At 37.7% G+C, this 140,786-nt stretch overlaps 13 protein-coding genes and 3 long non-coding RNA genes across 25 annotated transcripts in view; 8 read left to right on the plus strand and 8 right to left on the minus strand.

Annotated features, from left to right (window-relative positions):
- The first annotated feature begins 18,702 nt into the window (after positions 1 to 18,702).
- On the plus strand, positions 18,703 to 19,272 carry LOC131314669 (uncharacterized). The gene has a single exon (XM_058343490.1). The coding sequence runs from the start codon at positions 18,808 to 18,810 to the stop codon at positions 19,024 to 19,026; it is 219 nt and encodes a 72-aa protein (XP_058199473.1). The 5' UTR covers positions 18,703 to 18,807; the 3' UTR covers positions 19,027 to 19,272.
- Positions 19,273 to 21,292: 2,020 nt separating this feature from the next.
- LOC131314679 (CDT1-like protein a, chloroplastic) lies at positions 21,293 to 25,170 on the minus strand. 2 transcript variants are annotated; one of them, XM_058343509.1, is made up of 8 exons: positions 24,907 to 25,170; positions 24,050 to 24,169; positions 23,718 to 23,952; positions 22,612 to 23,264; positions 22,482 to 22,578; positions 21,931 to 22,132; positions 21,743 to 21,833; positions 21,293 to 21,629 (listed from the first exon to the last, which is right to left on the minus strand). In XM_058343509.1, exons 1-8 carry the CDS (start codon positions 25,056 to 25,058, stop codon positions 21,572 to 21,574), a joined length of 1,608 nt encoding a protein of 535 aa, XP_058199492.1. In that variant the 5' UTR covers positions 25,059 to 25,170; the 3' UTR covers positions 21,293 to 21,571. The 2 variants fall into 2 exon arrangements, with proteins under 2 accessions (XP_058199492.1, XP_058199483.1); XM_058343500.1 differs by having other exon boundaries at positions 22,482 to 23,264; positions 24,907 to 25,169.
- A 1,079-nt stretch (positions 25,171 to 26,249) lies between these two features.
- LOC131314693 (general transcription and DNA repair factor IIH helicase subunit XPB1) lies at positions 26,250 to 34,799 on the plus strand. Of its 2 annotated transcripts, XM_058343524.1 has the most exons (20): positions 26,253 to 26,490; positions 26,613 to 26,662; positions 26,744 to 26,819; positions 26,946 to 27,105; positions 27,540 to 27,762; positions 27,858 to 27,914; positions 28,366 to 28,509; positions 29,153 to 29,233; positions 29,380 to 29,467; positions 30,477 to 30,814; positions 30,925 to 31,000; positions 31,087 to 31,280; positions 31,532 to 31,695; positions 31,863 to 31,935; positions 32,271 to 32,384; positions 33,164 to 33,244; positions 33,395 to 33,454; positions 33,861 to 33,944; positions 34,044 to 34,186; positions 34,302 to 34,799. In XM_058343524.1, exons 1-20 carry the CDS (start codon positions 26,481 to 26,483, stop codon positions 34,390 to 34,392), a joined length of 2,307 nt encoding a protein of 768 aa, XP_058199507.1. In that variant the 5' UTR covers positions 26,253 to 26,480; the 3' UTR covers positions 34,393 to 34,799. The 2 variants fall into 2 exon arrangements, with proteins under 2 accessions (XP_058199501.1, XP_058199507.1); XM_058343518.1 differs by having other exon boundaries at positions 26,250 to 26,490; positions 34,044 to 34,799.
- A 7,375-nt stretch (positions 34,800 to 42,174) lies between these two features.
- LOC131314704 (protein MIS12 homolog) lies at positions 42,175 to 47,214 on the minus strand. Of its 5 annotated transcripts, none has more exons than XM_058343542.1 (9): positions 47,051 to 47,214; positions 46,875 to 46,931; positions 46,459 to 46,618; positions 46,301 to 46,361; positions 45,808 to 45,927; positions 43,431 to 43,526; positions 43,207 to 43,345; positions 42,467 to 42,601; positions 42,175 to 42,350 (listed from the first exon to the last, which is right to left on the minus strand). In XM_058343542.1, the coding sequence occupies exons 3-9, from the start codon at positions 46,578 to 46,580 to the stop codon at positions 42,289 to 42,291; spliced, it is 735 nt and encodes a 244-aa protein (XP_058199525.1). In that variant the 5' UTR covers positions 46,581 to 46,618; positions 46,875 to 46,931; positions 47,051 to 47,214; the 3' UTR covers positions 42,175 to 42,288. The 5 variants fall into 5 exon arrangements, with proteins under 5 accessions (XP_058199525.1, XP_058199538.1, XP_058199518.1 ...); XM_058343555.1 differs by having other exon boundaries at positions 46,459 to 46,624; positions 47,051 to 47,184; XM_058343535.1 differs by having other exon boundaries at positions 46,459 to 46,690; positions 47,051 to 47,184.
- Positions 47,215 to 56,629: 9,415 nt separating this feature from the next.
- On the minus strand, positions 56,630 to 59,194 carry LOC131314741 (uncharacterized). The gene is made up of 2 exons (XR_009196507.1): positions 59,086 to 59,194; positions 56,630 to 56,879 (listed from the first exon to the last, which is right to left on the minus strand). It is a non-coding gene; the product is annotated as an uncharacterized LOC131314741 (long non-coding RNA).
- LOC131314729 (uncharacterized) lies at positions 56,727 to 60,743 on the plus strand. 2 transcript variants are annotated; one of them, XM_058343571.1, is made up of 8 exons: positions 56,727 to 56,862; positions 56,990 to 57,011; positions 59,091 to 59,147; positions 59,227 to 59,308; positions 59,525 to 59,620; positions 59,767 to 59,891; positions 59,983 to 60,001; positions 60,281 to 60,743. In XM_058343571.1, exons 1-8 carry the CDS (start codon positions 56,757 to 56,759, stop codon positions 60,479 to 60,481), a joined length of 708 nt encoding a protein of 235 aa, XP_058199554.1. In that variant the 5' UTR covers positions 56,727 to 56,756; the 3' UTR covers positions 60,482 to 60,743. The 2 variants fall into 2 exon arrangements, with proteins under 2 accessions (XP_058199554.1, XP_058199561.1); XM_058343578.1 differs by lacking the exons at positions 59,983 to 60,001; positions 60,281 to 60,743 and having other exon boundaries at positions 59,767 to 59,895.
- A 3,171-nt stretch (positions 60,744 to 63,914) lies between these two features.
- LOC131314756 (brassinosteroid-responsive RING protein 1-like) lies at positions 63,915 to 64,826 on the minus strand. Its single transcript, XM_058343606.1, has one exon. The coding sequence runs from the start codon at positions 64,735 to 64,737 to the stop codon at positions 64,270 to 64,272; it is 468 nt and encodes a 155-aa protein (XP_058199589.1). The 5' UTR covers positions 64,738 to 64,826; the 3' UTR covers positions 63,915 to 64,269.
- An 8,648-nt stretch (positions 64,827 to 73,474) lies between these two features.
- On the minus strand, positions 73,475 to 74,257 carry LOC131314747 (brassinosteroid-responsive RING protein 1-like). Its single transcript, XM_058343595.1, has one exon. It carries the CDS (start codon positions 74,153 to 74,155, stop codon positions 73,652 to 73,654), a length of 504 nt encoding a protein of 167 aa, XP_058199578.1. The 5' UTR covers positions 74,156 to 74,257; the 3' UTR covers positions 73,475 to 73,651.
- Positions 74,258 to 74,335: 78 nt separating this feature from the next.
- LOC131314766 (uncharacterized) lies at positions 74,336 to 75,203 on the plus strand. The gene is made up of 2 exons (XR_009196513.1): positions 74,336 to 74,577; positions 74,815 to 75,203. It is a non-coding gene; the product is annotated as an uncharacterized LOC131314766 (long non-coding RNA).
- A 1,331-nt stretch (positions 75,204 to 76,534) lies between these two features.
- Positions 76,535 to 78,235, minus strand: LOC131317590 (protein FAR-RED IMPAIRED RESPONSE 1-like). Its single transcript, XM_058347127.1, has one exon. The coding sequence runs from the start codon at positions 78,233 to 78,235 to the stop codon at positions 76,535 to 76,537; it is 1,701 nt and encodes a 566-aa protein (XP_058203110.1).
- A 2,296-nt stretch (positions 78,236 to 80,531) lies between these two features.
- On the minus strand, positions 80,532 to 82,998 carry LOC131317591 (uncharacterized). Its single transcript, XM_058347128.1, has 3 exons — positions 82,680 to 82,998; positions 82,452 to 82,628; positions 80,532 to 80,617 (listed from the first exon to the last, which is right to left on the minus strand). Exons 1-3 carry the CDS (start codon positions 82,996 to 82,998, stop codon positions 80,532 to 80,534), a joined length of 582 nt encoding a protein of 193 aa, XP_058203111.1.
- A 1,097-nt stretch (positions 82,999 to 84,095) lies between these two features.
- On the plus strand, positions 84,096 to 87,182 carry LOC131314773 (BTB/POZ domain-containing protein At1g63850). The gene is made up of 2 exons (XM_058343619.1): positions 84,096 to 85,098; positions 85,882 to 87,182. The coding sequence occupies exons 1-2, from the start codon at positions 84,244 to 84,246 to the stop codon at positions 86,821 to 86,823; spliced, it is 1,797 nt and encodes a 598-aa protein (XP_058199602.1). The 5' UTR covers positions 84,096 to 84,243; the 3' UTR covers positions 86,824 to 87,182.
- A 1,696-nt stretch (positions 87,183 to 88,878) lies between these two features.
- LOC131314781 (phosphoglycerate mutase-like protein AT74H) lies at positions 88,879 to 91,078 on the minus strand. Its single transcript, XM_058343631.1, has 4 exons — positions 90,314 to 91,078; positions 90,028 to 90,241; positions 89,566 to 89,646; positions 88,879 to 89,433 (listed from the first exon to the last, which is right to left on the minus strand). Exons 1-4 carry the CDS (start codon positions 91,071 to 91,073, stop codon positions 89,355 to 89,357), a joined length of 1,134 nt encoding a protein of 377 aa, XP_058199614.1. The 5' UTR covers positions 91,074 to 91,078; the 3' UTR covers positions 88,879 to 89,354.
- A 32,431-nt stretch (positions 91,079 to 123,509) lies between these two features.
- On the plus strand, positions 123,510 to 129,288 carry LOC131314789 (homeobox protein BEL1 homolog). The gene is made up of 4 exons (XM_058343641.1): positions 123,510 to 124,730; positions 125,766 to 126,148; positions 127,510 to 127,570; positions 128,111 to 129,288. Exons 1-4 carry the CDS (start codon positions 123,891 to 123,893, stop codon positions 128,780 to 128,782), a joined length of 1,956 nt encoding a protein of 651 aa, XP_058199624.1. The 5' UTR covers positions 123,510 to 123,890; the 3' UTR covers positions 128,783 to 129,288.
- LOC131314798 (uncharacterized) lies at positions 126,156 to 127,419 on the plus strand. The gene is made up of 3 exons (XR_009196519.1): positions 126,156 to 126,606; positions 126,891 to 127,322; positions 127,386 to 127,419. It is a non-coding gene; the product is annotated as an uncharacterized LOC131314798 (long non-coding RNA).
- Positions 129,289 to 135,403: 6,115 nt separating the features above from the next.
- LOC131314805 (golgin candidate 6) overlaps positions 135,404 to 140,786 on the plus strand; it is a 9,520-nt gene continuing 4,137 nt past the window's right edge. The window contains exons 1-14 of one of the 3 annotated variants that reach the window (XM_058343660.1): positions 135,404 to 135,524; positions 135,721 to 135,780; positions 135,873 to 135,937; positions 137,265 to 137,392; positions 137,469 to 137,521; positions 138,117 to 138,263; positions 138,368 to 138,441; positions 138,536 to 138,605; positions 138,928 to 138,981; positions 139,085 to 139,180; positions 139,368 to 139,418; positions 139,494 to 139,580; positions 139,721 to 139,834; positions 139,932 to 140,003. In XM_058343660.1, the coding sequence (XP_058199643.1) occupies positions 135,757 to 135,780; positions 135,873 to 135,937; positions 137,265 to 137,392; positions 137,469 to 137,521; positions 138,117 to 138,263; positions 138,368 to 138,441; positions 138,536 to 138,605; positions 138,928 to 138,981; positions 139,085 to 139,180; positions 139,368 to 139,418; positions 139,494 to 139,580; positions 139,721 to 139,834; positions 139,932 to 140,003 (1,035 nt within the window). In that variant the 5' untranslated portion in view covers positions 135,404 to 135,524; positions 135,721 to 135,756. Of the gene's footprint in view, positions 135,525 to 135,631; positions 135,781 to 135,872; positions 135,938 to 137,264; positions 137,393 to 137,468; positions 137,522 to 138,116; positions 138,264 to 138,367; positions 138,442 to 138,535; positions 138,606 to 138,927; positions 138,982 to 139,084; positions 139,181 to 139,367; positions 139,419 to 139,493; positions 139,581 to 139,720; positions 139,835 to 139,931; positions 140,004 to 140,786 lie in introns of those variants that run through there. The other 2 variants (XM_058343674.1, XM_058343667.1) reach the window with 2 other exon arrangements.

Here is a 140,786-nt window from a genome sequence, read left to right on the forward strand (position 1 = left end):
TTTGCTGATGGTTTCTGCGGATGGTCTCCACGTTATTTTCCATGGAGCTTCAAGTTTAGATAACGCTGGGATTAAATAATGTATTTCTATATGGAGGATCAATGTTATTATTTTTTTGTAAATAAATTGTGTTGTACTTGGTCTGTACATAATTTACAACATAGCCTTATCAAACTATGTTGGTGAACATGTGCTGAGAGTTTTGTTCTTGTTCATATGGTTCTCAGATTGCTTGGTTCTCAACATAGGCTTTCATTTTGTGTTGCAGTGCTTTGGTAATCCAGGTCCCATTTCTTCGCTGGCTTTATGCAAAGCATCGTTACCATAATAACTCACATGGAGCATTCGACTGCCTCGTTCCCATTCAAGGTCAAAGGATTTTGTCAGTGAACAAGGGTTTCCCAGCCGTGGAATCTCCATCGGAGCATACCTCAAATCTTCGGTTATATAGAAAGTCAAAAAGAGGCTCAAAGGTACAAAAATTTTGGTGTATTATTGGTTTGTGTTTATGATGCATCTGTAAATTGAATTATTAGGGAAAAGATATTGTTAATGAAGTTTTAAGCATTGTAACGGTTCACCGACTAAGTGTGGAGGATTTCTGTGTGTTGTTATAACTGTTCCATTATTGGTTGTCTGATAATTGCTTTTTCTCCTCCCCTCTGTTTTTTGGATGAAAGACAGAAGTTTGTAATTCAGAAAGTAAATATAAATTCGAGAGGGCAACCGAAATAGTGTGTTTAATAATATAACTGTTGAAATATTGAAGAATGGGGAAATGACTAGGATCCAATAAAGTATAGTAACACTTGGTTGAGATAAAAGCTGCAGGTATGGTCCAACTAATTAGTGTGTTGTTCGTTGGTTTACTTCCATTTTGCTCAGGAATTTGAAGGGAAGCTTGGACCGCTTCTTGAAGATTTCAATCTAACCAGTATTTTAGTGAGGATGGGAAATCGAACTTGGTCCATTGTCCTGCACAACGATTTTCATCTAATTGTTGATCTGTTTAAGGAGTTTGTCGATATTCTCCATCTCCAGTTGTTTGACTCCATTTTCATTACTACTCCAGTATGTTGTCAAATCTAAAGCTGAGTATTTCTTTGATGCTGCACATAACAGTGAAAGGCTATATTAAGTTAGAATAGGGCATCAATTCTAATCTTTGCAGATTTATTCATTGCCATAATTAATGACATGCCGAGTATTGATGTTGAATTTGAATCAGAAGATTCCGCATATGAATTGTATAATAGCTATGCCAAAGAAATTGGGTTTAGTATTCGGAAAGAAATTTGAACAAGGACAAGGTAACTGGTCAGATACGGGGCAGAAGATTTGTGTGTTTCAAAGAGGGTTTCCGAAGTAAAAAACAAGGACCATGTGTGAGAAAACCTCGAAAAGAAACGAAGACCGGTTGTGATGCAAGAATGACTATTTCTTTGCAAGTTGATGGAAAATATCGGATAATTGATTTTGAAGCTACTCATAATCATCTATTGGTAGATCCGTCGTTGTCTTATATATTCCCATCGCACCGGAAAATAAATGAGGCCTAAATAGTTGAAATTGATCTAGCTGATGGTTCCGGGATGAAGCCAAAGCTGGCTTATGAGCTAACTAGTCGATGCTTTGGAGAACGACCAAATCTTGGTTATCTTCAACAAGATTATAAAAATTACCTCCGAACCAAGAGAAAGAATGACTTAAAGCATGGGGAAGTAGGGAGCCTCCTGAATTATTTTCATTCCAAGGTAATGGAAAATCCCTCTTTTTTCTTTAAGTTGCAAACAGACGAGGATGATCAAATCACTAATATCTTTTGGGCTGATGCTAAAATGGTGGTGGACTATGATTGTTTTGGTGATGTATTTGTTCTTTGATAGTACTACATACCGAACTAAAACAAAGATCGTCGCCCATTTGGAGCTTTTATTGGATTAAATTAGAGATAACAATCTCAACCCATATTTTTAAAACCCAAATTCGCCCACTTATAACTCAACCCAATTCGCCCATATTTATATATGGGTTCATATGAATTGAACCCATATAAACTCATATTTATATGAGTTTAGAAGGGTTGAAGATGAGTTCAATATGGGTTATAAATAAAACACCCAGAACCAGTTATAATGCACGGAACTGACGGAAGGAACCAGTGTTTCGGTGCCCCAGGCGTTATGGAAATAGGGGTACAAATTGTGTGGTGCATAGCCCAGCCTTTCTCTCTACATTTGGATCTAAATTAATTCTTCTCTCTTCTTTTCTCTAGTGGATATTGGCTAGGGATTGTTTGAAAAAATAAGTTAAATGACTTATTTTTTCATTTTTATTCATTTTTTTATATTTATTAGTTTTTCGTCAATTTTTTAGGATTATTGCTTCTTCATGACAAAAGGAATCTAAAATGTAAAAAAATACGATCGAAATTTAATTTTTTTTAATAAAGACAAAAATAAACCAATAAGCCAATTTTTTCATTCTTATTCAAAAAAATTAGATTTCAATCGTAATTTTTTATTTTTTAGATTCCTGTCGTCATGACGAAGCAGTAATCTTCACAAATTTGACAAAAAAGTTACAAATGTGAAAAAAATTAAATATGGACAAAAGCAGTTGGTGCCTCCTTTATACTCTCATGCACATAAACAGGGTTCGATTCCCGTAAACACCTATCTCCCTCCCCAGATCTTCGAGGATACAGTAGATTAGAATTGCCGAATGAAAAAAAAAAAAGACGAGGCCAAAGAATTGTTTGGCAGCAGTTGTGTGGCTTCTATTCTGGCATAAGAGTTGAACCCACTTGATTGGCAGCAGTTTGGAAATCGAATTCTGCGATTTTCGCTTGGGCATAAAAGTACAATAGTTTACATAATGTCGACACATATTCAACATAATGTCGACACATATTCAACATAAGATTGTGTAAAAGCCGATAAGTTGGGAATGCTGTCTCATTCCTCCCTTCTCCCCCCACCCTCCGCTCTCTACAATACCCCTTTGGCGTTTTATTCAACTTTTTTTCCTCCACCTCAGTACACACCCTTCGCAGCGCGGGAAGGTTAACAATTCTACGTGGCAAAAATATCAGAAATGCTATAGGTACAGCAGCCGCGCACAGACTAGTTTCGCGCCCGTCTCAGGTCCCGCAAAGATGATCGGAGCTGTTTATTTTGTTCAAAATGCTTCGTTTAGGGTCCCTGTAAAAAATCATCTCAATCTGATATCGGGAAGGGTGTTTACGAATCATCCAACTTTGCTTCAAAATTTAAGCTGGGACCCGATACGGACGCAAAACTGATCTGTGCGCGGCTGCACAGCAGCCGCTGCTGTATCTGTAGCAGCGTCCCAAAAATATAGCCGAAGATTAGCGGAAGGCACCTTCTTTGTAAAATACCTCACGAAAGGTTAGTGTTATTCACACAAAGAAATTGATCATGTGATTGTATGACCTACCCACTTCTTTTAACTGGTCCCCCCCGTTTAGAATATCACATAAGAGTCTATAGTAATTCCCATCTTAGATCATAGTAGTGTGTGTGGAGCTCACATATATGTGAAAGATTGTGTTTGGCGTTGTGTGATTATCATTTTTGGCCGAAGATATCAATGTGGATTGGTTGATTTAATCTCAGGCATACACCGGAGGACACTGGACTGTACAATACTGAAGGTGAGCCGAACCCATCATGGGTGCTCTTTAGGCTCCGTCGAATGTATGACTGCAAAATGAGCTGAGTCGAGCCCGATTTCAAATTATTCAAGCTTGGTTAATTCGTTCAATCCAATTTAACTTTTCTAGTCAAATAATTGAGCTCGAACTTGACTGTTTTGCAAACGGAGCCAAGTCAAGCCCATAACATGCAGATCAAGTCTCGAGCAACTTACAAACAACTCTATTCGTTTGCCAACACTTATAGGTGCAAACAAGCCAGACTTTATAGTACAATGTTTGAGCTTGGCTCATTTACTAAACAAATCAAAAACTCGAGTTTGAGCTCGGTTTGTTTACGAACAAGTCAGGCCGAGCCAGGTTAATTTTACTTAACGAGGCAAGTTACTGTGAGCCGAGCTTAGCAAAGGACGACACAAAGCCACTCCTCCGAGACCCCATTCTCAGGTCCGACCCGATAGAGCCCGAAGAAGCTGTGCTCCGGCTGCCTCCTTTCCCTTCTCTCAGATCAAAATCCCAATCCTAGTGCGAGGGTTTTTTATTGTATGTCTTGCTCCTGTAGAACTTAGATGAACTCGTTTGTAATTCTTGGGATGATTTTTCTTGATCTTTATTTTGGCTATTTAATTCCATGACTCCTTTGAACCCCGTTGCGAATCTTCAATGTTTGAATTTTTGAGCTTCGATTTATATTAGATAATAATGTCGTTGTCCGTTGGCACGGTTTCCAGTAGTAATTTGGTGATAAAACAAACTTACCATTTTAGTATTGTGTTCACACTAATTAACAATTTGTCAATAACTTCTTTCTCAACTATTTTTTTCACTCACATACTCATCTATAACTCATTCACGGTCCGTTCGGCTACAAAGATGAGAAAAGAAAAAAGAAGAAGAAAGGAGTGTGATTTCTCACCATCTCATTGGACAAAATATAAGTGAGAAAAAGAGAGAGAGAGTTGTATGTATTTTACCCATACCCTTCTCTTTTATTCCAATTTCCAGCCCTCCATCCACTAATCGTCTCCCTCACAGTCGTCTCTTCTTCAAAAAAAAAAGAAAAAAAACCTCACAGCCCTAGATCCACTAGGTTGCTGCAGTGATGGTGGGCTAAGGACACGAAGTGGTGGTGTGGCGGCAGCGGTGAGAGGAGGCAGAAGAGGGGTAAAAACGGGATCTTCTCTCTTTCTCTCAAAATCTTACCAAAAATGTTGAGAAACGAAATAGGGGTAGTAAGGGGGTCTGGTCTCTCACCGTCTCCTACCGTTTCTCACCTTTTGTTTCTCGAACTCGCTCGATCCAAACGAGTTGTAAGTGCCGGAAACAACTTAACATTTTTCAACAACTTATTTACTATCAGAAATACCAAACAACTTGATTACAATAAATTTTTTCTCACAACTTATTCATTACCAAAAACACCCATGAGTTAAAAATTGTTGAGCATGATATAGGGCAATTGAGGTGCTTATGAATAGAGCTGGGCAACAGACACGAGACACGACAACACGACACGAACCGGACACGAAGTTAGCGGGTTAGGGTTGAACATTTCTGACACGAAACACGAAAATAACACGACTCGAGAACACGAATTCTAAATGGGTCGGGTTAGGGTTGAACACGTGAGACACGAAATTGACACGACCAACACGGTTACGAATCTGTGTCACCCATTTTCATGAACATATATACATAATATATGGTATATCTGCAATTCTATATAGAGTTAGGCAACAGACACGATAACACGACACGAACCGGACACTAAGTTAACGGGTTAGGGTTGAGCATTTCTGACACGAAACACGAAAATGACACGACTCGACAAACACGAATTCTAAATGGGTCGGGTTAGGATTGAGTGATTTGTGACACGAACCCGACTGACACGACATGAACACGACCCGACACGACCTGTTACCCAGGTCTACTTATGAATACTTTATTTGGAGTATTTGGCAAGGTTCTGAGTACCGTACTGACTAGAGTATCGATTTTCTTATTAGTACGGTACGTACTGGTACTGGTTACCGTTTCAGATGGATCGCTATTAGTGTTATTTTCCTACCTAAAAGAATTTATAGTATAATATGCACTTTTTAAAACAAAAAATAAAAAATATTCCGGAATTTGTCCAGTACCGTCCGGTATTTGCCCGGTACCATTCGGTATTATCCGGTACTTGAAGAAAAAAAATAAATTTAAAAGTAGTCCGATACTATCCGGTATTGAGTATTGACCGGTACCTTCTGGTATTGGCCAGTACCGACCGATATTTGAGCCAAAACGGAATTAAAGGTGTAGGATACTAGATTCTATCAAAAATAGTACGTACGGACCGGTACGATATTGATAACCTTGGTATTTGGTATTTCTTTTCAAGGGATCCCAAAAAAGACTATTTGCTTAATACTACTCCCTCTGTTTCATAATATTTGTCCGGTTCGTAAAACGGAGACGTAAAAATAATATAATTTTTGTAAGAAAAATTGGAAAAAAATTCAACAAATTACTAGATCTTGACGAGTTCTTTTAACTTATGAAAAAAATTTGAATTTTTTCTTAAAAGAAATACATTATTTTATAGTCATCGTTTTGCAGACCGGACAAATATTATGGGACGGAAGAAGTATTGTTTAATTTTCAACAGATAAGCAACTTAACCAAACGTACCTTATTAGTATCTCATGACGTCGGGATAAACTTACGTGCACCTTGAATAATTTTCCGGAATCAATCTCACCATCTTGTCAGTAGTCACCAGTTGTGTTTAGTCCAACTGGGTCTTGGATTATGATCCTTGGTTTCTACTTTTAGAAATGCTAGAAATAAAGAAAATTTACCTCGAAAGTATCCCGAAAACAGCAATCAATGGTTGAGATTCACTTTGATGTGTGTGACCCAATCATCAAAGTGATTCTCAACCATTGATTGCTATTTTCGGAGTACTTTCGGGGTAAGTTTTCTTTGTACGTAGCATTCCCCTTCTACTTTTGTACGTTTTTATGTGGCCAACTAGGGCTACTATGATTGGGTCAATGACGCAACAATTTTTCACATGCATGATTCCTTTTACACTAACAATTTGCTCACGGTTTGGCTGATTTTTGTGCTGATAGAAATTTTGTTTTTCAAGCAGGATGTTTAGCACCTGTTGTGGAAGTTTTGGTTTCCGAAGATGTAAATCTTTCATGAGTTTCTATAAAATCGTGATCCTTTTAAAAAAAAAAAAACAATTTCCTTGTTGACGAAAAGTCCAACATGGTTGCTTAGGCTTTGAGTCCAACTTTTCCCCACTTAAATATTGGAGTACACCATCAGGTGGTAGCCCAGTTGGCACAGGTGATGGGTCTTAAGTGCATCTGCTTCCACGTGCACTCGGGTTCGAGCTCCTCCAGTTGCAAAAAAATATATGAGTTGGAGGGACGCGTGGAGGATATTGTGCCAGCTGTGCACATAAGTGGTGCTGTGGTGACGGTCTATCTTCACGGACAAAAGCTATGGCTTGAACCGGACATTTCACAGTGGGTCGGGAGCCCCTATGATCACGCCCAAGAAAAGTTGCTACGCCGGTCGCCTCTTCCTATCCTTTTGATTATAAAAAAAAAATATTGGAGTACCGTTTTCCCAAGTGAAAGGGAACTTGAAAAGCAACCACCTGGCGTGTCAGTGTTTTTTTAGTGGAATGTTCATTAAAGATGATAAGTAGTCGATTAGGAGAACTGCTATCAGTGCTATGTCCCACGTCTCAGCTTTAATTTCCACTTGCTTATCACAAGACAAGACAAATACAAAGCTGATGAGGATGCTGTCTCCTGTCAAGCTCCCCTTGCCAAGCAGGTGTTGAGTGGCTAATTTGGTCATTCATCTCGGCAATCAACGCTTTGAATCTAAATCGAGCAATGGATGGTTCAGATCTGTACGAGCTCAGATTAAATTCGAGCCGTTTATGCCGAGATGAACGACCAAATGCCGCTCAGCACCCGCATGGCAGGAGGGTGTTTGGTAGCAACTTTCATTTTGTAGGTGAAAATGCTACAATACATCGCAGTATTTATGTACCATACAGAATCGATTTTAATTCATAACATTGTGAATGAAATTCGATCGTAAGATATCCATAATGTTTTATCACTTATATTTCGATTAAGGCTTTAATATATGTCTTCTTTAGTGCTAATTAAAGATTAATGTTTATTGAATGAAGATGGACAGGCTACATTTAAATAGAAGCGGAGGTGCAAGGTTCAAATTGACAAAACTAAAACGATGAGTGTGAAAGTAAAATCTTACTGAAACAATAAGGACCCAAGAAAAATATGTGCAACACTATATATATAAAATAAGCAGAACCAATTATCTTATCATGGGCCATGCATGAGAGGGGCGCGTGCTTATCATCAGCTGGCAGCCGCCATATATGAAAGTAAAGAGTCTTTTTTCTCCTTTTTTTTTTCTTGGTATGGAGATAAATTTTGAGTAACCTTCGAGAAGGGATTAGAAAAACTGTGCCTTATAATTATTGTTGGACTATTTATCGTTAATATTCAAGATTTGGTCAATTTTACAATTTTCCTCAACCGTGATAGAGAGGATCAAAGACAAAACACGATACCGATACTAATTTGAATAACGAATTAGTTTAAGGTGCGTACAACTTGATCCGGGACAATTACATTACCAAAAAAAGAAAAAGAAAAAAGAAAAGAACATAACTAACTTGAATAACGGATTATTTTAAGGTGCCTACAAGCTGATCCGGGACACTTTCACTATCAAAAAAAAAAAGAAAAAGAAAAGAACATAACTAACTTGAATAACGGATTATTTTAAGGTGCCTACAAGTTGATCCGGATAGGAACACTTTCATTACCAAAAAAAGAAAAAGAAAAAAGAAAAGAACATAACTAACTTGAATAATGAATTAATTTAAGGTGCCTACAAGCTGATCCGGAACACTTTTATTACCAAAAAAGAAAAAGAAAAAAGAAAAGAACATAACTAACTTGAATAACCGATTATTTTAAGGTGCCTACAAGCTGATCCAGAACACTTTCATTACCAAAAAAGAAAAAGAAAAAAGAAAAAAGAAAAGAACATAACTAACTTGAATAACTGATTATTTTAAGGTGCCTACAAGTTAATTCGAGAAACTTTTCATTACCAAAAAAGAAAAAGAAAAAAGAAAAGAACATAACTAACTTTAACTAACTTGAATAACGGATTATTTTAAAGTGCGTACAAGCTGATCTGGAACACTTACATTATCAAAAAAAGAAAAAGAAAAAAGACAAGAACATAGCTAATTACTTGAATATATAACGGATTATTTTAAGATGCGTACAAGCTGATTCAGGACATTTACATTATCAAAAAAAAAGAGAAAAAGAAAAGAACATAACTAACTTGAATAACAGATTATTTTAAGGTATGTACAAACCGGGACATTTAAATTATCAAAAAAAAAAAGAAAAGGAAAAGAGAAAAGAACATTACGTATACTGGTACGCACCATTATCCTGCACCTCTCATGCTATCATAATCATAGATGCTGGTACTGTAACTCCCGCGTCGCGTTCACCGACTCCGTCGGTGGGAGTCGCCGCCTCCAGCTCTAACTCCATAAATTCAGACGTGGTAGCCTCGTTCAGAACACCAACTCCGTCGGCGACAGTCGCCAACTCCACATTTCCCGACGAGATCACCCCGTTTAGATATATGTTAATCTCCGGCGAAGTAATTTCCTGCAGCTCTATCTCCTCAAATGCCACATCCACCATCTGGCCCAAAATTTCTGCCGTGGGAGTTCGGAGGCGAACGATGACCATAGCTACAAAGGCTACCGCTCCGACTAGAAGCATAACTGCCAGGGCAACGATCACAGTCTTGGGACTAGTTTTCACGGTTCTTGGCGGCGGAGGAGGAGGAGAGGGAGGAGATGGTTTGTTTGGCGTTGTTGGGGGTGGGGGTGGGGGGGGTCGGCGGAATCTTGGCGGCCTAGAGGGAGAAGGTTGAGCCGATGGAGTTTCGCCGTTAAGGGGTGACGGGGCAAATGCTTGTGGAGGGGTGGCCGTCGTGGTGGTGGGTGGCCGGAGATGTAGTGGAGGAGGTTGGGATGCTGAAATGGTGCAAAGGACGGTGGCTATGGTGATGAGGAGGGGGAGAGAGAATCGATTTGCCATATCCGACCAATCGAGTTCTGTTAAGTCTTGATTTCCAGATCATCGAACTGGTAGATTTAATATTTATACACAAAAGGATTCGTAAAAATTTACATGCAACGCGTACGTAGGATCAAACGGTTCAGCAGAGCCTTTTGACAAATCTCTTACTAAATACTGTATTGTATTCGATAACGATCAAAAGGTTCAGCAGAGCCTTTTGACAAATCTCTTACGAGTAATAAATATTGTGGAGTATCCGATAAAGAGTCAAACATGTCTTTTTCTTGATAAGTACTAGAGTCAAACATGTTTGTACCCAAACTAGTGTAACCCATTCCTACCAAACAGTCTCATACTATTACGCTACTCTTCAGCATTTAATTTCCGTTCTTGAGCACTATCAAAAATCTTTGGAAAATTATGAAACTCGCATCAGATTAACAAAAAAACGATCTTTTTTTTTTTGGCTGGATAGTTAATTTTTTTTTTTGCCTTAATTTGGAATTTTTTTCGCACTTGTTAGTTTTACGTCAATCTTTTTTTGGATTATAGGATCTTCTCAACGAGAAAAAATTGAAAAGTACAAAAATTATGTTCAAAACTAATTTTTTTTGAATAAAGACAAAAATAATCCAAATGACCCGACTTCATTAATTTGGATTTGTTCAAATGGCCATGACCAGAGTACAAAAGTTTGTGGCCATGGCACAAAAGTTCGCGGCCATAATTTAAAAGTTTGCGACCATGACGCAAAAGTTTGCCGCCAGACTGTATGGGGTTCGATTCCCGTTTTAGGTTCAGACTCAACATGGGGGTTTGCTATTTTGGGGTTTTCGTTTTCTTGTGAGTAATTAAATGGCCGAATCTCCAGATCTTCTGTGAGAAACCATATGGCCGGCCTGTTGAAGTCTTTCTTGATTGGAATAAAATTTAATTTCTTACAATTTTGAATCAAAGGTTTAGTGAGTTCTTACTCAATTTTCGTGTTAGAATAAGTAAGAAAAAAAAAAAAAGGAGTAAGGGCCCGAGGTGTTCTAAGATGTTGTGAGTAGGATAAGCTAGCAAAAAAAAAGTTGAAGGTAAAAATTATCCACCCTTATGAGTTATGACGAAGTGAATCTCATCCAATCATTTTCCTTTCATAGAAAATTTCAATAGATACATGTATCCCACCGATCACCAATCTCCTATCAAACAACTAGCAGGCAGCTCAGCTCGCGTACTTCGTGCGGTTAAACTCGGGCAACTGGGCAAGGTTCAAGGGGATCAAACCGGTGCATGATCAACAAGCAACTGAAGCAAGCGTGGGCAAACGATTTGATAGGGACTTCCGACATGGCCCAGTGCATATATCACGTTAGGGACTTCCGACATGGCCATATCACGAAAATACTTCGGTTAAACTCGGGCAAGGTTCAAGGGGATCAAACACGTGCATGGTCAACAAGCAAGCGTGAGCAAACGAAATTGATAGGGACTTCCGACATGGCCCAGTGCATATATCACGAAAATCTAGTCTTTTACTCATTTTCGTGTATAATTTTTTGAATTTTTTCGCACCAAATTAAAGTACTAATCAAGATCTCTAATATGGTGCGAAAAAAATTGAAAAATTATGCACGGAGGTAGCTAATTTTTTGATTTGAAAAGAGGTAAGAGAGAGAAAGTGGGACAGTCATTGTGGAACGAAGACAGTATTATCGAACTACAAAGTATGCTAACACTCCATTCCACTATGCCTTGTTTGGCTGTGGGTTTGAAAAAATTTTGGGTTTAGTTTTTGGGTAATGACTGAGGAGAGAGAGGCCCCGTTCCGCTTTCTTCTAAAACCTTTTTTTTCAAAAAGAAAGTAATTTCAAAATCAAATATAACGAAAATATTTCAATAGGTACATGTATCCCACCAATCACCAATCCCCTATCAAACAACTAGCCGGCAGCTCAGCTCGCGTACTTCGTGCGGTTAAACTCGGGCAAGGTTCAAGGGGATCTCAAACGCGTGCATGGTCAACAAGCAACTAAGCAAGCGTAGGCAAACGATTTGATAGGGGACTTCCGACATGGCCCAGTGCCGATATCACGAAAATACTTCGGTTAAACTCGGGCAAGGTTCAGGGGGATCAAACACGTGCGTGGTCAACAAGCAAGAGTGGGAAAACGAAATTGATAGGGACCGGACTTTCGACATGGCCCAGTGCATATATCACGAAAATCTAGTCTTTTACTCACTTCCGTATATAATTTTTTGAATTTTTTCGTACCAAATTAAAGTACTAATCGAGATCTTTAATATAGTGTGAAAAAAATTGAAAAATTATGCACGGATGTAGCTAATTTTTTGATTTGAAAAGAGGTAAGAGAGAGAAAGTGGGACAGTTATTGTGGAACGAAGACAGTATTATCGAACTACAAAGTATGCTAACACTCCATTCCACTATGCCTTGTTTGTCTGTGGGTTTGAAAAAATTTTGGGTTTAGTTTTTGGGTAATGACTGAGGAGAGAGAGGCCCCGTTCCGCTTACTTCTAAAACCTTTTTTTTTCAAAAAGAAAGTAATTTTAAAATCAAATATAACGAAAATAAAAATAAATTTTTTTAAATTTTTTTTGCACTGTTTAAAAGATCTCAATAAGATTTATCAAACAAAATCTATATTGATAGAAAAATTATTTACGTAAACATATAATTTTTAAGCTTGAAATTACCTTGTTTTTGAAAAAGAATATTTTTCAAGAAAGTGGAATACCTAGAAAATAAGGTAATAATTGGGAATATAGATAATGAGTAGAGAGAGATAAAGAGAGAAATGAGATTAATGATTAAATACAGGGGTAATGAGTGGAGAGAGAATGAAAGTAATGATTGAAAATATAGATAATGAATGGATTTGGATTTGAATTATTTTTTCCAAACCCAAACCGAACAAGGGCAAGGCACTAAAAGTACTTTTAGGACTTTCTTTCGCTATTTTTCTCCTTATTTGATTTTTTTTCACTTGTTAGTTCTATGCCAAATTTTCTTGACTTTTTGAGACGAATTGGAAAAGTAATATTTTTTTTTTACTTTTACTCAAATATTTTGAGAGAAATAACCTCTTTTAAGTAAAAGAAAGTCAAAACTTTTTGTAATGCCCCAAAATTTGAAAATGTTAAATAAGCATTTTTATTAAAAAACTAAATAGAGTCTGACTCATTATTACAATATAATTCTCATAAGAGTACATTTATTCAATAAAGGAAGAGAAACTAGGATTCCTATCTACTGTTCCGCCTGTTCCTCCATCTTAGCCAGCTCTTCAGCTCCGAAAGCCTTCAAGGTGTAGAGCTCACCCTGCTTATCTACAAAGTTTGACACATTATACCAGCGTCGCCCCCAATATAATATGTCAGGGTTACAACAGTAACACTGCTTCGTCCGTCGATTTATCAATATATATATATATATATATATATATATATATATATATGATCACCCTAAGCGTAGGGCTAATACGTCCTTTGAAGCATAATAATCTGGAAGTCTGAGTATCGTACCCAGGGGAATATCATCACGGCTCGATTGGATTTGTAGAAGTAAGAATTGTGGCCTTGAGACAGCTAACTTTAGGAATAATTTGAAACGGATACAATGTGCACTAAAAGTGTGTTGAAAATGATTTAAACTAAGCGGTCAGGTCAAGGGGATTTCAACACCCACAACTCGAATCAATCAGGTTGTCTCTCGAATTACTCGGGTTGAGATACGCGTTAACGATCTCCAAATTCGAAAAATTTATTATTAAGCCCATTTACTAGAAAAGGAGTCGAAATACCAAGAGAGTTCTAGTATTTATCTAGCAAACGGAAGGGATGACATAACTCTAAGCATCGATGCGTGACAAGTAGGCTTGCTTTTGCCTACGCATGATCAAAGAAGTTAATACCGCCGAGATCACAAACTAACTAAGATAAAAGGCAGGCTAGGTCTAGAAATTTCTAACACCCATGACTCAAGTCGAATCACTTTTCTCACCTGATTACGCGGTTTGAGATACACAACTAAGATTCTCAATCTGGAAGATATATGGTTCGATTATCAAGCAAGCTCTAGAATTCATTTAGCAAAATTAACATCTAGAGCGACAAAGCTCCAAGCATCATATGTGGCAAGTAGCAAGCTCTTGCCTACACATGATCAAGGAGGTTAACACCTTAGCAATTTGACAAATGAATCCGAACCAAACATCAATTTTCGAACCAAAGAATGAAACTTTATGATAAGAATAACAATATCAACTCAAACCATGAGGTACTAATCACCCCATGACCAAGCCCTAAAAGACTACTTACTCATAACTAGAGAGATAGAAGCAAACAAAAATCTAACTAACATATTGAAATAGCAAAACATGAAATAAACTAGAGATTATGATAGATCGAAAGAGTAGCTACAATTTTAATGAAGGCGATAATAGCAAAACTAAATTACTTAAAGCAAAAAATTGAAGTTTTAGTGCTGAAAAAATAAAGAACACCAATGTGGGCTACCCGCCCGGATTTTGAAAAATTGAGGAGTTGCCACCTGGATTTATGGTTTGCTACCCGAGAAATTATTTTGATTGAAAATGGTCGTTTGAAATTGAAAATCATCGATCGTTTTGAGTTCAGAAGCCATGTTCTGAGAGGGGAAGGATTTTACGGCACCCCTCTCGCCCGACGCAATGTCGGTCTCTACTCAATATTTTGTGGGATTTTATTAAAAATATTTTGTTTCATTAAAGCAACTAGCAAGTATTCACAGATATGTCAAATAAAGAATGTATGTCTATGCAAGTGTATGTTATATGAATAAAATGATACAAAATGAAAAAAAAAGAGACAGAAAATCAACTACTGCCACTTCTGACTGTTCGGAACTGCACTCCTGAGCGGTCAGGAGCTCTGCTAAGCAACCCTGTAAACCTTGGTTAGAAAAGATGCAATATGATGCTTAAAACAGTAACACATAACTAATATGTACTAGTGCTCAGCAAATGGCTTAAACAACTAAGAACTGGTCCTAACCATCCGAGTTTTGCTTCCTTGCAACCGAAAATAAAACCAACTGGGATTTGGAAGGACCAATGCACACCAAGTATCTACTGAAATATAGGAAAAGCAATATTCAGTGACAAAATAGAATTTTGGTAACGGCAGCACTCCTGAGAGCTCAAGAATGGTCTTGAGCGATTGGGAGTAAACACAGTGCCCTGAGAAAAGTTTGTTTTCTTGTGTTACTCTTGTTATTATTACTAAACTAAGATCAAATGAGCTTCTAACTAGTATGAAAAAGCTGGTGTAGGCCTTTGATTCCTCTCAGAAGTTTGAAAATAATAGATTTGAAGTATAAAATGAGATTTTATATCTTTGCTTGACTTAAACTTGGCTTCTTAGACTGACTTTGGAGCTTGAAAGTGGTTAGAAAATAGTTTGAGAAGAGGGAGTTTGGCCTCCATTTCTTTTAGAGAATTTCCTTGAGAATTGGTAATTTTTCTTAGAAAATGGAAGTTGTTTTGAAAGAGTTGGAGAAAGAGTTTTAGAGGCTAATTTTGGTAGCAAAAGGGGAGAGATGGACTGATTTTTTCGTGGTCCTTAGAAAGGTAGAAGGTGGGGTATTTATAGGGGAGGAAGAAATAAGTTTGAATGTTGAAAAAATAAATAAAAAATAAGGAGAAAATGGTTTTGGGAGGGAAAAAAGAGACATGACTGGTCTTCTGTTGGCTCATCTGTTGGCTCAGGCAAACATCTGGCACATGCAATTTTGAACTGCAATTTCAAAATTTGAACAAAAACGTGGTCAAAGATTAAGCTCAACATTCAATGTCCTGTCAGTACTTTCGAGTGCTCAAGAGTGCCTGTCAAACTTCAAAGGGGCGCCACGGATACTCTTCAACTCGAATTTGGGTGTTTTTCGAAGCATTGGAAATCTAGGTAATTCCTCTTTCTAACCCAATTGATTTTATTCAAAGAAATTTTATACACTGAAACATGTGACGATTTACTCTCAGGGTGTCGGGAAAAGGGATGGTTTTGGTTTGCAAAAGTCCAAGAAGCATCGCCCAAGCTTTAGCTGAGTCCCATTTTGATTCCATTTCATTATCGGGGAGCCTCGAGGGCACAAATTAAGAATTGTTAATAGGTCCAAATTGGGGCGTCTATAACCAAGAACAATTCAAAAAGTAATTCAAATCCTATACTAGATCTAGAAATGTAATAAAATCTAGGTATTTGATTTGGTGACATCACAACATTTTATACAAGCCCCCTTTCATGTACAGAATATTCCCAAAGATGCTTTGAAAATCCTCCTTCGAAGGCCCTCGGTATCGATACCCTTGCTGTGCTGGTACCAGTATCGAACTCCATAAGGCAGTCGCTCAAACCTCTCGGTACCGATACCCCTTCTGATGAGTTACCGATACCGAAGCTTCAATGGTTAGCTTCTCTTGATCATTTCGGTACTAATACCGTAGCTTCAATGGTACCAATACCGAGCACTTTAGGTCCAACCATTGTCTTACTAATCCATTTTTGGGTTATAATTAGGAGCAGGAGTAAGATTTCATATTCTAAGCTTAACTTAGGATCTCTGATGTATCGCTCACAACGATAGATCGATCGTTGAAGATTGATGGAAGAATCTCTTCCATTCGTTTTCTTTCTTGCCACAAATTTCACATTTAACTCGACTGTCATTTCTCTTCTGGTGAAGTCCTGAAATACGGCATAGAACCATGGAACCATCTTGTGGAGACATGGCTGCATCGCCCTTTATTATTGTTGTTGACATTGTTTCCCGAAATCTCGTGTCGATTTCGATTGAAGGAAAAATTGGTAAACACAAAGATGCGCTCAATACCTGAAGTTGTGGTTACCGGTGAAAATGAGCCACAAAACACCACGTGTCGTTCAGATTTACATACCCGACGGCGATGCGACGGAGTTGTCACTTGATCATTTCTGCACTCTTATGGCTCCAATTTCGGACACCAACGACACATTTAAAACTCTGACCTCATGATCGGACACCAATACAGTAACGACAACGGAGGAGGCAGTGGATTTGGATTGTGGTCGTGGTCGCCGCTAAAGGCGGTACATAACCTGATGGAGATGCCGCCGCTGAGGTTGTCGCTGGTGTTCAAGATGGTGGAGGAGGATTATTTATTGTATATTTTCTATGAGAACTATGTATTATTCATGAGAACTGTATATTTTCTATGAGAATTGTGTATTTTATATGCCTAATTCTCATAGACTGATAAACATAGTTTTCATAGGCAATTCACATATAGATAGATCTCATAGAGACAGTTCTTATAAGGATAGTTCTCATAGGGACGGTTCTCATCAAGGTTATCAATACGGTTCCGTACCGGTCAATACCGACTGATACGTAACGTTTTTGACAAAATCCAGTACCCTACACCTCTAATTCCGTTCTGGCTTAAATCCGGCCAATACCGGAGATACCGATCAGTACCGGACTACTTTAAAAAAAAATTTCTTCAAGTACCGAACAATACCGGGCAAATACCGGACAGTACCTGACAAATACCAGACTGTACCGAGCAAATACCGGATGGTACTAGACAAATACCAGAATATTTTTTAATTTTTTTGTTTTAAAAAGTGTATATTATACTATAAATTTTTTTATGTAGGAAAATAACACTAATAGCGATTAATCCGAAACGGTATTCGGTATCTCACTAGTACCGGTACGTACCGTACTAGTAAGAAAATCAGTACTCTAGCCAGTACAGTATTCAAAACCTTGGTTCTCATAGAAACGGTTTTCATGGACACAGTTCTCATAGAGACAATTCTCATAGAAACAATTATCATAGAAACAGTTCTCATAGCAAAGAGTTTTTTTTTAATCTTACATAATTTCATATTCAATATGAATCTTGTTCAGTAGATATCGTCGAGTAGGTTCCAAAAATGTAATTTAAAAAAAAAAGAATATCTACAACAAAAGATATAACTTTTTAAAATTTAAATAATGTTTTAATGGTGCCTCAATGCTCATGGACCGTTCGATAATTGTCCTATACTAGATACTCTCCAGCTCCATGCGCTGATGGCGTGAGGAAGGCAGGGGCATGGTTGGAATAAAAATGTAAATAATTGTGCAGGACTATTTCAAGACCGAACCAAAAAAACGGGGCCTATCTCTAAAAATCCCTTGAAAATAACCACTTTTAAGTTAAAAAAAAAGTGGTTAAAATTGACTTTTTTGTACTTAAAAGTGATTATTTTTCAAAATATATGGGTAAACTGATTTGTCTCGGTGCAAAACTAATTAACGAAAAAAAATTTAAATAAGAATAAAAAAAAAAGTGTACTTTTTTTGCTTAGTGAAATGAGGTAGTACTATTCAAACTGGCTCGTTGAAATACAATTTAACTTTTCTAATAAAATAATTGAGCTCGAACTTTACTGTTTTACAAACGAGTCGAGTCAAAGCCTATAACAAATTGAGAGTTACTCACAAACAGATCTATTCGAGTGCCAACACTTAAACGAGCCGAACAGAGTTTTACAGTATAGTGTTCGAGCTCGACTCGTTTATTAAAAAAGTTAAAAATTTGAGCTTGAGCTTTGTTCGTTTTCAAACAAATCGAGCCCTTAACGAGCCGAGCTAATTTACTTAACGGGTCTCTTTAAACGAGTCGGACCTATATAAACGACCCAAATTTTTACAAGCCGAGCTTTTGAGTATTGAAGTCAGTTTTGTTTACTAAACGAGACTCGGCCCTATCTCGACTCAGTTTCTACTAAACGAGTCAAGCGGAAATTTAGCGAGCCAGGCCACAAGCTGCTGCGCGAGGAGCTCGGTTCGTTCACGCTTCTTGATCATATCGTCCCTCGGTAGTCGTCTGTTTCTTGACATTCTCCTAAATTGGGACAAAACTAGGGTTAGGGTTTCGAGAGAGTGGAAAGATGAAAGCCTCAGAGGTTTCGACCAACGCCAAAACCAACAATGGCGAAAGCGAATCGAAGAGGAGAGAGAACAAGAAACCCCCATTCAGACCAGCAAAAGACGACACGAAGCCGCTTCTCCGGGACCCCATCCTCAGATCCGACCCGATAGAGACCGAAGAAGCCGTGCTCCGACTGCCTCCTTTCCCCTTTTCTTCCAGACCAGAATCCCAGTCCTAGGGTTCAAGGATTTTTTCGTACGTTTTGCTTCTGTAGAACTCGGATGATGAACTCGTTTGGAATTTTCTTGGGATGTTTTTTTCCTTGATCTTGTTAGCTCGTTAGGTACCCTGTTGCAAATCTTCAATGTTCCAATTTGTGATCTTTGATTTAGATAATGGTGATCTTTCAATAAAACTATCTGTACACCACCGCATTGTGGGGTCCCACATATGATATGATAGAAGCCGCTCAATTTATTTCAAATGTTTTATTTCAAATGTTTTTTTAAGGATTCTTGTAAAAATCAGTTTAGTCGGAGTTCAGTGAGTGTTAATTGAGCAAATAATCGAATAATCCCCAATATCCAACTGAGTTGTTTTTCTTCAAGAATTCTTTAAAATAAAGGAAACAAATTGAGTGGCTCTAAGACCCTATAATCGGATCGGAGTCATCGGACCCAATAGAGATGGATAGACCTGATCATATCTGGCAGTATCTTTGTGTCAACAGATATATAAGAGGGATGAGTCTTCCAAGGCACCATTGGATTGATCTCCAAATCTATAAGAGCCTTGCTGTAATAGTAGTTGTTTACGGGGAATAATCTTTTGAGAGTGACCGGTAAACGTTAGAACCTTGTATGCGTTTCGACTCTTCGGAGACACTGATACCCAGTTGAAGTGAGGAATCCATGAATAATGCCCTCTGGAATCAAAGTAGAAGTACATATCAGCATATCCTAAAACCATGTCAAGTCAAAATCTCATGAGCAGAAAACGTTATCGCGTTTCTGAATTAACAGCGATGCTGTAATCTAGAGAGGATGGTTCTACAATGAAGATGTGGAGTGGTATGGGCCGAGGACTAGGTGGAAGTAAGGGGGGCGGCTATTTCAATCACTTGAAACAGTGACCGTGTGCGTCTACAAGATATTCATATGCCAACCAAAATACTCCACGAGCAACAAAGTTTGCTACCCTTCAAGCAACAGAGTTTTGCTACTCTTCAATTTTATCGCCTGATTCTACGTAGTTTTACGCATGATATGCACTTTTATGGAGATAAAATTGAGGACATTTGTATACTCCCAATATCCATCGTAGAATGCATTACTTGTATCACTGAAGGGCTTCAATTTGATTCTACATTTATGAGTTATTATTGAGTGGCAAGGTTGACATAAGTGGCAAGCTAATATTGACATAGGGTGTGCGCGTGTTGCCTGGACATTCGGTTATCAAATAAAGAAAAAGGTTGTCTTTGTCAGCTTGCTTTTTATTGGGTACCGTTATTCTATGTTCCTATTAGAGTAGAAACATAGAATTTGGGGCAAGTAGAGAACAGGAATGTGTTCTTCTCTGCAAGTGAAACATCATGCCCTTGAATTAAACCAGGGTAAGCTCATGCTGCTCATCAATCATAACCCACTTTCCTTCGCAAAAGGGCAAAAGAGCTTTTATAGTTCTACAACAGAACAGAAGAAATCATTATCAAACTCACAGATTATACATTTTGGAAAGTGATTCACTTAAATTGCTACGGAACATTCTCTTTTCGTGGCAAATGAAACACCTAAATATGATGATGGAAGAACCTGCAGAAAGCTATAAAATACTTATACTAGAGGGGCAAAAAGAATGTCCAAGTATGAAAGCCACACGATGAACATATTCTACAATGTAACTCACTTAAATTACATTGAACCTAGTTTTTTTTTTTACATAATCCACCTTACAGATAGTGATTTCAGAACTTACCTACGGATTATGACATTGAACATAATCGATGACAAGCTGTTCATCTTCGTGTCTTAGAGCGACTGGGATCATCCTCCTACTCCAGTTGGTACAATGAATTTTGTTATGGTTAGCGGAACACCCAAATCCTATACGTCTAGACTTCTACAAGACAAAAGGTTTTAGAACTGCCCTACATCCCTTACATACTAGCCATTGCTAAAGTGATGCTCCAAATGTTTACATTCAGTTTCTCTGTTCTTGACATGGTTTATATGCAGTAACGTTTTGACAATCTGATGCTGGCAGTTAGAACAAAAGAACCCAAGTTAGCTAGAAGACACGATAAACCTTTGACGGTGTCCATATCACAAAAAAGTTGCATTTTACGCCTGGTTGAAGAATCTCAAAACTCATGTACAATATTAAGGGTAAAACTCATGTACAGTATCAAGGGTAAGAATCTAGTTTGTTGCAGCATGCATTAGTAGACCTGAATATGCCATGGAACTTGTCCAAATATTCGACCAGAGATTTAGGATCAGCTGATAGCAAGAATTTTGCGAGTCCGGCCCCCTTTTTCTGTCTCCATTGATACCAAGGCAAGAATACAGCAAGTTCATTATAACTTGTTGCATTGCTTACTCAACATGTCTATCTTGGCAAAAAATCATTGCAACATTTCTAATGGACATAATTGCATCATATCCCACTCAAGTGAAGAAATAAAAAAAGGACAATGTAAGAGCCCATTCCTAAATTAACTGAACTTGAGGATGTCAATGGAATTGACGCTCTCTCACTTTCAAGTTCCAATGATTGTTCTCTCACTTCGCTTCCACAAGTCTTGCACGCATCGAGTCCGGACTAAACTTCTTGTTGATGCTGCAAAGGTCAGATCATCTTGTTAAACAACTAAATAAACTTCCACACGCGCTTTCTAAACAGAATTTCAGCCTTAGCAAACAAAACAGAGAAATTACAGATGAAAGGCTTACCATATGAGAAGATCCCCACTAGATGCCAACTTCTCGTAAATCCATTCAGGAGTCAGTTCTTGCAAAAGTTTAAGTTGCTCTTCAACGTCTCCTGTGAAAGCATGGAGAATAGAAGTTAGCTCAAACAGAGCTTTTGCATCAACAACATCAAGATAGATTTACAATGCTGATATAACGTAAAGGCTTACTTCTATCAACAATATCTAGGTGGTTGGCCACTATCCTGTGCATAAACTCCTCCTTTGTGATGACAGAACGCTTGATTGACTGAAACAAGAAACGGATCACGTCAAAGAGTTTCGGTAAACTGGCAATCATCTTTTGCCGCCTCTTGGCTTGTGAGATGGCTGGATCCTTCACCTCTACTGCTTTTCGCTCTTTCTCTTTAATCTGCAGAGGCAATAGAGTTAGTTTGAATATATAGCCTGTAGACATGACAACATTCCTCCCAAGGAGGATTAAAAAGACAAGAAAACAAATTGTTCAGAGCAAGTAAATGGAATGTTAATCAAAAACTTCTCCTTTAAATACAAATTTATTTATCGGCAAAATGGTTCCAGGACACACTGCAATTTTCCTTAGTCAGAAACAAATCTTGGCAATCACCCCAAATAAAGGAGATTACCAATTGTGATTTTTTTTTGTTTTGTTTTATCAGTGGAAGTAGTTACAGCCCGTACTAAATAACAGTTGTGTAATGAAAAAGGATTGAAGGTTAGCAAATCAATTGTGGCCTTACCGATTCCAGAAGTTTCTCAGGAAGAATATCAAGAATATTGTTGTCAACTGACAATCCTCCGACAAGATTCACTTCATCCTTGACTTCAGCATTTTTCACTGGACTGTCAAATATGAGTGATCTGTTATAGACTGGACTGTCAAATTCGAGTGATCTGTTACAGAGTGGTCGTCTAATTAATTTGTTCTGTGAAGCCTTTGAGTAGTCATCTGGGCTCATATAACTCCTCTTTGGTGTTCGTAGTGCAGGTGTGGCACTCATCAGCTTCACTGGAGTTGAAACAAGTTTCGCAGGAGTTCCTTGAATTGTAGCGGTTCCAACAGAAGAAGAGGTTTCATTTTCCATCTCTCTCTCTTTTAGTGGAGTCGTATGTGGATGAGACGGTGTTACACTTGCTTGAGAAGCCCCAAGGGACGAACATGTGTTACTTGTGAGTGGTTTTAAGGACAATTTACCGATGGACGGAGAAGAATATGCACTGATTCTCTCTCCATTGGAACTCTGGTCAACATCTAGCTTTGAAACAAAGAGAGCTGAAGGTTGCAGACACACTGCATCCTTTTCTTGGTCTGAATTTGTCGTAGCATAGCTTGAAACTTTTTGTGAGAAGTGCTTCCGGAAAGTATGAGATAGATGGGTTGCTGCTGCTGGCTGCTGTTCTGGAAGTACTCCAGTTGATGTCTCACCTATCCAAGATGAAATAGAAGCATTGCTTGTGCTTGTATGCATATCTAGCTTTGACTTGTTGAATGGCTCTGGCAGATTTTCCTCCGGAACTTCCCCCTACATTCAAACAGACATTGTTAATTGTGCAGGCTATTCCCAAGAAAAAGGAGACGAAATGTAGAATAAAATGCTAGAAATATATAACTAACAACTTCAAAACTACAGCAGAGAGGTCAACAGGTCAACAGCAGATATTTACTAAATTGTTCTTAAAACTCAAAGCTAACTTTCTGGCTGGAGAAAAGGTACACATATTTCAGGTTAAGGCTTTCAGGAAGTAGCTGTGGGCTTGGGGTGAACAGCACATTGCATGCCCTTAAATGCACTAAGTTTTGAGGCGTTCCACATTCCTAATTGTTTCACAGCCCCATCATCCATGATGAGCTGGGAGATCCTTTAAGCCACACAAAGGTCCGCGGAGGGATGACCAAAAAGAGTACATATACTTAAGTGGAAGACATCAATTTGAAGGGTTAGAATGGAAGTACTCCATATAAAGTAGGTATATACCTCGGGATGGGCTTTACAGAAATCCAAGAGTCTGCTGTGGAAGATCTTCCTCATATTTGAATTCCCACTGGTCGATTTCAGCTCCCCTTCATCCTTAACGGCATCGACATTCAGTGCAATATGAAGGTCCGGCTTCATACAACTTGTTCGCTCATCGTGTACAAGTACCTTCTTCACCACAATCACTTCTGGTAAAATAAACTTCAGTTGTGCCAAATGGGCATAGGAGAACCTCCTACAAAGTTAGATCAACAGAGCAAGTTAATGGACGGGATGAACAAATAGCCTGAAAAACTAGAATAGCCTATAGCTTGCCCGTAGTAAACCTTTACCTGTCGGTCAAACACTCGACTTTGGGACTAATATTTGTAAATGTGGACGTACAGCCCTTCAACCGAAGCAACCGGATTGAACTATCCAAGCTATCAAAGAACTTACCCAATATCTCATACCTGAAAACAAATTCAACTACGACATCAGAAACCAACAAAAACCATGGCCTGATGCCCATAAAAGATTCAAAATCAGGGAATTTCAATCAAGGTACAAACAGTATCCTAAGTTTCGTCAAGTTAAACAGACAACCGCAACAATAATTCAAGAACTAAGAGGAGGAAAACCAAATTTGTTCAACCAAAACCAAACAATAGTATCTTTTTCCCAACCGATCTAATTGAACATAAGCATGATAAAATCACCCGCAATACACAATGCCAAAACCAAAAATAGATCAAATCAGATTCCATTAATTCGACAAGTGCTATGAGACAAACAGAAGTCACAGACCTCGACCTCTCTCATATCAATGTTAGGCCTAGAAATCCCAAACAAACACACACGCACACAAATTGAACACGGAGACCAATCTTAAGTAGTTCGGCAAATCAACGACTCCACGGGCAGAGCTCATTTTATTAATGTGTACGAGAAAATACTGCGAGCCTGTTTGTTTGGGATTTCAGGGCTGCATAACAATCAACAGATTCCTACCACTCTCAAGATCTATACAAACACAACAATGCTACATACCATACTTAATCAGAAAAAATACCCAAGCTTTAGAACACGTCAAAACATATGGGCCAGATCCTTGTAGCTAATGGAGTACTTCTTATAGAATTGAACTCGCCAAAGCTGACAAACCAACGCAACCAGTGTAAAATCTTGTCAAACTCGCCCAATAACTTACTTTTGCGGAAGCTTTACCGACCCATCAACTTTTTTCTTTGGCTTTCCAATCAGCTTCTCGGGGGTCTTGATTTCGTCCAACGTTGAAGGGTTTTGTGAAGATGAAGATTGTAGCGTCTTCTTGGAGGAGTCTGGAGAGGATTCCAGCTCCATTGTCAGGTAGAGAGAGAGAGAGAGAGAGAGAGAGAGAGAGAGAAGAGGCGGATAGTGTGTATCTAGGGTTTGCGGATCGAAGAAAGGGTAAATTATGCTCTGATGGGTAAAGGAGAAGAGGCGGAGAGAGAGAGAGAGAGAGAGAGAGAGAGAGAGAAAATGGCGGGAGCACACCATCACGTGTTGGGTTTTCCCTCCAAAAGCAGAGACTAAGAACATCTCCGGCCTTCACCTATATTTTTTCTAAAATTTGAATTCTCAAATTTGAGTCAAATTTTAGGTAAAAACATATTTCGAGTAGACACATTTTCAACCATCAAACCCAAATTTTACGCATCTCCCTCTTTCTCTCCCTCTCTAACTAGCCGTTGGAGAAATGGGTCAAGGCAAAAATTGTCTCAGATTTGGGCAAAAAAATGGGTAAAACCCAAAATGGAAAAGGATTTGGGTCAAAGATTGGAGAGAGATTTTTGTGGTTTTTGCCCCATTTTTAAATTTGAGTCTTAAAAATGGGTCAAGACTGGAGATGCTCTAATTGACGGAAACAGACGGTGAGGGTTTAATTGAAAAGAAGTTCTACAGTTCAGGGGTTTCATTGACATTTATGCTCTGTTTGGGAGTGGAAGAAAATGGGAGAAAAGAAGAGAAAGAAAAATGGGAAAAAAGTGAAAGGAAAATTGGTTTATAGTACACACTTCTAGATATATATTTATATTTTCTCTCCTTTTTCACTCTAAACCAAACAATTGGGGGTGATTTTTTTTAATTTCTCCTTCCTTTTTCTTCTTTAAGCATTAGTAAAGTTCGGAGGTCCATGAGACATTTGTGAGAGGGTTTTTTTAAAATTTCCCTGATGTATTTTACCTATCTAATAAATGGAGTATCTATAGTGGAACTCGTTACTCTCTGTTTCATTAACACTTTTAGCAAAATAAGTTAGTTTTGTCCTTATTTAATTTTTTTCGTATTTATTAATTTTGCGTCAACGAAGATTGTTTTTGTTGTTACTCTCCCGACGAGAGTAATCGAAAAAGTAAAAAAATTCTACTTTTATCCAATTATTTTAAAAGATAATCACTTTTCAGCCCAAAAAATTCAATATTTTTGACTTTTTTTGGCTAATAAAAGGGGTTTTTTTTTTTTGCCGAAACAAATCAATAATCCAAACGTGAATTTGTTTTGAATAAGGATAAGCGGAACGGGAAATGTTGGTCTTCTCGCAATTTGCATGATCCAAACATGCCGTAGGATTACCCCTTGCATCCTTTCGCCGGGGTCGGTGTCCTTTCCCGTTTCTCGTCTCTATATGTCCCTCGAACACCTCTCTCCTTTCAACACTTCTTCAGTTCTTACGACAGAGGGAAAAAAAAAACCCAAAGCAATTCATTTTTACTCTCTCCCCAGATATCAAATCGATAATCCATGGGACACGGTACCATATTATTATTAATTCTATATCGTTCAAGAATCAAGATCCATACATACGCATACTTATACAATCGCATGTTTCTAAATCGATTTCTCATAATTTGAAAATTTTCCCTGTAATGGCAGGAGGCGACAAAAGTCGACCTAGCAAGAAGCATAAATCCTCCTCCGCCAAGGTCCTTCAAATTACCCTAATATTATTGGAAAGGAATTTTGGGTTTTTCTTAATTGGGTTAAAATTGGCATTTCTTGTGCAGGAGGACCGTAGGGCAACCGTGGTTGATGACGAAGACGCTTATTACGCCGAGGAATTAGACGACGATTATCGCGGTGGTATGCCCATTTATCTTATGTTGTTCAGTTTTTGTCATTGTTTATTATTTCGAATGTGAATTGAATTGATTTGGATGAGCTGAGTGATTGAATGACTGAAAATGATTGGAATTGATATTTGTGTAGAAGGAAAGAAGAGAGACTTTAGCAAGCTAGAACTTAAACCAGATCATGCTAATAGGCCGTTATGGGCTTGCGCTGATGGCCGGATTTTCCTCGAAACCTTCTCCCCTCTCTACAAGCAAGCTTACGATTTCCTTATTGCTATCGCCGAGCCTGTTTGCAGGTATAATTCGTACATTTCAAAGTTTATTTGTGTATTAGTTGTTGATTTGTACATTTATATCAATACACTTTCATGGACATATCAATACATTTTACTCGGATATAGATACACTTTTTACGCATTATCCACCACCTTTTGACGTATAAGTATATTATTCCCTCCATCCCCAATTGATGCCCCCCTAAAAAAAATCATGCAATTTTGAGATACAAAAGTAAAGTACTTCCGTGCAAAAATTTTAAAAAGTTTGCACCGAATTAAAGAACCCATGAGGGTTCATGAGTTTGATGCAAAGAAGTTCAAAAAAATATGCACTGAAGTAATTTGTTTTTTGATCCGAGAATCGCACAATTTTTCATAGGAGCAAGCAATTTGAGACGGAGGGAGTAGTTGATTTGTTATATGACTTGAATATTGTTGTTCTCAATGCGTAGGCCAGAGAACATGCACGAATACAACCTGACTCCTCACTCGTTATACGCGGCGGTGTCTGTTGGTCTGGAAACCGAAACCATTATAGCTGTCTTGAATAAGTTATCGAAGACCAAGCTCCCCAAAGAGATGATTGACTTCATTCATGCTTCAACTGCCAATTATGGCAAAGTGAAGCTTGTACTTAAGAAGAATCGGTACTTTGTCGAATCCCCGTTTCCAGAGGCAAGATGGTTTTCTTTTATCTACTTATTGCTGGTTGTATTCGGTTGGTAAATTTGGTTGCTAATGCTTCATATTGGGTACTTTACTGCTTTCAGGTATTGAAGAAGTTGCTTAAGGATGGCATTATCGCTGCCGCAAGAATTATTTCCGAGGTTTGTGGTCGATGCAAATAACTGAATAAGTCTGTTAGTTTGGTCTCTTCATTATTTGTTTGGAACACAACTTCTTAATTATTCCATTTCCATGTGTGATTCCGATAAGTTGCTTTAATTTTTAAAAGATACGAATGCGTTCTTTTCAGTGATGAATATGAATGTCTCGATTACCTATATATTGATATAACATTATTATTTGGCTGCATTTACCGTCTATGCATGCAATTTGTTGGTTTCCTTTGGGGTTGTGAATGTTCTACAGTTGATGCAGTGTCATTTTCCATGAGTCTTTGTGGATGACGTTTAGGTTCTTGGTTTTAGCTGCAAGTACTGAGCTTATCTTACTGAACTCGTATTCTTTTGCCTGCATTCTAAACCACCATACTGGGGCACTCATATTTGAAGCCCCATTTCCTTACCTAACTATTTAACATATGTATCTTGCTAGGGGGTGCATGGAAGTGATGGATTTGCAATTGGCAAATCACTGGGTGAGTTAGAAAATGGGCACAGCGAGTTGCTTAATGAAGCGGAATTGGCAGCGGCAGCTGAAGAAAAAGAAACTCATTCCTTTGAAGTTGACCCTGCTCAGGTAGATTGAGTTGAATCCTTTGAAACTGATCATATGGGGTTGTACATGCGTCACGTTGCTTCAGTTCTTTAGGAAACTCAATCCCCTTCTTTATGTATGCTTTCTCGAAGAAAATTTGATATTTTCTGGGTATTATTGAACTTTATTCAACTAAGCAACACGGGAAGTTCAGTGGTCTACAGAGCCATGCTATAAAGTCAGTTGGGATGGTGTTTCAATACTTCTTGTTTCATTTATTCATTTACCTGCTTTAGTTTACCTTTTGATGCGATTGGGTTGGGCACTGACTGATCACATATTGTGTTTGGATCAGGGAGTTGGGTACCACTACACTAATGAAGTCTTGGTGAACCTTGTTGTATTCTGGTTGAGACTTGTTATTGAACTACTAGTGCATTCATATGTATGATGTATCCATGCTTGATTGTGGAACTTTTGGTACAATGACTATTAGTGATTGCTACTAATCTAATTTCTCGTAGTTGAGTTGGTCATAGGAAGTACGACTATTACATATTCCTGTTCAATAACTGTAGAGCAGAGGATGCAGTTTTGTGTCGAATCATTGATTGAAAATATGGGTTTGACCCTTCATTTATTTCTCGTTTGGATTTTTCTTAATTTTCATTTTTCTATGTGGCAGGTTGAAAATGTAAAGCAACGTTGTCTTCCAAATGCTTTAAACTATCCCATGCTGGAGGAGTATGACTTCAGAAATGATACTGTGAGTTATTTGTTAAGCTTGTCCATGCTTTAGGAATGTCCAGAGTAGATGTAATTTTTAAAATGGAGAAGCCGTCTTGCCACTTGACATTGTATTGGTTTTCCTATAGCATTTCTGATGCACTGCTTTTAAAACCTTGACACCAGGTCAATCCTGACCTTGACATGGAATTGAAGCCTCAAGCACAACCTCGGCCTTATCAGGAAAAGAGTCTTAGCAAGATGTTTGGAAACGGTAAGGTCATTTAATGCATTGTTTGTGAGCAACAAACATCTGGGCTGATGTATGTAGTGATTTTCTCCACATCACTGCCTTTTGTTTCTCCTACTTTCGCCATGCCCTGGTCCATTGTTAGGAGTTACACGTAAATAGCTAAAATCCAATATAGATGGTTGACAATACATAATGAACTTGAAAGGTACAGGGATTTCTTGCAAGAAACAGAAGAAGGCAATTGAAAAGCTTGCCAAGTTAAGATGGAATGCTATGGCACTGTTGCATGGCCACTGGTGCAGATTTGGAGTCACGAAACCTGCATTTATAGGAAGTTTAGTTGCAATGGTTTCTCGATATTCTTCAATGGTAACAAAAGATGACTACTAGCAAGAAATGAATGCCTTTGTGAAAGACAGGAAAGTGCAGCACTTTAGGCCGATGAAGATAGACCAATGAATGCACTTTCTGGATTGGTAGTGTGACTGTGAGGGTGTTCTCATCTGAGCTATGCTATTTGGGGTACTGAAATCACAAGATTAATGCTAAAACTTGCTTATGCACACTTCAGAGGATATAATGGTCCCTGATGTCCTAGATTAATCAGGATGCGAGGTCCCTTTGTCGGGATTGAATTTTTCCCAATGAGCATTAGCTTTACCTAGGCATTATTAGGGTTCATACAAGGTGACATTGGAACAGTTCAAAGGATGTAAGTACTGTACTTCATACATACCCCTTGTTCCCAATCTCATACAAAAAGTTGTCTTGTCCTGTTGCCCTTCGCCAGTTGCATTTTATGCTGTTAATTTTTTGGTCCCATGTCTTTGCTAATCTTAAGTTGAGGTCTTGGAATTACTTTGGATTCCGTTCTACAGTAGATTATTTTGTTGCTTCAGTCATGTGTTTAATTTTCTCAAGTAGCATGCATAAATGGAGAATAGTTGCCTGTTACCATGCATTTTCTTTTGGCGGACTATGATTTTGGATTTATGGAGGCTTTGCCTTAAATCCTTGTTTATTATCTCAGGTAGAGCAAGATCTGGCATTATTGTATTACCCTGCGGTGCTGGGAAGTCTCTAGTTGGTGTCTCTGCAGCCAGCCGGATAAAGAAGAGCTGCCTTTGTTTAGCGACAAATGCTGTTTCTGTGGATCAATGGGCATTTCAGTTTAAGTTGTGGTCAACGATACGGGATGAGCAGATATGCCGGTTCACTTCTGATAACAAAGAAATATTCCGTGGTAATTCAGGGGTGGTGGTAACTACATATAACATGGTTGCTTTCGGTGGCAAACGGTCTGAAGAATCTGAAAAAATTATAGAAGAAATAAGAAATAGAGAATGGGGATTGCTTCTCATGGATGAGGTATTTTTCTTTTATGGAATCATAGTCACCTTCTAACTTATGCAGAATTTTAATTTCCAAATAAATATCGGTGGTGTTTTCTAGTTTCAAACTTATTCATGTTGGTTCAGGTGCACGTGGTTCCTGCTCACATGTTTAGAAAGGTTATCAGCATCACCAAATCCCACTGCAAACTTGGGCTTACTGGTATGTATTCGACAAAAGTTTGATGCATCTCTAACAATTTTACTTGTTTGCCAAGAAGTGAAGTTTTGACTTAAATTTGACTGCAGCCACACTTGTGAGAGAGGATGAGAGGATCACAGATTTGAACTTCCTTATTGGTCCCAAATTGTATGAAGCAAATTGGTTGGATTTGGTTAAAGGAGGATTTATTGCAAATGTACAGTGTGCTGAAGTTTGGTGTCCGATGACAAAGGAATTTTTTGCTGAATATCTGAAGAAAGAGAATTCAAAGAAGAGGCAGGTCTGTCAATTTCATAATTTCTTGTGTGTTGTACATAAGAGAGTTAGTTATTGTTCTTTATTTCAATTGGAAATTTCTTTGGGAAGATATTTTTCCTTAAGAGTGACGAATGTCATGGTCAGCTTCTTTTTTTCTTTTCTTTTATTTATTTATTTATTTATTACAGTAGCACAACTTCTCTGCAACTATTGATAGACTGCTACCCCACGTTTTCCCTCTCCAACATAGTGATTGTTATTTTCTGATTCCAGGCACTTTATGTGATGAACCCTAATAAGTTTAGGGCTTGCGAGTTTCTTATTCGGTTTCACGAACAACAGCGTGGTGATAAGATAATTGTTTTTGCGGACAATCTTTTTGCACTGGTAGAGTATGCAACAAAGCTTCGGAAACCTATGATATATGGTGCTACAAGGTTTGTGGATGCATTTCTCTGTCATGTTGTTTCTCTCCAGAGATCTATGATGTATGGTAGAGTATTTTGTTTTCCACTTGATAAGTATTTTAGGGCTATCTAGTCCTGGAGTAAATTTTAGTTGAGTTTTTAATATTTTAGCCTGATGTTATGTTGTCAATGTACAGCCATGTTGAGAGGACAAAGATTCTTGAGACTTTCAAACATAGTCGGAATGTAAACACTATTTTCCTTTCGAAGGTATGCGGTAGTGTACTCATAGTCAATTGATCATCTGGATCTACTATCATTTCGGAGTCAACTGAGTCAAGATTTGTCTTATTTGCATGTATTTTGGTTTCAATATTTATGGATATAATAGATGGAATTCAATAGAAGTAACGATTAATGTATCTGTGAGCTTTATGTGCATGATTGAACTTGCTTATTGTGGTCAACAAATTTGGTTATTTGGTTTCAAGGAATCTTCTTCTTTCCTTTTCGTTTTTCCTGTGTTTTAGATCATTTTTTACTGTACAGACTCAGAAAAGTTGAGCGCCCTTGTTGTTTGATATTAATGCTTTTACTATTCACAGGTTGGTGATAATTCCATTGATATTCCTGAGGCCAATGTGATAATTCAAATTTCCTCGCATGCGGGGTCAAGGCGTCAAGAAGCCCAACGACTTGGTCGTATTCTTAGGGCAAAGGTATTGATTGGAATTTGGATACCATTTGTGTTTGTTTTTTCCACGCACTTTATATGTGTTACATAATGAAGCGGAATATGGTGGAACGCAAATGGTGAAAATTCACCTCTATGTATGAATAGATAGACCCTGGAAATGGATTAAATGTACAACAAAATTTCTATGGTTTAAGAAGAATATTTGTAATGAAATGTAGGAAAAGGCATTCTCAATAAGTTTAAGAGGAATGGTCCACCGTTTGAAGATACATTATGGTGGAATGAAGATGTTAAAAAGCAATAAAGCTTTTTTGACGACTCTCTATATATGTAGGCACTACAAAAATTGGAAGAAAGAAAATTAGTCAGAACAGAGGATAAGAAAACAATTAGTGAGGTTAATTTGACAGCTGAGGATGATCTTTACCTGATTTGAAGAAGAAGATACATCTAAGCTTGCCAATATAACAGAAAAAAGTGCTGAGATGCTGCATTAAATGTGGGGAACGAGTAGTTGAGAGGAGATTAAGACATTTGGCAACGGTTTTCAGAAAACAAATTAGGTTTCATGCCGTAGGGTGATAATGGAACGGTATAGGGGAAGGGGAAAAACTTCATATGGTGTTTAGTGTTTACATATTAAAACATGGCTTATGATAGGTGTTTCTTTAGATGTTGCCATTGTCTTGAGAGGAGATTTCTGTACATAGATACTTGACTGTTTGATCTCATGGCCTAGATTAGATTTTTCTGCAAAATGATAATGCATTTGTTATGTAAAGTTTGTTGTTGGTTTGACAGGGTCGAATTCAAGATAGGGTGGCAGGAGGTAAAGAGGAGTATAATGCATTTTTCTATTCCCTTGTATCCACAGATACGCAGGTACTCACTCCAACATTTCTCTCGCCAGTTTCTTTCATTTTTGTCGCATTTTTGTTGAGGTTTGGAAATTTCTTGAATTTGTTAACCCATGATGGCGTTTGTTTCATCATTTGATATGCGTTATATGAATTCGTGTTATGCTGGATTCAGGAGATGTACTACTCAACAAAAAGGCAACAGTTCTTAATTGATCAAGGTTATAGCTTTAAGGTGAGGGCTTTAATCATTTTTGGGTGAATATAGTCAATGTTCTAAAAATTGCTAGACGCTAGTCGGGCGGAGAAGGGGCGCCTAGCGCCAACTAGTCAACCGCCTAAAGCCAGCGACTAGGCGCAAACTAGTTGGCCGCCTATTCTAGGCGTTGGACCACCGCCTAGCGCCTAGGTGGGGACTAGTTGGCCGGCTTGTCCCCGTGGGAGTTTGGTCTTCTGTGAGCATTGAAGTGTGGATTGCCCTTTTTCTTGCTGGAATTTTTCCCAGTAAAGGAAGAAAGTGCATTAGTGATGTATTAAGCAGATAAAGTCAACTGGTTTTTTTTTTTTAATCCGGATAAAGTCAACTGTTAACTCCATGTATTTTTAACTGTCATGGGATTGCTAATTATAACCACTGTCAGGTAATCACAAGCTTGCCACCACCTGATACGGGAGCTGATTTGAGTTATCATCGCCTTGATGAACAAATTGCCCTGCTAGGAAAGGTCTCTCTCTCTCTCTCTCTCTCTCTCTCTCTCTCTCTCTCTCATTTAAGATGCTATTCTCTTTCCTCGGGTTGCTAAACTCGCTTTTTCCCGTAACAGGTATTGAGTGTAGGTGATGATGCAGTTGGATTAGAGCTATTAGAAGAAGACCCAGATGACATAGCACTTCACAAAACAACTCGCAGAGCGGGATCTATGAGTGCCATGTCGGGAGCAAAAGGGATGGTTTACATGGAATACAAGTATGGTTACCTTGGTTTCTTTTTGGCTTCTCTGTTTCTAGATTTATTACTTGTTCCCTGGTTCATGGCATTTTCCGTTTGTTATTCATTCCAATTCCTTTTGTCTTGTTTATAGTAGCGGAAGAAACAAGCAACATGGTCAGAAAAAAGCCAAACCTAAGGATCCAACCAAGAGACACGATTTATTTAGGAAACGCTTCGTCTAATTATATTACTGAACCACATTGAGTGATGGTTTCTTCGAAACGTCATCTGATGTCTCTTCTTGATCGGCGTCAAAGAATAAGCCCGAGGGTCCATCCCGAAGATATCCTTGAGATTACAGCAATGCTTCGGCTCAGCAGACTGTTTACCGCATTTTTTGTTGGTTTCATGTTGTCTAATACCTTGTAAAATTATCCGCAAAATCGACAGATGTGCTGACATGGAACATGAATATGTAACAGAAAATCGATAGATGTGCTGACATGGAACATCTATATGTAACAGAACGGGATGTATTTCTCTTGTTATCTGAGAACGTACAATAATGGTGTAAACCTTAAATTTTGTAAGATGAGGCGGCACGAGATTATTGTGCAGTTAATCGCATGTAGCTCGGGAGTTTTGAACTTGGAGTTGGGCCCTGCTGGTTGCTGTGCTCTTTGGATGGATCCCATCTTGGTCTTATGATTGTGATCTGGACCGTTCATCTTTGTTCGGTTTGTCGACACTCTTAATTTTTTGTTCAGTTCATTGACTTTGTCATCCTTCCCAAAAAAGGTCAATCTAATGAGATTGATATTGATTGGATATTGGCATCCACATTTTTTATGAATCGCATGGACAACAAATTCGACGAGTTGAACAAAATGAGCAATTCAAATCATACTTGGCAATTCATAAACAATTGGTTCGATGTCGCGTGGAATTCATCTACTCCGTAACTGGAAAGATCAAACAAAGAATTTGTTCACCATCGTGTTCATGAGCACCATATTTAAGCATCTCGTAATCAATAGCTGAAGGGCTCGTTTGGTTTGGTAACCCGGACTAGAAGGGGGCATTGGGATTAAGGGAAACCCGGATTCAAATGTTCCTCCTTTATTTGTAGTCCGGTGTTTTGTTGTGCAGGGATTGAATGTCTCTGGACTATTTTATGTAATAGTATAATGCCTCGTATGGGATACTAACTACTACCAACTAGAGGGTGGTATTAACCGGTCCGCTCCTTCCGGATTAGATTGTCTCCTCATTCGACGGTCTGCATTCTTTTGTCTTGCTTTTTATCCCATCCTAGTCAAACACAGTACAAACTAATTTTATCCTACCCAATATCCGAACCGACATGTCTCCTCTATTCCTAACCTTAATCTCAACTTCTTCGATCCTTCTCACAATCAATCTGGAAATCAAACGTGCTTAGAGGGATTAAGAGAAGGCAATGATTGAGGAATCTGCTACATATATCAATCCAAGTTGGCCGATTTGCAGAAAAGACTCGGGTAGCCACAAAACTAAAAAAGTTCCTCAAAACATTGGGAATGGGAGATGCTGCCAAGCAAGCATCTCCCTGTAGAGCGGTGCAGAACAGCCGGATTGCTCATCTTGGCAATCGACGATTCGGATCTTAACCGAACAATGGACAGTTCAGATTTGTATGCGCTCAGATTTGATCTGAAATGTCCGCGGCAGTCAATGCCGACTGCCAAGATGAACAGCCGAATCGATCGCTCTACACTCACTCAGCAGAGAGCTGCTCAGCAGCATCCTGAGTGTTCCTCAAAATCTCACCTCTCATAACCTTTACCCAAAGGGCAATGTCATCGTTATGGAGCTTTCCAATTGAGCTTGGGCATACTGTCAACTCTCGCCGCGGAAATTTGGAAACTCCGGGCTGGATTCAAACTCCTCCTCCGAATAGCTATGTTGTTATTGAATCAAAGTGTAAAAATGTGATCAAACTCATCGGGACGCCAAAAACGACTCTCATCACCTTTTGGCATGATTCGTGATTGTGGGTACCTCATGCAGCAGTTTGGGGTGACGCCGCTCCGCTGAGCCACATCATGAGGGAGAGCAAGTTGAGCAACAAGTGTGCTGACTTTTTTTTTTAACAGCGAAGCAAAGTATTTTATTGATTAGAAAAAAAATTACAAAGCAAAGCTCAAGTTGGCAAGATGCCAATAGAGCACCCAATGGGCCAAGCCCAGATAACCAAAGGGGTAAAAATGGGTAAAAATATAATAGTGAAACCTACAAGAAACCCAAAACCCAAATACAACAATTAAGCCCAAAACACCGAAACCCAAACCCAAAAACCAAAAGGCGTAATCCATAGACAACATAAGCCTAGCCGGAGACCAACCCATAGACTACATGGGCCAGCCTAAACAACAACTCTACCTACCACCAACCACAGCCACCTAGAGAGAGACGGGCCGCTGCCACCACTGTCCCCAGAGCCCGAGGAACAAATGTGCTGACTTATTAGCAAGAAATGCCCATTACGCACTTTTAGTTATATTTTCTTTTTTCATGCAACGCACCAATTTAACCAACAAAATGAAAAATTCAGTGCACTTTGGCGGCCGGCTTTCAAAAATGTCACTTTCATGATCTTAATTGTTCAATTAAAAAGTACGTAGGGCACTTTATTCATATACTAGAAAATAAGATTGACTAGATATCAGTATCTCTATATATACGAGTGGACAATAGTTAATTTTGACATAAAATGGTAAGTATAAAAATCAGAGGATGAACTGTAATATAGATTTGTTTCGATCACGTGACTATTAATATCCGATTAATTTGATTTGATGTACAAATGGCAAATGACATCTCCTCAAAACCTTGTTCTACAAGCAACATTGTTTGATTCTGAAAACCTTCAGTTTAATGCATAAAAGCCATACACGAAGACATCTGAATTGTGATTTCTCGAAAGAAAAAATATAGAGTTGTAAAAAGGATTAATTAAACTCCATCTCCTACTCTCTCTCTCTCTCTCTCTCTCTCTCTCTCTCTCTCTCTCTCTCTCTCTCTCTCTCTCTCTCCTTTCTTTTCTTTTTTTATTTTTTATTTTTTTTTAACAATAGACAATCTCATGCTCGTATGGAACAAAAAAATTGCTTGAAGGCAACAAACGCCCAAATCCCAGAGTCCTCCGTTGGGTAACAAAACCTCAACATTCGGATTATCCATCTCCTACTCTATTCAAATACTTACATACTACATACCTAAACCATTTTTTGATAACAAAGCTTAAACGCACCTTGATTAATCATGTGGACCAATCCCACCGGCCACTTGCAGAGGTTCCAATTAGTAGAGCTTTATATGAACTGGCCTAATTATATAAGTTAAAAGCATATGAGTTTTGATTAAGAGACATTAGAGGAAATAAACCTGTAAGCTCCTTCATATATCAACTATCAATTGAAGTCATTTTGCCTTTGTTTGGTTGTCAGTTTTGAGATATATTTATTAGGTAAAAATGCTTTTACGTATTTTTTCATCTTTAGTCAATTTTTTTAACATTTTAACAAATTTTTTGATACATCCACACACAAAAAAAAAGAGTTGAAAATTTGATTAAAAAAAAATCACTAAAAATGAAGAAACGTAGATGAAGAAACAGTAAAAAAAAAAAATTGGAGAGAATATTTCTAAGATGGGCATAAACCATTTCAAATGATATGCACAAGACTTCAACTCCTCAAACTTGAGACAATAGAAGAACATCATATATATATGGGAACGGTTCTGCTCACACCTTTTTTGACATCCGATTTTGTTTTGGGTCCCACTATGATGTTCCGAACTGTTGATTTTGTTTAGATTAGTAAAATAGGGGGCCCTGCAAAAAATCAGCTCATTTTGATATCCGTAAATGCTTGATCCAAACAGTTTGACAGAAACTATGACGGAAACTGGTGTTTGTAAAACTATTTGGATCAAGCCCTTACCGATATCAAAATGAGCTAAATTTTTGCAAGGCCCTCTACTTTACTCATTTAAATAAGATCAACGGTTCAGAATAGCACAATGAAACCCGAAAGGGTGAGGTGTCAAAATAGGTTCCGCGGACAATCAATTAAACACCTAAAAAAACACCCCAAATCTCAATCTCATAGTTTCCGATCAAATTTTTATAATCCGAACCGTTCAATGAGGTGTTTTTCTAAGTGTCCAATTAGTTGTCTCCGAAACCGCCCCGTGTATATATATATATATATATATATATATATATAGACGTTGCTTGATTCTTCTATATTCTCTTTTCTACTTCTGCTCCCGCTCTCGCACCGTCTCCGTGCAATAAGCTTACGACTCCTGTATTGGTAGTAAGGGGCTCTATTCTCAAATTGTGGACCAAATCCAATAGTTAGGAATGTAGTGATCATGTAAGAAACTAGCTAGCTAGCTCGTTTCTCTGATGGTTCTGTGGTTAGTTTCTCTGATGGTTCTGTGGTTAGTTTCTCTGAGGTCCCATAAATATACGTAATATATAGCATTAGGAAGTCTGTCTTGGGTCTTCCCTTTTGCTTTCCGGCCAATAGTAGTTAATGAGAGGAACGAAGCAAGAACATTAATGGCTATTGCTTGAAGACTTTGACTGCTGTACCACAAGAAGTTTGGCCCTAGTCTTTCATTCTTTTTTTGATCATTCTGACCACAGTTTTGGTGCAAAATTTATTTTGGTAAAGTGCAATTTTAATAAGCTCAAACAATCAAGGAAAACAAGGCCTAAGCCAGCAGTACTGTCCATACTGAGTACTACTTCACAAATCTATTAAAAAATCAGTAAGCAGCAAAAATTCTAAAAGGAATCCTCCATCTGATGGCAAGCAGCCTGTTAGAGTCACTCTTCTTGACGCACCGCACCTCCAAGAGAACATACAAACCCTAACGTCGTCCTTAATTTGATAGATCAATCCTCCCTGCTTTGATTCTGGAAAATCAGAAGATTCCCTCTCCATCCAAAGCCCAAGTTCTCTCCCCAGCTAGGCCAAGCACATTCCTTGCAACATTGTTCTTACCCAAGAAATAACCCCGAACTTGACAAGCAAAAAACAAATGTTAATTCATGGGACTCCACTTAGCCATTACAAAGACATCATGCCATATTTGTCTGCAAGCCCCAACTGGGGCCTGTCCTAATTAGAAGATAATCTGCCCCAGAAAATGAGCCATTCAATGAATGCCCATCTAGGGACATGATGGAAGAACCAGACAACAACAGGCTCCAAGTCTCGGTATTACATTGTCACTGTCATGTTTATACAACTTTCCCCTCTTTGTCCTAGGTCAGCTCTCATAGTGTGAAAAGCTGATAAAAAAGATCAACGGAGTGTTTAAAAAGGAAGGTTAGTTGTTAGCATGCCATTGTGGACTTGGTGGATCATTGGAGTCATGTCCAACATCAATGAGATTATTACAACCCTTTATGGCTCAACTTGACAAGAAAATGGCCAAGCAAAAAACAAATGTTCATGGTACTCCACTTAGCCATTACAAAGACAGCATGCCATATCTAACCTGCAAGGCCCAACTTCCCAGCCTGTCCTTGGTAGATAATCTGCCCCAGAAAATGAGCCATTCAATGAATGCCCATCTAGGGACAGAATGGGCGAACGAGACAAATTTTTTTCAAAGAAATGGTAGGCTGGACCTCCCTCTAAGCATTCCAGTTGGTCCAGAATTAAATTATTGAAACAAAATTTTGAAATAAAACACGAAAGCATTATTGAAAATATCCATCAGAGCTTCTGTTTATTAATTGAACACACTCACAGATAAATTCTCAGTTTATTACTAATCATCGGGTTCGCTAAGGCCAACTAGAAAAGGGGAAAATAGACAAGTAACATGTCATGCCATATTATAACATGCTCGCAATTCATTTTTTTTCCCCCAATCAATAGAAGAGATCATTTACATCATATAGTATAACATGCTCGCAATTCAAGTAACTAAAATAACTAAATGACATAAAAGAGGGATAGCCAACTTAGTGCCAAATGCTAAATCTTGTCCCCTCCACGTGATCGTCTTGAAAAGGGATAAACCAGCCCACAAAGGTGTTGAAAAAGTGTGAATAAATTTGGGTTTTCAATTCGGATTCCAGGTATCCCACTTAAATAGCCGTAGGCTGGGTTGTACTTAGACAAATCAAGCTTCTCCAACCTTGTCAAGCGCGAGAACTCCATTGGAATCTGCCCAACAAAATCAGTGTTTGACAAATTCAAATATTTTAGATTTGTGAGGATTCCAAAACTGGATGGAATTTGTGTTGGGTCCGGGTTGAAGCTGTTGTAAGCCAAGTTCAGCTTCTCTAGAAACTTGAGCCCGAAAGTGGTTTAATCCTCTGGAGATTGATTCCATGTTCTGGTCAAGACCTATAACACGGCCGAAATGGTCACAAGTCACACCATTATATTAACAACAATCGGTTGTTTGAGCCCAATTCACCAACTTGGCTGAGGAATCTAGATCGAACTGGAGGCTGTTCTTCAATTTAAGTGACAAATAATTTTTATCCTCCAGGCATTGGCTGTGTACTGGAATGGTGATATAAAGCAGAAGATTGTGAGTGTGGTGATTGAGAAAAACCAGGTAACTGGTTGAATTCTCTTTTTTTTTGGTGGTTGTGAAGCAAACTGGTGAAGATAGTGAGTGAGGTCCCATAGAAATATATTATACATATTCATTTGTCTTCAAAGAGCATGACTTAACAAGTGACTTTGGAAGTCGTCTTGGGTCCCCCCCTTTTGCTTTCCAATTGCAGTTAATGGTATAGGAAGACTTTGGAAGTGACTTTGGAAGTCTTTCTTGGTCCCCCTTTGGATTGAAGACTTTGAATCTTCATACCTCTCAAGGTCAAGGTCTTTGTCCCTAGTGTTACTGTTATGTCTTGCTTTGTTGGTGTCCAAAATTATGGGAAATTCATTTTTTTTGTTTCTGTTATTATGTGATGGTGTTGTTCGATTTTTGTCAATAGGCAAGGGCGCACTGAGCTAGGGTCGGATGAGTCCGGGCGACTGCCCTACCCACGAGATTCCTAGTTTTTATTCAAAATATAGTAGTTGTTTCTCAAAAAAATATTTATGGTATAGAAGTTCGCCTGTTCAACATGATTTTGAACAATCCAACACCTTCTCAACCAATAGTTTTTGAATAAATAATGCCATTCTATTAGTACATTTATCTTTTATGATATTATTTTGCTTTCAAAATGGATATCGATGCACAAAATTGTATGCAATTATGCGTAAAGATGTCCAACCATATCTTAGTAATTAAATAGAATGCACAGAAACATATATTCTAGTTTTTTTCGTTAATTGGAAATTTCTTATTAATTGAAGTCACTGATGTTCTTAGGTATACCTTTAAAGGTCAAGTGTCCAAGCTGAAAGGGGGTCCATTGTTTGCCGGGTTTGGTCGTTACAAATAGTTTTAGACCCCCACCCCGATACAAGTGGTGGGTAGGATGGCGTTCTACCACCACAGACACCAAAAGATCAAGGTTGCTGGGACCATGCGGCGAAGACGTTGGATTTGTGAGGAGGCAAGGCCCTCACTTAATATATTAACACCCACCAAACGCTACATGGTTCCTTCATAGGTATACCTTTAAGGCCGAGTGTATAGGCTAAAAGAGGATCCATGGTTAGTTGGATCTGGTCATTACATTTTTTCCATTAGAGAAGCCATTGGGATGTTGCTATATTATATATTCGTTCAAGTGATTTCTCCATATTTGACAGGTCTGTTTTGATAGCTATATATTTGAAATGCTGCTATGTTAGCAAGGCCGGCTTATAAGTTTTGGAGACCGAAAGCGAACATCTTGAATGAGGCCTCCCTATATTTTTCATACAAAAATGAAAACCTTTCTTGCAATTCTCTCTAATTTCCTCGCTGTTTATTTAACATTAGTCAATTAGAACTTAAAAGTGAAACGAAACAAATCAGACAATACTAAGAAGTGTAAACATCACTTCTAGAAACGGGACAAGAAATGCAATAGATTATAAGCTACGTTCACACTAGTTTCATAGAAAAGACTCAGGACTCCTTTACAGCATTGGGCCAGATAACACAACAGAAAATACTCACACATTCTTTATGGTAGCGTTAAATTCTTGAAGCTCTTCCAATGCCACCTTGAAGAGGCCTGAGAAAGAAAAAATAAGGCATTGTTTGATTTATTGAATGTGAAGTACATTGCCTCCCTTCAAATTAATTAACACTGTATTGCACTAAAAGAGTATTATGATGTCATGACAATACCATTGCTACGATTAGTAGGAAGCTCTCCAGTTGGAATATGCATTCTCTCTCTTCTAATGCGTTCACTCTGCTCCAACTTCTTGGGTTTCTGTTGCTCCATTTTCTTGCGAAGCTCTGATGCAGTTTTGGTCAACTCTGTCGGAAGCATTAAGGCATAAACACATTTACCGATAGCAGAAATCCAGCACAAACTATCAACCATTCTCACAAACAATCTAGACAGAAAGTCCAACATAAATTGCCATGCTTATCCAGTGGTTTTCAAAATCATGAAAGCGAGTGATAATTACCAGCGAAATTTATGATTCCAATTGGTATTTGCACATTAACCTAGTTCGTGGTTATCTTAGAAGAGCGAACACAATAGTACAGTCCAGGAGCATATTCTAGAAAATAGAGTCAGCTCAGAAGTTTAATCAAACAAGATTTCTGTCTTGGATAAAAGGGTAAGAAAGTTTCTAACATAAACCTTATCTCGGAGAATGCAAAACATCTCAGCAAATATCATAATCTGACCTCCTTACAGTTGGCAATTGAAGCATGTCCATCACAATTGTTCAAAGAAATGATTCCAGCACAAACTACATTAGTAAATTAACAAGTGGCATCAAATATGATGCATTGACATGGTTCAATATCAGGACAAGTACATCAAAAACAATCAAAACGTGAGTCTCAACACAATCGGGAGTAGGGATAGTGAATGATATGGATTGGGAATTAATTGTTTCTTCATTTACCTTGGAACATGTCATGCACAGAGTGTTGCTCATATAACTGCAATGCTTCATTCACGGATCCAGCATAACGATTACTTAAAAGAGACTGTCTTTCCAGTGCTCTACGCTCTTTGTCCAGCTCAGAATTCTCCTTTCCAAGCTGGTTCAAGTTTAAAAACTTGAAGTTAATCCAAGAAAAAAGAAGAAAAAAAGGAAGCAATTGGAGACTGCAGGATCCTTCTTACCAATGCAAGCTGATTCCTCAGTTTGTCCAACTGCGCATCAAGCTCTTGATCACTTGAAATATCAAGATCCATAGGACTATCGCCAGCAAATTCATTCTAGAAAGCATTTTTAAGAGACATTTTAGCTATAAAAATTATATCTCAAGAGTCAACGCAAAAGAAACTACTGGATACCACAGACGATCGCATATCAAAGCAAAACAGTGTCAGTTTTTTTTGAAGTAAGGACAATCACAAACAGTTTGATAACTTTGATTGAGCACAAAAAGCCTGACAGCGACGCACGTCTCCATACCATCAGTGCCATGCAAGAAAATCAATTATGCAAAAAAGTTGACATATAACCTGCATAATCCAATACTTAGTCGCACAAAGCACGAGTGAGTGCGGATAGTGTGAGAATATAGGAGAATCTAATGCTGAGACCATCTAATCTATAGGAGCGTATATACGTAAAATGTAAAATAATAACCTAATCATTCTGGTATAAATGTAGCAATTTGGCTGCAACTGCAACTTTTTCAATGTATAAAAATAAATATTATGTTTACACTACTTACTTGAGCGAGTTAAACTACCATTTTTTAGTATCTAATTGTTATTCCATATTTTCTATCGCTTGGTAGCAGTTCTTTTGATTTTTTGGGATTCGTGTACGTCAGATACTCAATCCTTGTTCACAAAAATATGCTTCTTTCTCAATGGAAGTGAGGTTCCTAGGAAATTTTGAGGTGAAATCAGGTGGATTCATCATCTGATAGGAGGATGTTGTAACTAAGATTCAATATCGACCGCCCAACGAAAACAATTGGTCAAAGCAAACAAGGGCATTATATACATCTCAAGGAGGGAAAAAATTATGGAGCATTGCTCAGGAATCCCAGAAGCAAACATCCCTATATCCCAGAAGCCAATATCACTGGCTAATATTCACGAAAATGCTCCAGCTACTTACAGTCAATCAAAAATCTATCAATTCAGCTATTATTATGCCCCAGCCCTCCCCTTTTATGGGACCAGGTGAATGAAAACCTTTAGGACCAAATCAGATAATTATTGAAATGCTTGTTTATATTCAAATGCACATATACCATAACTGATAGTACCAATAGCAAATGGCATATAAACACTGATGGCAAACTCAAATCTATGAATTTTAAAAATTATGCACTTTCCCGCTCATGCCCCCTCACCCCACACCTGATTAATATAGAGAATATAACAATAATGACAAAGGATCAAAACAGAAGAGTACTTATAGTAGAGCTTTATTTAAACAAAGTATAAGTAGCACACCAGAAAGTATGCTAGAAGATAATACAAGAAAATAAAGACAAGAAAACTTCAAATTTGAAGTCTTCAAGGAAAGGCAACACTGTATACAGTGGGGAGAGTTCTAGTTGGATCTCGGGTTCAGACCAGAAAGTTTCAGCTTTAAGTACATTGATGCTATGTCTCCTGCATAGGCAGATAGACTGTAATGGTGCAGAACATCTACTTCTACTGTTTTCTTTTAAAGATTATCTACTAAAACGTGTGATCGTTGACAGGGTACAAGGTTGCCCTAAAGGCTTTAGCCCTGAAAGTCTTTTGGAGCTGGTTACAGACTCCAAGCCATTCGAGCTTTTGCTTTTGTCATTTCTGTTGACTCAGTCCCCCCAATTGAGAGAGACGTGGGTGGCCAAGCCCCACCACCAACCACCAACATGGGCACCCTTCGGCACCACCCCAAAGCGTTATCTATGTTCAATAGCTTAATATACATTATTGGATCCAATCTAACAGCCAATTTATACCGCCTGTGGTAAGTCTTTTTGCCGTAGACCCTTAAATTTAAGTACACCTACCTTGCTTATTGTCCATGTCAAAATACCAGGCTGATCAGATGTACCAATCTCTCAATTACATAAGTAACGTTTTATCCAATCAAAAGTACCACATGTTATTAGGTACGAGAAAGCTATTGACTTTGGACACAGAAGGCAAACGCCCCACTTGCTTATCTCTATGGCTAAGAACTGCCATGGGTTAAACCAAGTTGTATGGCACCATAACAAACCAATATTTATCATTTAGTAGAAAGGAAGGGAAAAGCTACTCATGGTGATCTCACTTTTGAAAGAGCGTCTCGAAAACTCCAACTCTAAATGTTTGGCATCAATGGCATGCATGTTTAGTGCAAGATTAGATGTGAACCAAAGGTGGACACTATAACATACGAGTTCTATAAACTATACAACCAAGTATTCAGAAATAAAGCCGTTTTTTATGTCATCACGAGTAATACACAAACAAAAATGTAGATGGAAAGATAAACATGCATAATTAACTCCAAAACCCTTTTTTTTCCCAAAAAAAGAAAAGGAAAAATACTTACAGCTTTGGGCAGTGAGAATCCTTCTGGGACAACAAAACATTGCCGCAGACAATAGTTCTCCCACCGCGCCATTGGCTTATCCAGTGCTGAGTGCACCATTTCCCGGAGGTAAGCAACACCCTGCAAGTAGAATTTGTACCAGGAGTACCAAACAAAATGGCAGAGTTTACAAGCCAGCCCTAATCTATTTGAGCAAAACGAATCAATGTTCTCAAAATCGCTAGGCACTAGTTGGGTGGAAAAGGGGCGCTAGCGCCTATGTGCCAACTACTCAGCTGCCTATCACCTAGACAGACTAGGCGTCGACTATTCGGCTGCCTGCCTAATTTAGGTGTTGGGCCTTGCGTGTTAATTTACTATTACTAATCGGCCTAGGCGGCCGACTTTTAGAACGCTGAATCGAACAGCACGCAAACCCTTAAAAAAGACCAAGAGCATTGAATTTCAGAAATAGTAATAGTCAATCAAAATAGATAAATGAGATTGGATTTACTTCGCTTATATCTTGGGACCTTTCTGTGCCTTCCTCGATTTTCAACATCTCCGAGGAGTTCCTGGGCAGTAATTTAGAAACGGTCACCACAATTGATTGTACTGATGACTTATGAGAGAGAGAGAGAGAGAGAGAGAGAGAGAGAGAGAGGCAGTTACTGATGATAGTAGTCGAAAGCATCATCGACCATGTCGCGGACACAATTGACGGCCTCGTTGATGAAAAGCTGGGGGTTGAGGTTTAGCGCATCGAAGACCGCTTCGCTTTCACTGCCTTCCATTTTTGTACTCACCAGAGAGAGAGAAAGAAAGAGAGATTCTGAAACAAACTTATGCAGAACTCGCATCATTTTCCCGCCAAAACGTAAAAGGGGAAAAAAATCGATCACCTCTGAAATTTTAAAAGAGGAATGTAGCAAACACATTTAAAAACACACTGCATTCTAAAAACCAAGAGACAATGGGACTATCCGATTCTCATCAAATTCTTTTTTCAACCAAGCCCTAATTCGGGAAAATCGAGAGAGACAGAGCGAGAGAGAGACAGTGCGAGAGAGAAAGAGAGAAGGAGATACCTTGCGGGTTAGGGTTTCGATCTCCAGTCGTGGTCGTCTCGATTCGTCTTCTTTGTTCTGGAACAAACGAGATTTGAAATGCACCATTTTTTTCGTTCAAAGCCGGAGAGAGAGAGAGAGAGAGAGAAAAAAAAAACACCCATTTTTTTCGTTCAAAGCCGGAGAGAGAGAAATACCTTTCGTTGTTCTCTTCTTCTTCGTTCTGATCTTCGTCGAAGTCTTCTTCGTCGATCTGCAAAAAGCCCTACCTTCTGAGATATCAACGAGCCACAGAACGAGCCAGAGAGAAACCTTTGTTCAAAGTCGATCTTGTTCTCGGGTGTTTGGAGCAATATTTAATAGCGTACGTTCATGGTACCGATTTTCCTATTAGTACGATACGTTTCGATACCGGTCAAATACTGGGTACCGTTTCGGATTGATCGTTATTAGTATTATTTTTCTACTTAAAAGAATTTATAGTAGTATAATATACACTTTTTTAAAATGAATAAATAATAAAAAATCCGGTATTTGTCCGGTACTGTCTGATATTGTCCGGTACTTGAAGAAAAAAATAAATTTAAAAGTAGTCCGGTACTATCCGGTTTTAGCCGGTACTGACCGGTATGTCCGGTACCGATCGATATTTGAGCCGGAACGAAATTAGAGGTGTAGAGTACCGGATTTTGTAAAAACGGTACATACCGGCTGGTACGAAACGGTATTGATAATATTGGTTTGGAGCCTACTTTTTAACTTTTTGAATTATAACTATAATGAATTTTGAATATGGTGCGAGTTTTAAAAATATGAGCAAAATGTATTTTGAAACTATAATAGTGTTTGGTGAATGAATGTTGAAAATAAATTATGGGTTGATTTTTTTACCAGGTTGCTTTGGCCTTTAGTATTGTGTTATTATTTCTCCCTTTTATTAAGATTTTTTGGTGGTTAATATTCTTATCGATTACTAGCATATAAGTATATATTGTTTATATCTCTTCTCTTCATTTGGTTATAGGGCATTTTTAGGGCTCTCGTTGAAAGTCCTAGAGCCAAAAATTTATTACTACAACTATTTATGATAAAATGATTAAAAAGATAAGATATTCACACTGTTCCAATTTTCAATCCGTTTGAACCAGTACGAATATTTTATTTTTCTAATCATTTTTATCATAAATGATCGTAATAAATTTTTAGCTCTATGACTTTCACCGAGCGCCCTAAAAGAGCTCTATAACCAAAAATTGGAGGGCAAAACTGGGAAAAGCTCCTCCAAACCGAAAATGGGAAAAGCTCATTTGGGCCTCATTTTGCGTTCTGTTTTTTTAGTTAAAATCAGTGAATCTATTTTGCCAAAATCCGTTCTGGGAATGAAGTGCCAAACACCCATAATGCAGAAATGGAAATGGGAAAATCTACCTGCCAAATACCCCGTTGTCTTCGATTCGTCTTCTCTCTCGTCCTCTTAGAGAGAGAGAGAGTACGCGTACAGTGACTGGGGGATCCGCGTGGTGTTATGACCATGACATGGTTATCATTTTATCCGACCTTGGGGCCATTTTACCCGCGAGCTACTTTCTTTTTATCACAGCCATTGGATCTCATCCAACGGCTAGGAATTGAAGTCCATATTTTCCTTGGCTAAGGTCTCTCTCTCTATATATATGAAAAGAAAGAGTACAAAAGTTTAACAAACATAATACAAAACATAACTGTATTATCGCCTAAGATAGAGTTTTGTGCACATCTCGTTGTACGATTTTCTATCCATATTAAGCCATCCACAGGGATATAATCAAAAAAGGATAATCAAAAGTTGACATATCAGCTTTTGATTATTCACTTAAGAGGTTGTTAAGCTTAAAAATGTTGAGCTTCACAATGGTCACTTCTAATCCATAACCAAAATAAGGGGTCCACTACAATTTCACTCACTCTCTCTCTCTTCATCCATTTACTTCCCTCCATTACGTTTTAATTTTGGAAAAAAATCGGTGACTTTCTTCTCTCATACTATGAATTATTATTATTATTATTATTATTTTATTTTATTTTATTTTTTTGGGGGTAAAAACAGGAAAGAATAGTGAAATATCTTAATCCGGCGACGATGGGTCGAATTGTAGATGATCGAGAGATATGAACTTCACTTTTGGAGGGAAAGAAAGAAAAATAGTTCGTGGGTGAAGTGAAGAAGATATAGAGTAGGAGGAGAAGAGAAAAAGAAAATACCAGTTGAAACATGTGTGTATTCAAATTTTGGAACTAATCTATATAATAAAACAGAGCTGTGTTTGAATCTAAAAGACAACCAACGCTCCAGATTTATCCCTTCCTTCTGCATAAATCTCCGCCCTCCATTCAACATTCCTTTTAAATTTTACTCTTACATGTTTCCTTAATATGGGATGTTTCCGAAATCAACGGTTGAGATTAACGTATAGTAAGGCTAGAAGTATATCTGGAAAGGATACTCCTACTTCCAAAATCATAGCAAGATGTTTCCGAAATCACAACAGGAAGATTTATTATATTTCTACATCTGCGGCTACAAGTATGGTAACAAATACTGTACGTTTTTTTTTTCCCGAAATCAAGGGAAGATTTTTCCAAAATCACAGAAAGATACGTTCTTTTATCAAGAGCTGATATTAAAAGCCAGATTGAGCAACGGCTGAGATGGATTTGACCTCTCCAATTTTGGCGCTCAGGAACACACGGCAGTTCCTCACACCCCCATGTCCTCTCTCTCTCTCTCTCTCTCTCTCTCTCTCTCTCTCTCTCTCTCTCTCTCTCTCTCTCTCTCTCTCTCTCTCTCCTCCCACGTCTTTCCCTCACTGGTTCCACCATGGAAACTACTCCTATTCTAGATAACCGATTCAAACCAGATCTCTTCAATCCCTCTTCTCGACAAGAAATCTCAACCCATGGCGTTTGGTGAATGAAAGGTCCGTTTCCGCCCTAAGCTGCAGTTCCAGCAACGATCGGCGGCGATAAGAACCGGTACCCCTTTCTGTGTGTGTGTGTGTTGTCGGTATTTTATCCATTTAGATGGCAAGAATCACAGCCCTCGGTTCTTTTATCTGTGTTTGTATTTAATGTGTTTGTGAAAATGCCTCATACAAGTGGAAAGGCTCTCTAGGTCGGTTATATATTACACACAATCTCGGCCTTTATATTACCCATGTTGCTCTCTATGTCTGGTTGGACAGTCAAGGAACAATGCAGTGCATAAGTTTGGGTTGGTTTGAAACCAGCTGTTTCTGTAACCTTTCTTCTAAAATGTCGTATTTGACGTTTCCAATCATGTGTCTCTAATTAGTCGTGTTTTTTCACCTTCAATATAGTGATCTAGGCTGCAAGAAGGCTCTTTGGGATCTAAAGGTATAATTGTTTTTTCTTTTTTAGTTTTAAACTTCTAATTTTTTTAGTTTGCTTTTGTTTTAACTTTAATGTCACCAACATCATTCTTTGTATGTTTGTCTACAAATTTGTTTTTTTTTCCTGAATTGCAGCTCCAATGGTGATATTTTTGAGGGATGCAGTATTGGGGATAATTTCATCAAAGCCATCTGCTGTGACAAACAGATCCGTGGCGGTTACATCTGTGGTGAAGGGGTAATCATTAATGTTTCCACCCTTTGGATAACTTTTTTGCTTCGAAAATTTTATCTTTATTAGTTATGCTCCAAATTAAGCTGGGTTGGTCTACAGATATTTGTTAATCATGATGCCTTAATTGAAATTCTGTTGTCTTTTTGGTGCAATGTCACTACTTATAATGCTTGGTTGGCAACTTGAATCGAACATGTTTCTGTGACAAAGTGAGCCAATTGTCAACACTTATTTACAGATTTACTGTATTAAATTGCATTACATCGTGATGATCTATCTGTTCACTTTCAACTTCTTATCCTTATTTATTGCTTTTGTCCTCAGGTCTTCGAGGGGATCTATCTAGAGATTTAGATGAGTCTCTGATGCAAATTGCAAGGACTATAGGAAATGCAGTGTCACCGGTAAAAGTTTACCTTGCATTTCCCCCCTTAATTCGTTTTTTCTTATCTATTTTTTGGTTTCTAAAAAATTATTGTTGTCTACTTTTTCACTAAACTCTGTGCGTTGATGAAGGTGATTTTTCCCTTCCTTTTTCTAGGTACGCACGTCATGCATAAAAGTAGTGCAAAGAAAATAGGAAGGTAAGAAATTTCTGGTTCTCTTCTTTTATTGCTTTCTCTAATTTTTTTTTTCCTTGGGGTTTTCCTGCATTTTACGGATCTATTTCACTCGGTACCTCTTGAATTTGGTTTTCTAAGCACCAAATGCAGATATTTCTATGTGGTTTTTGATGGTTAGATTTCTTCAATAGGTTTCTTAGGATGTTTTTTCATCAAACACTGGTAGGATGCGTTGTGCAATCTGTCATCTTGATGATCTAACAGTGAAGTGGGATCCTTTGAAGGCCATGACCTTAGACACCTGATTTGGAAATCATTTTTGGATCTATTGTCAAATTGCTACAATTGAACTAGAACTCGAAAGAACTAGCATGGAAGTTAGAGTTGTATGAGTGGGTACTAAACTAATTAAACTAATGAGGCTTCTAATAGGCGATTGAAGTATGTATTTATGTTGAAACTTGAAACCACTTTGGCATCAACTGCGAACATAGTGTTTAATACAGAAAACTGGATGTTTGTGAAATTTCTAAAAAGAATTGGAGTTTAACCTTACAAAGGCCTTGGATGCCGACAAACAGAGGAAAAGAGTGCAGAAGTCTAGCATTTATTCACGTGAACCCCAATTAACAAATGTTGGCAAAGAGGAAAAGAGTGCAGGAAGTCTAGAATTTCCTCATCGAAGTCCATGTTATTCTTGAATGGATGGACTTCTTTGATGTTTACTTGAGTTTTTTTTTTAAAGTTGTGAGTCAGATTTACTGTATGGTCGCGTCGGATTGGTCGATGGTGATCAATACAAGTGCAATGTGGTTGGGTGCATTTGGTGTCGGTTGTGATCAATACCAGTGCAATCTTAAGTGCTTAAGTGCTGCTATTGTTATTCTAATTAGCAGGTTGGTGACTAGCTAGGAGTAACCACACAGGTCACGAATTCTTCATTACAAAAGTGCTTTACACTCGGAGTTTGGTGCTAGCATGGGGGCATTGATGCATTATGACCATGATTACTATTGTTTTTGGAGGCTTTTCTTTGGTCATGACGGTATTGTTGTCAATTGAATTAGTGGTTTGCTTTGCGATGATATTGATTTTTATATTCCTAAATGTGTGTGGCTTAGTGTATGACCTATGTAGTTGTATATGTCTTCCAGTTCTTTGTTGATACAAATCTTGCTTATCCACAATGAAGGCTTTACTACTTATTATGAGGAATTTGTGTGAGACTGGTTGTTGGTCAGATTTTGATTTGCTAAATTATGATCAATATAGTTGCAGTTCTGATCAAAATTCCACCCAAAACCTTTTTATTTTCTTGAAACGTGCTTCCTTTTTGATAATTCAGATGTTCGTGCCAATTTTCGCGCACCTCAACTAATCCTGTGGGCTCCACCACCCACTTGCACGGAGTTATAGAGAGTACTCGACACGTTTGGTTATTTTCTTCAATTTTGTTCACATTTGGGTATTTTTCTTGGAAGATGGTATATTCAGGACTAAGCTTCCATGGGTTGGAAGCTCTAACTGGCTAATGATGTGCAGTGAAACTTTAAAAGGAAATGGAACAGGTTGCATTTGCATTTCTTCAACAAGTCTATGACAATTAGCTTGGTTCTACTCCAAGCTATAGCATTGCTGCATCTATTTGGCTGAGTAAATTAGAGTTAGTATTTTTTTACGCAAGGCGAGTTAGGTTAACATGGGTTGTCATAGTAGAGAAGGTCATTGGTTAGGACGGACAATTTGCTAGATAAAATGGTTTATGCTTTGTTGAATTTTACTCTAGAATCACGTTTGTTTAAAGGAAGATGCTTACTTATTTGTTTTTTTTTTTTGTGTGTGTGTGTTTCCAGGTAGTAGTTTAATGTACAAGTGGCAACATTACTGAAATACAATTTCCTTACCTGTGTTTTTCGTTGAGTTGATGAATAACAATAATATGTGTTTTATTTTCTAAAATGTGGTCGAGTTGTCATTTTTCTCCTTATCTTTGGTTGTTGGGCGAATTATATTGTACATGGGTGTGATATGAATCACTGCTTGATTGATTAGATAGTATTAAGCTTAGTTTCGCTACGGGGCTAAAAGAGAAAACTCGGCCTTAGCCCCGTAGGAAAACTCAGAGCCTTATATTCTTTCCGGAAAAGTCGGGTTCACTGGTAGAGGTGGTTAATAATAGAGAAGGGTAGTCATTTAGGTTGGGTTCAGAATACGTAGCGCCGTGCCTTCAGGCACGGGCATACACTAGTTAACTTATATAGTGTGGAGTCCACAAATTTTGATTATTGAAAAATGTTGCTAGTTTTGGTTATCCAAAACCCAAAATTTGATTATTTCTAAGGATATTGTTAAGTTTGATTATACCATTGTGAGCCATTTTTTGCACCAACATTGTTAACTTTAAAAACAATTGGCTTTTGATTATACTACTGTGGATGGCGTTACAAGAGGTTTTTAATTGAGTTAGATGATCAAATTTTAAACTTAATTTTATGGATTTAGCAATCAATCAATCAAGTCTGGATCAAGTAGTTGAAGGAATAAATAAATTTAATTGAAAGTTGACGGACCAAGTAAACAAAATTTTAATAATGCCGGTAGAAGGAAAAATAAAAAATAATAATTGATGGGATAAAAGTAGAATTAACCACTTGTATTAAGCTAGTAATTACTAATTACATCCCTAAACTTTCCCATATTCATAAGCCGATCGATTATTGGAGGTTATTGTAAAGATCACGGTGACACAATGCTCGAAAACAGAGTACTCCGTAATGAATGGAAAAAATTACAGTACACAAGTACATACCATATGCACTCGTATAATTAAATCGTTGAGAGTTGTAATCAAACCATTGAGAGGCGTAACATAGAAATAGTAGTTGATGCTTAATCAAAACCATTAAGAGGCGTAACATCAGTGGTGGAGCCAGGATTTTGGCTCGAGGGGCCAATTTAGAAGACATATTTTTTATCAAAACGTGTACTTACCATATCATAAGATGTTTGCTTTACTTTTTTTTAACAAAAGAGAGAAAATTTTATTAATCTGAAAGGCGGAAAAACGCCTAACCATCAGAGAGAGAGGAGCCCCAAAGGGTAGTTGTCCACAAACCGGACAAACTACAAGAAAGGGCTTTCTTTGCTTTACAATTCATTACATTTGCACATTAAAATGATTCTTTAGACTAATTCAGCTGTCACGTGCGTTTTTTTTTTTATGAAAGAAATTGAGAAATTGAGAATGTAAAAATAATTGATTTTTCATCAAATGGAACCAAAATTATTAAGATTATAAGTAGCTATACAAGAATAATTATCAATAATATTCAAAATCGAGTATATACAAAATAAAAATTTTAAAACTCGGATGCTCAGGGAGCCGGGGCTCCCCGGGCCCCAATATAGCTCTGCCCTTACGTAACATAGGCATAACTGTGCATACCGGATGCCCTTAACTATTGAGAGTCATAACTTAATCATTGAGATGATATAACCTTAATAACTGAGAGGCATAACTTTAATTATTAAGAGACGTAACATTCTTTAATTCTAGGGAAAATTACTCAAATGGTCCTTATAGTTTGGTCTTTGTGTCACTTTGGTCCCTATAGTTTTAATTGGCTCGATTTTAACCCTGTAGTTTTGATTTTGTGCCAATTAAGTACAATCACTAACTTCCATTTCCTCCTACTAACGGAACCAATTGTGCAAATTGCACTTGACCCCCTGTGATTTGCACTTGATATAAATTTCCCCTTATTCATTTAGAAACTTCAACACAACCTATAGTGATTTTGTATATTAAAGTGAATCGTTACATGCGTTAATGACAATTTATTTATTCTACTTTTGTTAGTTTTGAGTCAAATATTTCTTGAATTATTTATTCATCTTGACCAGAGGAAAGCAAAATGTAAAAAGTTGTATTTGACTTCTCTAAGTCGCTAAGTACAGATATAAACCAACATATATTCGGGAAGTTTTGTCGTGTCTCAATCCCACTATCGGAAATTACTCTTGCATCTCGTTGTCAACTTCTTCCGAAACCACCATATCAAAAGCTCACAAAACCAAGAAGTGGTGCTAACAAAGAACTATATACTATAGTTTATTAGAACAAAAAATTGGATTAAATCTCAAACTATCAACATTCATTTTTTGTTCTAATTAATTTTTCTTAATCCAATTTTTTTAGGTTATTAATAGTCTCAACAAGAGGAATGAAAAAAAGTAAAAAATTATGTCCAAAATCCTAAAAAAAATTCACTTACGAAAAAAATAATACAATACAGACATAAATATGTATGTATTTATAAACTATAGTATATAGTTCTTTGTTAGCACCACTTCATGGTTTTGTGAGCTTTTGATATGGTGGTTTCGGAAGAAGTTGACAACGAAATGCAAGAGTGATTTCCGACAATGAGATTGAGACACGACAAAACTTGCCGAATATATGTTGGTTTATATTTGTACTTAGCGACTTAGAGAAGTCAAATACAACTTTTTACATTTTACGTTCCTCTGGTCAAGACGAATAAATAATTCAAGAAATATTTGACTCAAAACTAACAAAAGTAGAATAAATACTTGTCATTAACGCATGTAACAATTCACTTTAATATACAAAATCACCATGGGTTGTGTTGAAGTTTCTAAATGAATAAGAGGAAATTTATACCAAGTGCAAATCACAGGGGGTCAAGTGCAATTTGCACAATTGGTTCCGTTAGTAGGAGGAAATGGAAGTTAGTGATTGTACTTAATTGGCACAAAATCAAAACTACAGGGTTAAAATTGAGCCAATTAAAACTATAGAGACCAAAGTGACACAAAGAGAAAACTACAGGGACCATTTGAGTAATTTTCCCTTAATTCTATCGAGTGTGTACCAAAGCCACTCTCGTAATAAATTGGTCAACACTCAACACACCTGTAATTTGAATCAAGTAGGAGTAGTTGAATGAATGAATATATATTCTATTTAAAGCTAGTGGACGAAGTAAACAAAATATGAATAATAGATGGGAGGAAAGCAAAATAAGGTCTTCGTTCCGTTAAGAAAAATAAATTACTTATTTTTTAAATAAATTTTTATTTTTTAAATTAAATATGATGTATTGTGAGATAATGACATGTCTCACAAAATAAAAAATAAGTACTTAAAAAAAAAACTTAGCGAAAATATTGTTTTCGCTTGAACTTTCAATTCTTGCTCTAACCGATTTCAATAGTTTAGGACGTTTTTAAAAGACGTTTTCAAGCTCTTGTTAAGCTCGATTTTAGAGTGTTAAGCTTGATTTTGATTATTAAACGAGTTCAAAATTCAAAACTTAAAAACGGCTCGATTACTTAACGAACTGGGCTTTGACGAACCGAGCCTCGAGCTTCTCACGAATCCGACGGCACAAATATTCCAAATTTAACTACTTCCAAAAAAAAAAAAAGTCGTAGCCTCGTCGTCGTCGTCGCAGACCTCTTCAAAGTCTTCTAGCCGTTGTAAAATTTTAATAAAGCCGTCGCAAATTCTCTGCATTTTGAAAAGACTCGTTACAACTGGCTTGAGCAAATTCTCTGCATTTTGAAAAGACTCGTTACAACTGGCTTGAACCGGCATCGACTTCTCATCTTCTACATCGTCGTCGTCGTCGTCTTTCTTCTTCAAATACCGAAGCGCTAGGTTTCTTCTGAATTGAGGCCCGAGCGAAGAAAGATGTCGATGGCGTCGCAGCAGCACATGGAGAAGATGCAGCTCCGCCAGAACTACCGCAACTTCTGGCACACCGATCTCACCAACACCATTAAAGCCGACACTCCCTGTAACCCCTCCCTCTCTCTCTCTCTAGATAACATACACAATACGGATTAGATTATCTCTGTAAGTCAATATGCAGTGTTTGATTTTGTGTTTCTTATTAAATTTTGTGTGTGTGTGTGTGTGTGCAGATTGCTGCTTTGCGCTTTGGTGGTAAGTATTCTGATTCTTAATTTGCCTGATATCTCTAATTCTTGTTCGAAAAGGATGAGCTGTGGACTGGGGTTGACTTTCAAATGTACTTTTCAAAATTGGATTGAATTACCCTCTGTTTCTATTTTTTGGTTTGGCATATTTATTATTGGAATGTTTTCCATAACATTTTCGTCTTGTATGAACTCTTGTTAGTTTGAGTGAATTATTGTCGGTCTCGACCGGAGGAATTCAAAAGTTAGAAAATCATAAAAGTACACTATAGCAAAAAAAAAAAATCCAAGTTTATTAGCAAAAGTTTTTTTTTTTTGGTCTACAGGGAACTTTTTTTATTTCTTAGGTATGGTTTTGTACTTTTTAAATTTCTCTTATCGAGACGAAGCAATAATTCACAATAATTTGATGCAAAAAGAGTAAAAGTTCATAGAAGACAAATTTATACATAGAAGATGGTCCAATAATAAAGTTAGGCTAACCAAGCATAAATATGTATTACCGGAATTGGAGTAACTTCCAATGGTTTGAATGATGCTTTTTGGGAAGTTTCGAGTTATATTCTAGCAGTTTGTTAAAATTCAATCGTATTCTTATTTCCTTAAGATGGAAGCTTAGTATTGCCGCTGATTTAACGTGAGTACAGGTGTATACTTATATTGGAATGAGTAAGCTTTTTTGAATGGCATGTTTGATGCTTTGTTTATTAGCCATAGTTGTGCTGGGCTTATCTGGTTCTTGATTAATATAAGCTGGTCAACTAAGTTCCTGAAGGAAACAGTAAAATTCACTTTTTTGGTGTTCAAATTATATAGTTGGCCCGAGGACAAGCATTGGTGGTGTATTTAGGGATTTGCATTTGATGAATTGCTATATGGCTTAAGATATTTCCTTGTCTTTTGCTATTATTGATGAGTAACTTAGACGTTTCAAAAGAAGTTAATGGGGGAACTGTTGCATGATGTTCAATCGTTTTGTGAATATTCTATCGTATAGGTATTTTCTTAAGGTCGAAGCTTCGTAGTGCCACTGATTTAACTAGGATCATGAGGACTTTTGTACTTTATTGGTACTATTGAGAAAGATCAATGGAATGGCCAATGCTGTTTATGTAGGTGCTGTAAAAATGAATGACTATTCTGTGTCAAATATAAGCGAACCACCTTACATCCCTTTTTTCCATTACCCCAAGGTGTAGCATTTGTGGTGTGTTTAAGTAGATTAGCATATAGATGAATGCGATATTTTTGCTCTCGGTCCAAACAAGTGTTAGGAACCTAAAAGTACTGACACATGTTAGAGGGGAGTAGTTGCAACTCATGTCAATGCATCATGGCCTGAATTCCTCATTTCTGTTTGGTTGCATGAATCCCTTTGGCAAATTTGGCCTTGGCAAAATTCCATCTTTGACTTTGATAACAGGCAACAACATTTTTTTCTCTTCCCATTGTTGCCTTGGCTGACATTCTTCACGGCCTTCTTCTTCTTCTACTACACTCTTGAGTTGAACCTCTCCTCCATCGCCATGTGTTCATCTATCTTCCTTGCAAAGTTCCAAACCATCACATACAACTTCTCATCCCTTGTTTATCTAGTTCAGCTTCTGGTTTCTAACAGCTACTTTATTCCAAATGTATTCCCTTGTTTCATCTCATCAGGTTGGTTTTGTTACCCATTTTCACATTGTGACTCTGAGAATTACAGTGGTCATGTACATACTTTACAGTCATCACATTCTCGGGTCGTACACCAAATGTATGAAAGATGAAGCACTAGTGAGTGGAGACTGTTATTGAGATGCACTGACATGCATTGAGATGAGGCAATAGATGCATTGAGTTGTGTGTTTCTGGTTACCACAGCACTTGAATTCGCCATCTTGAACATGGTGTAATTTTCCCTGTACCTTGATTAGTTTTTAATAAGACATTCGTATCGTTTCTTTGGGAAAATTATTCTGCAAGCCTTTTGCATCATATTTATTTCTCATGGTAGTTGGAACTTGCTTCCCTTGAAAAGCCATCTATTTCTGGATTATCAATTTTTTCTAATTGTGGTAAATTTTGTTATATTTATTCACTCCAGTGGTCCATGTGTCTCATACCTGCTCCGCAAGCGAGCTCTTTACGATGATATGTCAAGGTAATTGATATCCATAAGTTTTTTTTATGTGAAATTCCTTGACCTCCTGGTATCAGTGTTCCTTTCTTGTGTGTTCCAGGTACGTTTGCTGTGCGGGTTACATGCCCTGCAGCGGTCGGTGTGGAGAAAGTAAATGCCCAGAATTTTGCCTTGCCACTGAGGTATGATTGTTAGATTCTGCTTGTTATCACTTCCTTTGCTTGCACATTTTATTTACTTTCTCGAGGAGCTTCTTGGTTCCATGTGCTATTCGCAAGTTTTGACTTTTATCTTTTAGAAATGCAAAAAGAAGTTACTGCTTCATTTTACGTCTGCATGGAGTTTTTTTTTTCTTTTTGCTCTTTTTATTGGGTCTAATCTTGTTTCACTATTTCCAGGTTTTCTGTTGCTTCGGAAATTCTGTTGCCTCAACCCGTTTTCTGCTGCAAGATGAGTTCAACATACAGACCACGCAGTGTGATAATTGCATTATTGTACTCTCTCTCTCTCTCTCTCTCTCTCTCTCTCTCTCTCTCTCTCTCTCCATGTATGTATGTATGTATACATAGGTGTGTGCGCGTGTGTTGACCCAAGCCAGATACCCTAAGTCCTGTTGAACTTTCTTTTTCCTGATACCTAGGGTTTCATGTTCTGCCTTCAACAAGTTGCATGCATATTTTCCATCATTGCCATGATTGTTGGAAGTTCAGAACTTCAAGAGGCCTCTCAGTTACTGTCTTGTTTGTCCGATATGGTCTATTGCACGTAAGGGTTCCCTTCCAACTTCTCACTAACACTTGCAGCTGATGTAATTTACACAATCTTCCACTGATTGCTGTTTAATTTGTTTTTGCAGGGTGTGTGCATGCATGCAGGTATGTGATATGTTAAATAGAGCACTGTCTTATTGGAAATTATGTTTGTTATGTTGAGAAAACTTTAAAATCAATTTTGTACACAAAGTTACGCGTGCACTGATGTTTAGGACGATTTTGAGTATGAAACGGTGACCCTTTTTGGCATGATTGAGAAGGGTGAGGAGATGCACCATTTGGTGTGGAATTCTCAACTCGACTCAACTCAACAATCTGTTGTCCCAAATCCTTGCACGTCACTTTGCCTGTATTAATCGGTATAGATTTGGGGTATTGCAGACACAGCACAAGGTCGAAATGGACAAAAGAGACGGTGTGTTTGGGCCACCGGCGATGGCAGTCCCTCCTTTCCAGCAGATGTCACGCCTTGATCAGCCATATCCTTCCTCAGTTGGATATGGACAACCGGCATATGGTCAGCCCTATCCTCAGGCTCAAGGCTATCCTCAACCTGGTTATCCCTCCTCTGGTTATAGGTGATCCTTGCGCTGGTATGTCTTGATTGTGAGCAAAACCATGTTGATGGTACCCATATACCTATCATTCAATAATTGAAACAGACACTTCTGTCTTAAATTGTTTCCGCAAGATGGTGGAGCAAACTGATTTGTGTGTGGTTAGGTTTTCTTAATGTGGGTTGTTTTCCTTCCAATATTTTTGTCCAATATGATGTATTGCTTGTGGATTTATATTTGGAGCTTATCTATGGATTTGCAAAGTTTGGGTGGAAGATTATTCTGAAGCAAGCAGCTTTTTTGGGTGATCTCATTCAGCTTATAAGCTAGAAATATTGTAATTCGGGGTCTTCTTTTGTACATTGTGTGTCTAAAAATCGTTCCATTTTTCCTACGGCTTGTTAATTTTTGGTCACATGGTCTCTTCCAGGGTATGAAGGGTATCTGAGGGCCAAAAACTCAACAGTCTTTACTGTACTACTAGTTTGATGGGAACCAGAAATCCTGTAGTGTAGTCGCGCTAGCTACTAGCTTAATAGGAACCAAAAACCCTGTAGTGTAGTCGCATCCTATTTTAGTGAAATCATTGAATTGGTAAATATGGTAAAGTTGCTCCTAGATGGCAAAGGACTCCTTCGATGGGTGTCGGCTTGTCGCACTGGTATTATTGCCAATATTTCTATCAACTATAACATGGAGATTTTAATTCTTGAAATTTAATGGACCGGAATTTGACAAATCTTTACCTATTAAAAACTACGTCAATGAATTTCATTTATAGTTCTTCTGATTTACTAGATCAACGGTGCTGCAATCTTTTTAAATTAGAGCATCCACAATGGAATAATCAAAAGTGAATAATCAAAAGTTGCCACATCATCTTTTGGTTATCCATTGAAGGGGTTGCTAAAGTTAACAATGTAGAGATCCACAATGGTACAATCAAAATGGGTTATTAGAAAAAGAGAAAATAGTTTTTTTGAAAACTTTGATTTAAAAAAAAAGTTTTTGGGAAAAAGTTTTTTTTTTTTCAAAAGAACATTTTTTGAAAAAAATTAAAATAAAAAAATTGTTTTGAAATAAAACTTTTCAAAAAAAAAATTGGGAAAAACAGTTTCAATAAAAAAAAACATGTAAAAAAACTGTTTTTGCAAAAAATAAAAAACTGTTTTTAAAAGTATTTTTGTTATAAAAATGTAGAAAATGGAAGAAAGAAGGTTTTTTTTTTTGTAATGATGGTGTACTTGATTAAGGAAATGTGAAGACAATTAAATTTGATTATTGACAAAAGGTTGGTAGTTTTGATTATTCAAGGGCCAAAATTTGATGAATTGCTAAGATATTTTTAAGTTTGGTTATTCCAATGTGAGTTCTTTTTGAGCAAATATTGCTAACTTTATAAATCTTTTTGTTTTGATTATACCACTGTGGATGCTCTTAGGTTATGTTTCTTTTCCAAGAACTTCATAAATGTCAAATTACCACAAAATAGTAAAGGTTAAAGGGGAAGTTGTAGTCATTGTGGCGAAAGGATTCAACCATCTGGTTCCCATGGCCACTACACCTCTATGGTGCATCCGTTGCTCAAATTCATAACCCAAGATACTAGGGTAGGCCCAATCGGCCTACAACAATTTTGATGTGATTGTCCTTACCTACAAACTGATATAGAGGATTTGAATTCCTGAAAACCCTAGTGAAATTTTAACATTTTCAATTATAAGTAGGAAAATTCTATAACAACAAACATTTGCGTAAAGAAATACACAATACACTCACATTAGTTCGTGGGCTTTACATACACTAGTGGTCCAGTGGTCCAGTGTTTTGTGGAGACCACACCTTTAAGTAGCAGAATGATTGTTATAACTAAAACCTTTGTATGGGCCATCTCGAAACCCACGTGGGCCAATAATTGGTTAGTGTTTTGGATCTCTGTCTTATATTCCCAATTGTTTAAACATCTATTTAAAAATAACAAGAATTAAACATCACAACTTACCCATGAAGAGGACCTAGAAGCCGGGGGAGAGAATTCCCACTTACAAATTCCATTCTCTCTCTCGCAGCACTCTTGGCCACACAATGAGCCATAGAGTTACCAACACTTCTCGCAAAACTCACATCAAGTTCATCAAATAAAGAAACCAAATGACACCCACAAAGGGTGAGAAAGTCCCATGAAGGGGAGAAAGATCCACATAATTAAGGGGAATCACATGTGAAAACAGAAAAGAGATCGAAAAGAAGGGAGAAAAAAAAGGAGAAAACCACCAGTAGTAAACTATGTTGCCTAAGCCGCCATGCCAGATTTGACAACCTATTTGCCGGAGGAGCAAAACCAAGCTATCTCTTCTCCATATTTATACCAGATCCGACCCCAATTTGACCGGAGCCGCCAAAGGACAAAGAAAGGAAGTGGAGGGAGAAGGCGGAGGATGGAGGTGAAAGGTGGATTGTGGAGGCGGAGATAAGGTGGAGCTCGAAGGGTCTAGTAGATGAAGGTGAGGGAGGCGAGAGTGGAGGCGGCAACCCCACCCTCCAAAGAAACCTTCGAGATATAAGCAGAATTCACTGCTAACTCTCATCTACACCATAGTTTTAAATCGCGGTATCGGTCGCCGTCGCGGTATCGGTCGCGGTATATCGGTATCGGGACATATCGGTGATACGTCGCGGGAATCGGGTGTCGCGGTCGTGAATTTTTAAAAATCATCAGCAACATGTATAAAACTTGAAAAATATACTTTTACCCCAAACATTGGCTTAATTATCACATTTACTTATTTTCCAAGACAAGATCCAAAATTTTTGCAAAAAAGCTGTGAAAAAAGCTGTGTGGAAGGAGTTTTTTGTTTTTTGCTTTTCTTTTTTTTTTTCAGCACCGATACGTATCGGCCGTATCGGCCGTATCGGTCCAAATATCGGTTACGGACCGATACGTATCGGGAACCGGCCGATACGCCTGTGAATTTCAATCTCACCGATATATCGGCCAATATCCGTATCGGAAGCCGAAAATTCCGGTACGTATCGGCCGATACGGTACGTATCGGCCGATATTTAAAACTATGATCTACACACATGTGCACAAGTAAATGAGAATGGCCATTTAGGGTGTGATCCACTAACTAAAAATAAGTACTTATTTTTTTGAATTAAAGATAATGTATTGTGAGAGAATGACATATTTCATAAAACAGAAAATAAGTATTTAAAAAATAAGAATTTTAACAGAACGGAGCCTTAATCTGCAACCCATCTCTTGTTCGACCTCAACCACTCCCATTCAATCCAATTTATCTACAGGAACCAATACCCATTCAATGGATATTAGACTCTTAAAAAGTTAGCTTCCCATTTTATTCACTACCAAACCAATATCATGCCTTTTTAGAATTGTATTTAGATATGCACATGGTAAGTCCCAAAAGAAAAAAGAGAGTAATATACTAGCATTTAAGAGAATTGGATCCAAATAAATACTAGTAAAACATTATTTGCTGTGTTTAATTGATGAACAAAAAGAAAACTCTTTGCCATAGCACAAAACCATTCTACTACTAAAAACGTTCTCACATGAAATCTGCGAGTCCCACTATCCGTAAACTTTTGCTACAATCACAAATACCTGTAACCAGATAGTTATACAAACTTTCTCACATTGCATTTGGAGGTCCACTATCCATGTGCGGTTCCAAGTTGAGTCCGTAGCTGTGTTAGCGTAGCACTAGTCGCTAGCTTCCACAAACCAATGGCAACCGGCAAGTACTCTTTGTACAAATCCGTAATCCCCGACCCAGCCAACACCCTCTAGCCGGGTACAATTGGAGCCCGACAGAGAGGGCAAGTCCTGGGCCGACCACGATGTGTGGTAGAAAAGGAACTCAGTAAAGACGGTGACCCAGGAGCAACGAATAAATCTTCGTCCATCCACGGGTCAAGACAGCTCTGGTGGAAAACGTGCCGGCAATTTGGCAGCCGCCGGACCTTGTCGCAGCAGCTGAAAGCGCACAGGCACACAGCGCAGTCCTCAGGCGGTGGGGGGTGGTCCTCCGCCAGGTCCGAGAACTTCATCATAGGGAGTAGTAGGTCTTCGAACCGGGATAGGGAACGGGGGTTCGGATCCGGGAGGGGGTCGGGTCGGGCGGGTGAAGAGGTTCGTGGGTCGTAATGGGAAAGGCCGAGAGAGTGGAAGAGGGAGGAGATGAGGTGGCGGATGAGACCCGGGAGGAGGAGGTTTGGGAGGCGGAACTCCGTGGAACCAAAGGGGTACCCCATTTGCTTTGAATTTTGATTGCTTGAGAGAGAGAGAGAGAGAGAGAGAGAGGTGAGTATGGGAATTGTTTGATTTGGATTTGTAGCGATGTTTGCAGGTTATGAATATGAGAGTGAATAAGTTATTCACGGAATGGTACAATCGTAGTCGTCCGTTTTGGTAATTAATAGTTGAGATATATTTTTAAATTTTGATCAGTAAAAAATATCTTCTATCGGTAAAAATTATTCCTCTATCTGAATTATCCAAAACACTTTTGGACAGTCGTGATTGACTTCCGTAAAAACTTATTTCCATAAATAAGTTTTTTTGCATGTATATACTCTTTCTGTTGATAACTTAGAAAAATACTTCCTCCGTCTTATTTTGTTTGCTCACGTTTTTTTGGGGCTATCCCAAATTGTTGTACTCCCTCAGTCCAGATTTAGTAGTTCTTTTTGGAAATTCGTGTTACTTTTCAATCTATTATATCTTGTAATTTATAATATTTTATATAATTTTGAAAATATTGTCTTATAGAATTAATTATGATCTATCAAACAAGATCTATATAGAATATAAAATTCATTACTAATTGAAAGATATTCCGTATAACTCATTTTTTATCCAGTTAGAATTGAATTAGGAACTATTAAATCAGGACGGAGAGAGTAATTTTTCATAATTAGAAACCACTAAAAGGGCAAAGTTTCAAATTATACCTCTTTAGTTTTGAGTTGAGTACATTAATAGTTAAAGTTATTGTACTTTTCTAAAGGGTATTTTTGGAAATCTAAACACTTTTCAATCCAAAAAAAAGACTTTGAGTCAATAAAAATGGGAGAATTCTTGTAATGAGTGAACAAATTGAGATGGAGGGAGTATAATTTTCCAAACAAAATAATAATAATTTTTTTTGATAAATTAAAAGAACTTACTGTTATTTAGAAACTATCAGCCAAATGTTTGAATTTTTTTCGATAAATATATTCAACTTTAAGCTCTCGTTTTGGGGACTGTACAATCTTTCTAGGATGGAGGTAGTATGTCGTATCTATTTTAAGTGACTCGGAATCAAATTCTGAACGAAAGTTCACTGAACTTACTTCAGTCATTGACTCAAACTCAGATTTTCAAACATATCAAGAGACACTCAAATTTTTACTCGAATTTTTTAAAGGTTTTTCTCGCTCTTAGTAATATACAACTATGCAATTACTGAAGCTTTTAACTCAAATTTGTGCTTATATTTGAGTTTGTCCTTTGAAACGGTTCATAGCAAGAGGAGCTTTTACTCTAATTTCTACTTATGTTAAGAATTTCAGTTAAGGGCTGAAAATGCTCCAATGGGGCAGAATTAATACCATAAATTAACTTACACGACCAATACTTAATTAACACAGAGTGGTTATATCTATATTAATAATTAACTACATCTGAAATTCTGAATCTCCAGCTATTAATTTGCTTTTTCCATTTATTATTTATGTGTAAATTAATCCATTATTGAACATGATAGGAGGTATGAATTAACTTCCATTTTAATGACTTATCACCGACAGCTTTTGCCTGTGTGGGTCAACATGTGAAAACACAGCCACAATAGTGCGGTCAATCTGGCCATCCATCTCGGCAATAGACAGTTCGAATTTTCATCCGAACAATGAACGGCTCGAATTTGTAGGAGTTCAGATTAAATCCGAGCCCTTCATATCGAGATGAATGGTCGGATCCATCGCACCATACGGTGTAGTGCGGCTGCCACACTACAGTAACTCCCAATCCCATTGAACAGACAATCACTCTTTGCACGATCCTGTTATTTTCCTTTGATACTTGATACCCATCTCTCTAACATATTTTGCGTTTATTAGTTTTGAGTTAAACTTTTGAGGATTTTTGAAGACGGATCAGAAGAGTAAAAAAAATTATGACTTTTATCTAAATATTTTTAAAAATATCCAAGATAAAGCCAAATTTTTTGGGCATTATCTGAGTTATTTCCAAAAATACGAGGTAACAATAGAAAAATTTTACTTTTTCGATTTCTCTTGTCGAGATAAATTAATAATTCACAAAATTTGACACAAAACTAAAAAACTAAGGCGAACAACACGTCAAAAAAAAAAACCTAAAAAGCTAAGGAGAACATCATCAATTTATGACTCTTAAGTCTAGTCACAGTCAATCAAATGGACGCTTTGATTATTGGGCATTATCAAGTGGTTGGCATGGGTCAATGGCCCCCAATAATTGGGAAGCCCAAAACTTTATCCTCCAAAGAACTTGCAAGTATCTTTAGATTTACTCCTGAAGTTGTCACTGCAACAAAAAATGTACTCTCTCCGTTCGGATTTAATTGTCTATAGTTTCATTCTAACGGGTTAAAAAAAGGTTATATTTTTGAATCCGCAATGAATTTCATATCGAATATAGATATTGTTTGATAAATCTCGTTTAGTTTTATAATACAATGTTTTCGAAATCACGTTAAATATTATAAATTAAAAGATATAATCGATTTAAATTGGATCTTACTGAAGTCGAAGTAAATTACCGTGTATGGACCGAACTTGTAAAACTCGATATAGCAGATAAAGAAAGGATTATTTAAGAAATCAATGTTGACAAATGCAAAGGGACGTCAGTGATGAGAAACGCAACACACTACTTGGTCGAGCAGCGCTACAGTTCCCGAAGGGGGGAATCCCGATCGGATTTCCGATGCAGGTCCACTTTGGCCACCGGACGGTTGATTCGAGCCATCTAAAAATTTTTTAAAAAAAAATCAAGTGGGCTTGCGCGAGAATTAATAGCATCCGACTTGTGTAGGTGGCCGATCCAAGCACTCCATTTTTGAGTGTTTATACAAACAAAAATGGAGTGCTTGGATCGGCCACCTACACAAGTCGGATGCCATTGATTCTCGTTGTAGACCATTTGATTTTTTTTTTAAAATTTTTGGACGGCTCGGATCAGCCGTCCGGTGGCCGGAGTGGGCCCGGCAGACCGTTGGGAATCCGGTCGGGATTTCCCGTCGGGAACCTCAGACTTTTCGCTACTTGGTCTAGGTTTATATATTCATTTATTTTTGTAATGGATTATTTCTGGACTAATTTTGTACGGAGTACTAATTAATTTCTTTTATTACGTTTTCAGGTTGGTCAGATTATCCATAGGTTGGTAATAAACAAATTTAGGTCTATCTCCGATCCGAATTCGATAACGTCGATCCGATAATCTGAATCCGGTAATTCAAATACAGATTGGATCGGATTGGATTAAATCCGTTATCGATCTGAATCCGAATTTTATTTTTTTAATTTTTTTTAAAAAACAGTAATTTTTTTATTTTGAAAAAAAATGTTTAAGAAGTTGTATTTTTTATTTTAATTAAAAAAATTGTACTTTTTTTAAAAATATAAAATTTTTTTTGCTAAAATTTTTGAAGTAAAAAAAGTTTTCTGATCCGGATTATCACTATCGGATTCGAGTATTATCGAATTTGGGTCTTATCGATCGGATTCGGTCCATTGACAGGATTATAAACAATTATCAATATATCTGATGTCACATAACATCGATTGTTTAATTATAGTGGAGTATTACTTTACAAGAGAAAATCTTTTTAACGTCATGAATACTAGTTGTTTACGGAGATGAATTGCAACCATCTATTTTTGGACGGTTCGGATGTTAATGAAACTTTTCTAGGTAAGAGTTTAACTCTTTTCCCGAAAAGATTTCATTTAAATTCGGACCGTTTAAAGTCGAAACGGACTGCTGAGATCGCACGGCTCTGTGAATAAGGGAATCACGGAGCTAGCCTCCGTAAATAAGCCAACCTCATTTTACAAATGCCCAAAATGCATTGTTTATGATTGAATTCTTTTGTTTACATCTGACCAAACATACTGACCTAAAACTCAAATTCACCTCGAGAAGTTCGATGGCCATGTTGATGGTACCCATTTTACCTATCATTCAATAATTGAAACAGACACTTCTGTCTTAAATTGTTTTTGCAAGATGGTGGAGCGAACTGATCTGTTTGTGGTTAGGTTTTCTTAAGGCCCCATTCAGCTAAATAAGCTAACTGGCTTATTTTTTTGTCTTTTTTCAATTTTTTTTTTGTATTTGTTAGTTTTTCGTCAATTTTTTTGGAATTATTGCATCGCCATGACGTAGGCCTGTCAATGGGCCGGATCCGATCCGGATCCGACAGATCCGGATCCGGATCCGAATCCGATAAGACACAATCCGATCCGGATCCGATAAGACTCAAATCCGATAGTGAGAATCCGGATCCGAATCCGAAAAATCCGGATCCGATCCGAAAATCCGAATCCGATCCGGAAACTTTTTTTACTTCAAAAATTTTAGCCAAAAAAAAATATTTTTTTCAAAAAAATACAATTTTTTTTTTCAAAAAAAAATTATTTTCAGAAAAAAAAAATTAAAAAATTTAAAATAAAAAATAAAAATAAAAATACAACTTCTTAAACATTTTTTTTTTCAAAATAAAAATTTTACTATTTTTTTAAAAAAAATAAAGTTCGGATTCGGATTGAGAACGGATTTAATCCGATCCGACCCGGTTCCGACCCGGATCCGTATTGAATTACCGGATCCGGATTATCGGATTATCGGATCGATGTTATCGGATTCGGATCCGGATCGGATCGGATTTTTCGGATCGGATCCGGATCGAATCCGGTCCATTGACAGGCCTACCATGACGTTAGGAATCTACAAAAGTAAAAAATTATGATCGAAATACATTTTTTTTGAATAAAGATGAAAAAATTGGCTTATTGGCCTATTTTTGTCTTTATTCAAAAAAATTAGATTTCGATCGTAATTTTTTTTTACTTTTTAGATTCCTCTTGTCGTGACGATGCAATAATCCCCAAAAAATTGACGAAAAACTAACTAATACGAAAAAAAATTGTATAAGGACAAAAAAAATAAGCTAATCGACTTATTTAGCTGAACGGAGCCTCATTGTGGGTTGTTTTCCGTCCAATTTTTTTTTTGGTCTATGATCAATTGCATATGGATTCATATTTGGAACTTAAATATGGATTTGCAAAGTTTGAGTGGAAGATTATTCTGAAGCAGCTTTTTTGGGTGATCTCATTCAGCTTCTAAGCTAGAAATATTGCAATTTGGGGTCTTCTTTTGTACATAGTGTGTCTAAAAACCGTTCCATTTTTTCCCTACGGCTTGTTATTTTTTGGTCACATGGTCTCTTTCAGGGTACGAAGGGTATCTGAGGGCCAAAAACTTGACAGTCTTTACGATGCTAGCTACTAGTTTGATGGGAACCGGAAATCCTATAGTGCAGTCGCACTACTAGCTTAATGGGAACCGAACGAAATCCCCGTATTGTGCAGTCACATTTGACAGTTCTGCTAACAAGTGTTCATGGGGCACAAGTTAAGGTGCAACAAATATGAAATATTTTCCAACATTTCCTAAAAGAAAGTCCAACAACAATTAATTTTCTTTCCCTCCACTTCATTTTCCATTTCCCTCTCCTGCATTTTCCTTTTCCGCTTCGTCTTCTTGTTTTGTTGTGGACCATTTTCTCCACTTCATCATGCTCTAAGATTTATCAAGTATAGCATTAGCAGGTGACTAAAAATCAATCCAAGCATCTAACATAAAAATTAACCGACAAAAAAATACCATGGCATGACATAAATAAAATGCAACATTTATAATTTAATTTTTCGTAAATTCCTACAAGAAAAAAAGTTCATCTTATTGATCCAAAACAAGGTGATGTTTAAGAAAAGAAAAGAAAATATAGGATTCAAAAAGAGTCATCGCCCAGTACTTCAACGAAAATATAGGATTCAAACAAGATGAAGACCTTGTTGTATGTGTGGAACCCCCTATCGCTTAGTCATTTTATGTTGGAAGATGCCATGGGGAGGGTTTGGTTTAGGGACTCCTTTGATGGGTGTCGGCTTGTCGCACAGTTATTATTGGCAATATTTCTATCAATTAATTTGGAGATTTTAATTCTTGTAATTTAATGGCACGAAATTTTGACAAATCTTTACCTATAAAAAACTATGTCAATGAATTTCATTTATAGTTCTTCTGATTTATATCAAAGGTGCTGCAATCTTTTTAAATTAGGTTATGTTTCTTTTCCGAGAACTTCACAAATGTCAAAGTACCACAAAAATAGTAAAGGTTGAGGCCTTAAGTGAAAGTTGTAGTCATTGTGGTGGCAGAAGGATTCAACCATCTGGTTCCCACGGCCACTAGACCTCTGTGGTGCACCCGTTGCTCAAACTCATAACCGGAATACCAAAGTTTTGATTTCCCTTTTGGAGGCACTCTTTATGGTGTCAGTTGTTATGTCAAGGATTTGCGCCATAGTACCCACTCTCACACCCAAAAATAATCGGAATTTTACTTGGGTAGGCCCAACAAGCCCACAACAATTTTGATGTGATTGTCCTTACTTACAAACCAATAAAGAGGATTTGAATCCTTAAAAACAAGTGAAATTTTAACATTTACAATTATAACTAGGAAAATTCTAAAACGACAAGCCTTGGCTAAACAAATACACAACACACGCACATAAGTTCGTGGGCTTTACATACACTAGTGGTACAGTATTTGTGGAGGCCACACCTTCGTATGAGTGTTTGTGCATTTGTTTGTGTAAAAATATTAATAGTAGTAGAATGATTGTTATAACTAAAACATTTGTATACTAACAGCTCGAAACCCAGGTGGGCCAATATTCGTTGTCAGAAAAAAGACCAGTACATCAAGGGAGACCACCATCCTCATGAAGAGGATCTAGAAGCCAGGGGGAGCGAATTTCCACTTACAAATTCCCCTCTCTCTCTCGCAACACTCTTGGCCACAAAATGAGCCATAGAGTTACGAAAACTTCTCACAAAACTCACACCAAGTTTATCAAACAAAGAAAACAAACGACACCCATGAAGGGTGAGAAAGCCCTATGAAGGAGAGAAAGACCCACATAAGGGGAATCACACCTGCAAACAGAAAAGAGAATGAAAAGAAAGGGGAAAAAAGGAGAAAACCACATGCAGTAAACTATGTCGTCGAAGCCTCAACACCAGATTTGACAACTTATTATCCGGAGGAACAAAACCAAGTCATTCCTTCTCCATATCTATGCCAGATCCGACCCCAACTTGACCGGAGTTGCCAGAGGACAGAGGAAGGAAGTGGAGGGTGGAGGATGAAGGGGAAAGGCGGACTTTGGAGGCAAAAACCCTTTGACTAGCGCCAGCTTGTTTGACGCGACTAATAGTGAAGAAAGACTATTAAACAACACAATTAACAAGAATAGTACTGTAGTATTTAAAAAAAAATCTGCAAGATTCTCCCAACCGGCCAATCCCTAGGAATAATTTGGGAAGTAGTTATCCTACTTAAATCAATTACTGATTCCTTCTCACGAGATTGCCCCACTTCCCAAAGGAATTATGGATTCAACTTCCATTGTTGAATTCCATAATTGGAATCAGAATTCAGGAAGAATTGCTCCCTTTCATATTCCTAGCTTTTTTTTTTTTTTTTGACACGGTAACGGGAATTCTCATTAGAAACAAATCAACCATTTACATCTATCCAGCAAAAAAACCACCTCAGTCATATTCCTAGCTAGGCCAACAGAAAATCATGTTCACAGATTCCCATCTAAGAGATTCTACCCATCCATAGATTATTCTTTTTTCAAAATTTATATTTTATAACCATAATGAGATCACCATTTGGCATTTTCCATTTAACTCTGGTGAGATTTTTCCATCTTCGATCTTATTTGCTGTACACGTACCAATATGTAGTACATGTTTTTTTATTTTTTCTGTGTTCCTTACTTTCTCTCCTTTGCCGTACTATGTGAATAATGTTTGACTACTATGTTGGATTTTTCCGTTTACTCGGTGTTCCCAAGAGTGTGGTCCCGAAGAATTGGATGAGATTTTGAAGAGATCCACAGTTCAAAGGCCTTCGATTTGTGTTTTGGGGAGAGAGAGCAGAGAGGTGAGGGATCGGATTCTCCGATTGTTTGTTTCAATTGCTGGAAGAATGGTCCGTTACAACACACATCATGTGAGATGGAAGTTACAAATAACTGTTGTATTGAATACACACATCATGTGAAATCATGTGAAATTATCATGTGCATTATCCTTCATTTGATTATGATGCATGTCTTTTTACAGTTGTATTAGATGCAGGGCCGGCCCAATGTATTTGGATGCCCTAGGCCAAGTGATGGAATAGTGCTCTACATAAATTTTTTAATTTAAAAATAATAAACAAAAATACTTTTCTATATATAATTTTCTCTCATACTATTTAACATGGTAAATATTTTAGTCTTAATGGCTTGTACAGTTGCAATAATATTCAGTAGACTCAAGTTTGAATTACAGCAGCCCCAATTTGTGTGATCGGAGGAAATTTTTTTTGGCAAAAAGACACTACAAAAAAATACCTTTACCAGGATTTGAACCTAGGCAACTAATGTAAAAGAGCAAACACTTTACCATTGAACCATCAAAGGAATTTGTATTATAATTACACACAGAAAATATATATACTTATCTAGGAAGGGGGTGCCCCATTTTTGGCTCAAAATGTGAAGGCCCAAAGCGGCCGCCTCTTGAGCCTCCACATTGGGCCGGCCCTGATTAGATGCACACGATAAGCTAAAATATGCATTATGAATGAATTTCTTGTTCTTTCACAAAAGAAAAAAGAGAGAGTAATATAGCATTTAAGAGAATTGGATCGAAACAAATAACACACTGTTTGCTGTGCATTGATTAATGAACAAAAAGAAAACTCTTTTCAATGATTAATCAACACAGTTGGGTCCGTAACTGTGTTTTAAAGTTTTGAGCGTACCATTAGTCCCTGCGACACCTAGCTGGGCACAAGTGGAGCCCGACAAAGGGGACAAATCCTGGGCCGACCACAATGTGTGGTAGAAAATGAACTGAGTAAATCATGTGATGATGCTCCAGGAGCAATGAACAATTCTTCGTCCATCCACGGGTCAAGACAGCTCCGGTGGAAAATGTGCAGGCAATTCGTCAGCCGCTGGACCTCGTCGCTACCGTCGAAAGCGCACAGGCACACGGCGCAGTCCTCCGGCGGCAGCGGCAGGGGGTGGTCCGCCACCAGGTCCGAGAACTTCATCACAGGGAGTAGTAGGTCTTGGAACCGGGATAGGGAACGGGGGTTCAGATCCGAGAGGGAGTTGGGTCGGGCGGGTGAAGAAGGGGTTTGTGGGTTGAGGAGGTAATGGGAAAGACCGAGAGGGTGGAAGAGGGAGGAGATGAGGTGGCCGATGAGACCCGGGAGGAGGAGGGTGTGGAGGAGTAGGTTTGGGAGGCGGAACTCCGTGGAACCATAGGGGTAACCCATTTGCCTTGATTGTGCAGAGAGAGAGAGAGAGTGTGTGTGAGTGAGTGGGGGAAGTGATGTTTATAGGTTCTGTACACGAGAAAAAACTTATGTAAAATGCTACGTATAAAGAAGAATGGCCAAGAATGACCCTTAAAATATCTTTAAAAGATGAAGTCACCCACCCACCCAACCAAAGTCATTAAATTTTCTTTTGTTTTATTCTCTAGTCAGGCCCTCATTCTCTCTCTACACCTTGTAGAGGGCAAAGGGTGATTCTGTTTTCCACTTTTTAATTTTGACCACCACCGGCAACTCTCACCACCACCACCGGCGACTCCTGGCGGCCACCACCACCGCCGGCGACCAACCCTTCGTGATACCACAGCACGCGAAAAGCACAACAACACCAGCACGCGAAAATTGCGACGACAAATTCCATGGTCTCTCTTTGTGTGGGTTGTCGATAACCCTATAATTTCAGTCGATTCTACCTTAATTTCACTATAACTTGTTCAAACTAAAAAAAAAGGGTTTGGGAAATTGGGGATTTTTTTGTTTGAACCCTAATTATGTATTTCTGGTTCCATATTTGACGATTATATATGAAAAATTTCGTCAAGAACAATCTTCAAATGAATATCTTGGTAAATCTGCTATTGATCAAATTATCTTGGCAGGCATCATTTGTGAAGATCAGCGATGTTCATTTTAGGAAGATAAGGGGTACCTCGGGTTCAAATGTTGCGGTTGCGGTGCTTTATTGCAGCAGTGCAATCCCTTCTGAAGGCATTGAGTTGGCCGACATAGATCTTACCCTCAGTCCCAATGCTCTGAAGAAGTTTCCTTTGTCTGTGACAGGCTATTCTAAAACATTCAGTAGAGGGAAGCAAAATCCCCCGGCTTGCCGATAGATTCTCATTCAAAGGAACTGTGCAATTTTGGATACAATGTCGCGTTGAACAGAGACCAGTTACACTTTAAAACAAAGTGACTGTAGGAATGTTGTATTAAGAATTCCAGATTCTTTCTTTCAATGAAATATGAATTCCAAATTCTTTCTTACAAAGTGCCTGTGCTTGTTTCAAGTTGTTGCTCTTGGTCCGCCAAATGGAATTTGCACTATATTAGTAGTGAACCAATGGGAAACATAGCAGTTTGGATATATTGGTAGTGAACCAAATGGAATCTGTCATTTGTTGCCTTTGTGGATGTACTGCTCTCAATTGGCTTTGGCATGACTTGTACTCTTTTTTTCCAGGTTAAGAGTTGTAAGTTGGCTTTGGCATTCTGATGTTATAAGTTCATTTATGCCCCCATCAAAATTACCACCACATTTCGTTACTGTAAAAAGAAAAGAGACATGAACTGAAATTATCCTCCACCAATGCAAAATCTAAAAAACAGAATGACATGGCACAACATAATCAAAGTAGAATGGCAAGGCACAACAATTCATCTTCTCATAGAAATTGTTCTACATGTGTTGCCAACAAAAGGCATGTAAGTTTGCAAAAAAGTGCTATTTCTAGATGCCAGAGCAAACTAAAAGTCCCAAAATACAAAAGACAGATCATTCTCATTTTGAACTTCCTCCATCTTAGGAGTGGGAACCAGAAAACATGCCAAAAAAAGGGGTATCTAGCATCTTGAATTTCAACCATCATAGAATCTTGGAGTTCTTTGAACTTCAGGGGGTCGTATGGTGTTTAGCATATTAGTGAATCCCTGAACGCTTGTCTTCCAAGATGGAGAGAACTGATATTGACCCTAATCAAAATAACAAGTACAAATTAAATACCATCTTAAGTATGTTAGAGTAAGCATATCATAGAGGAAAACATTAAAGGGAAATACCTGAAATGGTTGCATGGCTTGATGTATACTGGGCTGACATGGAAAAAGTCCTCCTTGAGGCATATTCGGTTGGAATGAAGAATTACCTTGTACAAGCGAACTTGACTGGTACGTATGAAAGCTTTGGAAAATATTTGACTCTAAAGTTTTTTCAGCACTTGTTATTTTCTTCTTTGCTCCCCCTCCTTTTTTCTGTTTAATTTCGAACATGCCTTTCTTCCGTTTAGTTGGTGGTCGTCCCTTCCTCTGTGCAACCAAGGGATCAACTACATTTGTGATCTTTTCAAAAATTTCTTGCCTCCATTTTCACCAGAGATTGAACCAATGCTTCCACGTACCACTTCATCTTCTTTAAACTCTCCTTTCAGTCTTCGTACAATTTCCAACACTTTCTCATACCTTTCCTCTGAATCTTGAGCTAACTCCGCAAGCTCGAAGAACTCATTGCACATGTTGTCATAACGGCGTGCGTCAGGTTTGGTAGCTGATTTGTCATATATAGCTAATTCGAACTTTAGTGTGACATCTTTCTACAATTTTGTCTCATCTTTTCAAAATATACTTTTCAGGTAACCGATCAATCCCCTTTTCCAGAAACACCATAATACAATGCTTGCACAGTATACCCCGAGACTCGAACAAACGACAATTACAGTTAACTTCACTACCATTATCCTTAAAACAAACTTTGAAAATTACCCGCTTTTTCTTTTTTCCACACAACACATCCTCCCGTACTTCATATTCGGAAAAACCATCACCTGCCTTACTTAAATTCAAGTTGCAGTGAATCATCTCAACCAACTCATTTTGGACCTCCTTAAATTTGGCAAGAGTGTAAGCCCTTTGAAATTGTTCCTCCAACTCATATTGAGTGAAGCATGGGATGTAGGAGTTCAATGAACTAGAATCTGCCTCATTTTCTTTCTCCACCCTTTTTGCCAAAGCATTTTCATATTGCTCCACAAATTGTTGTAAGGTAGTCTTTGAGTTGATATAACTATCAAAGAATGAATTCATACCTTCACTCCGTTGTGTACTTGACATTCCTGCCCAAAATATATCATTTACGAATACAGGCACCCATTGTTCCCTCTCATCAAACAAGCCAAGTAACCATTCATTGTTTTCGAGTTTGTACATCTCAATGAAATGTCCCCAATTTTCTTCAAATTCTTCTTTCGTCCATGAATCATACACTACTTCTAGCATATGAATCGAGATGTCTTCATATTCATTGTACCCTTTCAATTTTTCAAGAATCTTGTTCAAGATATGCCATATACAACACCAATGGCGTGTATTAGGGAAAACAATCTCTATAGCCTTCTTCATTGCTTTGTCTTGATCTGTAATTATTGTAGGAGGAGCGCATTCAGACATACACGTAAGCCAACAGTTGAATAGCCATGTAAACGTCTTTGTGTCTTCCTTGGAGATGAGTGCACAACCTAACAATGTAGATTGTCCGTGGTGATTTACCCCGACGAAAGGAGCAAAAGACATATCATATCTATTCACCAAGTAGGTAGTGTCAAAAGTAACCACATCACTAAACTCTTTGAATGTGGCTCTACTTCTTGCATCGGCCCAGAATACGTTCCGCAATCGACCCTCTTCATTCAAGTCTATTGAGTAAAAAAAGTTAGAATTATGAGCTTGCATTTTCTGAAAGTACTTCAACATTGCACTTGCATCTCCTTCTCCAAGACGCAAACGGCGGATCTTTTCAACACGATTCCAACAATCCTTCTCTGAGTATGGCAGCTTCTCATGTTCCCCTCCTGCCTCTGACAAAAGAGAACCAAAATTCTTGTTCATTCTTATCCCAGCCGCATCGTTTATTTCAAGCCTCCTTTTCACATATTGGTTAAGGACCCTATTATTGGATTTGAAAAAACGAGATTTACTTGGACTCATCTCATGGTTATGGTCGAGTACAAAAGAACTCAACATCCAACTTCCATTGGAGCAAAGGACTGCATTAACTGCAGCTTTGCATTCCATTTTTGTTTGCGGTCGGAGCTTCACAGGATTGCTAGTCCTTATCCTTGGCTTTCCAGAACGGGTACACGCAAGTGTTACGCACTTAAACTCCCCATTAGCCCCTCTTTTCAAGTTCCTTCTGAACACTACAAAACCACTTTGTCTGGCATATTTCGAGTAATATCCATACATCTCATCAACTGAATTAACATTCCATACCCACTTTAGGATCCTCAACTTTATCTTTATCTTCTTCATTAGGGTCCTCAACTTTCTCTTCTTAATTGCACGTTTTCTCTAAATCAACTTCAACTTCATATTCTTCCAATCTCTATCTGAATCGCTAGACATTTCTTTGTCTCTACATTGCAGCATAAACAATGATTTAGTCTCATAATCATCCATTTTTTAAATCCGAAAGATTAATAAACTAGATTCTCAGACTACATATTAAAAAAATATGAGACCTTGTGTAGTGTGGGTCCTATTTGACCAGAATGAAAGGGAATATTTTATTTCATATGAACATTAACAAATATGAAACTTAAGTGTGGTCTCCAGCTATGCGGGAGGGGAAAATAATAATCAATCTTCACCGAATGAACTGGAACAAGGCAAAGTAACAACTTTTCCGGTATCTTTTTGTTTTACCTTTCGAAACATTTTATTTAGGGTTGATCGTTGTTGTTTTTTACTTTTGTGACTCTCTGTCGAGACGAATAACTAATTCAAAGAATATGATGCGTTAATTCAAAAGAGATGAACAAAACACACAAATTGAAAAATACAAAAAAAAAAAGTTAGGGGTAATGGAGCCCAGGCAAAGTAACTACAAAAAATTAAAAGTATTGATACATACCTGAGTTTGCCGTTGTCGATCAAGTTGTTTTTTGATCAAGTCATGTGAGTGCAGGAGGTAATTTAGAGCAGAAGGAGGACTGTTTTGGAGCCCTGTTTGGCGGCAAAATGAAGTATTTTGGAACCCTCTTTAGTCTTTAGCGCCAAAATGAAAAAGACAGATGGTCCCCCTTCCCTTTTGGAGGGTTTACACGAAGAGGAGAGAGAGAGAGAGAATGAGGGCCTGGCCCGAGAATAAAACAAAAGAAAATTCAATGAGTTTGGTTGGATGAGTGGGTCCCACACAATGACATCATTTTTAAAGATATTTTAAGGCAATTCTTCTTTGTATGTAGCATTTTCCAAAACTTATTTACGGATTGTTCAGTAAATAAATGTTACGGAGGTAAATCTGGGTCGTTCAAAATTGTTTTACACGGTCCGGATTTTAAACAATTTTTTTCGGAGAAGAATATGAAAAAGTTCTTTTAAAATCCAGACCAGTTATTTCCGAGACGGACGGGTGAGATCGTGTAGCTCCGTAAATAACTCATTTACAACGGCTGTGTGAATAAGACTCTCTATGTATATACTCACTCCGTTGATAACTTAAAAAACAGAGCCGTTGTAAATCTGAGCCCGACGAACCCGTATGAAAAAATTTGAGCCGTTTAATAATTTTTATAAAAAAACCGAGTGGGCATCATGATAGGTGCTCGATCCAATCTTCACAGTTTTCATCCAATCTTCCCATTTTTGCCAATTTTTAAAAAATGGTTAATTTGCTTTTCCATTTATTATTTGGAAATTGATATTCGTGCTCTCTTTTTTACTGATGGTGCTCCATTTTAACGTGAAGTTATTACTAACTTCATGAACAAAATGGAGTGCCATTAATAAAAAAAGGGAGTGCAAATATCAATTTTCTATTATTTTAAGTGTAAATTAATCCATTATTGAACAGAGTGGTTATATCTATATTAATTAACTACATCTGAAATTCTGAATCTCCAGCTATTAATATGCTTTGTCCATTTGTTATTTTAAGTGTAAATTAATCCATTATTGATCATGATAGAATATATGAAGTAACTTCCATTTTTATGACTTTATATCACCGACAGGTTTTGCCTGTGTGGGTCAACATGTGAAAACACAATCCACATTGGACAGACAATCTCTCAAACATTTTTAGCATTTATTATTTGGGAAAATGATGGTCAATAAAGTGTTTTGATAATTAATACCCGTCAAGGATATTTTCAGCATTAACAAATGTTCTCAGCATGTCCTTAGTGGGTATTAATTATCAAAACACGTCTTGAGCCGTTATTTTCCCTTATTATTTTAGTCTTGTGTTAAACTTTTGAGGATTTTTGGAGACGAACCAGAAGAGTAAAAAAATTATGAATTTTACCTAAATATTTTTAGAAATATCCAAGATAAAGTTAAACTTTTTAGACTTTATCTGGGTTATTTCCAAAAATATGAGGTAATAGTAGAAAATTTTTATTTTTCCGATTTTTCTCTTTAAGATAAATAAATATAATTCATAAAATCTGGCGCAAAACTAATAAATGTGAGATATTTTTTTTATAAGAACAAAATGTCCAAAAACCATAAAAAACTAAGGAGAACAACATCGGTTTATGACTCTAGTCACAGTCCATCAAATGGACGCTTTGATTATTGGGCTTATCTAAGTGGCTGGTATGTGTCAATGGCCCCCAATAATTGGGAAGCCCAATACTTTATCCTCCAAAGAACTTGCAAGAATCTTTAGATTTACTCTTGAAGTAGTGACTGCAACAAAAAAAAAAAGAAAAAAAGGTAATATCCACGCAAGCTGGTTCGGATATTTAGTTATTTAAAAAGAAGAAGAGAGTAATGTGCCGGGGAGAGAAAGACCAACATCAACACATAATGTTTAATGCCCCAAGGTAGTAAATAAAGTGAAAATCATGATTGGGTGTTATTTTATTTGCCTAAGAACCAACTTATAAATAGTTAGGGTAATTCTGGATACTTTATTTTCAAACAAAAAAAGAGAGAAGAGGGATGACCAGCAGGCAACTAAAGAATCTCCTATTTGTTGGGGAGTCGTAGGATAGGAAATCTGCCGAGCTCTACAAAACGACGGAACCACACACAAGATGATTTTTGTGCTCTGACTCTCTCACTTTTCATAATGAAGGATCCAATCTTGTACATTTTGTTTATGGGTTACCTTAATTTTGAATACAAAATAAGTGATGCACTCAACCACCAAGAAATAGTGCAACTCAAGAAAGAATAATACTAAGGTATCCAAGTACTTTACAACTCATCAAATGATCCAAAATACTACTACTATGTTTTTGCTCAAAATCCTGTCTCTCCTCTCTCCAAGCAAAGAATACCATTCATTTTGTGGCCAATCTCATTTTGTAAGAAACAATTATTTTGAGAGTTTGGGACATTCTTGCAACATATTCAAGGGAAGTTATCATCTTACAAGTCCATGATGATATATAGGATGAATAAAGTGCATTTGGCACATCATAATGCAATAGAAGAACAATTTTTTACTATTTGATAATTCGGGATATTCGGGTTAACCTACGGACATTTTGACTAATTCCTAGGAAATTAATCTCACCATTCACAACTAGGATCCAATGGAAGTCGAAGTAAAGTACCGTGTATGAACCGACCTTGTAAAACTCGATAATAGATAATGAAAGAACTATTTAAGAAATCAATGTTGACAAATGAAAAGTCCTTGTAAAACTCGATAGCAAATTATGAAAGGACTATTTAAGAAATCAATGTTAGACAAATGGAAAGCGACGTCAATGATGAGAAACGCAATACACTAATTGGTCTAGGTTTATTTATTCATTTATTTTTGTAATGGAGTATTTCTGAATGTGACCAAGCCAATTGAGTAGTACAGCTCAAACCAATAAATCTAAAATAGTGATTGAGAACTAATTTTGTACTAATTAACTTTTATTACGTTTTCAGGTGGGTCAGATTATCCATCACGTTGGTAATAAACAATTATCAATACATCTGATGTCACATACCATCGATTGTTTAATACTAAAATAGTGGAGTATTACTTTACTCTAGAAGGGAAAATCTTTTTAACGTAGCGTTCCATAAATAGTTGTTTGCGGAGATGAATCGCGACCATCTATTTTGAACGGTCCGGATGTTAATGAAATTTTTTCGGGTAAAAGTTTAACTTTTTCTAGAAAAAATTTTATTTAAATTCTTACCGTCTAAAGCTAAAACGGACTGTTGAGATCGCGTGACTCCGTAAATAAGGAAATCACGGAGCCTCCGTAAATAAGCCACCCTCATTTTACAAATGCCCAAAATGCATTGTGTACATCTAACCAAACATATACCTAAAACACAAATTCACCTCGAGAAGTTTTTTTTTTTTAAAACGTCATAATATCTATAAACTCACGACATATCCTTGTACAAAATAGACTCAAGCGCGGGCGAAATACAACCCGAAAGAAAAAAGTTAGAAACTTTTCTACATTGGGATGCAACCCAGTGAGTTTTTTTTTTTTTTGATCCGCAACCCAGTGAGTTGCTTTGTTAAGATTCCTACCACACCACCGAAAAGACCAGCGATTACAGATAGCCCATTTTCTTATATCACCGATGATTGTCTCAATCTGCCAAGGGCACTCAGATTCGGGGTTAGATACATATCGAACAAGGTTTTTGCAGTCTGTCTCAAAGATCACATCAGAAAAACCCTGCTCCATCGCCGTAACACAAGCAATTCTCAACGCCCATGTTTCTATAGCCACTGCCGAAGAAACCATAGCACGACCACCACATCATAACAGAGCAGACCCACCACAATCTCTAGCAATAATGCCAAAGGCAGCCAAGCTGCAGGAGGGTTTGAAGGCTCCATCAACATTGAACTTGACATAAGATGGTGGAGGAGGTTCCCACCTTACATCACGAACATTTGTTGGTAAAGGAAAAGTACCAGAAGAAAGCCCATCATAAATTGCTTTCAAGTAGTCAGCATTAGCCCTCTTAGCTTGATCGATCACTTCTTCAGGACTAGGAGACTTACTATTGAACACGAACAGATTGCGTGCTTTCCAGATGGCCCAACGAAGCTGGAAAATTTCACCCACCACCTCAGAGCTAGTTTCCTTCGCCATATCTCCACATAGCAGATCTTCCACCCATTTATCCACTGCCACCACCTCCTTACACAGAGTCCAGAAGGATTTCCCACTCCCAAACCAGCAAATGTTCGTGATCTCGAGAAGTTTGATGGCCTTGCACTATTGCTAGACAATTGAATATGATTCGATCAAGCCTTCAGAGTTCCAACATGTTAGGTGATCAAACGCTAATTTTTGCACAAAAATAACACAAATATAACAACCTACAAAATGAATAACTCAAAACGTTAAAAAAATTAAGTTGTCATACTTCACTTGATGGAGCACATACTTTAGGCGCCACATAAGATTACCTTGATTCTTTGCCATGAAAGTCAAAAACCAATACGTACAACTGGGGCCAATTATCTTAATATATAATTATATAAGTAAATACTTTAGGCGCAACCATATAGTATACCGAAACTTATAAAATAAACAATTCGAATCGTCAAATTAAAATTACTGTGTGACACACGATTCATCGCGGTCGGACAATGGGAGAATCTTGGGCCTACTACTATGTCAAAAGTATGAAAACAAAATGAATTCCCAGCATAACGTAGAAAAGTGGTCGTCCCAGCATAATCTTGTTAAAAACTACTAGAAGTCTAGAAATGGTGGGGCTCCATCTTGCCTCTCCACGTCTCTCTCTAGAAAAACGCCAATTCCAGTCTCCGGTGCAAAAGAAAAACCCAGATCTAGATCCTCTCGTAATTAGAAAGTCTATTAACACAATCATTTACGCAACCAGATGCACAAATACTAGAAAAATCTAACACACACATGGATGTACATTGTTATTAAACGAACGAGAAGTCTAGGCACACAGTTTACGGGTCACGTTCACATGCATCGAATATAGTGGTTTCGAACATAGTGAAGCCGATCCTGCCGGCCAACTCCGAACATGGTGTTTCAAAATGTACAATTCGTACGGATTTACATGCATCCAACGGCTCGAAAAAGAGTTGTTATGAAAACCGGAAAAAAAAGCATATGCAACAAAAGTAGAAAATGGTTGGTGGGGACTCCAATTATTCAACGCTCGTCCCCTCTCTCTCTCTCTCTGTATATCGTACAACGCGCCATTAAATTGTCTGTATTTACTCCAACACACACACACACACTCTCTCTCTCTCTCTCTCCTCTCTCTGTGATGCCGTTGCCCTAACGGACAACCCAACTAAAAACAACCAACCCGTTTCGGTACTAGTGTCATCATAAAACCACACCCACATGGCCACTTCCACTCTAAAAATCCAAACCCATCCAAACAGCTCCAAGCCCAAACGCCGCCGTTTCCGCGAAACCACCATCACCACCACCACCGCCGCCTCTCAGCACCCACCTGACCACCAGCGCAGCAAGCTGGGCCCCACCATCGTCGTCTCGCCCCACCACTCCTGGTGCTGCCCCGCCGCGCCCAACAAACTCCCCCCTCCTCCTCCTCCTCCGCCACCGCCGTCCCCGCCCGACACGTCATCGAAGCCCATGGACTCCGCCGCGCACGATCCCTTCCCTTCCTCCCTCACCAAATTCAACTCCGTCCTTACCGCCGGCCTCCTCAACCCGATGTCTCCCCCTCCGACCCGGTCCAGCCCGACCCTGTTCGAAATGATGGCCAACGAACCCGACTGCGTTATCAACCCCAGCAGACCACCACCACCACACATCCCTAACCCTAACCCTAACGGCGGCGCCGTTTTAACAAATCCCAAATTGTTACCCCAGATTCCGATCCAACAGCGGCTGCACGAGCTCCTGGCTTGCAAGAGTCCGGGGAGCCAGTTCAACGACGCGAATACGAGCGACGTAAGGCTGAATCTGAGCGCCAAGGACGGGGTCTCGGTCACGATGAACGTGCACAGGCAGATCTTGGTCGGTCACAGCCGGTTTTTCGCTGCGAGGTTGACGGAGAGGCGGTCGAGGCAGGAGAAGGAGCGGAGTCCTGGTAATGGGAGTTGTGTTGTGGAGATTGAGGATTGTGATGATATTGAGGTTTATGTGGAGACGTTGAGGTTGATGTATTGTAAGGATTTGAGGAGGAGGCTTATGAGGGAGGATGTCACTAGGGTTCTTGGGATCTTGAAGGTAACTAATAATTATAAATCGTGTACACATTGATATGGGCATTGCGTATATGTTGAATGATGAGATTATCATAGCCTTACATTGAAATCTCACAATGGAGATATCAACGGGTTCAAATCACCTGCATCGAAAATGCGTATCTTTCGTGCAATTTCAGCCGGAGGATTGCACAAGACATGTATATACTTTCATTTAAACAAGATAATATATTCGTGCATTGAAATCTCACAATGGAGACTTGAGCGAGTTCACATCACTTGTACCGAAAGTGCCTCTATTTCGGGCAATTTCAGTTGCAAGATCGGACAAAAGACTGAAATTGCACGGAACAGAGGCACATTGGCAAATGGGTACAGGTGACCTGGTGGTGATTTCACTGATATGAACTTGTTCTAACCACAGCAAACGATGATCTCCAACCTTTCCAATTTTGATATCAGATTAAGGAAGAAATGAGTTTTTTTATCAAATTTCTTGAAAAAAGCTCTTGGGAATAAGTTTGGAATTTTTAAAAAAAGATTTGACTGAAATGCTTAATAGAGTAACAAGGATTGGTGCATTCATTTTGTCATACAAAATGGTTAAATTGAGTATTGCAGACAAGTTGATTATTCTTTTCCAAAGATTTGATGAAGCACCATTGAAGTGGTTTGTACGTTGTAGTTTCTATCCAAATCAACAATTTGGAAAAGAGTGTGAGAGTCGGAGGTGGTCTTGTATATGTGAAAATAGTGTTCTGGAGTATTAGGAGTTTGAATTGTTTTTTATGTTCTTATGATATAGGTTTCAGCTACAATTGGGTTTGATGCTGGGGTTTTGTCATGTTTGGAGTACTTAGAGGCTGCTCCATGGGCTGAGGACGAAGAGGAGAAAGTGGCTTCTCTGTTGTCGGAGCTTCGGCTTGAAGGGGTGGGGGCAGGGGAAGTTCTTAAGAGAGTTTCTGTGGATGTTACTGCTGGGGTTGATGAGGGGCGCGACAATGAAGAGGTGCTGCTCAAACTTTTGCGGGTGGTTCTGGAGGGGAAAGATGAGAAGGCAAGGCGAGAGATGAAGGGATTGGTATCCAAAATGCTTCGTGAGAATTCCTCTCAAAATGATTTGAAGAAAGAGTCTTTGTATTCTGCTTGTGATGGGTGTTTGCAATTGCTTCACCACCACTTTTTGCGAGCAGCTGAGGCAGATTTGCAGGATGTGGGCCAGATTGCACGACAGGCGGATAATTTGCATTGGATTCTTGATATTTTGATCGATAGGCAGATTGCTGAAGATTTTTTGAAGACATGGGCTTCACAATCGGAATTGTCTGATGCACATTCTAAAGTGCCGGCCATTCATAGGTATGAGGTTAGCAGTGTGACATCTAGGTTGTTTGTTGGGATTGGAAAAGGGCACTTGTTGGCTTCTAAGGATGCAAGGTGTTTGCTGTTGCAAACCTGGTTGGTTCCATTTTATGAGGATTTTGGATGGATGAGAAGGGCATCGAAAGGCCTTGACAGGCATTTGATCGAGGATGGTCTAAGCAACACCATTCTTACTCTGCCTCTAGCATGGCAGCAGGAAATTTTGATGTCTTGGTTCGACCGGTTTTTGAACTCTGGTGATGATTGTCCAAATATACAGAGAGGGTTTGAAGTTTGGTGGAGGAGGGCTTTCTGGAGACGAAATGGTGAGCCTGAACGGCCCCGGCAAATCCGAATTACAACTGCAAGCATTGAGAACTTGTGATATTTTTCATCTACAAGTTGTGGGTTAATACGGTTCCAGTGGATTTATGTCCTTTTATCCTACAATCACCTGGTTCTTATTGCACGTTGGGAAGTTTTTCAGTCTCCCTTGCTAATCTGGCTCCAACAGTTTTTTCGAGGGGACTGAATTCATGAAGCTGGGTGATTTGCTTCTCTGATTCATATTTCGGGTTTAATCTCGAAGAAGACATACATGTTTGTGCACGTTCCACCTCTTGTTGGGAATAATCACTGCTGATTTACTCTGTGCAGTTCTGTATTTGGAAAGGAAACCTTTTTTTTCGTTTTTCTTTTTTTTCCTCCTGTTAGTATATATGAATGAAATTGTTTTCAGGAAAATGATGGGTTGTTGTGACTTGTTGCTTTTAGGTTTTGAAAATCATCAAAGTAGGGTATTTTCTCTTTCTGAAAAAACCAAGGGCTATTTCTTGTAAACCAGGACTGGCAGGTGTTGACAAATGGCTAGCCATGAAGACCTAACTGTAAAAACACTGAGGGGAGACATTAGCGGCTATGGTTAATGCGGTCATTTTGTGCTGTATCACGGGTGCATTCTTGGACACATACGCCATATTAGACGTCCTTTCTTTGCCAAATTCTTCTGGCAGACACATGGTGAAGACTGAAGAGACAACGGTCTATGTCATGGTAATCAGTTGCAATGCTGTCCAAGCCCCTGTTGGATATAGCTGTATGGTGAATTGGCCCTTACTGAATTTTAGTTGAGTTTATGCCGGTTTCATGGAGAAACCATTTTTCACGATAAATTCATGTTTTGTTGGGCTTTAGATTGCTGTTCTACATATTAACGTTTTGTAAGAAGCTGAATGCACTATTAACTCATTACCTTTTTGTTATTGAAGGATAGCGAGTTGTGTGGTTTGTTACATTTTGTATGGTATCACTTGCATAAATTTGTCACATCTATATTCGGAGTATGGCCATTGTTTATCACTCCCTCTGTCCCATTTTCTTTGTTCATTTTTATTATTCGTGCCATTCTTTAAGCGCTTATATCTCCCAATTTACAATATTTTTCATAATTTTGAAAATTTTGTATTATAGACCTAGTCGAGAACTATCAAACAAGATCCATATTGCATATTTTTGGAAATTCATATTGGAAGATATAAGCGATTAAAAACTGACACGAATAACGAAATGGACAACCAAAATGGGATGAAGGGAGTAGCAAACTGGTATTGAGCTCAATTCATATCAAGCAAAAATAGTCATGTTGCATTTGCTTGGGGGAAAATGTTTTCTTTGGCCTTGGAAACTTATGAAATTTGGCAAAGATTGTGTTCCCAAGGAAAGAATTTAGTTGAAGGTAACCTGGGTAGGTGCAAGATGACTTTTATCGGCGAAATGACAAAGTCAGAACAGCCTCACCAATGTCAGATGATTTATGGACCTCAAAGCTTACACTTAAAAGAGAATGAGGCTGCTCTTCTTTCACTACATGGTGGTGATTGTATCTTATTTGGGTTTTCTTGACCTTGCATTGTACTTCAACCTTTTATGTTTCATTGATGAGGGAGGTGAACTCATGAATGAAACGAAGAAGTTATCTCCTGTTGTATTAGATTCAACAAGAGATAACTTCATTTGCTGCACCTTCTGTCTACTGTCAAGGTAGTTTTGCTATGAACATTAACTTTGCTCCGTATGGTATCTTTTTCTTTTTGATTTTTTAGCTTTGGCCTGGGATTTGAAGGGGTTCAACCTTTTAAAAGTGCATGCTCATGTGGCATTATTTGTTGGAAGTTACTACTGTGATGACTAGACCAATATTTAGACATATGTAATGATAGTTTTTGCAGTAGATTAGAACCGCAAATTCAGAAAGAAGATGTTTACTTCCATTTTGGCCTGGATTTCGATGTCTATTTTCATGCAATCTTCCAGTAATCTCTTCCAATTAATTCGAAATATATCTTTACTAATTTCTAAGGTTTTTGCACATCTTGTCAACTTCATTATATGCAAGGACAAGGTCAGGCACTTATGCTTAGAGGTTGGATTTTTCTTGTCATACTTAACCAGAACTGGTATAGAAGCCAAAAAATGTGATATCTCCCAGTATGTAATTCATACTTGCTACAAACCATTACCTTGTCTTCTGGTGTCCAGATTCCAGAGCAAAATGGGGAATGAAGAGAAGCAGGCTTCTCAAACGACTACCATTGAGATAAAGTTTTTGGAGAGCATGCGAACATGCATTAAAGGAAGGGAACACTCGGATCACCCTCAACCAAAATTGTGGATTTACTCTTCCTTGGGTTAGATGTGGGTTTAGTGATCTAAATCTAGTCAGTTATTTGCTGGAAGATATTTCCCATCATCGGTGGCGTGGCAGGTTTTGTGTGTTCTACTACCAGATCAGAGAAACCACGTTACCAAATTTACAGCAGATATCCAAGTTCGTGGTGCATAAAGTCTATGTTGCTAAAAAGTTCAGTTCTGTGCTTCCACACCACGCCTACACAGGTGAGATAATTTCCCCTTGATTCATGCGTTGTTGTCTTCATCATCCAAATGGGTGAAGAAAGATGGGAAATTTAGTTCCCCTGGCTTTGCCCTCTTTTGCCTTCAATAAGGAACCAAAAAACTATCAAGTTAACCTGGAAATCAAAATTATTCTCCTGTTTGGCTAAGAAAAGCTGAATGCATTTGGAAATTAGTTAAGAAAAAATTAGCTATCTGAGAGGCTAATGCTTACCATTCCTGATCAGTCAGCATTTCATCCGTCAAACCAAATTTTCGTAATTCTTGTTCCGTGTGGTGCACTAATAAGCTGTACCTGTTCGAATCAATTCATAGTGTTCAAACATGACATGATCAAGAGTCAAGATGCGTAACGATGCATGCATATGAGGATTTCGCTTACTCTATTGTTTTCATTTGCCGATTTAATAGTTTATAGTAGCTTGTAAATGAAAACCTCCAATTTTGCGGTGTCATTGCCCACAATCGTCCTGATTTTACTTACGACTGTCGATGTTATGTTAGTTGGCAAAACCCTGCCCATATAATTTATATTTCATTTCCTACTCCAGTATGAGTTTGACCCTGTTTGTATAGCATTACTTTATTTATACACGAATAGAATGGTTCCTTATACAGAGTAGAGATAAATGAAACCTTGAGACTTGAGAGAGTGTGTGTAAGAGAGAGAGATTACCGGCCACCAAAACCCCGTTCCATGACAATCATCTTTCCATTGCCCATGTTAACGAGTCCTTCAAATTGCTCCACGGTCCATTTGTACCACCTCATTAAGAAGACCCGTAATGTCAAGCCATGTGATACCAGTACCAAGTTCATATTTGGGGTGTGCTCACCCGGTGGCTGGAACCGGCCTATGTCAATATCTGCTCTTAGCGTTTCTCTGAATCCTGCAACGCTATTTCAGTGTTACTAGTTATCATGAACACTACAGGAAGAGAAATATAGCAGAGGCTGGATACCTGTTATTCTATCATAAACATCTGCAGCCGATTCTCCATTAGGAAAGCGGTAGAAGAAACGGCCATAAATAGCTCGAAGCTTTTTCTCAATTTTCATCTTTTCTCTGTCCTGAAAGTTACCAAAATCTTGCTCTCTCAAACGAGGCTCCTCTCTGACTCCAGCAATCCTAGAGCGGCCAAAGGCCTTGGCCACATTTCTAAGTGTCTCAAGTGTCCTTCTATAAGGTGAGACATAGAAGTAAACCCTCCAGTCATCTGCTTCATCTCTCTCTATCATCTCTCGAATTCTCCTCCCACACTCCTCAGCCTCCTCCACTCCTCTCTGCGTCAGACCTATCTTCGGATCTGCCACCCTCGTATACACGCCCTCGTCGACGTTTCCTTCGCTCTGTCCGTGTCTAACCAGTATTATCCTCCGCGGGCGGGGCGGTGGCTGAGGAATCCGGAGGGTGCCCCGATCAAGAACGAGGTTCTTTTCGGGGAAAGTGGCCGACCCATTCTCGTATTTCACTCTTGCCACGCCGACCGTGTCCTCGCAACACTTAATGGAGGTCAAGGATTTGTACCCTTTTGGGGACATTGCTGAAACTAGGTTGGGCATTGTTTTGTTGAGCCACAGAGAGAGAGAGAGAGAGAGAGAGAGAGAGAGAGAGAGAGATGGCAGAGGGATGAGAGGATGAAAAATGTGTGGTGCTTGAGAGTCATCTTTCTTGTGTAGAGCCATAGCCACAAGTGTCCTAGTCATTTGCTGTGCTGCCATCGTGAGTAATTCTGGACTTTTTGCCTAGAGGACATTTTAATGTTTTGTATGTTTGTGCTAGAGGTTGGTGCGCACGCATAAATTACCTTTCTTCTGCTTCCTCAATAATAGTACTAGGAGTGATTTGACCAGCTTACATACCATTTTCTCTTGACAAGGTAGGCAGGTGCCGAGACTTTAGTGAGTGCTCCTAGAGTAATGCTCCGCGTCGGTTACGACACGCTAATGTCATTTTGTTCCTAACTTACAACCACCGCAATCACGGGGTTCTGCGGTTGTACCACACGGTCTTGCTCTAAGAGCAAAGAATAATTTGTCGGTAGGCACATGGTCCGCTGTTAGAAATAAGTGTAGTAGACATTTTGCTCTTGAGAGCAACACAATTTCTGCCTTTCTTGTTTACTAGTAGTAGAGTAGCAGTTATCAAAATATGTCTTCCAGATTCGTTTTTCCACGCATATTTCCCTGACACTTTTCGAAACTTATATTCTAGAGTTGTGTTGTACTGTTTATTTTCAATGTATGATAAGTTTATGATTTCTCAAGATTTTCTCATATTACCGGAAAATATTAATTTGTGCTAAGAAATGAATGAGATACGAATGCGATGAGTATTTTAGCATTGAAAAAACCCGCGACTAAACAGGTGCAAGGTTCCAATGGTTGATTGAACTCTTCTCAGTGAATAATCTCTAGCTCATTGTTCTTGTATTTTTTTTTTCTCATCGCGTTGTTCTTATCGTCTTACACAATTTCTATCTTGATTATGTGATTAATTACTTAAAACCGACATTTAATGATTTAATTCCAGTCAAAAACTCAAAAGGACCTGATGTATCTCACCAAAAAAGAAAATTATACTTGCCGAGTGAAAAAAAATTTAAATGATACTAGAGTTTTAATTCTTGTTGATTTTTTTTTTCTTTCCAGGAATTCAGTTCAGTAGATGCTGCAGCCGCTATATGGTTCTGGTTGAGTTTTAACTCCGTTTTTTTTTAAGAAAAATTTCAAAATACTCTCCAAACTTTGACCTCAATGTGTAATAGACTCACAAACTTTAAAAAACTTTGATTTTATACCTAAACTTTTCTTCCATTATTCAAATAGACTCATATTGTCTAAATCCGTTAAATTGGTGACGAAATTGCTAGGAACGGTCATTTTTTTTTCAAAGTTTAGCTGGAAAAATGAAAAGTTTAGCTAGCATGACCTCTGTTAGCAATTTTTGTTACCAGTTTAACGGATTTAGACAGTAGGAGTCTATTTGAATAACATAAGAAAAGTTTAGGTGTAAAATTAAAGGTTTTTAAAGTTTGGGAGTTGTATTGGACATTGATGTCAAAGTTTGGGGGAATTTTGAATTTTTCCTTTTTTAAAGACAGAGTGGAATGGGAAAACTAAAATCCAAAGTGTGAATACAAATTAGTAGTAATTAATCTGGGCCTAAAATAATACTATATTCCGGGCTAGGCTTTATCTGAGAAATGTAGGAGCTCTACAAACTCAACTATACGTTGGGCCAACTATAAGCCCTATTACAATCCCAACATGTTTCCTTACAATCAGATCAGAAAGTATAAGTACAACACAGTTGAAGCCTTGTAAGTTGTTTTAAAATTACAATCCCAGGGGCTTCTTTGATAGCAGGTTTTTTTTTTGGAGGGGATTGGTAATGAAGTGGGACTAGGATAGGAATTGGTAAGGAGTATATTTGTTTTGCACCGGATTAAACGATAGGAGTATTATCTATCATGTTTGTTTTACATGGGATAGGATTGGATTGAAATGTCTATTTTCATTTTTACCCTTGTGCAAAATGGTAAAAAAAAAATTAGCAAAATGGTAATTGTGTCAATCTATGTAGAAAAGGAGGGCATAAAAGTATGTCAACTCCAATCCCAGGGGGATAGGATTTGTAAAAACTAATAACTCACACACCCTCGGGTTGGATAATTCGGTCCATTTGGGAGATTCACAATCCCATGGTACTTCTAATCCCTCCCACCAAAATCAAATCAAACAAGATTCTTCATCAAGCCCAAACCACTTTATTAGTCCAATCCCAAGACCTTATATGGCTATCAAACATGCACTACAAGAAAATGTAGATTTGGCGACACAACAAAGTACATCGACAAAAGTGTATATACGTCGGCAAAGGTATTCACCGACAAAAAATTTTGTGTCGGTAAGCTGTCGGCGTTGATATATCGGGAAAGAGTTTCGCCGACGTGAATTATCCTTCATTGGCAAAAGTATAGTTTCAGCGATGCAAGTTTGCGTCGGCATATCTGTCGGCAAATGGTATTGCGTCGATAAAAGGAATTTTAAAATCAAAGAGAGTGACACTTTTGCCAACGAGATTTTTGCATCGCCAAAAGTCAATTTTAAAAAAATGTACATCTGTCGATGTTGGGCTTCCGCTTGCCCCCGAATTCAATTGTTTGCTTCCGCCTAACCCGCGTTTCAAACTTGAGACCTCAAAGTCTCCACATCACATGTCTACCAACTGCGCCAACTTACATTTCATTAGTAATATTGCAATATCTAATATATATATAACCTACACATACAGTTTTTTTTTAAGATTGTGACTTTGGCACTTCAAAAATTGATAGAAGGGGCTCCAAAACTAAATTGTGTTGATACACAAAACGACGTCGTTTGGAAATCCCTCCATCAATTTCCTTTTTTTATCCTTACATATGCAGTACACATATACAAATATTTTACACTAGATGCATTATTACATACTTTTATATCTTTTTAGGTTTCGTCTGGCATTTTAACTAAGCCAGAAAGCTTTTTGGTCCTTATTCAAACAAAATTTGCATTAGTTAGTTTTTCGTCGATTTTTTGAGGATTATTGATTCTTCATGATGAGAGGTATCTAAAAAGTAAAAAATTATAACCAAATTAAACCCCAATTTTTTTAAATAAAGACCAAAAAATTAATTTATTGACTTATCTTTGTCTTTATTAAAAAAAAATTAGATTTTAATCGTAATTTTGTACTTTTTAAATTCGTCTCGTCATATGAAGAAGCAATAATTCTCAAAAAATCGATAAAAACTAACAAATACAAGATTATATACGTACCTTATATTTACCACATAATATTGTCAATACATACAAATAACACAAACACACACATAAATGTATATACTCCATCTGTTTCACAAAAAAAAAAAAAATTGTCCACAAACGTAGGACCTAAAAAAATACATTTTTTGAAAAAAAATCAAACTTTCTGTTTCAAAAATTAGTAGATATCCATGTCACTACAAGAAATCAAGCCTTTTGCGAGGAAATATATTTCTCGCTAACTGCTTAATTCTCCTCGCAAAAGGGCTTTTGCGACAAAATTTCATTCGTCGTCCATTCCTCGCAAATGGGTAGTCTCAGATTCTTTTTTGCGACCGAATATTTTTTCCTCGCCAAAGGGTTATTTTTTGCAAGGATGTTTTGGTCGTTGCTATTGAATGACCCATTTTGCGAGGAATATCATTTGACACTAATGTAAAACAAATTAGTCGCTATAAGTATCCCGTTCCTCGCCAAACATACATGTTTGGCGACAAATTATTTCCTCGCAAAAAGGGTGCATTCAATAGCAACAACCCGACTTTCCTCGCAAAATATAAATTTTTAGCAACAAAAAAAATTCCTCACAAAATAACCCCTCAGTAGCAACAACACATGTTTCCTCACAAAAAGGGTGCATTTAATAGCAACAACCCGAATTTCCTCGCAAAATTTAAATGTTTAGCAACAAAAACATTCCTTGCAAAATGACCCATAAGTAGCAACAACACATGTTTCCTCGCCGAATATATATGTTTAGCGACTAAGCATTTCCTCACAAAATGGTGCACCCACTAGCGACAAGTTAAATTCCCTAGCAAAAAGTCATTTTTTGGCGAGGAAATAAAATTTTATCCCAAAAGAAGAAATACAATTTGCAAAGAAACTCATCCTCGCAAATAAAAAATAGTTTTCTTATCGCAAATAAAAAATAATTTTCTTGTCACAAATTACTCTTTTAGCGACAAAAAACCCCCTTGGTAATTGTTCTTTTTTTGCTTCTTGTCGTACAATGATCTGCTATATTATTCAAATAACACAATCCATCAAACTCAAAAATAATTGTAGGAGTATTAAAACAATTCTCAATGTCAAAACATGATACCTCAATTCCCAAAACATAATATCAAGTATCTATACAAAAACCACAATGAAGTACTATATTATGTACTGTTAAATACCAAAAGCCTCCTTCCAATATCCTCCACAATGAAGTACTATATCATATTGTCAAGTACCAGAAGTCCTTTAAACAAAAGGCAACAATGAAATACCAAATTATGTACTGTTGAGTACCAGAAACTAATTGCATCCTTCAAGTATCCTTCTTCCATCTAGAAGTCCCAAAAAACAAAAGGTAAAAAGCGGCTTTGTCCTCCAAACATCATTGGTTTAATTCCCATCTAGTACTCCATTGCATTTTCATCCACAAAAAGATCACCATCATTCGTTGAGCAATCTACATAAATGTAGTAAAATGGAAAGGTTTAGAAATTCTAGTCTTGATTACTATTTGATTACAATATACCATCACTACTAAACATGAATATCCCAACAAATTTCTATAAAAAAATTTATACTCATTAGATGTCTTTCACTCTAGGCCAGGAAAGTATATTAGTATACTAGCGTAGCTCTTCCAAGGGGGTTCTAACAACAGAGTAAAAAACCAACTCTCTGCCATTAGTTCCCCTCAGCACATAAATATGACGTATTCAATCAAGGCCACAAAAAATCGAACCACAATCATTAGAATTGGCCGGCACTGTCTACCAACCCAAGTCGGAGGGTTGAACTTATGCAGTAGAAGTTTCAAGGTATATCATTTAGAAACAATAGAATACAAGACACATTGTGAAAAGTTATCGGCATTCTCTTGGTACGTGATTTTAAGGTTATGAAAGCAATAAATGGTCTAGAAATTCTAAACTAACTTGTAAAAGGTTATGTCCCTGCATAGATAATTCCCAGTTTCAGCAACTAGGACTCATTCCAACATTTTGATTCACACTTTTACTTATTAAACCTAATTTCCAGCATGTAACACCAGTTTCTGCACTTGAAACGACAGTTCTAGCACTGGAAACATCATTCCAGCACTTATACGCAGATTTCTTACAACTAAAACTCTGTTTCTGATATTCAAGGACCTAAGTTTTTCAATTGAGTTTCAGTCTTAGCATGTATAAAAAAAGTAAGGAATAGATACTCACTAGCATCATTGGAACGCATGTTGCGACCATTTTGCTGTAACAAGAAATTTAATTGGGATTGCATGTAAGCCATGGTTTCTGCTAGTTGCTCAGTATTTGTACGAGCTTGTGTTGCTTCAACTAGAGCTTCCTCACACTTCTTCTGCACTGCTGTAGCTTCTTCTTTAGCCTCTTCAACATCTCTTATAAGTTGCGCCCGAGAAGCTTGGCCAGATTTTGTTAGGCTAGGCTTGGGACCATGTCCTAAACCACGTACGTATCCTGAAAAGGGTCCAAAGACTATACATGAGAGCTCCTCATCTGTCAAAGGAACAAATCCATTTGCCATCGCTTGATCATGAACATCTTTTAACTGTTTCTGCAAATATCACAGTAAATTATGCCTAGACAATCAAAACAAATTTTTCTAGAAGATAAAACTAATACATTATGAGATGTTTTCCACTTACATATACAGTTTCTAAACTATTACATCGTCTCTTTTGGCTGTAATGAGTCTCCTTCCAAGTCTCAGGAAGGTCAGGATTCACACCGTTCTTTGCTCTGGATCATTATTTGGCTTAGATTACACAGCAGGAGTAATTGCTGATCTTGTAGTCACATCATTATTTGGCGTAAATTTCACAATAGGAGTAAGCACTGATCTTGTAGTCACACCATGAGGAGTTATTCCATGACTTGTCATTCCACGACCTCCTCGTCCTCCACCTCTAGTAGACGTCTTTGCATATCTATAAGACGACAAAGAATAAGAATAGACCAACCATCAAACAATATATAAAATTGAACGAACATTGAATATAAGGGAAGAAAATACCTTAAATTAAAGTTAATTTACATTGCTGTTGACGTTTAAAAGATTAAGTAATGTAATCTATTTAGATTTTCTTTTTTTTTCTACAAGGTTAATAAAAGAAATAAAAGAAAGTTAAGGGCAGTTCAATGTAGTGTTTAAAATTGGTTTTCTCCAAAGATCTCAAACTTTCTTAGTACCTCTTTCTCATCAAGTATGATTTACTATTTACTTTTCGTATAGTATATCAAATGCTCAAAATTATGATCACAAAAAAAAGAGAACATGAATCCAACTCAGATTCTTTTAGTTCCAGAATAAGCAACAACAAAAATAGCAGATGGTAATATAAATCCAGCACCAGTTTGGTCGTGCTAGCTGAGTTCCATTGACAGAATAGAAGCCCCTAACATCTCCCAAGCACTCCACATAACCAACCACAACACCAGAATCAAAGCCCCCAAAATTTTTTTTTTTTTTTGAATGGCGAAGAAGAAAGATATATTAAGAGAGAGGAGAACAAAATACAAGAGATAGTCCCAAAAGAAAAAATGGCAACAAGACGCACTGGATACTTTTCAACAAGGTTGGCACCTATCCAAAAATATCAAGCCAAAAAAATCGAAAAGCCGGTTGATAAGCAATCAACTAGCAGACAAACAAAACAGAAAAGGAAAACAACCCCCATGAAAAGGGAGACAAATAACCGCAGTGTACATGAAAGGGACTGCCACAAGTGATTTGAACAGCCACAAGCCATAGAACAGAGTAGTTCACCAACATTCCACCGGTAGTCCATCCCATATCTAACATTTTTGCCACAGGTGCCACAAAGAAACCAACAATGTAGGTTCCAAAACCAGCAGTATAGATTCTGGAGAGCATATCAATAATGAGCTGCATTCTTTGAGTATAAGACATGGCACCTCTCTTCACCCTCAGAATCGTACTCCCACACACCCAACCCCAATCAGCCCCCACCCCAAAAATTGAAACCCCTGTACTCCCACAGCTACCGCACCAGAAATTGAAACCCCCACACGCAAAGAACCCCACACTGAATACCCCTTCTGCATGTGCTTAATTTCAGCACATAAAGACATAGAGTAAATAAACACAAAGACATAGATTAATTAAATACAAAGACATAGATTAATTAAAGACAAAGACATAGAGTAAATAAATGAGGCCTCTTCTGCATGTGCTTAATTTCAGCAAAAAAAAAAAAATATATTCCATACATGTGGTTTCAAGATTCTTGATTTCCTCACGGTGTATTCAGCTTTTCATTATTTTTTTTTTGCTCGGTTTCATCTTTTCATTATTGTGAGAGTCGGTGCATTGATGGGGTTTTGTGACTATAGATTGGAGAAATACTAACATATAAGTGCATATATATACACAGATCCATGTATAAACATATATGTGTGTGTGTGTGTGTGTAAGATTATGAGACCTTTGCCCCAAATAATCACAACAAATCAACTGGGATTTAGGATGTTTGCAGGAATATATGGGAAACGAGAGATGAAAACTTACCAGTGTACCTAAAATCTCAGAGAAGAGTTACCACAGATTCATCGAAGTGTTCTCTGCAACTTCACCAGAGAAGAGAAGAGAAGAGGAGAGAGAGAGAGGGTTATGAGACGTAAGAGAGAAAGGAAACAAGTAGGACTAGCATTCCCTTTTTGCCCAAACGGTGCCGCTTTTGTCTCTTTTTTTTTCCCCTCCTGCGCGCCACTCCTTTTTCCCAATCCCGCCACTAATTGGAAATTTTTGGACAAATGACAGACGAAAATTATTCCTCGCTAAATGATTTTCTTTTGTAAATATTAATTTCTTTTGTAACAATGCTGCATATATAATAATTGAAATACAACATCAAACATAATCTCTCACATAAATTTTTTTTAGCAATCAATCCTGTTAATTTCATTGTGTTTGTTGATGAAATCAGTCACATAAATTTTGGCTCAATCGAGTTTAGTAAGCCGCTTCATAGATCGGGATACAAATTCATTGATAAAACGATATGTTTTGTTATGATCAAACGTCTAACGATACTTGATTAACTGCATGCTGGTACAAACTAATCTAATTCATGTTATGTAAACGATAAACGGTTCGGATGGCAAAAAAAGACCACAATATGGGCTCGAGTGATGCACCATAAAGACTTTAATGCCTCCGAACGCATTAATGTCTTCTGATCATATGTTTGTCAATATCCGATTATCTCAAATTTTAGTAGAAATGATGTAATCAGTAAAAGGTGAAATCCTAACTGTTTAGATCGACAATTATAAAAATAGACTTGACACTAATCTTTATAATCTATACGTTCAACTTACTTGATAGTAAACTAAATCTTGTGCAGTAGTTGAGTGTACAGTAGCCACGCGACAGTGACACAATCATGACGATCAAGATCGTTAATTTTGTTGGGCTTAGTGATTATAGCAATCATGTAAATTTTTGGCTCAGTTGAGTTCAGAAAGCCCCTTCATTGGGACGCAATGGATAGTAAATTAAGTCTTTGCAATTGCTGATGTACAATAACCACATGGTCGTGACATAATCATGATGATCGAAATCATTGATTTTGTTGTGCTTATTGATTAAATCATTCATGTAAAATTATTGCTCGATTAGGTATTAAAAGTCCCTTCATCGAGATGCGAATTTGTTGAAAAAATGATATTTCTCATCCGATCAAGTGTCTAACGAACATATGATTAATTTTAATGAATGATCTAATTAATCCGTATTTCGCGAAACTTTGAAAAATTATTTACTATGTAATATTATTATGTTATATTTCAATTTTTTTTGTAAAACTAAGATATAATGACATTTATTTTAAAAAAGGGCAAAAATAGTATAAAAATACCAAGGGTCACACTTAAATAATACTCATATTTTTTTTTGAACTTTTTTGCGACCATCACATGTCCTTACAAAATGCTTTTACTGTTAGTATCAAATACCACAATTAGGCTTTTAGTGACTAAAATTTGCAGTAAATAAAGTTCCTCGCAAAATGTTTACTGGCTTTCGCAAGGACATTTTCTACTGCCTCCCAAAATGCTTTTCTCCTGCCCACAGGAAAATTTGGCGCCAAAGTATTACTGACAACTATTAGCTAGGAAAATATACATTCCACACAAAAAAGTACGGTTAAAAAATTATCACAATTATTTTTTAATTTTTAGATTGTTTATATATTAAAAAATATGGTTAAAAAATTTTCTGCTCCAATTTTCAATCAGTTTGAACCAGTGTGAAGATCTTATTATTCTGATCATATTATTCTAAAGAGGCATAATTAAATTTTATCTCTAAGGTTCTCATAATCATGTTTCTGCTCTTTAGGATTGCAAATTGAAAACTTAAGATTTTTTTTAATCCCAAACGGTACCGTTTGGGGGTGTGGGTAGGGGGTGCTGTGCCATGAGGCACAGTAGAGCCCCCGCTTCCATTGGAAGTAGGGATGAGAAAATTTTCTACTGTGAGCCTTAAAAATAATTATAGGCTTTTAGCGAGGAACACAATTCCCCTCAAAAAATAAATATAGGTTTTTAGCAACCAATGCTTTATTTCCTCACAAATAACCACTATTTTGCAAGAAACATAATTCATCGCAAAATGGTTACAACTGTAGCGTCCAAATAAGTTTGACACAAAAAAACTCTACAGCCTTTTGGCGACAAAATTTTGTATTTCCTCATAAATTCATTTTCCCCATGTACATTATTAGCGAGGAAATTTGAAAATTTGTCGCAAATACTCTTTAGCGACGAGGAAATAGCGAGGAAAATTCGCCTTCCACGCAATAGAACACCACTGTCGTCCCATTAGCGAGGAAACCGTAATTTCCTCGCCAATACCCTTCCTTTAGCGAGGAAATTGATTTCCTTGCTAAATATAGATTTTGAGCAACCAATGATTTATTTCCTCACAAATAACCACTATTTTGCAAGAAACATAATTCCTCGCAAAATGGTTACAACTGTAGCGTCCAAATAAGTTTGACACAAAAAAACTCTACAGCCTTTTGGCGACAAAATTTTGTATTTCCTCGCAAATTCATTTTCCCCATGTACATTATTAGCGAGGAAATTTGAAAATTTGTCGCAAATACTCTTTAGCAACGAGGAAATAGCGAGGAAAATTCGCCTTCCATGCAATAGAACACCACTGTCGTCCCATTAGTGAGGAAACCGTAATTTCCTCGCCAATACACTTACTTTAGCGAGGAAATTGATTTCCTCGCTAAATATAGGTTTTTAGCAACCAATGCTTTATTTCCTCACAAATAACCACTATTTTGCAAGAAACATAATTCCTCGCAAAATGGTTACAACTGTAGCGTCCAAATAAGTTTGACACAAAAAAACTCTACAGCCTTTTGGCGACAAAATTTTGTATTTCCTCGCAAATTCATTTTCCCCATGTACATTATTAGCGAGGAAATTTGAAAATTTGTCGCAAATACTCTTTAGCGACGAGGAAATAGCGAGGAAAATTCGCCTTCCACGCAATAGAACACTACTGTTGTCCCATTAGCGAGGAAACCGTAATTTCCTCGCCAATACCCTTCCTTTAGCGAGGAAATTGATTTCCTCGCTAAAAATTCCTCGCAAAATGCTGGATTTCTTGTAGTGTGTGTTCTTCAATTTTTTTGCCAAAAAAAAAAAAAATTCAACTTTTACTTTTACCGACACAAAGATTTCATCACCGAAAGATTTATCTTTTGGCGATGCACATTCTGTCGCCAAAAGTTACTATCACTGACACAAAAATGTCGTAGCCAAAATATTCAACTTTTGCCGATGCCCATTTCATCGCTAGAAAAAATTTTTGTCGGCAAATATTTCGCGGGATAAAATTCCCCGCCAACCTTATTTTTGCCGACAACATTGCCAACGCACTTCTTTTCGTGGCCAAAAAATTTACATTTACCGACACGAACAACTTTTGCATCGGTGCCGACATAAAATGCATTGCATCGGCAAGCAGGTCGCTTTTGGTGCATTTTTTTGTAGTGATGGCCACAATAGATTTGAAACACATATATATCCGGACATATGTTCCTAACACTCGGGTGGCCGACCGACCAGCTAGGTGCATTTTAAGTTGTTTTTTTTTTTATCGGTAAAAAGTAATATTTTATTAAGAAAAAAAAGGGAGGAGAATCCAACAAAAAGTTGGACGATACAGCCAAATAGAACAATCCCAAAGACACCTAAAAGGTCAAAGCCCTATACATTGGTGGACCTAAAATATCCAAATACAACAATTCAAGCTCCAGACACCTGTGGGCCTAAAGTTGTTATCGGGATCGACTTCGAATAAATTCAAAGGCGATTAAGTTTTTTGATTATTTGTAACAGTTCTTTACTACTCCCTCCGTCCTATAATATTTGTTCGGTCCGCAAAACGGAGACGTAAAAATAATACAATTTTTGTAAGAAAAGTTGAAAAAAAATTCAACAATTTACTAGATCTTGACGAGTTCTTTTAATTTATGAAAAAAATTTGAATTTTTTCTTGAAAAAAATACATTATTTTATAGTCCTCGTTTTACGGACCGAACAAATATTATGGGACGGAGGGAGTATATCTTTGGAAAATACTCCATATATCATCGGACATTCGCTGATAATGTCTTGACCAATTACTCGACACATGCAAATCACTGATAATGTCTTTATATCTTTCGTTGCAAGTCTTGAAACTGGTTTTTGTATGCTTAGAGACTAATTAATTTGGTCTCGTGGTTCAACACAAAGAAATTATATATTCTCCATATTACGTTTTGATTCAACCGCGCACAAGGCACACCTAGCGGTCAAGGTTTAAGAAGTAGGGATTTTCTTACTCTTAAGATTTCATGATCAAAACATCTCGGGTGCTATTAGTTTTTACGAGCCAGCTCATATAGAATTGTGCTTTGGTTTTAGTTGGGACGCTTACAAATGGGCGGTGAAACTGGCTCTCTAAAATTAGTTAATATGCGTGTAAATTGACCCGAACACTTGAGGTATAAAGAATACTAATTACGTTTTGATTCGCAAATTATAGCCTATGGCAACCCTTATTGTCCAGTACGATGATAGCTTGACAAAATGGTCTTTATTTGAATATTAATAATTTTGATATTATCTCCCAATAATAAGATAGACTCGCTGACAAAGAAGGGTCTGTCGATTACTTTAGGGGAATGGAATATATAGTACTACTTTTATAGGTCTAATGATTGAGATCCATATTATTAATTTTTAATTAGACATGCAGACACTGATTCAACTTCCAATAAAATACTCTCATTCCTCTCCCAAACGTAACCCTAACCCTAATCCTAGACCCACCAACCATCTTAGTATTTCCTCCTTCCCGATTTATTTATCTTTTTTTTGATTTATATATGTCTCAAATTCACTGTCCAATTTCACAATCAATGGCTTAGATTATGTAAAATTTCAAATCAATGGATTAAACCATGTTTACTTATAAGTTAGAAATCCGAGATTGGATAAACAAATCGGGATGGAAGAAATATCTTACAATAAAGTTGCCCAACCCGAATTAGAAATCATTTTATTAAGAGTGCAAAAGAAGAGGAAACTCCACAAAAAGTTTGGCCCATAATCCCATCCCCTTTTCATACGTACCATTCTTCTTTTTATCGAGACCATTTCATCACAATTTTTTCCACATGGGGAACCCTTTTTTTTTTTTTTATATTGGCAAAAGTATCATTTTATTAGGGGAAGGAGAAAAGGGGATTTGAACAAAGGGTTAGAAAATAGACCGAAATGGGCAAAGCCCATAACACCAGAAGGCATAAAAGCCCAGATAAAATAAATGAAGCCTGTAAAAAAGGACCCAGGGGTGCTGTAGTGCACCATTCGCATTACATGTGTAGTACGGCCAATCCGGCCATCCATCTCGACAATGGATAGTTCGGATTTTCATCTGAACAATGGACTACTAGGATTTGTAGGAGCTCGGATTAAATCCAAGCCATCCGCACTGAGGTGGACGGTCGGATCGGCCGCACTACAGCCCCTCTCATTCCCGTAAAAACACCTACTAAAAGTCCAAATATTACAATTAAGCTCAGCCTAAGAAACCCAAAACACAACCCTAAAAATTTGAGAAGCTTTTGTCGTCGCCTCCCAGCCTCTGCCCCAAACCTGACAGCCATCACCGCGTAAGCACCACGCCATCACCAGCCACCCCAACAGTGAAACCCCTTGAGATGAACTTATGAAGCTCCATCAAACAAACATATTATCATGCATTGTGCATGGAGTATGTTAAAATGATTGAGAACTACTTTGGCCATTTTCGTTATATATGGAATAAGTGAAAGTCTCAATAAAAAATGCTCCGACTTTATCTTTGAGGAAATCTGAAGCTCTAGCTAGCTGCGCTAATCACATGAATTAATGATGCATGGGAATTATGCATTGTTCTTGTACCATTAAACGAACCCCTGTTCTTGAACTCCAGTGAACTACCTTACTAACTTCTCCGTTAACACTCCACTAATGTATACAATATTAAAAAAATAATAATAAAAAAAACGAACCCTGGTTCTGGCTTTGTAAGAAGAAGTCCAATATATCCTACGTCAAGTAGCCCACATTTCACAAAAAATTAAGGTAATATATACCTATCCGACAACCATCTGCTTTTGTCTCTTTTGGTGTAAAAGTCTTGCAAAATCAACCAATGATAATACTGGAAAGTTTTCAAGCAACCTCCGGTGATTACGAGTGATGTTTCAGTGTCGAGCAGGTATATCCTACGTGATACCTGTTCGGCGCATCTAAGCCGTCCGATACACTTTTAGACGGCTTGGATTGAAACTCTCTCTCTCCTCTCACACAACACTTTCTCTTTTCTTTTTCTCTTTCCAAATCTGAGCCGTTCAAACACGCAATGGACGGCTCGAATGCACGAACGGGCACCACGTGGTATCCGCTCGGCACTGAAAAATTTTCCGGCGATTACCCACATATACATCAATCAATTAGTATTAAATTCCGGCCACCAAGCATTAATTACCCCATGGTGCTTTGCTGAGGTTTTTCATCGGGCTCTCCGTAAATGGGCGGAGAGATTGGAACTCCTAAATTAATTGAGGTCCCCGTAAGTTCATCTAGACACTTGACAATTGAAATTGTTTTTTAAAAAAAAAGTGTTACCCTCCATGGTACTTAGTAGTAGGTTTCACGGCCGGGACAATAGTAAGCTCAGAAGTGTTACTCGATCAATAGCTGTTGGTTGCGCATAGTTTTTTGTATTGGCAAAAAAAAACTTCATTTTCGTAAAGATTACAATATTGACATCATTACAATAAGAAAAGAAGTGTATTGAGAGAGCTTCAAAACGACCAGATCAGCTCTCCTAGTGCTGTAACTCGCAAAATCTAGACCTATATACTGTCCTTTAAAAAAAAAAAACATCAAAATAAATGAAGACGTACAATACAACATTGTTGTACTAGAATTAAAAAAAAAAAAAATTGCTCCTGAGATGTTTCCAATACCCCTAAATACGTTCGTTGTTCGTTCCCATATTATATGTAGTTTTGGATTTTTAAGGTAAGATTTGGGAGGCGTCCACTCAAGTCTCATACGATGTGATAAAAATTGTTCATTTTGTTGGATATATATGATCGATATATATTTTCGTATAATTTATTTTCAAAATCCTAGTAGAGCAGTACATAGAGATTACCGATATTCGACCGATCGACTTTATTTGTTCTGCCAACAATGTACTCGAACTCGAGTCCTCAACGAGCCTAGCAAAAGAAACAAGTTCGATCAAATCATCGATCGAACCCAGAGGAGGCTCCAAGCACACGTACCCACATGCAGAATCCATTCAAGGTATAGCATGCCAAGGGTTAGTTCCGTTGGTTGTTGGGTTTCCTCTTACACAATTAATTAAGGTTTGATTCTTGAGGTTAGACTGCAAATAAGTGATTTCTGTAGAAACTTTATGTCCATTTCAAAGCCAATTAGCAATAAGTGGAGAGGACCCAGATGTTATTAAATGATTACCCATTCCACTCCCAAGCAATGTGAGACTCTATTTTCTTAACATCCTCGCCTTTTTGTTGGTCTGTCATCGTGGGGTGTGGATTGTGAATTTTTTAAAATGCGGGGTGGAACGGCCCCCGTTCTGATACTATGTATAAACTTTATGTCCATCTCAAAGCCAATTGGCAATAAGTGGAGAGGTCTCATATGTTATTAAGTGATCACCCATTCCGCTCTCAAATAATGTGAGACTCTATTTTCTCAACACTTCCCCTAGTCCCAGCGTGATTATCGCAAGAAAGTAATTTCTTGTGAACTTCCTAGTCTCAGCGTAAATAATCTGTTTTTGATAGGACTGGTGATTAGTCAAAATGCGTACGTAAACTGGCACTATGAGAGAGAGAGAGAGATAGAGAGAGGGTTTAATCAAATTCATTAATTATGACGTTCTTTGTCACCTTCTTTGACTTTATTTGCGTCGGTGACTTCTTCCTTTCCTGTGTACAAACTACAAAGGACAAGCTAGCTAGAAGAAGAATCATATAAAATGGTTATATAGAGATATCTGGTAGTAATTATGGCTACTCGATTAGTCTCCCTAAGTATCTACATGTTGGCCCCACATAAATAAATTAAACAAGGGACACTTTTGACCACACCAACAACAAGTGATTTTGTTCCGGTTTTGTAAAAAAAGAATTTTTTGAAAAAGAAGGTAATTTTAAGCTCAAAAATTATGTGTTTACACAAATAATTTTTCTACCAATATGAATCTTGTTTGATAGATCTCATTAAGATCTTTTAAACGGTGCAAAAAAAAATTGAAAAAATATTTTTCATTTTCATTATATTTGAGTTTGAAATTACCTCCGTTTGAAAAAAAGTTAACTTTTACAAAAGTGGAACAACAACAAGTAATTATTCTTAATTGGTTTATGTCAAATATAGCAGCTTTTAATATTCTTCACCATTACAAACACTACTTTTACCACAAAAAAAAAAAGACCATTTCAACACTGTGCCAAAATTTCCACCAAGAACAGGAAAAGAAAATGCTTAAAATAGTAGTTTCTGAATCAAATACACTAGGGGAGATATTATCAATACTAATTCAATACCAAGTAATAATCTAATTAATAGCATGCGGGATTATTAGACTGTAACCACCAACTCATCTAAAAATTTGAGGAGAGAGAGAGAGGGGAGGGGCCAGGGTAACTTAATTTTTTATATTCTCATCATGGACTATAATTCTATTTAGTTTAGGAATATGATTCGAGCTTAAAAATCATTTTCTGGACAATCTATTAAAACACATCCTTTCTTTTCTTATGATTAACTCAATTATGAGATTTAGCATGACAACATGTGAGATTGTATTTCTGCTTATATTTGGCAATATGATTCCTTGGGGTTATCTCAAGCGGTATAAAGGGCGGAGATAAGTGAGCTTGGAATTACAAATCTTTAGTTCGACTCCCACCAAAGGCATAATTCTTTGGGCTAAGTCGCAAAAATTTCTCTCGTCAATTTCCTAGTCTTAGCTTTAATATTGGCCCCCTTTTGACCGAACATGGAATGAGATTAGTCGTGATATGCATAAGCTGGCTCAGACACTACTTACCGCTGAACCAAAAAGAAATATAGCTAGACTACTTCATGATACCTACATTTTTTCTTACACTTTTGTCTCCATGAATCACCATTTGGTTGAACTATTTGCCTTTCTGTGCTGAATGATAGTATTTTGAAACCTCATGTAGTGCCCATTGCATGGTGGAAACAAGGAGGTGATGGACGGCTTTTTTCAGATTTTTGAATGGTCAGAAATGAAAGATAGAAAAGGCAATTTTTGTTGCCCAAAACACTGCTCACAGCATGAGTTTCAACAAACCCATTTATTATTGGGACTTTCCACAGCACAGTGGCCAATAATTAGGCCCTTTTTTTTTTTATCTTTTTTCTTTCATCATAACTAGTTTGGAGAAAACTTTTCTAATCAAAAGTGGCTTGTGACCACTGTTATCCTCTGTAGAGGAACCACTTTGCTACCATCCTCATGTGGAAAATATTGTGCCTTTTTGGGCCTTTCTTAATTTGCCTTTCTTTATCATGAATATGTAGTTACTCAATAATTTAGAAAAGTCTACTAGTTAAGTACCCGTTCTGCTTTCTTCAAAAAGTAATTTTTTCAAAAAGAAAATAATTTCAAACTTAAATATAACAAAAATAAAAAATGATTTTTGAATTTTTTTTGCACCGTTTAAAAGATCTCAATGAGATCTATCAAATAAGATCCATATTGGTAGAAAAATTATTTACATAAACACATAATTTTTAAGTTTGAAATTGCATTCTTTTTCAAAAAATTACTTTTTTAAAAAACTGGAACACCCTAATTAAACTTTATATATGATGTATGGAGAAAGAGAGGTACATGCTGACCCTAGAGACACCCATTTCTACCCTAGACAGATAAAGTCACCAGTAAAGAAAGACGGAGCCAGTAATGTTTTCTCTTGCGGTTTTGGCTGGTTTTTTGCCTTTTTCTGTTGTTTTAGGTGGTATTTTGCCGTCCTTTATCAATCTTGGGCGGCATTTATGCCGGTGTTTCCTTACTCCGTTTAATCTTTGTAATTCATTGCATTGATTAATAAAATTCTATTTGCTAAGCAAAAAAAATAAAATAAAGACGAAGCCAAAATTAAAAAGTAGGGAGGTCAAGTACTTACAGCCATTAATAATTAATTTGATCCAGTTTGGCAAGGGTAACGGTAAAAACTATATTTTTAATAGGATTCTTAAGGCGTTTTTTTCAATCAATATATATAAGTGGGACAAATGAAGTCCGAGTTTGAGATTAAAATATATACGGTGAAGGAGTTTAAGGGTTATTTGGTTGGAATTCGAAAGCTAAGGATTTAGTAGTGGCTCAGATGATTTAATGTCCAACTTTCTGTTGGATGGTTTTGTCTTTCCTTCTTCGTGTTCTTGTTTTCTCGATGTACCCTCTTCGAATTAATAAAAAAGTTTCGTTTGCCGAGAAAAAAAAAAGAGTCAATACCCAATAGGAATCGCGGATCCTTGCTTTTGGGTTATTATGACCACTTCGATTTCATGATTTCTAGATTAATACTGCTATTTATTTATGCTCATGTGTTGTTAAACGACTCAAATTATTCAAGAATGGTTTGTATCAAATAAAGATAAACTAACGAACGAACCTGTTTCCTGAATCTGTTAAGTTTTCAAACTAACTTTGAAGTTTGAACAACATATCACTTGAGACTCGTAAGTTATTAGAAAATCGAGCTACTATAGAGCGCGATTCGTGGCTGAAGTTCACTCGATATCTTCTCAATTGGTCAAGTTCAACAAACCATGCATGCCTAAATGTATTTTTCAAAACTTGTTCTTATAATCAGTGGCGTAGCCAGGAATTAACGACAGTGGGGGCACTTTTTAAACACACTTCAAAAAAAAAAAATCATAATTAGTGATACCAAAATAATAAAAGAATGCTTGTGCTAAAAATAATTTAAAAAAAGAAGAGCTAACACATTTACTAAGGAAGAGAGTAATTTCATAAACGATCAAAACAAATCAATTGTTTAAATTGTCTTAACGGACCAAGTCTAATACTAGCAGTTAGATACAATAACTAAGATGTTAATATTCAACAATCTTGATCCAATCAGAAAAAATGTGCTTTTCTTTTCAAATTTTATGCTTAAACCTTTAATTTCGTCACGAGTTGTGAGTTCTATCGACAAAGACAAAATTATTTTCAAAATTGTGAATAATTAATGAAGCATAATCCATATAACTCATGGTTTAGCCACTTACAAATTTGGGCATTATGTATTGAGGAGTTTCAAATGGTGAGTGGTGACTCTTTTTATTCATTAAACATCTCACTTCGCAAGTGTGGTGGAATTGTTGTAATATTAGAAACAAAAAGTTGAGAAAGAAATATATACAAAATGCATTAAAGTGATTAAACAAAGAACAATTTAAGAAGTCAATTACAGGAAAAAATACAAAATATATATAAAAAAAAAAAGAAAGAGTATTCAGCGCCCCCACTCGTCCTCAAGTGATTCCGCCACTGCTTATAATGATGTGTTTCGATATGATCGATCTTGAATTTACCGATATAAATTTGACCTGTATTTACACATTGAGAATGCAAAATGAACGATTTAAATCACCATATAATGATAAAAATAAAGTAAAATAAAAATCACCACATCAGATCAGGCTGGGTCCCATTTTCGTGGGAAATTAGGACCACAAGAAGATGCTGCACAAGCAGAAGATCATTTATTCCTTGGGAAGGTATGAGATTTATTATAAGCGTGGAAATTCTACAGTGCTTTCACTATTCATAGGGTTACGGTCCAATCCAATTTTTTTTGACCGGTAAAGAAAACGCAAGTTATATTGATACAAATCAGATACAAATTGCGCGATCCATAAGCCGAAAAACAACAAATACAGCAAAACAGGAACAAAAAACACAAAAACAACAAGAACAAAAAAAAGAAAAGAAAAGCCGCTCAGTTTCTATGTTGGACCCAACACTGCGCTCGTGGAGGTGGGTGGAAGATCGTCATTGGATCTAGTCCTGCCACTGGATCTGCACAGGGTTTGCATCTTGACGCCTTCATCGTCGCCGTTGGAGAGCCCAAGAACACCGTCTCTCAGATCGATTCAAGAGCCAGCACCCAGATCTAGAACTCCAGATCTGGGTCTCTGAGTCCAAATATAATGGGGAGAGTGAGATCTCTACTCTCCCGAAAGAAAGAGTCTCAACCATCTCATAACTATAGAGGAAGAAGAGGAGGAGGAGGAGGAAGGAAGAAGATGGGGAGGCAAGAGATGGGAGGAGCCGCCTGGGGGAAGGGAGTAAGGAGGGGGATGGCGGCAGGAGAAAAACGAAAAATGGGGAAGAGAGCTTTCTCTCTATTCCTTGAGAGAGAAAGCTCTCTAGTTTGGTTGTGTCTAGGCTCTAGTCTAGTCCAATTTTTTTATTTTGTGGGCCTGGTACCATGATTGAAACTGTTCATTTTGTCCAGTTCGTCGGGAGCTTTGACTGCACAACAAAAATACGCAGATTGGATACCGATCGGTACCTAATCGAACCACATTTGTCTTAAAAAATACACATTGTTGCACTAGCCGGACCCATTTGCTCCAAGATAAATGTGCTTTTACCAAGTATGCATCAATATCCGATCAATACGAGTTCATGCACAAAAGAATTTCTGGACGATCTCAACGAAATAAATGGTTTCGATCATTGTGGTTTAACGTCCAGTCTAGTTTGAACAGGGCATAGCTGAAACTAGACCGGACCAGACGTTAAACCCTATTCCTAACATTGTGGGTCTGCACAGGGTTTGCATCTTGACGCCTTCATCGTCGTCGCTGGAGAGCTCAAGAACACCGTCTCCCGAATCGATTTAAGAGCCAGCATTCAGATCTAGAACTCTAGATCTGGGATCTCCGAGTCCAAATATAATAGGAAGAGTGGAAGATCTACTCTCCCGAATGAGAGAGCCTCAACCATCTCACAACTATAGAGGAAGGAGGGGAGGAGGAGGAAGGAAGAAGATGGGGGAGCCGCCTGGGGGAGTAAGGAGGGGGATGGCGGCAGGAGAAAAACGAAAAAAAGGGGAAGAGAGCTTTCTCTCTATTCCTAGAGAGAGAAAGCTCTCTAATTTGGTTGTGTCTAGACTCTAGTCTGGTCCAATTTTTTTATTTTGCGGGCTTGGTACCATGATTAAAACTGTTCATTTTGTCCAGCTCGTCGAGAGCTTTGACTGCAACAAAAAAAAAACGCAGATCGAATACTGATCGGTACCTAATTCGAATCACATTTGTCTTGAAAAATACGCATTGTCGCACTAGCCGGACCCATTTGCTACAAGATAAATGTGCTTTTACCAAGTATGCATCGATATCCGATTAATATGAGTTCATGCACAAAAGAATTTCTAGACGATCTCAATGAAATAAATGGTTTCGATCATTATGGTTTAACGTCCAGTCTAGTTTGAACAGGGCACAGCTGAAACTAGACCGGACCGGACGTTAAACCCTATTCCTAACATTGTGGGTCCACATGTGTGGAAGGGTATGATGGGAAATGAAGAGGCTGTGGCTGTGTGTGATCTAAATTGTTCTATGTGGCCTGTGGCGGTCCCCACCCTGAAGCTTCTTCAATTTTGGTGTGTTATACGGGCTGAGGAGGCCACCCACCATAACACGACAAAAGGTACATGTACTGTAGCATAGCTTCAACGGACACAAATCATTTGTGTAATTTTTTATTTTTCGGCAAACGAAATTTTATAAATTCCAAAAGGGTATATTGAGAAAGAACACAATAAGCACAAAACGCTTAGTACTCGTTCAAGAAAAAGAAAAAAGAAAGGAGAATATGCATGAGCATCCAACCGAAAGTTGAATGGAATAATCAAGAGAGTCTTTAAAGTCCTTCACAGTGTATACCTTAATCATTGATGTTCTATGTCGATGTGTTGCATGGTGTCTCAGTCCTCTCCCATACTATACACAATCATGCATACGTGACGTTCAAAACTAAATATGCGAATCCTGCATGAATGTGTGTTATAGTAAAAATTGTTGAAATTCCACGTTGCGGTATCCTAAAGCTACTGAATAATTACCCTATTTTAAAGCGGGAAACAATTGCATGCATTTCCCAGTACCATTTTGATGTAAATGATTAAAATTGTGAAAAATCAAATTTCCTGTAAATTATTAGTGCTCGATTACCAAGAAAATTGTAAGACACACATGCAATCTTATTTCTCATAATTGGTATGCACTTTCCTCCTCAAATTCCTGCAAAACAAAAAAAAAAAGAAAGAATTTTAATGTTGACGCAAAATTTTTTGTCAACAGAACAAACTCGCGAAAAAAAAATTTCTTTTCTTTATTTCAATTTTTTCTAAGAGTGCATTTCAAACTGAACATTCCCAACCACTGGACGGAACCTTACGGTTTCATAAGGAGATCAATCAAGGTATATTTCACCTTAAAATTGATATAATAACAAGAAAGCTCATGCTTTTATGTCATAGAGGGGAGGGGGAAACAAAATTAGATCACCTGATAATTACTCTCATTAAATTTGCCTACCTATATATATCTTTGAGCCTCCACTATAATTTATAGCTAAGTTATTTTACATAAAACCTGCATTAGTTAATTAATTTGCCTATTTTGTAATACTACTACTAATTATAAATAGTAAATCGTTTATTAGAGTGTCTTATTTGTGCTTTGGTTTTGTTTATTTTTTCAAAATCATCCAGAGTTTTGACGTTTTGATCATTGAAATTTCAACCCATCTATGGCTACCAGCAAGTGCCCTGATGGTGCACAGATCGGCACGTGAGGCCCAGCACACTTTTGGATTTCACACAATTTATCCAAGTTATTCATTAATTTTAAAATAATGTTTCAAATGGCCAAGTGGAAAATTTGATCAATCAGATAAGTGTAAGTGCTTAATCTAATCTAATGTTTCAAATTTTCACTTATAATTTAAGATCCTACATCTTGAATGAAGAATTAATACATTTAATCGAGCACTTATAGTTATCCGATTGAGTTGTTTTTCACGAGGCTACACAATAAATTATTTTACAATTGATGAATTAATGACTCAGATCATTTGTTGTAATACTCGGAAGTGCCCCCGATCTGTTCACTTCTGGTATTTGCTTGGTCGGTACTCAGAATTATTCTTGAAAGTCAAGGGACATAATTATTTTACAATTGATGAATTAATGACTCAGATCATTCGTGTAAAACTCGGGAGTGCCCCCAATCTGTGCACTTCTGTACGCTTGGTCAGAATTATTCTTAGGAATGCAAGGGAATTAAAGACTTATGGGTGAGTCTCTTTAATTTCCAATTGAATTGATTAAGGGGTACACATAAGTACATACTATATAGACTCACCTATAAACAATATCAAATTTAATATGGACATTCAAAGGCTACCACATATTTGTTGATCTAAATTTAAGGTACGAAGAGTACTGCCTCTCATGTCCATCAATTTACGTCCATTAGGGCCATCCCAAATTTAATTATTTTGTCGGTTAATTTGCGAATTTTCTTGATAGCTTCTTTTAATTAGATGGTTATTCTTCGTCGGTTTTTTTTTTCCTCAATCAATAGAAGAGATCGTTTTATATTAAGTATGAAATACAAAGTATAAAACGGTCTCTTCTATCGATTCTTTGCCGGTTTAGTAGCCTTTCTGTTTGAAAGTAATTAAGCTATATTAATTTTGAATAATTCAGTATCCAGGCCAATGAACTGATTAATCTAGGAACCGGTGTCCACCAGCTGGAGGTTCAATTAGTATTTTTTTTTTCCAATTTGAATGCTCATTTTGATATAACTTTTCGCACTAATTGTATCTTATACAACTGATTGGGGTTAAAAAGTTCTAAAAATTTGAGTATTACAAAAAAGCTTATGTAATTGAAGATTGACTGGACCAGTTTGTGTGCATCTCGACTAATTTAGAGGTCCTGAAGTTAACGACTGGGTAAACCCTCCAATGGTCTCAAGATTGAATACGAACACGCAAGATCGAACAGATTAAAAGCGCATCTCCATCAACATATATAAGTTCTCTGTAAATAGATTAAACAGAAAGAACTTATGGTGATGCTAATAGATGGAATCTCCATCCAAAAATTTCAAGCTCATTTTTAGAAATGATCAAATCCATTCTCTCACTTTCACTATGATTGATCACTTGCATTTTTTTTAAATAAAGAAAGGATTATATAGTATATAAAGTCCCTTTTCGTCGTTTAACTGCTCTCGAGTTTATTTGATGCATGACAGAAAAACAAACAATGTGATCAAGACCATCATCAATTGGATAGATGATGACTTCTGGAATTGGTTACATCCTTTGATTAAAGCATTTTTTTCCCCAAAAATGGTAGGAGTTGTATTATATCAGAAAACAGCCGAATAGATCGAAGTTGGATATCGTCCCAAGGGGAGTAAATAACCAGACAAGAGGCCTAGCTACCTAAGATCACCCACTAGAGCCTCGCAATCAGATTTTACCGGCTAATCGGCCATGACCGACCTTCAAACAGAGAGAGCAACACAAACTCTCAACTGCGACAAAGACAACCAAAAGAATATTAAAAACCCTACATAGGGGAGTGAAATTAAAGGGAGAGAACCAAACCAACAAAATTCAAAATAAACGAAACCAAAAAGATACAGAAAAATTTAAAAAAATAAAAAATCAGCTGAGGACGCTGTCGCCAGAAGCCGCCACACCGGATCCTTCGGCTTATTTACCGAATGAGTAAAGCCAAGCCATCCTATCTTCAAATCTTCACCAGATCGGCTCCAATAATGCCGGACAGGCAGATAAAGGAAGGAGGTGGAGGTGTTGGGGGAGGATGCATTTGATCAATTGTCGAATTGGGTAATTAATTAAAGATCTGGTTTGATATGGGAAATGACAAAACTAGATTTGTTTTTTTTTTTTCGTCCACTAAACCAAGGAGAATCTCTTGTATCTCACTAGAAGGTCAAAACTTCTGAATTAGTTACATTCTGATTAAAGCATTAATTTTTCCATTAACATAATTTTTTTTTCCAGAGGACGTATAAGCGTTTTAAAATAAAATGTGCAATATTCAATAAAATATCAGAACATGTATGCATTAAGGATTGAGTATTAAATAAATTGACCGGAGAGGGTACTTTGTTATGCAATATTCACAATCATGTTAATTTAATGCAACCAGAAAGTGGTGGGGTTGGTGCTGTGCATTGGGTGATGTGCATAGCACCGTGCTGCACACCTTTGAGCCGTTGGATTGTGCATCCGACGGCTCGGATCTCATCTCGGCAACCAACGATCGAGAGCCGTTTATTGTCGAGATGAGATCTGAGCCGTCGGATGCACGATCCAACGGCTCGAGGTGCGCAGCATGGTGCTGTGCATACCACTGCACATACCACTGCACAACACCATCGCCCAATTGAAAGTGGTGGGGTAAGGAGTATTTATTTATTTTTTGTGTGCGGTTAGACATGCATGAAGTTGAGGTTTTGTGCAAGTTGCACCTAAGATTTCATTTTGATTATGATGTTACAGAAATGGATGTGGTACACTGTGTGCTTGCATAATATAAGAGGGTCCGTAATGAATAAAGTTTGAAGTATAAATGTCCAATGAATTTGATCTTTTTCACAGACATAGGATAACTGCGGATTCTACGAGATGAACAGTTCCAATCCTTGGCATTGGCTCGGGAGTGGAAACTACAAGGGGACCATCGTCTTGGTCATACATGAATCCCCAAACACTTCCTGAAGAATTGGAATTATGAATACAATTGATTTTTAACTTTGTTTTGCATCGTTCAAAAGATCTCGAAAAGTACTTTAAAACGGCGCAAACGAGTTCCAAAAAATATTTTGAAAAATATAATTTTTTTGAAAGTCAAAATGACACGACTTTATAGGGAGCATTTGGGACGGAGGGAGTTGATCAAACTTTTTGTTTGTCTTGACTTTTGCCAAGAGAGGCTAAGGAAGGAAAGCTAAAATAAAGCGAATAAAAGTAAATTTGTCAACATAAATAAATATCATCTTAATCTTATTCATTTAACGAAAGATCTCACAAATTTTGAAAACGTAATTTTTAATCTTGAACATTGAGTAATTTAAAAAAAAAATTTCAAAAGAAAATGAGTTTAAAAAAGACAACCAAACAATTTATTAAGTACTTCCCAAAAAAAAAAAATGTTGGTTTTATTTGCTTAAGGAGTCAAAGTGAAAAAGCAATGAACATATACAGTTTTTAGTGACGGAGCCAGGATTTCGACTTGAGGGTGGCCGAACAAAAAGATAAACTTGTATTCAAAAAAATGCTCTATGTATTAATATTTTTTTTGTTGATCTCGTATCCTATAATAGACAAGTTGATCATTGTGAGTCCAATGTCACAATAATATACGAATTTATTTTGTTTTTTCGTTGAATAACTAAAGCACACATGTACCTATTAACTACTACTTATGAGTGTATTTCGAAAAAAATTCATAGGCTAATATAAAATTATTTGAAATTAACCTCAATTAAATAAAAAATTGTAATATAGAACTAGCAAAATAATATTCAATAGTTATTTATTACGAAAGCGGGTAGAGATTGGGCCCCCTCCATCGATCCTCACAGTAGCTCCGTCCTAATAGTTTTTTTCCGTGAAAAATAGATCCAATTTCTATTACAGGGTTCAATTGAAAAAAAAAGAAAAAGGCATATCCCTAGAAGATTGGATCAGCCTCTTAAACATATCCAATTGAGCATTTTGGAACCTAATATTTCGGTACCGTTAGGTTTATTATTATTATTTTTTGGGTCCTATTCCGTCTGCTCCATCTATAAATCTAATATCCAAACATAGCAAAAGCCACTTTTAATTTTTTTTCTTCTCTCTCTCTCTCTCTCTTTTTTTTTTTTTAATGAGAATCAAGGCCGGCCACTTGATTTGTAGAGTAGGGGTGAAGAACTTTAATTGGATGCAATAGGTCCAACCTATTAGCCACCGATCAAGATATTTGAACGGTGGTGATGATGTAGCCATTAGGATGGTCCATGCAAAAATTACTCCTATTAGAGAGAGAGAGAGAGAGAGAGAGAGAGAGAGAGAGAGAATGGACCACTCTAGTCTCTTGTCTGAACAGTGCATGCTTTATAGGAGTATGGTATCTGAACAATTAACCAATCATTTTACTATTTATGGAGACTGTAGTTTTGGAAAAACAACAGCGTATCTCTTTCCCCGATTTCTCTGGGTGCCTGCCTTTGACCCTATATAGCTCTCTGATCAATCCAATCCTCCAAAACCATGAAACCCTACGTACCTACACTTTCTTCTCTTTTCACTACTCATATACTTGCATACATATACACATACAGATATGCATGTAGATGGGTAGGGGTAGTACATATACAGGGAGCCCTAAGGATTATTCCGGTTAGTTGGTGGATTTGATCGCCGAGCGATTGATTAGGATTCGATTCTTAAGGTCAGGTTGCAAAAAAGTATAGTACTACGTCGATTGACGTCCCAACATAAATGCCCAGTCCGCAAGACGAGAACTTGAAAATATTACGTTTTCTGCAAGAAAAAATTCCTACTTTTTTCATCAGTTAAAAGAACTCATGATGGATATCTAACTTGAAAAATTCGTATTATTTTTATTTTGGGGCGGAGGGAGTAATTGTTTGTGAATTTTTTTGTTCCGGTGTGGATGACTGACTTACCTTTGAGCAGATAACGAAGGGATTAATTGAAATGCGTTTAAGTTGGCTCAGACATTCTGACAGTTGAAAGAAGGAAAAAGGTATTGTAGTAGATAGATACATACGGACATATGGTACGCATGAACACATGTTCTGTGTACATGCATGCACACAATTACCGCATAATATCCATAAGAATTACGTATATTTTGGTACTATTTGAAATGAATACACAAACAAGTCATATATTCCACATATTCTTTAAATAATGTTTTCATGTCACAACATAATTATTTGTAGGAAATTTTAACGTACCAACATTGGAGTGAAAACCACTGTCTCACCTCGGGCTACGAGTGCTATAGAGTATTTCTAACTCCACCAAACGGTTATAGAAACTTGAATTAAGAAATTTGCTAGGGCATAGCAATGGCGGAGCTATTATAGAGATAGACAGGCCCAACGCCCACCCATTTTTTATTTTTCAGAATAAAGTTTGCAATATTTTGATAGATATTTATAAAATTTTAACAATAATTAAAAATTTTAAATACAATTTTCATGTTGAGCAAATAAAAATTAATGTGGATGATAACATGCAAAAATGTTACCTTGTACTGTCAAATGATATAAAAGCTACAATACTTGAGGTTAATTCTTCAAATATATATAAGCCCATTGGGGAATACAGATTCCAAAAAAGATATAGGAAATAATCAGAGCTACCTAAACTTCGATCTTAGGCACCTATTGTCGAAGTAGGCCTGACAAAATCGTCGGTACATAAGAACCAATTTAGGTCTAGATAACAGAGGATCTAAAAAATCCACAGCTGAAATCCTAAAAACTAAGCACCGCTGAAATCTAAAACCAAACAACAATATCAACTACAAGCTAACTGCTCTCATGGACTAATCCACAAGGTTCACCGGCCAGACCTAGATGAGAGCCGAAACGCCCAAACTAGAGTAGTGGAGAGACTCTGAGGCAAGCCCTCGCTGACACAGCGAGCTTCGAACGCACCATCCGCGATTCAAACGTGCCGTTATGCCCACGGTGACTGTAGATCAGCCTTCTTCCAGCCGAACTGTTGCGCAGCCAAACCAATACTACCGGACCACCACCAACCCCTATTACACCACCGAACCACCATCAGCTCCAAACAAACACCAACATACCACAATCAATGGACCATTCCTCAATAGGCGCCGGATTATTCCCCCACCACCTCAACCACACTAGATCTAGAGAAACCAAACTGGTACAAGACTAGACTGATTCGGGGGAGACCCAAATAGCCGGTAGAAGAAGAAAAAGAAATTGGAAAAAAACAAGCCATAACCCAACCTCACCTTCACCTTATTAAGCCACACCGTTGACTGCCGCCACCGGACCACCACTAGCCACCTATCCTGCTCTGGTCAGACCCAAAGACACCGAACTAAAGACAAGGAGTCGCCACAAAAGGCCCAACTACCAGAACAAGAAACAGGAGACAAGGAAACGGACAGGGAGCCCAACCTCGTCAGACCACCGCAAGCCGCCTACCTGCTCCGGCCTGAACAAGAAAATGCCGAACAACTGAACGGAGAATTGCCACAACAGCTCGACCACCAGATCTAGAAAACAAAAGACAAGAAAAACGGACTGGGGAGAAAGAACGGGGAAGGAAACGATGGAAGAAAGGGGGGAAGAAGAAGAAGAGGTGAGGAGGGGGAGGGAGGTGGGGGGTGAAGGAGGGGATGGGCCAGCCCCCACCCCCCGAACGAAAAACCTAGCCGCTGAACCGGTGAAGTATAGAGAGGAGGAGGAGAAGATAATGCAGAGAGAAAAAAAGTTTTACAAAAATTACGATTTCACGAATTTACAAAAAATGGACTGAAAATTATAATTTTACGAATTTCTACGTAAGTTATTTTCCTCACATATTATTTAAAAATAACTTACCCGTCATCATTAGTCTTTGATAAAAAAAAAAAAAAACAAACAAACAAACCAAATTACTCCTACGAAATTTCTTTCTTGTAGAAACACCAACCAACCAGAAGCCGAAGTTATTGGGGGTGACATCAGCATTATGAGACCCATGTTGATATTTTCATGTGGAATGGTACATAACATAAGCGAACGAAGAGAGAGAGAGAGAGAGAGAGAAAAAAGGGAGATGAGGCGGAGAAAGCTTCGCGTTATAGGACCACTTGCCTTTATGAACAGACAAAACTTAAACTTTTGTCTACCCTCCTAGCCCACGCTCTCACAAGGTTCGTGGATACACGGCAACTACTAAAGCCTGTTTTACTAATGTTTTTATTTTTTAAATATTTATTTTTTATTTTACGAGATAAATCATTCTCTTACAATATATCATCTTTAATTTAAAAAATAAGTACTTATTTTTCTTAGTTAAACGGGAATGAAAATAACACCAAGCAAACTTGCAAGCATGTATATGTATATATATAATCATATTAATAGCAAAGTCACCAACTATAGGTGTATCGCCGTGACAGTGAAAGTTAAGTTTTCTTCAGTAATAGGGGTCGAGTCCTTGATGTTTAGCATAACTACCTCCTCCTGAGCCAGATTTTCAGGACACCAAATTCGAGACAAATATCCCAAAAGAAATTAGCCACTCACACGTTTCTATCATTAATCTACAAAGGTGCAAGCAGAACAAAGATCTTTCTTTACTACGTTCGGGTCACATGGCTAGTACTATTATTGCAAGTGGATAAGACCGTGCAACCGCCTAATAAAATGAACACCTCTTTTTTTTCCCAAACCGCGCAATGAAACGAACACTTATTAGGCCGAACCGTTAACGAACTCATGTACTAGCAGGGATGCTCTGAAGTGATATATCACTTGGTTTAGCCAATGTTGGGTCGTGAAGTACAAACTCCATGTGGGGTGTCTGGGTGGTGCTTGTTGGAGTTGGCACACTTGAGAAAGAAAGAGAGGAAAGATGCGGTCCCATTGGTTTAGAGAGAGAGAAGTGGAGAGAGAGAAAGGTGGTGGGGGTGATGGGTGGGGGGTGCCTTTAATTGGCGATTTAATTGGAATTAGTTGGAAAAAAATTGGACCACCTCATCTTATGACCTTTCCGAGGCTCCTGTTTTCGGAAAACATTTTCCACACCACCACCAAGCTATTGGCATCTACTCTTTTTTTTTTTTCCCTTCTATAAAGAAACAAGTATTGGTGTCCGAGTCTGCTTACGCCCGTCTCAATTAAGTTCCTTTTCATTCCTTCGCATTTAGCCAAAAATTGAACTCTAGTTAATTATGCGAAAAACAAACTCATCAGTTTTATATGGAAAGCAAATCCATCAACCGACGGGAATCATGGGAGTTAGCTAACGTTCTCCTCTGTAATTTCCCCTCTGGAGTAATGGAATGCAGAAAAAACAGACACTGGGGAGTTGAATTGAATTTTGATCAGAGCTAGCACCAGAAAAGCCTTTGTACCAAAAAACCCATCTGAAAAAGCCTGCAGACAACTCTGTCTATTGGTCTAAAGACCTAGTTCTAGGGATTCACAAACTTTTATGCATACATACATAAGTATGTAAAACAAAACATACCCATTAATGGGTTTCAAAAAATGCTATCCTTCCGTCCATTAAGAGTAGGATAATGGACAAAAAGTATATCTATATTTGAAAAAATGTATTGATATTTGTAAAAATGTGTATTGATATTCGAACTTATTTGTCATTACATGCGTATTATCCTCCGTCTAGTGGGCGGAAGTTAGCAAGATCGATGCGTTTTTTCATCTTTCTTGAGTGGTGGGTTCTGTAATTATTATTGTCGATGGGGGTTTTTAAGCAATTTTTCATGTGTACTGAAAAGAATGTACGAAGTAATTAAAACAAGTCATGTGGCGGCTTGCAATCCATATTGATCATTAGATCGTTGGCCCAGGGCCGGTACGTACTCTATAGTACACTTCAGAGAATTTCCCTTTCATTTTATAACTCTAATTTCATTGCATTTACATTTTCATTTCATTTCATTTCATATAGTTTTTACGGTTGCCCGAGTGATAAAGGCGAGTGTCGGATTTAGGGAGTAATTCATTTACTGTGGGGTTCAATTTGGCACCGGATGAGTATCGTGGTATTTAAGTGAGGGGCCGCGGCTGGTGGTGTGCTGTAGGCTGTAGCTAGCTCTTCTCGAGATTACGTTGTGCAGTCGGGTCCACTTAATTGCCTGACTGTAGGGCTGTTTCTCAGTTATCCAATTTTTTTTTTTGTCTCTCACTTTATTTTATTCGGACAAAACATCATTTTTTATTTTTTAATTGATAATAATTTTTTATATAATATAGATATTGTTTAATATAAAAATCTCAATTTTTATTGTAAAATAAAAACTTTCAAAATCACATAAAACCTTAAAATAGATAAAAGCAATTTACTACAGTATAAGTGACAGAAAAACTCCCAAAAAGTCCAACAAATTTGGACCGAGGGAGTATTATTTTATTTTACGACTAGCAATTTAAATATTCCTAGGAGTTTTTTATTAGTGGAGGGTACGAAATAATTGAGGCTGGGGTTCGATTACTAGGAAGTCTCTTTTGGTTGTACAGTATTTAAAATCACAGTGCATTGACCCTCAAGAACTGAGAAATTTTTCAGTGCCGGATAGGTGTGGCCATGTGGTGCCGATCACGCATTTCAATCGTCTAAACGTGTTTTGTACTGCTCCTGTTTGGGTTTGAGGGAATGTTTCGGTAATTTTACATTACAAAATTATCTAAACAAATCTGAACCGTCCAAAACATGTTTGGACGGCCGAGATCGTGCTCGGCACGCCCTCCCGGTACTGAAAAACTTCTCTCTAGAACTAGAGAGAGAGAGAGAGAGAGAGAGAGAGAGAGAGAGGGGAGCATATATGAAATGATGATATGGTCATGGGGTTGAAAAAAAAGTCATCATCACAAAACCCTATCTGACGATCTTCCATCTCTAAGGAGATCATATTCTCTCTCTCTCTCTCTCTCTCTCTCTCTCTCTCTCTCCTTCCTCTTACTAGGTTTGCTTTCGTGCTCCCCCTTCTCTCTCTCTCTTGTTTGCTTATTAAGAGCACAAGTCTTAGAAAAAAGACATAAATACAAAAACAAGGGAAAGCTCACTCCACTCTCTCTCTCTCTCTCTCTAAAAGCACACACACAAGGCTGCAAGTTTTAGTGTAGGGGAAAAGGGTTTTTGTTCTTCTTGGTTATAAGGTTTGTATTGTTGATGGATTTGTTGTTGCAGGAAACAAGAAACAGCAACAGAACCAGAAGAAGAAAGAAGATCATCAGCTTTGTGATGATATGAATGGAAGATCAAGGAGGAGGTGATCATCATCAGAACCGAGAGAAACACAAGATCATCAACCACATGGGGTCGGCCGCAGGGTATTGCTACTCCGACGACAACCCGAACAGCATCCAATCCCAGATGGACCAGTTCGATTCCAACCCGGATCAGATTTTCAACTTGTCCACGGGCATGGACATCAGCGCCATAGGGATAGGGGGGTACCCGATCGCCGTACCGGACCAATCAGCACCCCTCTGGCACGACCAAGAGAGCCCGGATCGAATCGGCATCGATGCACATGACCACACCAGATCACTGCCCTTCGACGCCTCGTCTTTGAGGTGTGTGTTTCCCTGTGAGGGAAATGAGAGGCCCAGCCAGGGCCTCTCGCTCTCTCTCTCCTCGGCGAATCCTTCGTCGATCGGGTTACAGTCCTTCGAGCTGAGGAATCAACAGCACCAACAACAGAACCCAGATCACGAAATGATCAGATTCGGTACTGGATCGGGTCCGCGGTCGGATCACGGGTCGTTTGGCAAATCCGTGGCGGGAGATGGGTATTTGGGGAAACCAGGAAACATCCATCAGTTGGTTCAGATCAGGAACTCCAAATACCTGGGCCCGGCTCAGGAGCTCCTGAACGAGTTTTGCAACCTGGGATTAACTGCCGGCCAAACAGGCCCCAAGGGAAAAACAATAAAGCCCCATCATGAGAACACTGCAGCAGCAAGCACCAGCACTGCTGCTTCTGCTTCTGTTTCCAAAAACAAAAGCTTGTACGGCGGCAGCAACAGCAGCATTGAAGTCCTGGAGCTGCAGAAGAGGAAATCGAAACTGTTTTCAATGCTTGAAGAGGTAAGAAAGTATTCGGTTCCGGTGACTTGTTTTCGAAAGCTGTTTGATTTTTTGCCTCACAAAAAACAATCACTACTTATACATACTAGTTGAAAATTGATTTTCACGCTTTACTTTTGTACGTAGACGTTCTATTTTTTTAACGTGAAATTGCTCGTAGCTTCACGTCAAAGATGCGTTAAAATCAGCACAAACATACACACACATATATGTGTGTGTATATACCCTTTAAAAAAATGGGAGTGTGGTTGATATGATGAAATAGTTGGAACTAATTGGGGGACTGAGGGGGGCCTTTCCATTAATACCCACATGGTGAAATTTTTTCAGACAGTTCCATTTAATTTGAAAGAGAGAAAAAAAAAAAAGGTTTTGTCTATACTTGTGTTTCCTGTTCTATTAACTCTTTAACTTGGTCTGTATTTATTCAATGCTGTAATATTTTCCCAACTCCAATGTTTAAAACTTCCAACTTGCTGCGATTTTTGTAACTTTAGCGATGGTATCGGTTTTCAGAATCAGTTTTGCAGAATACTTTCGGAAAGCTGTTTTAGAAATAAAAAATCGATCACTTGAAGTTTTTTGTATGGATAGTTTTTAACAGAATGATTTTATTTTAAGCGTTTTCACAAAATTGAAATAAATTTTGAAAACCGTCAACTAAACGAATAAGTAAAAGTTCGTAAGAAATAAAAATCGTAGCTTTTTCAAAATATTTCGCCAACTTGAGTTGAGAGTTTAGAATCTGCAATATACTTATTACCATCTTCTAAAGTTTTCTCTAATATATCTTTTCAAATAACCTCAGTAATTTTTTTTTTTTTTGAGTTTTACTATAAAAATATAAATTGATGAAATTATATTCTGAAAACTGCAACTAAACAGGAAAACTTTCAACTTTCTGTAATCTCTCTCCTACTTTTTTTTTTTTGAACTGTAATCTCTCTCCAACTTGGGAGATCAAAATTCACAACTAACTAACTAACTCTCTCTCTCTCTCTCTCTCTCTCTCTCTCTCTCTCTCCACTTTTATAGGTGGATAGAAGATACAGGCACTACTGTGACCAAATGAAGGCGGTGGTGGCCTCCTTCGAGGCGGTTGCCGGCCACGGGGCGGCGGGGGTTTACTCGGCCTTAGCTTCGAAGGCCATGTCAAGGCATTTCAGGTGTCTAAGGGACGGTATAGTAGGCCAAATCAAGGCCACAAAAGAGGCCATGGGGGAGAAAGACGTGACGGTTCCAGGGGCTTCCCGTGGCGAAACGCCGAGGCTCAGGCTTCTTGATCAGACGTTGAGGCAACAACGGGCTGTTCAACAGATGAGTTTGATGGAGAGTCATCCATGGCGGCCTCAACGTGGTTTGCCGGAGAGATCAGTGTCGGTGCTCCGGGCTTGGCTTTTCGAGCATTTCCTCCACCCGTAAATATCTTCCTCTTTTCTTGATTATAACTAACATATGCATACATGCACATTTATAAGTTCTAAAATGTGGTATAACGCATCTCTATCGATGATATGGTCATGATTTAACAGGTTTTTAAATTAGTATCCATGATATAATCATAGATCGACCAATATCAGACGGTATAGCCATTATATAGGTGAATTATTATTTTTATTTATCGAAAGTTTAAAATTCCGTTACATAAAAGGCTAATACCATGATATGATACCCAATGGCAGCTAAATAAGAATCTTGTTGATTGACTTAATAATTTTTTATTTGCAAAAGAAATTTCATATATCACGAAGACTAATACTTTATAGTATTAGCCAATTTACATGCAATATTGGGATGGAGGGTTCAAAAATCCGTTACGTAGGGGTTGAGATTTAAAACCTGCTTAAACATTGCCTTTTCCCTATCTCAGTTAAGAGTACTACTATTTGCATCGATGGTTTTCGTAGGAAAATCGTACCGACGGCCACCGAACGGTTGATCCGAGCCGTCCAAAAATTTAAAAAAAAAAAACCGAGAGGGCCTACGCGGGAATCAATGGCAACCGATGTGTGCAGGGTGTTTGATCTGAACACTCTTTTTTCGTGTATATATGTTCCCCTCGGTTTTTTTTTTTTAAATTTTTGGACGGCTCGGATCGGCCGTCCGGTGGCCGTCGGTAGAAAAACCGTCGGTGCAAATAGCTTTTTCGCTCAGTTAAAGGATCTTTTCTTGTTTGGTATTTAAGTAGATTAATTAGAATATTAATTTTAGTTTGTTGTTATCATAATAAGTACGTAAAATTTCTCTTTCTAGATCCAAAAAGAAAGTCTATTTGTGGCATACGTTTGTTTCTTGGATTATTTTTTGAATTTCTTTTAGTACTGAAGTTGGGATTTCTACGTCCTCAATTATTTTACTTTCCCAGATAATAAAAGTTTTTTTGTTTTTTTCCAGTCACCATTATTCAGATTCCAAAACTCATTTGTCACATTGTTTTCAATCATTTAAGTATTTATTCATTTTCATATGGCTCCGTTTTTCTTAGCCCTAATATTTTGTGTGGATTTATTTCTGTTGCAACTTACATATAGGTCCCATCTCTCTCTCTCTCTCTCTCTCTCTCTCTCTCTCTTTGTTGCAACTTACATATAGGTCCCATCTCTCTCTCTCTCTCTCTCTCTCTCTCTCTCTCTCTGTGTTGCAACTTACATATAGGTCCCATCTCTCTCTATCGTATCCGCTCAAATTTGTAGGAGTAACTGGTAAAAGTACCATTGGCAGAATGTATCAAATGTCCAAATTTCTGAAGTAGTACTTTGTCTCATGAAACTCTCTGCAGGTATCCAAGCGATGTAGATAAGCACATTTTAGCCCGCCAAACAGGCCTCTCAAGAAGCCAGGCACGTCCATATCTCTCCCCCTATTTTCCTGTCACAGTAATTGATTTTTACGCTCATTTTTTTAATTATCATCCGTTTTTTCTGTTTTTATTTACGTGTATTTACTACAATATCCCTTCATGTTAATCGGGAATTGTTATTATTCGAATTCGTTACGCCCCCAATATTTTTGCATCGTCAATGTGGTATATCTTCCTATCCCTTCATGAGCGAAAAAGTCTACGAGCGAAAGGGTAGTAAAGTAAATTTACATAAAAATAAATAAAGGACAAGAAAGCGAGTGCTGAAGTTACCTTTCCTTTTTAATTTTGTTTTCCTATGATGACAAGCTGAATATTTTTACATTCTCAATGGAGTATAGATTTCCAGAATCCACAGCTTATTATTTATATATATGTATACATACTTTTTTGCTTTACCATTTTTTAATAGGGTTCCTCATTTGTCTAAGTATCCACATTAGGTTTTGCATTTTGCTTACGTTATGATTAATCAACTAATTAATTTGATTAATCAACTAATTAATTTGTGGTTGTTCAGGTGTCTAATTGGTTCATCAATGCAAGAGTGAGGCTGTGGAAACCCATGGTGGAAGAAATGTACTTGGAAGAGACAAAGGAGCAAGAAAACAACAACATGGGCTTGGGGGCCTCTTCCTCGGATGACATGATCAATATCCGAGCCAACCCAACCCGACCCGAAGACCAGAAACCGACGCCGGACCAACTGGTCCGGATTGATTCGGAGTGTCTCTCTTCCATCATCAACAACCCGGAAAAAAACGACGCTAAGCACATGATGAGCAAAAGCCCTCAAAATCCGCCACTTCACCACCACCACCACCAGCCGCAGCAGTTGAGTTTTGGTAGGGTTGGGGATGCATTTGGCGCCATCGAATTGGACTTTTCGTCGTACAACCACCACAGAGGAGGCGTTTCGTACCATAATGACCAGAACGCCCATCAGAATTTTGGTGGCGGTGGCGGCAGTGGTGGTGGTGTGTCTTTGACTCTTGGATTGCAACAACACGGGGGGAATGGGGTGAGCCTGGCGTTTTCACCTTCGACTTCCCAGAGTTCTCTTTTTTACCCTAGGGATCACATCGACGATTGCCAGCACGTTCAGTACTCTATCATGGACGGTAGTGAAGCACAGAATTTGCCTTACAGAAACTTGATGGGTGCACAATTGCTTCATGACTTGACCGGATAAAGGAAAAGAGAAGGTAAAATTAATATAATACATACAGAATTTTCATATGAAATACTTATGCAGAATGATGCGGCGTCACGTGATGCTCTTATTTCGAAAGATATCACTGTAGCCGCATCGTTCTGAACAAGTTTCCTACGTGAAAATGATGTTTGTATGTCACTTTCTTGGTAGAGGTTTAAAAAAAAAAAAAAAAAAAAGATGAGAAGAAAAGGGTGGCGGTGAGTCGGTGACGGTTGCCGGAGTTCTTGTTGAGAGGATGGTGATGGTGGAAAAAACTTTAATGGGGGTATAGACGAATTACTTGATACACAGACATAGACTTATGTTTCTAGCTAGGCAAATTTTACATGATATGTACAATGAAAGTTACTGCCGCATAGTAGTTGGTAGTTTTCCAAGCTTTTGTAGCTTTGGAGAAGAATATTTTGATTGCTCTTAGGTTGAATATTTTGGAATGGCCAGGTGATTGATGCATGAAATATACAGATATATTTCTTCCTATATTTAGGTAGGGTCTCCAGTTGAAATGTTGTTCTAATCATGTTACGATATTTTCTTGATGTCAACCCCTCTCTTTTTGTGTGTGACAGGGAGTTATAATTTGTCTCACATCGGTATATAAGTACCGCGTTTAGGCTCCTGTTCTGGTAGGTTTTTATTTTTTAAGTACTTACTTTCCGTTAATTTTACAAGACATGTCATTTTCTCATAATATATCACTTCTAATTTCAAGAAATTATTTTAGTCAATGGAATAGGGCCTTAGAATCCAATGTATGAGCTTGAATCGTCTATCCCTTGCTCATTGATTGAGTTTGAGTTAACCCCAAAGGATTTGGCCAAAGTGGGCACGTGAAAGTTACAAGTGCTTGTCTTCTATAAGATCATATGTTCGAATCTCATAGAGGTCAGTTAAAAATTCCAAACCTTTGAGGCCACTAGTGGGTTTGGCTGGTCATTAAGTTTAGGACACTGGAATTAGAATTGGATCGCAGCATAAGCTGGTTTAGACATCCAGTTATCGAAAAAAAAATCAGGTTTGAGTTAAATGCTTTAATATGAGCAAGACTCTTTCACTTTTCACTTAATTCTCTCTAATTTGTGGGGGAAAAAAAGTATCTTGTTTAATTGTGCTGTTCCAAATCAAAGTTTGTCTCACGTCGATAAATTATCATTTTAGAAACTAAAAATAAAGTCTAGAGAGTCTCTCCAATTATTACTTATTATTTCTGAATTGGGTTGGATACAGAGAGAGATAACTTGTGAGATGAAACTCTCTTTTTTTTTTTTCCTCTATAATTAGGGCTCTGTTTGTTAAGATGTAAATATTTTTCGATAAAATATTTTATCTATTTTCCTGTATTTGGTTGTGTAAAACAATAGGATTTTTCCATCAATTGTATGAAAATGACTTATTCTTAAATCTTTCGTAAGTTATTATCCGAAATAAACCCCATTGCCTTCTATTGCAATTTTCAGTCAGTCTTGACCCACTTACAATTCCAATATTTTTAGATCTCTCCACCGTTTAAGCCCTCTCTCTCTACATTATTTTGTTGATTTTTGAAAATATTTTCAAGTGCCAACCAAACACCGAAAAATAAAAATTTGACGTTTGTTTTCTGAAAAAATATTTTACATTGTAAAACATTTTACGTCGAAACAAACGGAGCCTAGGTTTTGGGTCAGTCGATGCGTACCTCGACAAATCTCACTGTCCCAAAGTGAACGACGACCCAAGATTTTTGTAAGGTGAAAGATATACAAAACTTGTGATAGAACAAGCTAACAGCTGATAGGATCATTTGTGTCTCTTATTACTCACAAATCCCATGGAGCTCATGGATGATATAGCTAGCTAGATATTTTTTTTTATGTTTTCTTGCTTTTGTCAAGGACAATTAAATTGAGTTGCACAATCAGTTAGGGCGTCCTCTCATCTATATGTGTTGTTGGAGATTAAGACTTTTGACTCATAAAATACAAAATAAAATATCATGATATTTTTTTCCCCCTCAAAGTTTCATGTGGTCCCTAATCCACCCCCTCCAATCTCCACTAGTTGACATCTTCTTTGGTGCCAAAAGAATGCATAATTATTCAGTAGTTCGACAGCACAGCCACGGAATTTATGTGATATATATATAGTCATGGATCCTACGAGAATGTGTGGCATTGGAGGGTCCAGGAGCGCTGCTTACGCACGTGGTCATGCATGCGCTGGGAGTACTGAATAATTAGACCTAAAGATTGCGATCTCCCCTTCCGATCCGTCAACTTTGGGGATGGCAATGCTTCGTGCATGCTGTTGGAAAGGCAACTTTATTGCCTGCTTTTTGAAACTTGGCATAAATGGCATTAGATACTTTGAGGACTTTCTAGGGTTTGATACGAGCGCGCGATAATCTTTTATCTAACCATCGATTGTCGGTTCAACGGGTAAGTTTTAGAGGTCCTCGATCAATGCTTGAGTTTAAGATGGGATTCTTCTAGAATGATCAAGCCATCAAGGTGCTCGTGAGTTGGCCCGGACTTGGTTATAAAACAAAAAAAAGGCTTGAGTTTAAATTTCCAGATCCACCAAGTGGAATAACCGGATAAACATTACCCATGGCGCAGGTTGTTGTTGCTAATTTTTGTATTGATACTTTTGTTCTTGTTTTAAAATTATTATTTTTGTTAGGTTCGTGTTTTAAATTTTGTAAGGTTTACGCCAAAATTCTTGATTTAATTGTTGTTCGCCTCTACAAGATGAATCTAAAAAGCAAAAAAATACGACGAAATGCCAAAAAAAAGAAAGAAGAGAAAGGGTTCGCTAAAGACAAATAAATTTTAAACAAAACTGTAATTTTTTTGTCTTTAGTATTGTCTTATTTGACCTTTTTTCACCTTTGGTTCATTTTCTAACACCACCCTAATTCCTCTTGTTGAGAGACGAATGATTGCTCTTAAAAAATTTTGACGAAAATCTGAACTAAGGATTATTAAAAAGCAAATAATTGCGACTGTTTTAAGGACAAAATAATTTAGGCAAAAACTTTGGCGAAAGTGGCCCTAAGTAGGTGGCGGGGTTAACCTCGTTATTAACATTATAACTTATGTTCATGGCTGAAAGTAAAATTGACTATGTTCATGAATGAGAAAGTTGTGATCACGACGACACCTTAATTTTACTCACAGAATATACCAGGTGTTGTAACAAAATCGAAGAATTAATATTACAGTTGATTGATTAACTGATATTACCATCAGCATCATATAGTTTATCTAGGATCAACACTGGACGTGTGTTAGAGCTGGCCGGAAGCTAAGATCCCACCACAGTGCGAACCGTGATGAGAATGTTTAGAGCAACTCCAATGGAGATGTAAAGTACATCGATTCGGCCGGATGGATAGTTATTTTAGATGAAAAAAGTGGTTAAAAGTTAGTTGGATGTAAAATAAAACCAATCTCTCTCCAATGGTGAGATGTAAAATAGCTAGGGATGAATAATTAACTAACTTTCGCTCGACCTTATTTTTCCCTAACTTTCTCAACCCTAATTCAAGTACTGGTTCCGTTAAAAAATAATAATGATATCCGGTAATCGAGGAGTTTAAAAAAAAAACAAGAGCAATTTGGAATCCAACTCTCATCCACTTCAACTACACCATTTCCCCTCTCTCTCTCACACAAACCCGATCGAATCCCTCTATCTGAAATCAGTTTCCGGCGACCTTCAAGCACACTATTCTGACTTGTTCTTGCAGATTCCGGCGTCTTTCCAACGAAATCAGGCAACTCCGGCTGTCCAAAAATCTGGTAGAAGCAGTTGGGTTGATGATCTGTCAATTATAACTATAGTCATATGGGGATGGAAATATCCATCTCCTTTTCCATTTGTGCCATTTTAAATCCCCATTGAAGCTTCTTTTTCTCCATCTGGGTTGTATTATAGGTATACAACCTGGTTTCCATCCCCCATTGGGGATGCTTTTAGATATACCAACTGACTATTAAAATTTGAACCCAAGCACTGGGCGAGAAACACCAAGTACTTACCTGTCGAGCCAACCTCTCGGCGATATACTCCTAAATGTTTTTCGAAAACAAATTCAGTACTGACCTTGAGTTCAGTACTTTTTTCCGACTTCACAAACCAAACACAAATACCCCTCATCGACCAAAAAACATGGTCGGGTCCATTGAAAGTAAGGACATTTAGAAAGAGAAATGCTAGAAACATAACTTAAAAAACGAGAATGTGTTCGGAGTTGTGTTTTAAAATTGTATCCCTCGGAACTTTTAATTTTAAACTAGGGGGGTGGGTTTGATGTTGCCCCCTCTATGAATGAGTTGAATCCATCATTTGACAGGCCTCTATTGTGGGCTAAGATTGTGAATTTTATTGTTGGGTCCGATTAGACGGGCCGATGTCTTGGGTTCCAACAGGTGGTATTAAGGTCCATTACTGCTCTTTGGACCCAAACATTATTCTGGACAGAGCCGCAACGAAAAAACTAGGAAAAATGACGGTCCATGACGTATTTTGATAATTAATACTCGCTAAGGACATGCTGAGAACATTTGTTAATGCTGAAAATGTCTTTGACGGATATTAATTATCAAAACACGTCTTTGACCGTCATTTTCCCAAAAAAACTAAGTGAGCTCAGCCCATACCAGTGCTTGAACTACGTCTGCTGCTGCAATAGCAACTGCGACTTCCCATAACGAAAGACAGTGATATTAACTTGATTGTGTTGTTTTTTTTATAACTCAGGTGCATGTCAGATTTGAAGAAACGATATGATGAAAAGGGTCATTCATACATAACAATTACAAACATAGTAAAGAATTCGAGACTCGTGAAATTAACTAAAGTGAAAGATAGATTAAGGTCCCGTTCCACAAACCTTCTTAAAAAATAAGTAGCTTATTTCATATTTTCAAACTAAAAAATAATATAAATGAAAAATAATTTTTCAATTTTTTTTTACATCGTATAAAAGATCTCAATGAGATCTTTCAAACAAGATCCATAGTGCATATTTTTAGATTTCAATAAGCCTCTTATTTTTGAACTTGAAATTGCCTTCTTAAAAAATAAGGGTTTTTTTTGAGTACTGGAACGGGGCCTAAGTCTTCTTAAAAAGTACTACGTATCATATTGGTCTGGAAATACCCTTCCTACTCTGGCCGCTCTGCTCGCGTAGTTGAGGCTATGGGTTTCCGCAGCATTACAAACAGCGATGGAATGGAATTTCCCCCGGGTTATTGTGGAAGGTGATGCTCTACAAGTTTTCCAAGCTCTCAACCGAGACATGACCTATGCAGACCGTGATTGTATTGTTTTGGACTGAATAAAAGTTGCGTCATGCTTTCAATTTTGTCCTTTTTCTCATGTACAGGGCTGTAAACCAGCTGAGCCGAGTCGAGCTTTGACGAGTTCGAGCTCGGCTCATTTATTAAACAAGCTCAAAATTCGAGCTCGAGCTCGGCTTGAACCTTAACTAACCGAGCCCTTATCAAGCTGAACTGAGTCATTTACTAAATGAGCTTCTTTATTCGAGCCAAGCTACCCTTAATGAACCGAGTTTTTGTCAAATGAGGCGAGTCGAGCTCGACTCGTTTACTAAGGCTCCGTTCCGGAACTAAAAAAAAGCCTTTATTTTTTAAGAAGACAATTTCAAGCTCAAATATTATGGACTTATTGAAATCTAAAAATATTCAATATGGATCTGTTTTGGAAGATCTCGATGAGATCTTTTACGATGAGATCTTTTATACAATGTAAAAAAAATTAAAAAATTATTTTTCATTTATTTTATTTTTGAGTTTGAAAATGTAAAATAAGCCGCTTATTTTTTAAGAAGATTTCTAGAAGGGAGGCTAAATAAGGCGAGTTGAGCCGAGCTCGCGAGTTGCTCGGTTCGTTTACAACTCTACTCGTGTACTTCGTGAGTAGTTAAAAGCATTTTCTGTCTGTTACTACATGTCAGGAAGGAAAGCCAAAGGGAGATTTTTCGAGTTTAAAAAAAAAAACCTCTCAAACTCATTAATCCTTGCCTATTCTTAAATTGTCAAGTCTAGGTTCAGCTACTTTTTACTATAAAAAATTAGGGGTGTTTTCGTTAGCGAAAAATTTGTACATTTTTATTTATGGTCGAGAAATTATTAGGTGTTTTCGATAATGAATAAATTGTTGAAAAATGTTAAGTTGTGTTCAGGTAGTTAATAAGTTGTTGATGAGTTTGTGAGTAGTTACTATAGTAAAAATAATTTTTGCGGACAATTTTTTTGTCAGTGGAAACAAGATGGGGAAATACATACTAAATTCACCGGAGCGAAAATTGATAGTGCAAAGATTGAGATCAGAAGTGCATGACATTTTGAAAGATTATGTGACTAGCGAATGAAATGAAGAGAAAAAAGAAAAAAAAAAGGAATCAGGACTCCAACCTCGTTCCGTTAAAGTTTTTATTTTTAAATAATTACTTTTTAACTTTTTAAAACAAATTATTTTTTTATAATACAACACATTTAATTTAAAAATATAAGTAGTAGTATTTATTTGAAAAATAAATTACTCTGTTTCCCTTCATTTACTAATCCATAACCCACGTGTTATCGGGCAATCAATGTCTCTATTTACTGAAACACAAATACAACCCTTTTGACCCTCTTCACACTCCTCCCTCTCCCTCTCTCTCTCTCTCTCTCTCTCTCTCCCCTCACGATCTCTCTGTCTGCATCAGGTAAATTTCGTCAATTAGGGTTTCCCTGTCCTTAAGTTAATCCTATTCTATTCGATCCTACGCTATTATTCCCTTCATTTCCACGTAATTACATTATTACTTCGTTGAAGAGAATCTTTGAAAAAACTGATTTTGATTCCTCTTCCCGTGCGAACAAAACAGCACTAAATAACTTTGATCCAATTGCTTCCTTCAGGCTCTTATTCACTACCAATCCGAGGTTTTTCAAAGGATGGATTTGATGTCGGGATACAAGGTATTTGCATCTTACTATAATTTTTTATGTTTATTTTCTGTTGAAAAGTTGCAAATTTGTTGGTCTGATGCTTTTATGTGATTGACTTGCAGAATCGCGTACAGGGGGTGGTTGGGCGTGTATTTGGGAATGAGAATTCTGGTTCGAGTGAAGATAGGTAAAAAAAAAATCATTTATTTATGTTCATAGCCATTGTTGTAGTTGAGAATTTATGCATCTCTAGATGGCAAGCAATGTTATGCAGCAAGACCAAGGGGTTGATTGAAATTGTGGTCAAGGCCCGAGATTTAAGGGTTCCTAGGTCTCCGGTTCGAACTCTCAGGATGTTACAAACTCATGGGTAGAACTCACCATTGAAAACCGGCTTACAAGGAGAGAGTGCCAAGAGCCTATATACACAAGACGAAGCCCATACTTAGTTGTTGTTGTGGGACATTAGGATTGTAACATACCACCACGCTCTGCAAGCGACGTCCATGGCTGCCCACTCTATCCCGATGATAGCCCTTTCTCTTTGTTGGCGGCTCCACTCACCAATCAGTATCCAAATACTTTTTTAGGCATTTTAACCCAGCCTATAGGTCGCCCCCTTCGCAGATCGAATTGCAACATGGTGGCTAGCTTTGATACCAAATGATACAAACTCATGGGTAGAACTCACCCTTGAATACCGGCTTACGAGGAGAGGGTGCTTAAGAGCTTATATACACAAGACGAAGCCCATACTTAGTTGATGTGGGACATTAGGATCGTAACACAAGTGTTATCAACTTCTTTGGGGCAAGTCCATATGTGACTTTCCCCGGGCTTTAATTGAGCTTCCCACCAGTGGACGGTGGGCCTGTCTCCCAGGATTAGTCGAGGTGAGCGCGAGTTGCGCGTATGTTGGCCCAGACACCTGAGTAGGCAATGTTATGAGTAGTCATAATGTAGTACATTGGTCGTAAATCAGATGTGCCAGAAAAGCGAGGTAGGGAATAGATTGTCACCCGGTGTGTACTGCGGGGCTAGAAGAATCTTACAAAGAAAATCAATGACTCTGGTCATTCGAAAGTTGAGGACTTGAGTTGGTTGCAGCTTTAACTTACGGCAAACGTAGCAACGGTTTATTGAAGTTCCGTTTGTGATCAAAGCAAAAGAACGTTTGAAAATGTTAAACTTTTTGTGTTCCAGCTGGTGTATTTGTCCATGTTGACTTGAATTATGTACTCAACAATGTGGGTCATTCCTTTATTTTCTTACCCAATAATGATTTGACTTCATCGTTATATTGAATCAACTTGAAATCCTGCATTTGTCATATCTCTTGCTCCACCTTGTTGACAATTAAATTTATTTCCTTTGTTTTGTTGTGTTGAAGGAGATGCACCGTTTTTCCTTTTACTAAATAGGAATGCTGTTATTTCTCTCTGTTTTTCTGTTCCTTTTGCTTTGCCAAATTTATGCACTTTTGCAACTAATCCGCTTTTGGCTTGTTTCAATAGCTATGTTGAAAGGTTGCTTGATCGCATAAGCAATGGCGTCCTTGCGGAGGATAGGAGGGCTGCTATTGCCGAACTTCAATCTGTTGTAGCTGAAAGTGGTGCTGCCCAACTAGCTTTTGGGGCAATGGGTTAGTACTTATCTTTAGTTGGATTGGGTAGTGTAATTTTGGAGCATAATTACTATTTATTTCACTTCTCCTGCAGGTTTTCCTGTTATTCTAAGTGTCTTGAAGGAAGAGCGTGATGATGTTGAAATGGTTTGAAAGCTTTTGCCCCATGGTTTATTTTTATTTTTCTTGGTCCATTGAGAATTTTGGCTTACGAAATAGGTGAAATGCTGTTTTTCATTGTCCTGAACAAATGCTGGCTGACTAGTGACACTGTTGTATATGCTTTCAATAATTTGGAGAAAAAAAGGACTTGATGCTTGAGAAAGGGAAAATTATTCTTACCTGTCAAAGTATTGGGTAAAAATTTAATGGAATAATTCTTTGCGGCAACCTCTTTTCTTGCTGTCTGTGGGAGATATTGTAGAAGAGGGAGAGACATGGCAGGGCCTGCCTTGGGATTCTGAAAACACTGATCACAGTAGATTTGGTGCTTTTCCTTTAACAAGTTCAAGTTTTTACTTTCTACAATGAAGACTAAAGCCTTTGGAATAGGGTTTTAGAGAGAGCTTTGTGCACATTTATTTGCATATAGCTGTCAAGTTTTGTCTGACTCTCATGGTTGACGGAACTAAATTAGTCTTTTTCAACATGCCATTGTTGTTTATTGTCCTTCTTCATGTGCTGTCTTCCCACTTGTTATGTATTAATAATGCTAGTGTCTTCATGCCTTGGATGCTTGAAGGTTCGTGGTGCTCTAGAAACTATTGTGAGTGCCTTGACTCCAATTGACCATGCAAGAGGGCAGAAAAATGAGGTTCAACCTGCTTTAATGAACACTGATTTGCTTTCCAGAGAATCGGAAAGCATTTCTCTTCTTCTAAGTCTGTTGGTGAGAGTTCACAACTAAAACTGGAATGCAGTTGGCAACTTGTCTATGGGATTTGCTTCATTTTGCGTATTGCTTGACAATTTGTTGAATTTATACCTTGCCAGTTGGAGGAGGACTTCTATGTACGATATTACACACTTCAACTATTGACAGCTCTTCTCACAAATTCTCCAAATAGGTACTTTGTCTTTGGATCTGTTCTCATCATTTCTAGTTTTGTTTATAGCATTACTGGATCGTTGGGGGAAATTATTTGCTGAGTTCTTTTTCAGGTTACAGGAAGCCATTCTAACTATTCCTCGTGGATTAACTCGGCTCATGGACATGCTCATGGATCGTGAGGTATCAAAATAGTCCTCTATATGCTTGAAATTGATGTATTCTTGGTTTAATAACCTTGATAAAAACCTGCTTATTTGGAAATTAAACAGACATTATAACAAATTTAGCAAAATAAATAGAAGCTTCCTTGAGCATACTGAATTTCCTTTCCAGATTCCCGCTACAATGTTTCCACTTTTATGAAACATGTCTTTATAACTGGAAATGTTGTGTCTGGGAATTTGGCTTCATGTAACTTGCTGGGAAGGAATTTCTTGAAATTCTTTAGGGTGTTTGTGTTGCTCCTGATATTGTAAGATCCTGGAAAATCTGTGGCTTACAGGTTATCAGGAATGAGGCCTTGTTGCTTCTGACTTACTTGACTCATCAAGCGGAGGTGAACTTTTTCTCCTCTCATGGTCATTTCGTTTCTACATCTACCATCAAAGTATTGGTTTTCGTTTCACTAATAATTGAACGAATAAAATTTTCAATTGCAGGAAATTCAAAAGATTGTGGTCTTTGAAGGTGCTTTTGAGAAGATTTTTAGTATTATTAAAGAGGAAGGAGGTTCAGAAGGTGGTGTTGTTGTGCAGGTGATTTTACGAGATTAAATGTATTCATCATCAGTATTATGACTTTTCTTCCCTCTTTTGTAGCTATTTTGCTGATAAGCCTCTTCTTAATGCATGACCTTCTATTAGATTCAAGTTTGAAGTTTATGCACAATTGCCTTTGCCATGTGCATGTTAACGCATTGCTAACATGATTATTACCGTGCAGGACTGTCTTCAATTGTTGAACAATCTCATTCATAACAATGTGTCTAATCAGGTTTGTTGCCCTTTGTTATTAATCCGCGCTTGCATTGGTGTCCTCACTACTAACCACTTTATTGGCGTGGTGTAGGTATTGTTAAGGGAGACTATGGGCTTCGATCCTTTGATATCAATTCTAAAGCTAAGAGGAAGTAGCTACAGTTTCACCCAACAAAAGGTTAGACACACGGACGTCTAGGACTTTGTTCACTTCCTGTAGTTCAAATGTTGTATAAGTCGAAAGACGTACACATATAGGTGCTATCACACAAACCTTACTGGTCATTTTCTGTTCTTCAACCAATATCATGCCAGTAGACAATAAATCTACTCGGTGCTTTGGAGACCATCAATTTGCTGATAATGAGAGGTCCAGAAACCGACCCTGCAAAGGATGCCAATAGGTTGACCAATAAAACAGGCTTGGTTCAGGTTTGTTTCAACTTTCTTATCTTTCTGTGAATACCTTGGAAAAGAAAACTTGTAACTTGATGCTATGTATCTGACTGCTCTTTTCCACTGGTGGTAGAAAAAGGTTTTGGACCATCTTCTAATGTTAGGAGTAGAAAGTCAATGGGCTCCTGTTGCTGTGCGATGTACGGTAAGATGTTTCTTTTAATGCGATTAATAAGGTATCTTCGTGTGTACACGACCATTCAGAGTGTATTCTGATGACGAACTGAAAAACTATAGCTTTTTCAAACTCAAGTTGGTATACCTACTTGAGTGTGAGGGGGGATGTTAGAATAATATTAGGGAATATTATGTTACCATGTTTTCTATGCTTTATTATTGTGTTTCCTGTTTAGACTAGGCTATTATTCATGTTTCCTTGTTATGCTTATTTTCCTAAGTTGTTAGGCTTCTTAGTCATCAAGTCTTGTAGCCTATATAAAGGCATGTTGGGGTTATATTTTACACACGTCAATGAAAGCAACCTTCTTCTCAATTCAGTTTTCTTACTTAGCTTTTGACATCATTCCAAGTTTCCAATCGAGTAGCAAAAGTGACTTTGTATTATTGTGCATGTTCCACAAAGTAAATGGCCTATGTATTACATACCTTCCTTTAAGACCGCTAATGGTGTTCCTAGGAATTAGTTTTATATCTATAGTAGCTTTGCAGATAATGTTAAACTGAACCAGCATCCGTCACCTAACCTTTTTTCTGGTGGGATTTTTTGGGTGGGGGACAGTTTCACGGAGCATAGAAAATGTTATTTCCTTCTTGGTAGAAAATGGCTTGTTTAAGATTCATGCGTCTGGCTGGAATCTAACGAAAGAGTTCAGATTTTTTGAACGTCCATATAACTCTTGTTTTATTAGCAGTTAGATGAGCTATATGCTAACATTATTTCACAAAATGAGAAATCAAGCATTTTGTT

This window comes from Rhododendron vialii, chromosome 2a (assembly GCF_030253575.1).
Source record: "Rhododendron vialii isolate Sample 1 chromosome 2a, ASM3025357v1".
Taxonomy (NCBI): domain Eukaryota; kingdom Viridiplantae; phylum Streptophyta; class Magnoliopsida; order Ericales; family Ericaceae; genus Rhododendron; species Rhododendron vialii.

Excerpts from the sequence above, each read along its gene's own strand:
- LOC131314669 (XM_058343490.1), top strand. The coding sequence starts at position 18,808 with ATGAAAGCCTCAGAGGTTTCGACCAACGCCAAAACCAACAATGGCGAA.
- LOC131314679 (XM_058343500.1), bottom strand. The coding sequence starts at position 25,058 with ATGGAGCTGGAATCCTCTCCAGACTCCTCCAAGAAGACGCTACAATCT. Across the intron at positions 22,133-22,481 it reads CTGAGAAACTTCTGGAATCG|ATTAAAGAGAAAGAGCGAAA; the intron begins GTAAGGCCACAA and ends TTGCCTCTGCAG. Across the intron at positions 21,630-21,742 it reads AGTGGGGATCTTCTCATATG|CATCAACAAGAAGTTTAGTC; the intron begins GTAAGCCTTTCA and ends TGACCTTTGCAG.
- LOC131314693 (XM_058343518.1), top strand. Across the intron at positions 27,106-27,539 it reads ATCGCCGAGCCTGTTTGCAG|GCCAGAGAACATGCACGAAT; the intron begins GTATAATTCGTA and ends CTCAATGCGTAG. Across the intron at positions 31,001-31,086 it reads CTGCAAACTTGGGCTTACTG|CCACACTTGTGAGAGAGGAT; the intron begins GTATGTATTCGA and ends ATTTGACTGCAG.
- LOC131314704 (XM_058343535.1), bottom strand. The coding sequence starts at position 46,649 with ATGATGCGAGTTCTGCATAAGTTTGTTTCAGAATCTCTCTTTCTTTCT. Across the intron at positions 45,928-46,300 it reads GGTCCCAAGATATAAGCGAA|GGTGTTGCTTACCTCCGGGA; the intron begins GTAAATCCAATC and ends TTCTACTTGCAG. Across the intron at positions 43,346-43,430 it reads TGAGGAATCAGCTTGCATTG|CTTGGAAAGGAGAATTCTGA; the intron begins GTAAGAAGGATC and ends AACTTGAACCAG.
- LOC131314729 (XM_058343571.1), top strand. The coding sequence starts at position 56,757 with ATGTCGATGGCGTCGCAGCAGCACATGGAGAAGATGCAGCTCCGCCAG. Across the intron at positions 57,012-59,090 it reads TGCTGCTTTGCGCTTTGGTG|TGGTCCATGTGTCTCATACC; the intron begins GTAAGTATTCTG and ends TATTCACTCCAG. Across the intron at positions 59,148-59,226 it reads CTTTACGATGATATGTCAAG|GTACGTTTGCTGTGCGGGTT; the intron begins GTAATTGATATC and ends TGTGTGTTCCAG.
- LOC131314756 (XM_058343606.1), bottom strand. The coding sequence starts at position 64,737 with ATGGGGTACCCCTTTGGTTCCACGGAGTTCCGCCTCCCAAACCTCCTC.
- LOC131314747 (XM_058343595.1), bottom strand. The coding sequence starts at position 74,155 with ATGGGTTACCCCTATGGTTCCACGGAGTTCCGCCTCCCAAACCTACTC.
- LOC131317590 (XM_058347127.1), bottom strand. The coding sequence starts at position 78,235 with ATGAAGAAGATAAAGATAAAGTTGAGGATCCTAAAGTGGGTATGGAAT.
- LOC131317591 (XM_058347128.1), bottom strand. The coding sequence starts at position 82,998 with ATGGCGAAGGAAACTAGCTCTGAGGTGGTGGGTGAAATTTTCCAGCTT. Across the intron at positions 82,629-82,679 it reads CATTATTGCTAGAGATTGTG|TGGCTATAGAAACATGGGCG; the intron begins GTGGGTCTGCTC and ends TTTCTTCGGCAG. Across the intron at positions 80,618-82,451 it reads TATAAGAAAATGGGCTATCT|TCACTACTTCAAGAGTAAAT; the intron begins GTAATCGCTGGT and ends TTTTTGTTGCAG.
- LOC131314773 (XM_058343619.1), top strand. The coding sequence starts at position 84,244 with ATGGCCACTTCCACTCTAAAAATCCAAACCCATCCAAACAGCTCCAAG. Across the intron at positions 85,099-85,881 it reads GGGTTCTTGGGATCTTGAAG|GTTTCAGCTACAATTGGGTT; the intron begins GTAACTAATAAT and ends CTTATGATATAG.
- LOC131314781 (XM_058343631.1), bottom strand. The coding sequence starts at position 91,073 with ATGGCAGCACAGCAAATGACTAGGACACTTGTGGCTATGGCTCTACAC. Across the intron at positions 90,242-90,313 it reads TGTTTATGATAGAATAACAG|GATTCAGAGAAACGCTAAGA; the intron begins GTATCCAGCCTC and ends ATAGCGTTGCAG. Across the intron at positions 89,434-89,565 it reads ATGCTGACTGATCAGGAATG|GCAAAAGAGGGCAAAGCCAG; the intron begins GTAAGCATTAGC and ends TCCTTATTGAAG.
- LOC131314789 (XM_058343641.1), top strand. The coding sequence starts at position 123,891 with ATGGAAGATCAAGGAGGAGGTGATCATCATCAGAACCGAGAGAAACAC. Across the intron at positions 126,149-127,509 it reads TTCGAGCATTTCCTCCACCC|GTATCCAAGCGATGTAGATA; the intron begins GTAAATATCTTC and ends AACTCTCTGCAG. Across the intron at positions 127,571-128,110 it reads CAGGCCTCTCAAGAAGCCAG|GTGTCTAATTGGTTCATCAA; the intron begins GCACGTCCATAT and ends GTGGTTGTTCAG.